Below are 123,684 nucleotides of genomic sequence, written 5' to 3' on the forward strand. Positions count from 1 at the left end.
GACAGAAAAAAATTTGAAGATAAATATTTTAAAAATCAATAGTTTCCTAAATACGAGAAATAATTAGAAATAAAACCAAAAAATTCTATTTACACCATCATTAGGAAAACAGAATGTTAGGAATAATCCTTACAAGACATTTGTGAAACCTCTACTTAAAAAAATACATACACTTTATAAATGCACAGCAATATGTAATGATTTTTAACCAATTTTTAAATCTATCTACTAGTTTACAGAAATATGGTTTTTTCAATTGAGTATAAGGGTTAAAAGTATCTAATTCCAATCCCAAAAGGATTTTCTTTGCAATTTGACAAAATAATTTCAAAGTTCATCTGGAGAAAGGAACAGTTGAGATTAGTGGGAAAAAAGGAAGCAGAGCTGTGGACACTCCCTGTGAAACGCTATGTACGAAACGAAGTGTTCATAGAAAGCTGCACAGACTCTACAATTCACAGATAAACCACTGAGCACAATGATCTTAAAACAGAAACATGAATTTAACATTTCATAGCGAAGCATCCTAAAGCCATGTAAGGGATAGGCTTTCTTACCAAAGAGTATGTGGAAAGTCATCTATTTCATTCAGGAAAGAAGTCTAATTGGAGACTTAACTCATACCACACACTGGAATAAGTTGTCATACATTAAACAGATAGATGTAAAAACAATATGAAACCACTCCAGAATTTTTTTAAGGCTGCTAAAATAAAAAGTAGGCAAACATAACCTAATCTTGGTTTGAAAAAATTTAAGAAAAAAGAAAGCATTGAATGAAACCACACAGGAAAAAAGAGAACTGACAATATAAACCTGTCTATATGTACATATACATATAAAAATAAAGGAGATTAAAAACAACTGGAGAAAAATCTTATAATGTATTTCCTACATAACATGACATTTTACTAAGCAATTGAAATATAGCTTATTAAAAAAATAGGTAAAAGATACAAGGAGACATCCATAAAAGAAGACAAAAAGCTAATAAATGGCCAGGTGCGGTGGCTCACACCTGTAATCCCAGCACTTTGGGAGGCCGAGGTGGGTGGATCACGACGTCAGGAGATTGAGACCATCCTGGCTAACACATTGAAACCCCATCTCTACTAAAAATACAAAAAATTATCCGAGTGTGGTGGCGGGAGCCTGTAGTCCCAGCTACTCGGGAGGCTGAGGCAGGAGAATGGCATGAACCTGGAAGGCGGAGCTTGCAGGGAGCTGGGATCATGCCACTGTACTCCAGCCTGGGCGACACAGTGAGACTCCGTCTCAAAAAAAAAAAAAAAAAAAGAATCTGATGGATGCTTTTAGATGAATCTGAATAAAGCACCTCGGTAAATGAGAGAGAAAGCAAGTAACTTTTTACAGGGTCATAATAGGATTTGAGTTGGGAAGGAGTTCGCTGGGCAGAGAACCAAGTTCATGATAATCTAGGAGGAAGAACCAGTGAGTAAATATTCAACCGTATGGAAAAGCTCTGCCCTGTTTGAAATGGCTAACATTTAAGTTCAAACACTGGCAGAGGCATAGGTTGAGGCTAAAATTTTGACTGCGACTGGTTTTTGAAGGGCAGTCCAGTTAATGCTGCTGAGTTTGGCCTTCCTCTTGTATGCAACAACAGGATAATAAAGATTTCTAGAGAGGAAATATTTTTTTGATTTTTTGGAAGGTAATTGTTGCAAGCAATGTACAGAAAAGACTGGAGGGTGGAGAGAACAGTTTCAGGGAGATCAGTTAAGAGGCGGTTGCACTTTTCCAGTAAGAAAAGTTGCAGCCTGAGGAAATAGACTCTGCTAAAAATACTGATACTAATAGAACAGCTGTGGCTCTTTCCACTGTCCTGGCTCAAAGTGAAGTTTTGAACTGTTTTGGTTTTTGTTTTTTGTTTTTCTGAAACCACCCAAGTTGAGCTGCTGGTTCTCTCTGCACTACCCAGTCCTGTCGGGCGTCCACGGTTCTACCCTTCCTTTTAGGGGCCTTAAAAAGTGCTGGGTTATTGAAAAATATTTACAGTAGAGTTGAGATGGGCTGACTGAAACATCAGGATGTATACGGGTCACATTTCTCCTGGGTGCTCATGGAGTGAGGTGCAAGCAGCGATCAGAGGAAGACCTTCACGGGGAGCAATGAAGGCAATGCTAGCAGTTCTCCTGGCGGGACGGGGAACAGCACTCCCCTGAACGGTGGTGGTCAGACTTCAGCGTGGCTTGGTTCCATCACCTGCCCGACTGCCCTTGGTTTGGCTGTATTGGTCTTCTTTAGGGCAGAAACTGAGTTCTTTCCAAGTATGATCTCTACTCTTCTCTGTGTGATCCCTCCAAGCCATGCAGGTCACCCTGACCTCGTTCTTGTCAGGTTCTCTATCATCCTATTGACTCCCTGGAAAACCACAACCTTAATTGTTTATTTGTAGGCTAATTTTATACCTTTATCTTTGAAATCTTTGCCTTTTGATTTTCAAAAATTGTTCTTTCAAAAATCTTGGTTCTTATAAACTAACAGCTTTCCAAACTATCATCTTTTATGTGGACTTCAAAAAATTCACTCTGTTTTTCTTTACTTTTTTTTTTGAGACGGAGTTTTGCACTCATTGCCCAGGCTGGAGTGCAATGGTACGATCTCTGCTCACTGCAACCTCTGCCTCCCAGGTTCAAGCGATTCTCCTGCCTCAGCCTCTCAAGTAGCTGGGATTATAGGCATGAGCCACCTTGCCGGCTAATTTTTGTATTTTTAGTAGAGACGGGGTTTCACTATGTTGGTCAGGCTGGTCTCGAACTTCTCACCTAGTGATCCACCCACCTCGCCTCCCAAAGTGCTGGGATTACAGGCGTGAGCCACTGCGCCCGGCCGACTCTCTTTTTCTTTGTGTTTGACTAAATAAGTTTTAAACCTCTGTTCTCACATTTCCCTTAAAAATCTCTCTTAACAGTTTGCATTCTCTTTGTGTTTGAGCTAAATAAATTTTAAACTTCTGTTCTCTCATTTCTCTTAAACTAAAGATATCACTAGCAGTTTGTATCCCTATATAGGGACATACATGATCAGACAGATACGGAAAAGAAAAGCATACTAAATTATTTTCTAAATATAATTTATTACAATAATTCTTTTAAAAGCTAACTAAAATTATGATATCCTAGGAGGATAAAAATTACTAAAATGGACTCAAGAAGAAACAGAAAAAAGAAAAGGCTAATTCGAATGATAGAAAAAAAGCTGAAAAGGATGTCAGAGTCCTCAACTATTTCATAATAGAGATGCCCAGTTTTGTGCATGTAACCTTTGAGGATTATATGTAATGCCTATGATTATTTTTTAAATTGCTCTGAAGCATTGGTTTTCAAAATATTGGCTGGGCATGGTGGCTCACTCCTGTAATCCCAGCATTTTGGGGGAGGCCAAGGTAGGCAGATTACTTGAGGTCAGGAGTTCGAGACCAACCTGGCCAACGTGGTGAAAACCCATCTCTACTAAAAATACAAAATTCAGCTGGGTGTGGTGGTGCACGTCTGTAGTCTCAGCTACTTGGGACGCTGAGGCACAAGAATTGCTTGAATCTGGAAAGTGGAGGTTGCAGTGAGCTGAGATTGTGCCACTGCACTCCAGCCTGGGCAACAGAGCAAGACTCTGTCTCAAATAAATAAATATATATCTGCACAATAATCACTTGGGGAGTTTATTAAACATATGAATTCCTTTCTCCTCTCTCCCCATCTTCTCTTTGGGACTTTGATATAGTAGTTATGGGATGGGATCTGGGAATTTGAATTTTAAACAAACAGATGCTTACAGAACCATACTGTCCTTAGAGAAACCTGTTCTAAAGCCATAGTCTTTTTAAATACGAAGTTTGCACAAACAATTCATTAGAATGGATTAAAGAAATAGAACTTTAGTTATTTTTCCTAATAAAATAATAATTTTCAGTTTCACTTTAATAGCATTTAACTGCTTGAGCTGGCCTCCTCTCTGAGTTCTTATGTCAAATGGCCAATTCACACGCATGGTCCAACAGATATTCTTTTTTTTTTTTATACTTTAAGTTTTAGGGTACATGTGCACAATGTGCAGGTTAGTTACATATGTATATATGTGCCATGCTGGTGTGCTGCACCCATTAACTCGTCATTTAACATTAGGTATATCTCCTAATGCTATCCCTCCCCCCACCCCCCACCCCACAACAGGCCCTAGTGTGTGATGTTCCCCTTCCTGTATCCATGGGTTCTTATTGTTCAATCCCCACCTATGAGTGAGAACATGTGGTATTTGTTTTTTTCTCCTTGCGATAGTTTGCTGAGAATGATGGTTTCCAGCTTCATCCATGTCCCTACAAAGGACACGAACTCATCATTTTTTATGGCTGCATAGTATTCCATGGTGTATATGTGCCATATTTTCTTAATCCAGTCTATCATTGTTGGACATTTGGCTTGGTTCCAAGTCTTTGCTATTGTGAATAGTGCCACAATAAACATACTTGTACATGTGTCTTTATAGCAGCATGATTTATAATCCTTTGGGTGTATACCCAGTAATGGGATGGCTGGGTCAAATGGTATTTCTAGTTCAAGATCCCTGAGGAATCACCACACTGACTTCCACAATGGTTGAACTAGTTTACAGTCCCACCAACAGTGTAAAAATGTTCCTATTTCTCCACATCCTCTCCAGCACCTGTTGTTTCCTGACTTTTTAATGATCACCATTCTAACTGGTGTGAGATGGTATCTCATTGTGGTTTTGATTTGCATTTCTCTGATGGCCAGTGATGGTGAGCATTTTTTCATGTGTTTTTTGCCTGCATAAATGTCTTCTTTTGAGAAGTGTCTGTTCATATCCTTCACCCACTTTTTGATGGGGCTGTTTTTTTCTTGTAAATTTGTTTGAGTTCATTGTAGATTCTGGATATTAGCCCTTTGTCAGATGAGTTGATTGCAAAAATTTTCTCCCATTCTGTAGGTTGCCTCCAACAGATATTCTTGAAAGAAAGCGTAGGTGCCACCTGGTCCCCTCACCAGTGTGTTTGCTCTTTAAACACTGCATGGCAATTTCTAATTATGTGGGTTATACCATACAGTTGTCACTAAAGGAATCCTCACAAAATGAACAAGTGGCATGATTATATTCCTGAAGAGAAGCCACAGATTGAAGACAGAGCACTACTGGATGATGCTTTTCCTATTTGTAGTTCAAGGAAAAGATTTCATCAATCACATTATGAGTCAAACACAAGGATGATCTAATCAGATATGAAAAGCATTGGCTCAGTAATTTTAAGTGATCAGAAATGTTACTGGAAAATAGAGATCCATACACAGTATCAGCAATAGCAAACCTTATCTTAATTGGATATTGTACCTGTGAATTAAGTAATAAAAGGATGAGGTCGGCCGGGCACGGTGGCTCAGGCCTGTAATCCCAGCACTTTGGTAGGCTGAAGCGGGCGGATCACGAGGTCAGGAGATCGAGACCATCCTGGCTAACACGGTGAAACCCCATCTCTACTGAAAATACAAAAAATTAGCCGGGCGTGGTGGCAGGCACCTGTAGTCCCAGCTACGCGGGAGGCTGAGGCAGGAGAATGGCGTGAACTCGGGAGGCGGAGCTTGCAGTGAGCGGAGATCAGGCCACTGCACTCCAGCCTGGGCGACAGAGCGAGACGCAAGACTCCGTCACAAAAAAAAAAAAAAAAAAAAAAAAGATGAGGTCTTTAATATGCTGAGTACTTAAAATCTAAGCATCCAGAATATTATTAAAATAAATTTAATTAGAGATATCATTTGTAAATAAATGAACATTCACATATTGTGGTAATATTTCAACAGCATTGTTTTTGCTGATAAATGTGCATCATTAAACATATTAAGCGTCTTCTTTCAAGCAGCACTATTCAAAGTGTGGTCCATGGGCTTCTGGTGGTCATGAACTGTTTGTTACAAGTTCATGATAAATATGGCAATGAGAGTCAGCATTTAGAGACTTTTACAACAATTTGGTAGAGTAATTTAGTGTCTATTGAATGTAATCATAAAGAAATTAAACTTTTATTTCGATTGTTTATGGCTTCTTATTTTACTTTTCTACTAATTTCTTTTTGTTTTGTTTTAACCAAAATAGCAGTACATGATGGATGGGAAACTGCAAAAAAGGATTTCACACAGATAATTTGAAAAACATTGTTTTAAAGCATAGAAAACAATCCTAATTTATGTATAACGTATAATATCCTAATTTATTTTATAAATTAGCTTAGTCCTGAAATAAAAACCTGACAAATATCCCACAATAAGAAACCTACAATTACATTATGAGTAAAATATTAGCAAATCCATCCAGTCTCAAATTAAAATACTAATATGCTATGACCAAATTGAATTTTGTTTTTTCTTCTTTAACTTTTAAACTGCAGTGATGGTTTAATTTTTAATAATGTGTTATTTATGTTATAGTATTGGCTTAAAAGAGACAACAATATAATTACACTGCTAAATATTCATGAAAAATTATTTCATCAACAAAACAGGATATTAAGCAGTAATGAGTACAACTTTTCATAATCATATATTTACTTAGTAGAAAAAAATCTGAAATATTATAAACTAAAACATTTACAGTGGCTGTTTTTGTTTTGATTTATATTTTCTTCTTTTGTTTATTGCTAAGTTGTTATGTTCTAAACTTTCAATAATACTTTTTTTTTTTTTTTTTGAGATGGAGTCTCACTCTGTCACCAGGCTGGAGTGCAACGGTGCGATCTCGGCTCACTGCAACCTCCACCTCCCAGGTTCAAGCGATTCTCCTGCCTCAGCCTCCCGAGTAGCTGGGACTACAGGCGTGTGTCACCACGCCCACCTAATTTTTGTATTTTTAGTAGAGATGGGGTTTCACCATGTTGAAGAGGTCAAGAGATCATGAGGTCTCCCAAAGTGCTGGGATTACAGGCTTGAGCCATTGCGCCCAACCAGTACTTTTTTTTTTTTTTTTAAGAGACAGGATCTTGCCCTGTCACCTAGGCTAGAGTACAATGGCATGATTATAGCTAACTGCAACCTTGATGTCCTGGGCTCAAGTGTTCCTCTTATCTCAGCCTCCCAAGTAGCTGGGACTACAGGTGTGTACCACCACTCCTGGCTAATTTATTTATTTATTTGTTGTAGAGATAGGGTCTTGCTATGTTGCCAAGGCTGATCTCAGACTCACAGCCTTAAGCGATCCTTCTGCCTTGACCTCCTAAAGTACTTGGACTAGAAGCGTGAGCCACTGTGCCTGGACTATAACATATATAATTTTATGTAGTAAGTTAAAAAATGTATAGTCATTATCGGTATAAAACATTGTATGTGCCTGGAGTCTAAATTCCTATAAAACATGTAAGGATTTAATATTACTCACTTACAGTTTTACACGTTTTCCACCAGCTTGTTTTGGAAGTAATTTACTCAATGGCTCATTTTCGTTTCATCTTCAGGAATGAGCAATTTGTAATTGACAAAGAAAAGCAATAAAAAAACCCATTAGCCTCTCTCAAACTACTGTGCATTACATGCATTTGCATTAACAAAGACAGATTTTTTGTACTCTGAAAAGTATCAAGTCTTTTTTTCTCCCCGTGCTGTGGCCTTACTTATTTCCTAGGTAACAGGGTCCAGTCTTCTTCCCTTGAAATTTCCCTCCCCTGATGGGTCTGCCTTCTAGATAGTTCCTTTCTTTGTTTATGTGATTACTCTGAACTTCCCACCCTTCTTTACTGCCTACCTGTCGAATGCTTTTTCTAATAGTTCTAGTCATCGATAATCATCCTTGGGTTTGACTCATAATGTGATTAATGAAATCTTTTTTTTGAACTACAAATGGGAAAATCATCATCTTTTTTCTTTGAACACTTAAATCACAATAGCATTATTTATTATAAAATCACTAATACTCTCTAAATGTCTTGCTGAAATAATTTAGTTCAGTAGTCCCTTTCCTTTCATGTGTATTTAGACTAGATTCCTTAAAGAAATCATAATTTCTTTTAGAAGAATACTTGTCACACACACCAAAAAACAACCCAAAGTGATTGTGTTGAGTGAAAAGAACAAGGTGAGAAATTGTGAATGTATTTAATAGTATTGCATCTTCATTCATTCTCTCAAAAGAATATTTGCTGAATATTTACTATGTGACAGTTACTGCCGTAGGAGCTGGTGATATGACAAGGAACATACAAGATGGGATCTTTGCCATCAAGTTGCACGCATGTATACGTACATGCATATGTGCATATGCATAGACATAGAGTAAAACATCAGTCTGCAACAAAACAGATTAAGAGGACAGAGAGTGTATACTGGTTATTCTTCATCATCTATCTAGATCTATTCTCTGCTCTTTGCTGCTTGGCTCTTTGTGGCTCCTGTTTTCTATTGCTCATGAAGAGCGAATGCCCTGTTCTTTAGGAAAACATTGTTGGGCTTTTAGACGGTGGGCCAGGAGGGCAGATCCCATTCTCTGTTATGGGACATTTCATCAGAAGTGAGTGGAGACTTGGAACTAATGGGATTTTTGCAGATTACTGACAGTTCTGGGGACTCAACAAAGATGGCAGTGGTGTGGCATGGTCCACGTTCAGGAGAGGGGTGCCACCTTTTAAACAAAGGAAACAGTCAAGGGAAGCTGAGATTTATGTTCAGTATAGAAGGCTTTCTGAGGAGGTGCCATGCAAATTTCTGATTGAATTGAGAAAGCGAGTCATTCAAATATCTGAGTGAAGTGTTCCAGACAGAGAAAACCACAGTGCAAAGGAAAGTGAGGAGCAGCAAGAAAGCCAATGTGGCTGATGAAGTGACTGAGGGGGTAGTGATAGGAGCTGAGGGTGGAGAGGTAGCCAGAAGCTGGCTACATAGAGTTTTTTAGGCCATATTTTGAAGACTTTAACAAAAAATTATGAGTGAGGTTGGAAGGCATTCAAAGGTTTCAACTTTGCGATTTGAAAGTGACAAACTATGACTTACATTTTAAAAAGATAACTGATGACTGTGTGGCAAATAGACTGTCAAGGGCAGAAGTGAAAGCCAAGAGGCCTATGACACTAGAAGACTAGGTGACTCAGGACAGAAACTTGTACCGGGGTTGCAAGTAGTGAAGGTCGTGACTGGTCGGATTTAGGAAATATTTTGAAGGTAGAGCTTGCAGGACTTGGTGGATTGAATGTAGAATGTGAGAGAAAAGTGCGAAGTTCAGGATGGCTATAATGATTTTGGCCTGAATAACTGGAAAAATGGAGTTGGTATTTATTGACATGGGGACAACTATGGGAAGAATTTGGGTGGGAAATGAAAGTCCCATTTTGGACATATTAAGTTTGAGTGCATTTCATATATTCAGTGCACATGGAGAATAGAGAGTTGAATATTTGAATCTGAAGTAAAATGGAGAGATTGGTGTTGAAGGTAAGATGTGAAGCTTGTTGCTGAATGTGGCATCTAAAGCCAATTGGGTTGGACGAGATCATTTATAGATGAGCACTGAGCAGGTGCTTTGCTGCATTCTGAGGATGGGAACAGGGCTTCATGGGCACAAGATCTTTGTAATCACGCAAGACCTCTTGCTCAGAAGGGCCCCATGCTTTGTTGAGTGCTCTGCTCTCACTATCTTGAAACTTTTAATAATTTTTGAATAAGAGCCCTGCATTTTCATTCTGCACTGCACCCTGCAAATTATGCAACGGGTTCTAGTTGGGAACATAAAGATCCAGCTAAAGAAAGAGCCAATGAAGTAGACCGAAAACCAAGCAAGTGTGAGGAGGTGTCATAAAAGCCAAGGGAGTAAATTGTGTGACATGGACAGCATGACCCACAGACTCAAAAAGATGCTGCAAGGTCAAATTACCTCAGGACTGAACATCAACCATTGGATTTAGCAACTTGGGTGTGCTTGTTGCCCATGTTGGAGTGGGTTGAAGAGAGAAGAAAAGAAAAAATGTTGAATGTGAACAACTTTTTTTTTTTTTTTTACAATGGCCCTGCCTCCCACAGCTTTCTTTCTTTCAGTTTTAGATGCAAAACAAAAAAATTTAAAGGAAAATGTGACTTCAAAGGAAAGGAACAAATTTCCAAAGACTTGGGGGAGGGAATGCAGAGCCTGGTGTGGATGGACAAGGTCTGCAGACGGAGGGCAGAGGTGGTGGAAGGGGCCAGGGACCTGCAGGCCTCCCCCTGGAACTGGGACTGGTCTCCGTCTGCTAACGTCAAGGTCAGCTCCCCCGTGGAGCTGACTTCAACAGCCATGCCAGCCCAGCCTAGCTCTCAGTAGGTTTGGCCGTTCATGCTGAAAAATAAATATTAAAGCCTGTCCCCTGTCTATTGCCTCCCCCAACTGCATAGACGCCAGCCTCTAGGCCTGAGAGGTGGAAACACTGGCCACCAGCCCGGCAGCCCCTACAGGCCCCCCAGATAGGCTGCCTCAGTCCTCCTCTGAGAGCTGTAGATCCTCCAGCTCATCCTCTGGCCCCTGGGCCAGCCGCTGCAGCTCCCCAGGGGCCAGCCCCGCCTCTGCGTCTGGGTCTCCATCCTCCGAGTTGCTGCTGTCCTCCTCGCCCTCCTCCTCGTCCTCTTTATCCTCTTCCACCCCACGCCGAGTGCTCAGGGGCCCCAGTATCCCTCTTTCCAAGAATCCCTCGGTGTCGTCCTCTTCACAGCTGTTCAGGTCAAAGAGGTCTTTAAATTGCTTCCTGTCCTCATCCTTCCTGTCAGCCACCTTCCTTCGTTTGATCTCAGGAAAGTTCAGGTCTTCCAGCCGCTCTTTGCCACTGATCTCCAGCTGGATCTCCCAGTCACGCAGCTTGCACCAGTGGCTGTAGTACAAGGTCAGGGGGGTCCCCTCTTCCAGGGTCAGCTTCTGCCAGGCTTCCACTGCCTGCTGGTCAGAGACGCCGAAGGAAACCCTCTGGCGGCGGCTGCAGATGTGTTCCGAGTTCTCCTGAACCTTCCCAAGCAGCTGCTGCACCTGCCGGCAGTAGTTGGCCACCTTGCACTCCCGGAGGAACGACTTCAGCCGCAGGACCACAGGCAGCGCCAGCTCCGGGAAGCCGATGCAGTGTGCCTGGCTGTGCAGGTACTCCAGGGTGAGGTCGTACAGCTGCTCCACCAGGCCGTCCTGGTACGCCTTCTCCTGCAGGTTGACACTGGACAGCTTCAGGATCACGGAGAAGTTGATGGGCTTGGAGCTCATGCGCCCCGGCTTCCTGCTGAAGTCGACCTGCTGGAACATCTCCAGGATGAAAGGCAGCACTGGGATGAAGGCCCCCGAGCTCCCCGAGAGCAGCGTCAGGGCACGGATGCAGTGCATTCGCAGTGGGTAGAAGCGGGCAGTGGGGATAAGCTTGATACAGCCAATGATGACATGGGCAAGGGAGTAGAACAAGGGTTGGAGGGCTTCGCTGGGGCCCACAGTGCTCAGGACCCGGCACCACAGGAAGAGGCAGTGCACGTACTGCCAGTTGTACACAGACGTTTCCTTCTTGCGGGTGGTCATGGCATTGTGCAGGTGTATGGCGAGCTGGCGGATGTAGAGGAAGGCGTGCTGGTAGGCCACACCCGGCTCCAAGGCCAGCAGCTCCCTCAGGGTCCGCTGCATGAAACTGATGAAGGGGAGGGCACCAGGCGAGGTGAACTTGCAGTTCCTCACATACATGATGTACATTTGCTTGAGGACGGGGCCAAGGAAAGTGTCCTTCTTGTGCCGGCAGACTCTGCTGAGGACCAGGAAAGCCAGCACCCGCAGGGACTCCTCCCCTGTGCTCCATACGACCACCATTCTCTTAAGCAGCATACGGCACTGCTTGGGGAAGGTCAGGAAGCAGGGCACTAGCACGCTGATGTGCCACAGCACGGCCGCCAACACCATCGTCTCTGCCACACAGGACACTAGCTGTATGACCGAGCCCAGGTACGCCTTGATGTCCACATGGAGCTTCCCCCAGAGCCGGCTGCTGGACGGCTGCAGCATCCTGCTGCTGTCCTTTGCCGCCTTTCCAAACAGCAGCTTCTGGAGACAGCCAATAAGGTCTCTGATGCAGAAGGTGACCAGAGCATTGAACACAGCACTGTCCCTGACCTGGAATTTGTTGGCCTCAGCACTTTCCTGGTCCCCTTGGGTGGTGGCCACAGCTGCTCCGAATGCCTGTACCACTTCATGGAACAGCTTTGGAGTGAGGTGTTGCTTTGCTGCCTGCTTCCATCTCTCAACCATGGCGAGGGTCACAGGAACACAATTCTTCCCCTTCAGCCCTCTGGGGACTCTGTCCCCATCTTCCCCCTCCTCCGCTCCATCCTCATCCTCACTGGCTTCCTCCAGCACATCTGGCAGGGAGTTGAACGGCTCCTCTTCCTCCTCAGAGCTGAGTCACTGAAGTTTAGCTGGCTCTGGTCATTCTCCTGCAGGAACTTGTAGAACTCGGGGTCTCTGTCCTTCAGCCGAGAGAGCTGATCTTTGTGCTCAGAGGCACAGCCTTTACGCCGGCTGGCCAAGGAGCTCCCGCCCGGCTCATCCGGACTCCGGGCAGCCTCGCGTGCCTCCCGCGTCTCCGCTTCTGGAGAGTATTCGGACTTAGAGTCAAAGCCCGAAGCTAGGAACTCGTCCACCGTCAGCTCCGCCAGGCGCCTCCTGCGGCGCCGCGCTCCTGCCATGATACCAGCCTGCAGCTTGCGGCCCACTTCCGGCCCCAGAATGCCGCGCGGCTGCACACTTCCGTCGCCCAGGCCCCGCCCCGTTCCCCGCCCCGCCGCGCCATGCCCAGCCGAGTAGCTTTACGGTTCTCCCACCGCAGCGCCCGTGGCCTCCGGGCGGGATGGCGCGTTCGCGTGCTCGGTGCGGGCAGCCCCGGTGGGGCCCAGATGCGCCTCCCGCTCGGCGCCTGGCTTCGTAGGACGCGGCGACGCCGGTGTCCGTCCTGGGGAAGAGAAACCAGGAGTCCCGCCGCGCCCGCAGCCCACCCGGCGTTCCGAGGGCAAGCGCCTGCGAGGATGCCAGGCTGCGATGGCGGGGCCCCTATGCAAAGAGCTCCCACAAATCAACAATAAAAAGCAGAGGGTCCAGTAGAAAGCGCGAATGGCGGTGGGAACCGCACTGATGTTGCCAGCTCGACAGAAGACGGGCGACCCGAGAGCCAGGCTGGCTTTGCCTCCGATCCGCAGAGACCAGGCCAGCGCCACGAACACCACGCAGGGCGCTCCCCGTCCATGGCCCTCTGGGTGCGGACGGCGGCTCTTCCGCGGCCCTTCCCGGGGACGCCGCATGGGGCGAATGCGGTGGGGAGGCCAGCGCCTTCCTTCCTGCTACCAGCCTGACACCCGGGCCCCCGGGCCTGGACAGCCAGACCCCGCGACAGGGTCGCCCCGGGGCGCAGGCGTGGATCCCCCAGACCTGGCGCTGAAGGGGCACGTGAGGCGGACGCAGGCAGAGTGGCCTCAGGGTCCCATTCGGCCTCTTGGTGCTGCGGTGCCCCGTGGCTCCCCAGAGGAGAGCAAGTTAGGGGGTCGGGGGAGCGGGGATGGCTTCCGGGGGAGGAGGAGGGCGAGGCCTAGGGGGCTTCTCGGAGGAGGAGGAGGGCGAGGCTTAGGGGGCTTCCCGGGGGAGGAGGAGGGCGAGGCCTGGGGGGCTTCTCGGAGGAGGAGGAGGGCGAGGCCTGGGGGGGCTTCCTGGAGGAGGAGGAAGGCGAGGCCTAGGTGGGGCTTCTCAGAGGAGAACGGCAAAGGCCTGGGGGGCTTCCCGGAGGAGAAGGCGAGGCCTAGGGGGGCTTCCCGGAGGAGGAGGAGGGCTAGGCCTGAGGGGGGAGCTTCCCGGAGGAGGAGGAGGGCTAGGCCTGGGGGCGGGGCTTCCCAGAGGAAGAGGATGGCGGGGCCAGGGGGGCTTCTCGGAGGAGGAGGCAGACCCGGGGCGCAGCGCTGGAAGGATCCGCGTCCAAGGTCTAGTCCCCGAAGCCTGTCGGGAGGCCGGGCGGGCGGTGCCGAGCCAATGTGAACAACTCTTGCAGTCACTTTTCTTGGAAATGGGAAGCTTAAAATTGGGTAGGAGCTGAGAAAGATACAGGTTCAAGAGAGGGCTTTTTTAAGATGGAGGTATGTGTTATAAATGAGGGATTAAGTACCCCTTGTGGAGTCCTTAAGGAACCTTCCAATAGGCTGTGGAGATGACACTGGGAAGGCATATGAATAAAGGATTTACTGTACTCACAGATTCCAAAGAGGGAGGCACGACATACCTTGTGGGGATCACCTGGGCAGAGCACCAACAAAGCGGGCTCAGCCAAGCAGGTGGGGAGCCAAGGGCAAACAGGTTCCTGTGGACAGTTGCCCTTATTGGGCATCAGGGTGGGGTTCACCAGCAAAGGCAGGAGGGGATATCATGGGTGTGCTTAAATGTCACTAGGCCATGGTCGGGAGAGTAAGAAGGGGGACTTGTGACAGGGACCAGCCTTGTCACATTGGTGTACCTGGTCATCTGGGAAAGGTGCCCACAGCTTGTTTGTGGAGATACTGAGGAATCAGGAAAATGGGAAGTTTTTAGAGGTTGCAATTCAAGATGTTATGGTACATCATTTTTCTTGGCAATGACTCATTAAAAAAGAAGAAAAAACTAATGAGGCAGGAATGGAAATAATTCCAGGAGCAAAGTCCTTTAGGAGGAGTGGGGAACAGGATCCAGTGCAAAGTGGGGGGTTGGCCCTAGGAGCCAGGGAAAGCCGAGTGCATGGAGACAGATGTCTGTGCCTGCTGCATTTTGTAGAATGATCCATTCTGATTTCTCCTGTATCAAAATTGAAGCCTTCAGCTGAGAGTGAGAAGCAGAGAGGAAATGTTGAGGTTTGAAGAAGAGAAGAATACGGAACGGTCATCTAGGAGGATGGGCAAGCAAGGAGACCAGAACTGGCAGGCAGCGCAAGGGCTGCTGAACAGCCCGAGCAGTGAAGTGGCTGAAATAGGAACATCAGGTGTCTCTGGTGATTATTTCTTTTTTGTAGTTTTCTGATTTTCCAGATGTTCCCTAATAGGCATATCTTACTTCCACAGTTATCCTTTTTTAGACTGTTACAGAGGGGTGAAAAATAGAACATATAATGTAGGAGAGAGGACTTAGGATTTGGGGAGGTGAGTGGGGAAACAGAAAGAGATAGAAGACCTCATTCTGTTTGCCTGTAAAAACAATGCCTGCAATAGATGAAAAGTCCAGTTTTCTGCAGACATGTACAAAATGTTTTTGACCTTTTATTCAGGCCAACAGATTTACTCCATTTCTAGGTCTGAGCCACCAATTGGGTTTCTTCGTTGAGTCTGAGTGTTTGATAGGCCAAGTGGTGGAAACTGTTCCCAAGTTCTGAAACTAGGGGAGCCTCCATTCTGGGCTCTGCAGTGGTGAGGTGCACTCTCATCCCTGCCACATTTTAGTGGGAAGCCTGGTGAGGCTCATTCAGGGACTATGAAAACATCTCTTACACCAGAACCTCACTAATCTTGTAAAGTTTGCTTATTTGTTAAAATGATTAAAAGTAAACATTAGAAGTTGAGGTCCTTGATATCTGTTTTCAGAGTGTCTTAGCCACTCTCTATTTGTCTTAATAGATTTGCCTGATTTTTTTTAAAATTTCAAATCAAGGTCACTGTTGTGAAAGGGAATTTCAGAGATAATACATTGTTATGAAGGGCCGGGTGTGGTGGCTTACACCTGCAATCCCAACACTTTGGGAGGCTGAGGTGGGTGGATCATGAGGTCAGGAGTTTGAGACCAGCCTGACCAACATAATGAAACCCCGTCTCTACTAAAAATACAAAATTTAGCTGGGTGTGGTTGTGCACACCTATAATCCCAGCTACTCGGGAGGCTGAGGCAGGAGAAGCGCTTGAACCCCAGAGGTGGAGGTTGCAGTGAGCCGGGATCATGCCACAGCACTTCAGCCTGGGCGACAAAGCCAGACTGTGTCTCAAAAATAAATAAATAAATAAATAAATAAATAAATAAATAAATAAGTTCCTCTGAGTTATTTACCATCTTTCTGTTGAAATCTTTACTGAAATTATAAATCTCAGCTTTCAGAAGAAGATGTGGTAATTAAATCGTATGACTGTTAAAACATACGGAGCTCAGCTGTGTGGACGCAGAGTAACTCTGCGTGGGGTGTGAGGTAGGGTGTGTGTTTAGAACTCTGCAAGTTGAAGATTTCAGAGACAAGGGCAGCTGCAGAAGTCCTGAGTTTTACACTAGGACAAAAGAGAATAGATTTTTCTCTTATGGTGGAAAGAACATTTAACCCCGCAATATGTATTTAGATGATGTCATACTTTCTTCTTGAAATATACAAACCCTTTGATGAATTTCTTTCATCTTTAAACTCTTTCATAATGAATCTCTTAAATAATAAATCTTTCTAATACATTTTTCAGTCTTTGTATTCATACACCAATGTAAATTCTTTTTTTTTTTTTTTTTTTTTTTGAGACAGAGTCTCGCCCTGTCACCCAGGCTGGAGTGCAGTGGCACGATCTTGGCTCACTGCAAGCTCCGCCTCCCCGGTTCAAGCGATTCTCCTGCCTCAGCTTCCTGAGTAGCTGGGACTACAGGTGCCCACCACCATACCTGGATAATTTTTAGTAGAGTCGGGATTTCACCATGTTGGCCAGGATCGTCTCCATCTTCTGACCTCGTGATCCACAGACCTTGGCCTCCCAAAGTGCTGGGATTATAGGCTTGAGCCACCACACCCGACCGTAAATTCTTAAAAAGACAGCATATTTATTAAGTTCATGTGTTATTGCTATTGGAAACAAAGACACAGTAGATAAGGAGTATTGCATGAGCACTGGATCTGAGTTGAAAACTATGGAAGACACTAACAGAACTATCTTCAAGTCCGTTAAAGGGAATTATTTGCAGCCAGGCATTTTTTTCCCTGAAGTAATATCTATGACTTCTTAGTAGATGTTCTGAAGTGGCAAGGTAGGAACTTCAGTTATTGTAGGTGAAAACCTCAAGCTATGGCTGGGCATGGTGGCACATGCCTGTAGCCTGTACTCAGGAGGCTGAGGCGGGAGGATCTCTTGAGTTGAGGAGTTTGACGCTATAGTGCACTATGATCACTCCTGTGAATGGCTGTGGCACTCCAGCCCGGGCAACATAGTGAGACCCCATCTCTAAAAAAAATTGAAAATTAAAAAAACTTTCAGATATGCTTAGAAGCAGATTTTTCAAATCCCATGGGGAAGGGCTTTAAGAAGAGTATGATCAGTAACCAGCGAAACAATGATTAAAGCATTGTCTTTAGAAGATGATGAACTAAAGGAATCTAAATCTTATTGCCTGAAACTCTTTGCAGTCAGGCAGCTTAATTGGGTGTCTTTGAGAAAATTATTGTCTCATTTATCATATTTGTGCAATGAAAATAATACCTACATTGTACGCTTGTGGAATTTAAATAACAAAATATTTTATGTATCTACATATCTCCTGGATATAGTACAAGTTTAAAACATTGTAGTTTATCATCAGTTTCCTGAGAGATGGCACCAATGGCAAAACGGTCACCAAAGCTATTCCTTTAGAATTAGAGGACAGTCCCCACTTCATGGACAACATGTGAGTCTAAGCACCCATAGCGTCCATCAGCCTGTCCTCTCTCCTTTTTTAAAGAGCAAAACAGGAATTCTGTTGTGATTGAAGGACTTTCTGTCTGTCCCTGGAATCCTAGATGCTTTGAGATAACTGCATAGAAGTTGCAGACTTTTTTCAAACACTGATGGAATGAAATACTGTCATTGCCTCTCTTTTTTCATAGCTAGCATAGAAGACTGATCTTTTTGGGGGGGATTGGGTGGGTGGCAACCTCATCCAAGGAGGGGCTACATAAGTCGTAGAAGACCTTGCCAATCCAGGTAGGTTGTAACTTTAGGCTCTGTATGGCTGGTCAGGGAGTCAGTCTCTGGCTTGACTCTGACCTTCCAGGAGCCTGGCAGTTGAAGAGGATCTCAGGGTGATCAGATAGAGAACTGCAGAAGGTGAGAGTCAAGTTAGCCTCTTCCAGACTTATTACAGTCCCCTAAAGCATTAATGACCTTTTTGCCTAAAGCCGATACATGGACATTTTTAGTTCATTGACCTTCAAATAATTGCAGCTGTTTGGAAAGCTATTGGTCATAGAAACTGGTAGTACTTCCAAACTTTTCAGTGATGTTTATCATTTTTTTTTTTTTGAGATGGGGTTTTGCTTTTGTTGCCCAGGCTGGAGTGCAATGGCGCGATCTTGGCTCACCACAACCTCTGCCTCCTGGGTTCAAGCAATTCTCCTGCCTCAGCCTCTGGAGTAGCTGGGATTACAGGCATGTGCCACCACGCCCGGCTAATATTGTATTTTTAGTAGAGACGGGGTTTCTCCATGTTGGTCAGATTGGTCTTGAACTCCCAACATCAGGTGATCCCTCCTGCCTTGGCCTCCCAAAGTGCTGGGATTACAGGCGTGAGCCACCGCACCTGGCTGATGTTTATCATCTTAATAGCATCTGTCCTTTAACCCTGCACACACACTCCAAAAAAGTTAACTAAAAGAGACAATGATTAATTTTATATTCTGATGTTTTCTTATGAACACATTTGTGGCCACTTTAGTGTCCAGCAAAGCATTTCTTTGGCGAGTGATTTAAGGAGGGGTGGAAAGTGGAATGGAAGAAGTCTCTGGAAAGTCTTTAACACTGAGACGTATTTTCTCCCTGTTTGACTCCAAGGAATTTCCACTCATGGAATCTGGCCTATTAGAAAGAACTTTTTCCTTTTGTACTTGATTCAACTTAATAAATTATGTTAACCAGCTATGGTGAATGATGAGCATTCCTCAAACCACAGAACAATAGGCTTCATCGTTGAAGCTCTAAAAGAGCAGGGATCTATCTGTTCCAATTCTCTTCTGCTGGGCACCATCTTCTAGCTCTGCTGCAGTCTCTCATTCATAATTCTTCCCCTAGACCAAGTTCTTCTTTTTTACTGACCTCTAGGACACCTGGCATGCATTCCTCTTCTGACTGCCTTTGTTGGCCTGAATGCTGAAATAACATCACTGAACTAACATCTCCTAAAGAAGACATTTGTCATCAGAGGCAAATCCTCAGTGAGGATTAACCTGTCTTTAAAAGATCATGAGTAACCGGCATATGAGATGGCATGAGACTAAGAAGTGTTCCTTTGAGGCAGACCCGCAATGGTCTGTGTGCTTGCCTCTCCGGTCATATCACCAATTATCAAATCTTGGTGCACCATCGCATCCCATTTGTCACACATCTGATTTTTCTTAAATAATTATACTGTTCCTTTGTGAGGATTAACCCGTCTTTAAAAGATCATGCGTAAATCAGCACAATCTGAAAGATTCAGAGCTTTTTTACCTTTCTCTCTGCTAGGCACAATGATTACCATCTCCAGCCTTATTCTTCACAGCCACTCAATCGTGGTCCTTGCAGTTTTGCTTCACTCCACATACACCATTTCATTTCCCTTCCCACAGTCACTTCCTAGAACAGATACAGAGGGAGGCCCTGCTTTGCATGCTAATGAGGGACCACAGAAATGACTGCAAACAGAAAATGGAACGCGATCTCGTGCATCAAAGGGGAATGTTCTGACTGTTCTGTGACTTTTAAAAATATGTTGTCAAAACATTAAAAACTATTGTAGGTTATAAATGCACAGGAACATTTTCAAAAATACTAAAACTAATATTTAGTATAGTGTAATTTAAAACATCAGAAACACGAATCAATATTTTATTTCTTTGTAAAAATCTTAATGGAGTATAGTTTGAATGAAGCTGGCCCTCCTCTTCTTGTAGTACTTACAGTGCAGAGTGAGCTATACCTTGACAAACTGTCATTCTCCTAAGTTTGAATCAGCTTCCAACTATTTATTGTTTGTGCTTTCAATGTCATGAAATACCTCTGATAATTCCTTTAATGTGAGTTTTGTTTGTTTTGTTTTGTTTTGTTTTGCCATGTCACTTTCTTGGGACATCTTTATCCTAAAATGAATGAACACATCTATTTTCATTTATGTTGTTAAGTCTGCCTTCCCTAAGTTCCTCTGGAATGCCTCAAACAGTGGCAAATTACCTCCAATAGCTATTTCTTCCATAACTCCATTTACACTCAATTTGAATTTCACTTTCAGAGTATATTAGTCAGCGTTCTCCAGAAAACAGTATATGCACACACAGAGGCATAAATATTTATTTCATCTTATATATATGAAGATTTTTAAGATATATAAAGATTTATATAGGTATACATGAAGATTTATTTTATTATGGAAATTGGCTTACACAATTAGAGAGGCTGAGAAGTTCCACCATCTGCATTCTGGAGAACCAAGAAAACCAGTGGAATAATTCAGTCCAAAGTCCAAGTCCAAGGCTGGAGAACCACAGTGCCAGTGTCCAAGTTCTGGAGAAGATGGATGTCCCAGCTCAAACAGGGGGAGTACATTTGCCCTTCCTCCACCTTCTTGTTCTATCAGATGATGCCCACATTGGTGAGGGTGATCTGATCTTTACTCAGTCTACTCATTTACATGGTAATGTCTTCTGCAAACACCCTCACAGACACACCAGAACTAATGTTTTACCAGCTGTCTGGACATCCCTTAGCTTAGCCAAGTTAATGCATAAAATTAACTAGCATTCAGAGTTCTCTATTTTTGTTTATTTGCTGTGCTTTTATCTTTCTGACACTTCACTGTTGGCCAGTTTTCTCTTTTGATTAGCCATTTTTGAAAATGTTATGCAGGCTTATCACTGGAAGAAAAGGAAAAAACACAGCTTCATGGTTTGCTGCCAGTGTGTGAATTGAATAAAAGATGTGGGGCCGGGCGCGGTGGCTCACACCTGTAATGCCAGCACTTTGGGAGGCTGATGTGGGTGGATCACGATGTCAAGAGATCAAGACCATCCTGGCCAACATGGTGAAACTCTGTCTCTACTAAAAATACAAAAATTAGCTGGGCATGGTGGCACCTGCCTGCGGTCCCAGCTACTTGGGAGGCTGAGGCAGGAGAATCACTTGAACCCAGGAGGCAGAGGTTGCAGTGAGCCGAGATTGTGCCACTGCACTCCAGCCTGGTGACAGAGCGAGACACAAGACTCCGTGTCAAAAAAAAAAAAAAAAAGATGTGTGGTGACCAATCACCAATAGATATTGAAAGAAGTGACATGATTGGTCACTGATCATAATGCGCCTCTGGTATACATGCAGCAATTTATGGGTTGAAGGTCTAGCAGTGAAGTTTCTCCTTTATGCAATTATTCACAGTTAATAGACCATAGCAACTGATACCAGAACTGTGTTGTTGGGGGACTGGTGTCATTGGACTAAACTGTGGTAACTGAAATCTGCGTAATATTGGAGCTGTGCTAAGCAAGGATGGACTGGTTATTACTAGGACAACTTTCTGGCTTCTCTTTTTATTTTTAGTGCATCTAATTCATCTGACATTTAATCGATCCAGATTTTCTTCCAGGATGACTAATACCTTAGTCATCTAACCACTCAAGGACCTCACAATATCTTACATGTAGTTTTCACCTAAACTAGGGTATAACAATTATAACCATCTTCCTGGTCATCCTCAGCATGTATACTGCAGTTATATCCTAAGATTTCATCTCTATTAAGCTCCAGGGAGTAATAGGTGTTCTTTAGCCCTCTGCAGGATTAGAGAATTGAGGCTGCTTTGTTACTGTTGTTGTTCACAATAAACTTCCATAGGAAGTGAGTTACAAGACTCTAGACCTTTGTTAATCCTGAACTTTCTGGGCATCTTGTCTGAGTGATATATCTTCAGTAAAGTGTATCCTAAGAGCTGTCCTTTCTGTTTCCTTGGCCTTCTTCACAAGCCTGCTCTCCAAATACCCCCACTCTGGGAGACTGACTAGCTCCCAAGTTGGAACACAGAGTTCTCAAGCTTGTTGCTTTGTAGGTGACACCAACAGAGGAACTTCTGCCTGATGTTCTATCTGCTAACTCCCAAATTAGAGTCTGGAAAGAGTAATCTTGCCTTGCTTATTTAGTCAAGGATACCTCTCTTCTTAGTACTGCTATAGAGGGATGTAAATGCCTCTTCTTCACAGTTGACTTCGGTAGCTGGGAAATACGACAATATCTCTAAATTTTTATTTGTATGTAACACAAAACTCCCGCAAAAGAATAAGAGATAAACAGGCAGAGGCTGTTCTGCCTTTTTATTCTGAGCCCCCAAAGAAAAACCTGTAGTGTCATGCTGGGCAGAATTTTGTAACTATTTTGACCAATAGAGTATAATGGAAGTAATGCCATGGTGCCCTCCAAGCTAGATGGTAAGAACACCTTGCACTTCTGCCTTGCCTACTTAGGACATTTGTTCTTAGAACCCATCTGCTGTACATGCTGTGAGGAGGACAGAATAACCCGTGTGCAGAGGCTGTGCAGAGGCACTTTGGCCAGTAGTCCATCTGAGGTCCCAGCCAATAATCAGCATCAACTACCAGGTATGTGAATGAAGATACACACAGGTGATTCCTGTTCCCAGCTGCTGTCACACCTAAACTTTGAGTCTTCCAAGCAAATGCCCCAGATGTGACATAGCAGACATATAAGCAGTCTGCCCTGTGTCCAGACTAAACTCCTGACCCATAAAATCTGGGAATACAAATGTTGTTATTTTAATACAATTGTATGGCACTGAGATTGGGGTGGTTTGTTATGCAGCAATTATAACTGGAACAAGAACACTTGACCCTGTAAGACACTTGAAATTATATGAGTTATGACATCAGTAAAGTATCTTTTCTTATCTACACTTTCTATCGTAACCACAATGCATATGGATAATTTGTGAAGTGAATAAGGACATGGTGAAGGACTGATTCCAAGTGGCTGGGAGAGGGAAGGGTGTGCTGCATGAATTTCATGTTCTTAGATACTAGTGAGAAGAGGCTGTAACACATTAATCACTCCCCTTCTCTCACTCATACAATGGTAGCACTAGTAGCACATTATCTTTTCTTGTGAAAGTGTTGCATTAAGAAATTTCTTTTGGAGTAGCCCCCAAACTGTAACAGAATGTGACGTGATAATTTCCCACCGTCTTCAAGTACTGCCAAGATGTAGAAGTCTCCTTATTCCTTGTAGACAAATGGTTGCTCCTTGGAGGGGCCTATTTGAATTTTTTTTGTTTTGTTGGTCTTTTTTTTTTTTTTTTTTGAGACAGGGTCTCACTCTGTTGCCCAGGCTGTAGTGCAGTGATGCAACCACAGCTCACTGATGCCTCGGCCTTCCAGGCTCAGATCCTCCCACCTCAGCCTCCTGGGTAGCTGGGAATACAGGCATGCACCACAAAGTCTGGCTAATTTTTTGTAGTTTTTCATAGAGATGAGGTTTCCCCATGTTGCCCAGGCTGGTCTCGAACTCCTGGGCTCAAGCTGTCCACCCACTTCAGCCTCCCAAAGTGAGCCACCTTTCATCTCCCCATCTCATCTTATGACTCTGTGCTTGAACTGGTGTATTTAAAGATTAAGGACCTTTCTGACCAATGTCAAATGAACCATCCAGATGGTTCTGGCTCTCAGAAAGATCAGAGGCAGTCTGAATAGCAAGTAAGGATCAAGTCAACCACCAGTTCACCAAACAAAGCCAAAACATTGGCATCAAGGAATAAGCCAATGGCTGACATAAGTACCTGCTGCCCCAGAAGTTACTTGTTTCAACTATTTGAGTTCAGCACATCATCGCAATTCTAAATACTTAAGTTATCTTCAGCAAGTGAATGCAACTTATAACTTATTCTTCCATCCTTGGGTAGGTGGGGGAACCATTTGCCATTTTCAGAGTAAATTCAACTGAGTTAGAAGGAAGCCCCTATAACATCAACAGAAAGCAAATTCTATAGTCAAGTCTCTCAACCATTAAATTTTAGGATTATATTCTGGTGGTACTTCTTAGAAAAAAGAAAGAAGTAAAGTTTCACCTATGAGATAAATTAGAGGACAAAGTGTTACTTCCTATCTTCTTGCAATCTTGGCCGGGCACCGTGGCTCACGCCTGTAATCCCAGCACTTTGGGAGGCCGAGGCGGGCGGATCACGAGGTCAGGTGATCGACACCATCCTGGCTAACACGGTGAAACCCCGTTTCTACTAAAAATACAAAAAAATTAGCCGGGCGTGGTGGCGGGCGCCTGTAGTCCCAGCTACTCCGGAGGTTGAGGCAGGAGAATGGCGTGAACTCAGGAGGCGGAGCTTGCAGTGAGCCGAGATTGCACCACTGCACTCCAGCCTGGGCGACAGCGAGACTCCGTCTCAAAAATAATAATAATAAAATATAAAAATAAAAAAGTTGTCTTGACCATCTTGGGGTGAAACAGCTGGAGATTAAAGGAAGAAATGGCTGCCGAGCACAGTGGCTCACGCCTGTAATCCCAGCACTTTGCGAGGCCGAGGCGACAGATCCCGAGGTCAGGAGATTGAGACCATCCTGGCCAACATGGTGAAACCCCGTCTCTACTAAAAATACAAAAATTAGCTGGGCATGGTGGCGTGTGCCTGTAATCCTAGCTACTCGGGAGGCTGAGGCAGGAGAATCGCTTGAACTAGGGAGTCAGAGGTTGCCCTGAGCCGAGATCGCACCACTGCACTCCAGCCTGGTGACAGAGCGACACTCCATCTTAAAAAAAAAAAAAAAAAGCGGGGGACGGGGGCGGAGGGGCGTGGGGAAGAAATGGCAAGGCTCTGGGAGGAATAAAAAGAAAAAAAAAAAAACAAAACAAAAGAAAGAAAATAACCAGAATTATATCTTTGTTAAACGAGGGGCCAAAACCAGAAAGCTTTGTACAAGGTTTTGTGTCTTGGCAGCAAGCATTGCCCTTACAACATAGAATGTCATTGCAATCATATGGTATCAGTAACCAATGAATTACGGCCAGAACACCTAGGACCTGTTCTTCTAGACTTTAGATGTGAGTTCTCCTTCTCACAAATCTCAAATGCATGTTCATTCTGAACACTGGCTGGTTTTTTGACCCTTTTTGCTGACCTGAAAGGGCTATGTAGGTAGAGTAAGACTGAAACTATTGCCTGGAACATCCCTCAGAGTGGCCAAAATATTACCTTTATGACCATAAAGCAATTCCAATTCACATTGCTTTCTGTAATAGAGCTTTCCTTTCCTTCCTTCCTTCCTTCCTTCCTTCCTTCCTTCCTTCCTTCCTTTCTTTCTTCCTTTCTTTCTTTGTTGACAGAGTCTCACTCTGTCGACTAGGCTTGAGTACAATGATGCTACCTCGGCTCACTGCAACCTCCGTCTCCCGGGTTCAAGTGATTCTCCTGCCTCAGCCTCCGGAGTAACTGGGATTACAGGTGCATGCTACCATGCCTGGCTTGATTTTGGGGTTTTTAGTAGAGACGGGGTTTCACCATGTTGGCAGGCTGGTCTCGAACTCCTGACCTCAGATGATCCACCTGCCTCAGCCACCCAAAGTTCTGGGATTACAGGCATGAGCCAGGCATAAGCCAGTGCCCAGCCTGTAATAGAGCTTTCTGGACTACTGAGTTCTACAGTATTTTCCTGTATGATTATTTTCAATTTCTGTCTCAAGACTTGAGTTAGGCTCTTTCAATAAGGCCCAAACACACTACCAATTAATAGCATTATGCTGCGCTTTTGATTTCAACTTTGGTCCCAGAACCCAGAAATGGGAGCCTGTGTCTATTATCTATCTCATTTTTAGTGGTCTTTGTGGTCTGCATGGTGAAGATGTAAAAGCTTTAACTAAGATGTAGGAATGGAGAAAAGAAAACCAGGAGAGGACTTGCTTACATTCTAAAAGTGGGTTGTAGGGGAAGAGGAAGCAAAGCTGAGACTTCTGAGTAACTGGACTTACGCTAAGATGCCTAACTGAGGTGGGGGATGATTTAGTTTTGGATGGTTACATGGTAAACTAAAGAAAAAAAGTATTGAAGTAAGACAAACATCTAAAAACTTTATAATATCTTAATTTGATTTTTTAAAAATTATACTTTAAGTTCTGGGATAAATGTGCAGAATGTGCAGGTCTGTTACATAGGTATACATGTGCCATGGTGGTTTGCTGCATCCATCAACCCATCATCTACATTAGGTATTTCTCCTAATGCTATCCCTCCCCTAGCCCCCCAACCCCTGACAGGCCCCAGTGTGTGATGTTCCCCTCCCTGTGTCCATGTGTTCTCATTGTTAACCTCCCAGTTATGAGTGAGAACATGCAGTATTTGGTTTTCTGTTCCTGTGTTAGTTTGCTGAGAATGATGGTTTCCAGCTTCATCCATGTCCCTGTAAAGGACATGAACTCATCCTTTTTAATGGCTGTGTAGTATTCCATGGTGTATATGTGCCACATTTTCTTTATCCAGTCTATCATTGATGAGCATTTGGGTTGGTTCCAAGTCTTTGCTACTGTGAATAGTGCTGCAATGAACAAACATGTGCATGTGTCTTTATAGTAAAATGATTTATAATCCTTTGGAAATGTAAATCCTTATAATCCCAGTAATGGGATTGCTGGGTCAAATGGTATTTCTTGATCTAGATCCTTGAGGAATCACCACACCGTGTTCTACAATGGCTGAACTAATTTACAGCCTCACCAACGGTGTAAAAGTGTTCCTATTTCTCTACATCCTCTCCAACATCTGTTGTTTTCTGACTCTTTAATGATCGCCATTCTAACTGACGTGACATGGTATCTCATTGTGGTTTTGATTTTTTAAAGAATTCTACATTAAACATCTTGATGAATTACTAAAGGAATTTCTGTTGGTAAGAGAAAAAGCATGACTACTTTCACTGAGAGTATTCAGTACTGTTCAGGTTTTATTCCCAGTGCAATATGACAGGAAAAATGAAATATACATATTAGAATGAAACATCAATTACACAGCCACTGATATAATTTTCAGAAAATGAAATTAAAAATTAATAAAAACAATGAGTTAAGAGGACAGATAAAAGATAAAATGAAACTCAAAAGAATTCTCATGAATCAAACTGAATCAAATTGAATTTGTACAAGCAAAAAGTTTCTATTCACATTGAAAACTCTAAAATATCTTGATATACACTTAGAAAAAGTGAGTATTCCCTATGCGGATAAATCTACAGAATGTTACTTGGACTACAAGAGTTAATTAATGGAGAGACATCATCTGACTAGATGAGAATATCCAGCATTATTTATATCTTGATTATCTCAGCCTCCTCCAAACTAAATATGTTTAATAAAATTTTAATCAAATTATTGTTTTTTTTTTTTGGAACGTCAGTGCTTCACTTCAGATTTCTTTTGAAAGAAAAATGTATATGAATACCTTATATTCGATAAGAATGTGAAAAGATTTGCTCTACTATGTATCAAAAAATGTAAAGCTAATCAAAACAAAATTAAGGGAAAAGCTATATTATAAATATTGATTAAAATCATTATAAAAACCTTCTGCAATGGAATAGTAGGCAAAGCATTTCAACAGACAAGTCACAAAAAAAGAGAGAAAAGTAGGCTCTTCAAATGAAAAGCTGCTCAACTTTCTTCCCACAACAAAGATGTGAAACAGATAATTAGGGTTTGATCATTGGTTCTTTTGTTTTGTTTTGTTGGTTTCTCTTTTACACATAAGAGGTTTAACAATTTGAACCCAGTGTCTTTAAGACAGAAATGTCACTTATGTCAGTGTTAATGTAATTTTGGAGGAACAAACATTGGGCTGTATCTATAAAGTGTTCTTAGTTTTTTTGTTTGTTTGAGATGGAGTTTCACTCTTGTTGTCCAGGCTGGAGTGCAATGGCACGATCTCGGCTCACTACAACCTCCGCCTCCCGGGTTCAAGCGATTCTCCTGCCTCAGCCTCCCCAGTAGCTGGGATTATAGGCGCACACCCTGACGCCTGGCTAATTTTTGTATTTTTAGTAGAGACGGTTTCACCATGTTGGCCAGGCTGGTCTCGAACTCCTGACCTCAAGGTGATCTGCCTGCCTCAGCCTCCCAGAGTGCTGGGATTACAGGCGTGAGCCACCGTGCCTGGCCAAAAGTGTTCTTAGTTTTTGACCTAGCAATTCCACCTGTAGAATTTTTTTTATATAAAATAGACATATAAAAAGATAAAAGATAGGCTGGGCACAGTGGCTTATGCCTGTAATCCCAGCAATTTGGGAGGCTGAGGTGGGCGGATCACCTGAGGTCAGGAGTTTGAGACCAGCCTGACCAACATGGAGAAACCCCATCTCTACTAAAAATACCAAATTAGCTGGACGTGGTGGCGCATGCCTGCAATCCCAGCTACTTGGGAGGCTGAGGCAGGAGAATCGCTTGAATCCAGGAGGCGGAGGTTGCGGTGAGCCGAGATTGTGCCATTGCACTCCAGCCTGGACAACAAGAGCGAAACTCCACAAAAAAAAAAAAAAAAAAAAAAAGATGCTTATGATCCGGCGGATCCTCCTGGGTTGGCCAGGCCGGGGAGAGGGCGCGGGCGCCGAGTGGCGGGGGCAGCGGGCGGGCGCGGCGACCGGGGCCGGGGCGGGGATCCTGGCGGCGACCGCGGAGGCGGCAGCGCCCCGGGCCCGCGGCCCCCTCCCCTCCGGCGAGGGGAGCCGCTGGATGGGGCCGGTCGGGGGGCGGCCCTGCGGCGCAGAGCGGCGGCGACGGCGGCGGACCCCCCAGGCGGGCCGGGGCTGAGCCCGGGGCCGGGGCGGGGGCTCCGGGGGGACCATGCCCGGAGGCCGGCGGGCAGCAGCATGGCTCACGGGCCTGGCGCGCTGATGCTCAAGTGCGTGGTGGTCGGCGACGGAGCGGTGGGCAAGACGTGCCCACTCATGAGCTATGCCAACGAAGCCTTCCCGGAGGAGTACCTGCCCACCGTCTTCGACCACTACGTAGTCAGCGTCACCGTGGGGGGCAAGCAGTACCTCCTAGGACTCTATGACACGGCCGGACAGGAAGACTATGACTGTCTGAGGCCTTTATCTTACCCAGTGACCGACGTCTTCCTTATATGCTTCTCGGTGGTAAATCCAGCCTCATTTCAAAATGTGAAAGAGGAGTGGGTACCGGAACTTAAGGAATACGCACCAAATGTACCCTTTTTATTAATAGGAACTCAGATTGATCTCCGAGATGACCCCAAAACTTTAGCAAGACTGAAGGATATGAAAGAAAAACCTATATGTGTGGAACAAGGACAGAAACTAGCAAAAGAGATAGGAGCATGCTGCTATGTGGAATGTTCAGCTTTAACCCAGAAGGGATTGAAGACTGTTTTTGATGAGGCTATCATAGCCATTTTAACTCCAAAGAAACACACTGTAAAAAAAAAGAATAGGATCAAGATGTATAAACTGTTGTTTAATTACGTGAGAAACATCTTCAGTGGCCAAGGAAACTGGCCATTTCTCTGAGAAAGCAAATGAAATGCTACAGCTATACCCAGACCTTTTATAGGTAATGAAGCAGTTCAAAACTTGAAAGAAAACAAAACCTGTCCTCAGAATTCTATAAAGTTTATTAAGAATGTTCCTTAAAGGTTTAAGAAGCAGTAAGCAGTATCTGAAGCCACAATCTATTATAAATACTTTATTTCAACTAGAAGGTACAATCTCTCAGAGGTTTCATAGTTTAAAAAGCTACAATCACATCATGTTGTAACTACATAAAAAACAGAGCTGTAAATGGAACTGCTTGGCTTTGACCATACACATTTCTGCACAGCCCTTACAGAATCTGCACAAAGAAATATCTCCCTTTGTTCCGGTTAATTGTTCTGGTATGTAAGTTGCTTTCTATTCCAGTATATCCAGAGTGGTGAAATAACAAGGCCAGCCACATAGCCAAAGGTCGCTCCAAGCGTACAGGAGATGGGCCATACCTGAGGAGAGAATGTATGAGATCAAAAAAGAACAAATGTTTTATTATTACTTGAGCACAAGTGTAACCTAAATATTTCTATATTAAAGCTTAATGTGCTTTCTTAAAGAATGCCTAAAGTGTAATAAGGTCATAACTGCATTTATCATGAACACTAAAAATGTACACATTTTAGTTAGTGTGTATTAAACTGTAACAAGGCTTCGGGCAATTGTAGATTTAGTTTGACGCTCCCCAAAGTGCATGAGACACATGCTAAAATTACAAATTAAAATTTTGGGTCAGACTTTGCCATAATGCTGGACTCAATTTAGCTCTCTGAACTAGATGGTAATTTTTTTTTAATTCCCACTTTGGCTGTGTACATCAAATGAAATGAGAAGTGTGTATGCTGACCAAACCACAAGAAACTTTCTTTAAGTTGTGTTAAAGAGGAAAGACCTAGAATCCAAGCATGTTACATGAAAATTGTAACAGAGCAGCTGCTTCCACCTTTCAGATATGGATGTTGGAACCACAGCAGAAGTTATAGAGCGACAACTTACATACACACCTAGAATGTAAGTTAAACAAAATACCGGCTTCGGGAGACCCATTTTCTCCAGCCATATTACATTAGGCTAGAAGTAATTAATGTTGATTTATTTCATCTACAAGCAGTTGGTCCCTAAGTGACAGGCTCCGCTTCAAAAAAAAAAGTTGGAGAAAAATTTTCATGTTCTTCTGTGAAGCTTATTTGGTACACTGGAGCCTTTTCTAATCTTTCTCTGGGGGGAACAGGCCGCAGAACTGTGTTAGAGGTGAACCATCTTAATTACTAGTTCTATTACCTAATTCAGCTTCCTTGTTTGGTCTGCTGTGGATCTGCCTTATTGCATATGCCATGCATCAGATAATGGTGTTAGACAAAGCTTCATTGTGAACAACCTAATGCATTTTAGAGAAACAATCTCATCTACACATTTTTTTTCTAGCCTTTCCTACATTTAAACTTGCTGTTGCCTAAATCATAATTTTTTAAATGTCTTTGGTGGGCTTCTGTTAATTCACATGACTTGAGTTTATAGCTGTGTCTACTGCACAGATTGGGTAATGGAACACTAAACTTTTATACTTGAAAATGACAGGCTTAAATGCTCATATCAGTCACAAATCCAGGATGTACTGTCTTGTTGTATGTGAGCTTTGTAGAGATTTTTAAAAATATAAGCATCACCTTCACATTGAAGAGTGGAGAGAGTCTACTGGATGACTGGCCAGGAACTTTCTCTCTGAATCGGACATTTGGATGTCTTCTTTCTTCCAAGAAATGGTGGTTCACATTAAAGTATCATGGCCTTATGTATGCTCAAATGGAATCTTATGTAACTTTCTTATTTAATTTTGGTCTGCTATTTTTAGATAAAATTGAAAGGAATTGTATAAATCAATTAACATATTAGCTAAGTTGTCCAACACATGTTATAAATGAATTACAACAGTAAACTATTATACATTTCCAAAAAATAAAGATATATTGCACAATGTTCACTGCTATATAGTGTACAATATCAAAAATTGGAAACTAACTTGTATGTTATAATTTATGTCAGTTATGAGTGGTAGAAAAACCATTGTAGCTCTTGTCAAAACCTGCATAGGCAGTCTAAGGTAAATATAACACTTGATTTTATCAGGGCCCAGGTTCCTTCTGTCTTGTGGCCACTGTATGAGCCGCAACCCCAAGGTGGAAGATGGCAGTATATGTTTATACACAGCAATGAGGAAGGGAGATAGGAAAGCAAAGTGTGTCCCTTTAGGAAAGATCTTGGAATCTGCCATGCCATATTTCTACTACATCCTGTTACTAAGAACTTAGGAACATGATTGCACCTTTATTGGTAGTCTTTATTCTGGGCAGCCATCTGCCTAGCTTAAAATGTGGAGGGTCCTTACCATAGAGGAAACAGAGAATGAATTTTAGCAAACAACTAGTGGTTTCTGCCACATGACTAAATGACCAACAGGGAAACATATTACAATACATCATACAATTAACCTCTATTCAGTTGTTACAGACTCAAGCAACTCTACATGAATTGGCATGTGAACTTCTTGCAAAACAGGGTGTTTATTATACAGTTTTTTAAAAGTGTGCGAAAAGCCTGCATATGTCCACCGAAAGACATGTAAAAATGCTTATTCCTTTATTATTTGTAATATCCCAAATTTTGAAATGCCACAAATATTCACCAGAAGTACAATGGATAAGTAAAGTGTAGCATATTTATCTAGTAAAATACCATAGGTTATGGGAATGAACAAAGTGTTGCCAGATACAATAATGTGGATGACTCCTAATGTTGCAGCAAAAGAAGACAGGCACAGAACATATAATTTACAACCCCACTTACATAAAGTTTAAAAACAAGTAAAATTAACCTACAGTGCTAGAAAGCAGAATAAAGTCAAGGAATGCTAGTGTCAGGAAAGGAGAAAGCAGCCTCCTGAGGGGCTTCTGAGGGGCTGCTAATGTTCTATTTCTAGAACTGGGTATTGGTTTTTGGGGCATATTCACTGTGTAAAAATTCAGCAAGTTACATGCTGTGATTTGTGCAATTTGTTGTATGGATATTACACTTCAGTATGATTGCAGAAGCCTAGATTATCTAACTGAGGTACTGACAGTAATTCTCAAAATGGAAGGTGGGCTCTCATGCCTGGACAGATGTCCTCACTGCAAGCTGGCATGCAGGGACCAGGTGAGTGGCTTCTGGTCACCAAGGGCAGCTGTGTCACCTGGACATGAGGGCAGACCCCAGGTGAGAGCATCAGTAGGACAACGCTGTCTTACTTCCTGCGGTTCTGTGCTGGCAGCCACAGAAATTGATGCAGACGCTTCCAGCTTCAGTGCTTGTGTTTCTTGCTCACTAGCTCAGCTGGTCTATAATAACAAAGAAATGAATAGTGGGGTGAAGACATATTCCATAGGATTCAGACTCTACTTACAAGTTCTTTATTTAAAAAGTGCACTCTGGGCCGGGCGCGGTGGCTCACGCCTGTAATCCCAGCACTTTCGGAGGCTGAGGCAGGAGGATCACGAGGTCAGGAGATCGAGACCATCCTGGCTAACACGGTGAAACCCCGTCTCTATTTAAAATACAAAAAATTAGCCGGGCATGGTGGCACGTGCCTGTGGTCCTAGCTACTCGGGAAGCTGAGGAAGGAAAATCACTTGAACCTGGGAGGTAGAGTGAGCCAAGACAGCGCCTCTGCACTCCAGCCTGGGCAACAGAGTGAGTCTCTGTCTCAAAAAAAAAGAAAAAGAAAAAAATGCACTCTGTCTGGTCCAGAGGTTCCCGTGGTTCTTACTCCTGGATCCCATCACCCCTCCTGTCTCTACACAGACCCCCACTCCACTCCCAGCTGGCCGCCTACCCAAGCACCACTGCCCTTGGCATCCTTGGCTAAAGTGGTGACTGCATGGGCAGGTGGAGTCTGACAAGTCACAGTGACCACCAGCAGTGGGAGGTCACTTGGCCTCACCTGTAATTCATAGCCCTGACCACACCCTCTGGCATGTGAGTTTATCCACAAGGAACAAAGCTGAGATGAGACAATTTCACTACATAACTTGCTCACGCGGCATCCCGTGGTATGCTAGCATTATTAACACTGGAAGTTCTTTTGAAGATTTTGAAAGTTTAATTGTCATGAGATTTTTCCAAACTAAGTTCATGATATGGATTTTTAAATTGTATCTAATTTAAGTGACATTTCAATTCAAATCTAAATCTAAAACTGATAGACCTAATGATTTCAGGTAATTAATTCTTTTTTGTTTTTGTTTTTGTTTTGTTTTGTTCAAGATGGACTCTTGCTCTGTCACCCAGGCTGGAGTACAGTGGCACAATCTTGGCTCACTGCAACCTCTGCCTCCCAGGTTCAAGTGATTCTCCTGCCTCAGCCTCCTAAGTAGCTGGGACTACAGACACCCACCACCAAGCCTGGCTAATTTTTGTATTTTTAGTAGAGACAAGGTTTCACCATGTTGGCCAGGCTGGTCTCAAACTCCTGACCTCAGGTGATCCACCTGCCTTGGCCTCCCAGAGTGCTGGGATTACAGGGGTGAGCCACCGGGCTGGCCTGATTAGCATCTTTTAACCGAATAAAAACATCCTATTTAAAAGACCAAATATATTACTTCATTTGAAAATTAAAATATAGGGTTGGGCATGGTGGCTCACGCCTGTAATCCCAGCACTATGGGAGGCCGAGCCAGGTGGATCACCCGAGGTCAGGAGTTCTCATGAGATCTGGTTGTTTAAAGGTGTGTAGCATCTCCCCGCTCTCTCTCTTCCTCCTGCTCTGGCCATGTAAGATGTGCCTGCTTCCCCTTCTGCTATGATTGTTAAGTTTCCTGAGGCCTCCCCAGAAACAGAAGCCGGTACAGCCTGCAGAACTGTGAGCCAATTAAACCTGTTGGTTTTTTTTTTTTTTTTTTTAAATAAATTACCCAGTCTCATGTAGTTCTTTTTTTTTTCTGTCACCCAGGCTGGAGTGCAGTAGCGCAATCTCGGCTCGCTGCAACCTCCATCTCCCAGGTTCAAGCAATTCTTCTGCTTCAGCCTCCCGAGTAGCTGGGATTACAGGCGCCCACCACCACGCCTGGTTAATTTTTGTATTTTTAATAGAGACGGGGTTTCACCATGTTGGCCAGGCTGGTGTCAAACTCCTGACCTCAGGTGCTCCACCCGCCTCGGTCTCCCAAACTGCTGAGATTACAGGCGTCGGCCACCGCGCCCGGCCTCAGGTAGTTGTTTATAGCAGTGCGAGAATGGACTAATACACTTGGCTATGAAAATGAAAACAATCACGAAGGCAGGGTCCCTCCCCACCTCTCCATATCCCTGTCTTGTCTGGAGCTGCTTTGGGTAACGCTCAGCCGGGACCAGCACATTACACAAGGCAATGTCCACGTGCCGGGATCAGCAAGGATGAGCTTTCTGTCTGGGGTAAGAGTAAAGACTCTAACCCAGCACCACCTCGAGGGCTTCAGGCTCACTTTCTGTTGCTTGAAGTCCGCGATGTGCTCAGGAAGTCTGCACTCCTTTGAGGCCTCAGCAACAGTGTCCTTGAGCTGAGCTTCCAGCTACGAAACGAAGACACACTTGTCATTAACACAAAGGAAGCACAGCCTTACCAGTTAGATCTTCCCCAAAGGACTTGTAAGAGAGCAAGACCTTAAAGGACCTTTGTATTTTTTCACCCTTTATCAAATCTTATCACAAATTAAAGTTTCAGAAATACACCGCAGGGCTCAGCTGAAGTGGTTGGTTAGTAATAAAACAAGTTTAAATTCGAATTTAAGTTGATATTTTGAGATGAGATTTCAAGAAAGGGTACTGATTTGTGAAAACAAGTACTTCTGATTTCTGTAAAACACTGATTCATTTTTTAAATGGACAATTTCAGACACACACACAGAAGAACAGGAGAGAGTAATGAATCTCCTGTGCCTGGCACCCAGCTTTGACAGTGAGGAGAGGACTTTTTTTTTTTTTTTTTTTTTTTTTTTTTTTAGATAAGAGTCTTACTCTGTCGCCCAGGCTGGAATGCAGTGGTGTGATCTTAGCTCACTGCAACATCCACCTCCTGGGTTCAAGCGATTCTTATGCCTCAGCCTCCAGTTTAGCTGGGATTACAGGCTCACACCACCTCGCCCGGCTAGTTTTTGTATTTTTTTTAGTAGAGATGGGGTTTCACCGTGTTGGCCAGGCTAATCTCAAACTCCACCTCAGGTGATCCGCCCACCTCAGCCTCACCAAGTTGCTGGGATTACAGGCAAGCCACCGTAGTCGGCTGACAGTGAGCAGCTTGAGCTGAGCTTGCTTCATCTCTGCCTACGCACAAACTGCTTGAGAACAAATCCCAGGCAACGTATCACTGCATCCGATGTGGAATGGTAATCCTTAGTTAGGGGTTTCATTAACTTGAGTTGTAACTGGCTGCAACTACAAATATATTTAGGTTGCAAAATAAACTAAGAAGAAAACAAACAGATATCCTGTGGCTAAACAGCAAAGAGCCCTGAACTTGAGCATGTACTTTCAGACCTTCTCATTTGTGGGATTCGTTAAGTAAATTTTAATAGAATTTTTTTGAGACAGATTCTCACTCTGTCGCCCAGGCTGGAGTACAGTGGCACAATCTCGGCTCACTGCAACCTCCACCTCCCAGGCTCAAGTGATCCTCCCACTAAGCCTCCTGAGTACTTCATGTTAGATGTGCATGCCACCACACCCAGCTAACTTTTTGTATTTTTGGTAGAGATGGGGTTTCACTATGTTGCCCAGACTGGTCTTGAACTCCTCAGCTCAATCGATCAGCCCACCTCAGCTTCCCAAAGAGCTAGGATTAGAGGTGTGAGCCACAGCCCCTGGCCTTTAATCGAATTTTAAAGTAAGCATTGCTTAAAACATGTCACTCATCAACAGCAGAACATTCAGAATACCTAGGGCAGCAGTTTTCAAATTGTGGGCTGAGAACCTTGGGATTCTGAGACTTTGTCAGAGAATAAATACCCTCTACTTACTGAAAAGGGAATTTTTAAAACCTAGCACCACAGGAATCTCTTTTAATAATTAATTAGCTATCTGTGGGAACCAGGAGTTCTTCATGTACTTCATCCAGAACAGTGTATCCAAACAGATTGAGTGCACAAACAGACATGAGAACCCGAGCACGTTCTATTAAGCCAGATATTAAAGAAACATTAAAAAATGTAAAAATGCGGCTGGGTGCGGTGGCTCACGCCTGTAATCCCAGGACTTTGGGAGGCTGAGGAGGGCAGATCACCTGAGGTTGGGAGTTCGAGACCAGCCTGGCCAACATGGTGAAACCCCATCTCTACTAAAAATACAAAAATTAGCCGAGAATGGTGGTGCATGTCTGTAATCCCAGCTACTCAAGAGGCTGAGGCACGAGAATCGCCTGAACCCGGGAGGTAGAGGCTGCAGTGAGCGGAGATTGTGCCACTGCACTCCAGCCTGGGTGACAGAGCAAGACTCCATCTTAAAATAAAATAAAAAAAAATGCAAAAATGCCATTCTTCTCACTAGATTTTTAAAGAAATAGTTACTTTTCATTACAAACTTTACGTTAACATGTAATGGGTTTTTGTTGTATTGAAAGAATTCTCAGTTTTAATTTCTGCCGTGGTGCATATTGAGAGCTGTAATCTACCTAAGTAGAAGCTCTTTGGGATCCCCAGTAATTTGCAAGAGTGTAAAGGAGTGCTTAGGCCAAGACGCTTCAGAAGCACTGGTCTAAAGCAAGTGGCTTGAAGCGTCCTAGACTACGATTTGTCTTTCTACTGCCATTGGCTCTTTATGGACTGCAGGTGCTCTTATTCAATTAAGCCGGGCCATATCACAGCTCAGCATAAATACCCTCTACTTACTTAAAAGGGAATTTTAAAAACTTAGGAATAGGAACCTCTTTTAATGATTTCACAAATAGATATTGAGGGATGAACACAAAATAAATGCTTGGCAGATCAACTTACTTGGGTTCACATAAAACTTAAGATGATTTTAAAGTAATTTACATAATGCAGCCCAAGTTTTCAAAGATGTTTTATTAAGGTCATACAAAAGTCCAGTCAATACCATCGCTGAAATATCTAAATAGCTTCCTCCCCCCCTTTTTTTTTTTTGAGACAGAGTTTTGCTCTTGTTGCCCAGGCTGGAGTGCAGTGGCATGATCTTGGCTCACTGCAACCTCCGCCTCCCAGGTTCAAGCAATTCTCCTGCTTCAGCCTCCCAAGTAGCTAGGATTACAGGCACCCAATACCATGCCTGGTTAATTTTTGCATTTTTAATAGAGACAGGGTTTCACCATGTTGGCCAGGCTGGTCTCAAACTCCTGACCTCAGGCCATCCACCCGCCTCGACCTCCCAAAGTGCTGGGATTACAGGCGTGAGCCACCGCATCTGGCTAAACAGCATCCTCTTTCTGAGCTTCTTGGATCTTCAGATCTCCTGCCACATCATGTCAGCTTTCTGCATGGCTACTTCCATCTCCTCCTCCTTGTCCCACACCTTCTGCTTCTGGGAGTAGAGCTCTGCCATGAGCTCATTGAGCTCCAAGAACTCCTGCAGGGCCAGCTTTTGCTGCTGATGGGCATCTTTCAGTTCTTTGGCTTGGGATTTCAATGTCTCTGAAGCTTCAACCAATTGCTGAAAAAAAAATTACAGATGTTTTATGTTTGCTTAACAAAGGTCTGGAAGGCTGGACATTTAGTTTACACTATATTAAAGAGTTACAAGTGACAGCCAATGCTGGTTACAGATTAAAGCCACAGATGGGAGAAATCCCCTGCTTGGAAAAAGCCCTGTGCTCACCTCACCCCAGCCAAACATTCAATGGGAAGACCACCTGGGCTCAGGTGCTGAGCAACAACCCCACACCAAGAAAGACCCTGCAACTGCATGGAGTAACTTACAGCAGGACAGCTGGCTCTGTAATGCCAACCTCTGCCCGAGGTCTTCTACACAATTGCAAAGGTGAATAAAGCATTTGGGCACTCAATATAGTTACTTAAACACAAGAAGAAGCAGAAGCAGAAAAAAATACATAGACAAAGTGCTGAAGATTTAAATCAGGCCAGGCACTCATGCCTGTCATCCCAGCACTTTGGGAGGCTGAGGTGGGAGGATCACTTGAGCCCAGGAGTTCAAGACCAGCGCCTGGGCAAAATAGTGAGACCTCATCTCTTAAAAAAACTAAAAAAGAAAGAAAAGAAAATTAAGAAGAAAGAGATTTAAATCAAAGACTCCCTGGGTGGAGGGCCACAAGTAGGACTTACCACAAGTTCAGCTGCACTGACAACCCAACCTTACCACTTGCTGCACTGATGACCCTGACCTCCCTGCAGCTGATCTGGCCAACAGTCTGGCTGTTTAGTCACTGTCACACTTGCTGGACTAAGACTGGAAGTGACGAGACCTGGAGCAAGCTGGCAGGGCGGCTCCCACATGGGGAGAAAAGGCCTCCCCAGGCCTCTCTGGGTCCAGCTCAGAGTCACTGTGACTGTGTCAAGCAATGAGACGCTGCCCAGCCCACACTGCACTCCCAGACAAGTCATGCAGGGGGATGATACTACAGATTATCTTAAGAAGCAATTTGGGCTTAAAATCTGCCCCATTTTAGAGGACAGATCACAAACTACAGGTCCAAGGACTTCAGTGTATAAATGAATGTATTTTAGAAAACAGAGCCTATGCAGTGAGCTGAGATCGCATGACTGCAGCCTGGTGACAGAGAGAGACTCTGTCTCAAAAAAAAAAAAAAGAAAAAAAGAAAAGAAAAAAGAACCTAATTGTGTTATTACTATACTTAATGGCATTTGAATATAAAGTTCACATATCTTACTAAAAACCAAATTTATAAAGGAGTTATGGGGGAATCAGCCACATTTTAACATATGTCCTCTTTTGCAGTTCCCTGTCCTTACTAAGATGCCCCTTCTAAGAGCAGGGGGCATGGTGTAGAGAGAAGGACGAGGTCACTGGTGTCAGGCGCAGCGTGTCACTGCAGATAACACAGTGCCCTCTGGACATCGTTCCTCATTCAGAATGGGCGGGGCTGGGGGAGTTGCTGCTTACTCCGCGGGGTTGAACTGGAGATGGCAGATGATGACTGTGAAGTGGGTGCCTGCTGCAGGCAGCATGCTGAAAGGCACCCATGGCAGGGAGCCAAGCCCAGCTAGCTGACATGGGCTGTGTAGCAACTGGGCACAGCAGGGGCCCTAGAACCAGGCTTGGCCCTGTTGTCCTGCGTGCAGCAGGGACAGTCCATGAGCAGGAGTCCCAAGGAGGTCTTTAAACATCTGTATGAACAGAATCTTACAAAACTCTGCAAAGCCTCTTAAGCCTTTCTCACCCAGAACCGAACTGCCTACCTTGTGCATGTCCTCCTTCTCCTGCCACACCATGCGGTGCTGCTTCTCTGGCCCCCGTAGCTGCTGTGTGAAATCTTGTTGAGGCGCCGCCTTGTCCTCAAGTTGTCACTCAAGCCTGTTTGAATATGAGCAAAAGAGGAAATAATTTGTGTTACTTTCTGTGTAGCAACTATATGTAAATGTTGTTAGCTGACTTATTGAAATGATTTAATAATTCACAGGACTCTTTTTATTGCTGTATACTAAATAAAATACACAAGGCAGCAATACTTAGGGGCCAGAAACACTGTTTACTACAAGTCAATTATGGAATCATAGCTTACAGTAAAAATGGGCATGTCCAAGGCTCAATTTTTCTTTTGTCATTTACAGTAGAATAAATAGTTTGTTGCTAATTTTCTACACTGTCTACTGGGAATATGTGTTACTTTTATAATCAGAAAAATAAATATTGCAGCCATGTAGCATATAATGATGTTTCGGTCAACAACAGACAGCATATATATAACAGTGGTCCCATAAAGTTATAATACCATATTTTTCCCGTAGCTTTTCTGTGTTTAGATACATAAATCCTTGCTGTACAGGTCTGTAGCCAAGGGGCAATATGCTATACCATGTGGTCTAGGTGTGCAGTAGGCTGCACCACCTTGGTTGGTCTAAGAACACTCTGTGATGTTCTCACATCAACGAAATTACCTGATGATGCATTGTCGAGAACGTATCCCAGCCGCTGAAGGACGCGTGGCTGGACTGAAGAGCACCGTGTGATGTGGGCTACAGCTGAGTTCTGTGCATGATGTGGTTGGAGCCTTGAGGAAGGGGGACTATGGACTGAATGGTGTCCCCCCCCACCAATATTAGACGCTGAAGCTCTAATCCCCAATGTGACTGTAGTTGGGGACAGGGCCTATAAGGAGATGATGAAGGTTAAGTGAGGTCATAAGGGTGGGCCCTGATCCAACAGGATTCGTGTCCTTATAAGAGACCAGAGAGCTTGGGTGCTACCTCCCCATGGGAGGACATGGTGAGAAGGTGGCTGTGTGCAAACCAGGAAGAGAGGCCTCTGGGGCTTTTAGCCTCCAGAACTGTGAGAAAATAAAACCCTGCTGTTTAAGCCACTCAGTCAGTGGTATTTTTTAGGGTGCCTGGGGCTAATACAGAAGGATTCACCCTCCTGGGGAGAAGGGGCCAGTGGCCTCCTCTGATTTTCCCGGCTGTCTGCAGAACTCCGTCCCTGCCCCTCCTCCTTTTGCCAAAGCATCTTGCTAAGGGAAGACCTGATTGCATTGTTCAGAGGTCCCCAAAGGCCACAGAAAAGTCTCAACTCCTGGACCTCATGAGTCCCATCCCACTGGGGGAGCTCCCTCTCTCTTCTCTGCTCTCCTCTCAGGAGGGAAAGTTAAGGGCCTGCTTGGCCACCCTCCAGGGAGATGCCATGGTGGGATGCTGCATCCTGGTGATGAGCTGGGGGTAAGCCAGCATGTCTCCTCCAGGGCTTTTCCCAGAACTGAATACACACTAAGATGATCTTTAGGGATGGAAGAATCAAACTGGGAAGAATCACACACCTGTAGTCCCACCCTACAAGGAAGGCTGAGGCTGGGGGATCACTTGAGCCCAGGAATTTGAGTCCAGCCTGGTCAACATAGTGAGAACCAGTGTCAAAAAATAAATAAATAAAAAGGAAGAATCAGGTGACTGTTCCAAACTCCTCCAAAATGGGTATTGGGTCCCGACTCTGCTCTTCCCGGGACAGGGGTGTGCCTTCCCCTTTCCTGTTGTCCATAAACCCACTCCCTCTCACTAAAGAAATAAGAAAAAGTGTTCACAGCACTTTGAGTTATGCGAGGTGTGCAGAATTTATCAGGCCCAGAGAGACAGGAATATGGACTTCAGTCACACGCCTTGTACTCATGCCCTGGGGTGACTGTTTAAAGGCATTTTGTTCCTGACTAGCTCAACCCATTATCTTCCTGTTCCTGGAATTTGTGATACCAAAGACAATGTAGACAATGTAGAGACAATAAATAGCTTTTTTTTTTTTTGAGACAGAGTCTCGCTGTGTTGCCCAGGCTGGAGTGCAGTGGTGCTATCTCGGCTCACTGCAAGCTCCACCTCCCGGGTTCATGCCATCCTCCTGCCTCGGCATCCAGAGTAGCTGGGACTGCAGGCACCCGCCGCCACGCCCGGCTAATTTTTTGTATTTTTAGTAGAGACGGGGTTTTACCGTGTTAGCCAGGATGGTCTCGATCTCCTGACCTCGTGATCCGCCTGCCTTGGCCTCCCTAAGTGCTGGGATTACAGGCATGAGCCACCGCGCCCAGTCTTCTTCTTCTTTTTTTTTTTTTTTTTTTTTTGAGATGGAGTTTCACTCTATTGCCCAGGCTGGAGTGCAATGGTGTGATCTTGACTCACTGCAAACTCCGCCTCCCGGGTTCAAGTGATTATCCTACCTCAGCCTCCCAAGTAGCTGGGACTATAGGTGCTCACCACCATGCCTGGCTAATTTTTGTATTTTTAGTAGAGGAAGGGTTTCATCATGTTGGCCAGACTGGTCTTGAACTCCTGACCTCAAGTGATCCTCCCACCTTGGCCTCCCAAAGTGCTGGGATTACAGGTGTGAGCCACCACGCCTGACCCAATAAATAGCTTACGTTATTTTCATATAAATTCCTCAGGCTAGGCCAGCCAAGGTGGGAGGATCCCTTCAGGTCAGGAGTTCAAGACTAGCCTGGACAACACAGCAAGACTTCTTCTCTAATTTCAAATTCTTGGTAAACAACTTAGGAACTGCCTCTTCTTTTCCTTTATAAAACCCACTTATAACTGCTGCCAATATATTAAGACAACTTGCATCTCCAGGGTTGCACTTCTCAAACTTGGCCCAAATAAACTCTATTTTTTTTTCAAGATGGAGTTTCGCTCTGTCGCCCAGGCTTGAGTGCAGTGGCGTGATCTCAGCTCACTGCAACCTCTGCCTCCCAGGTTCAAGGGATTCTCCTGCCTCAGCCTCCTGAGTAGCTGGGATTACAGGCATGCGCCACCGTGCCTTGCTAATTTTATTTTATTTTTTTGTATTTTTTGTAAAAACGGGCAAGGTGGGTCTCACCACGTTGCCCAGGCTGGTCTTGAACTCCTGACCTGAAGCAGTCCTCCTGCCATGGCCTCCCAAAGCATTGGAATTACAGGCATGAGCTGGTGTGCCTGACCCAACGTCTCCACTTACGTTAATTTTGCCTCCTTTCTTCCTTTTTTTTTTTTTTTTTTTTTTTTTTGAAACGGAGTATGGCTCTGTTGCCCAGGCTGGAGTGTGCAGTGGCCCAATCTCGGCTCACTGCAACAACTGCCTCCCAGTTTCAAGCGATTCTCCTACCTCAGCCTCCCGTGTAGCTGGGATTACAGGTGCCTACCACCAGCCAGGGTAATTTTTGTATTTTTAGTAGAGACGGGTTTTCACCATATTGGCCAGGCTGGTCTTGGGAACTCTTGACCTCAGGTGATCCACCCGCCTCGGCCTCCCAAAGTGCTGGGATTGCGGGCGTTAGCCATCGCGCCCGGCCCGTTTTCTCCTTTTGGGTCACAAAAGTGATTGAATCCTGCCACTTCCCAGGTGCTGGGTGGGAACAGGGAAGAGGGGGATAATTGCGGTGCTGCTGTGACTTGGGTAGATGGCGGCAAGGCCTCTCAGAGGTGGCCTTGTTTGCAAAGATCTGAATTAGGCAGGGAGAGGGGCAGGCCTGGGGCAATCAGGGAGGGGCAGTGGCACACTGGGAGCAAGGCAATGTTCCGCGACCCACAGAGGCAGCGCAGTAGCTGTTCCAACCCTGGTCAGAAGACACCCCGGAAATGCCTCAGCAACCGCGCAGCCTTTGATGACCCCCGCTGCCTTCCCGCCAATCCTACATCCAATCAGAGAGCGTCCCCAGTACACATGTTGAGCAATGGCCAATCAGAACTGGGATCCGGCCCTCAGCCCGCCTCCCAGGAACTCCGAGCCAATGGCGGCCTGGCACCGGCGGGCCAATCCCGTGCGGCGCGCACAGGCAGGAGGTTGCAGTTGGGCGCTCAGCAGCTGTGGCAGCCGGTTGAGGTCTGGCAGTAGCGTTGGGCTGAAGCAGCGGAGTTCGCCATGGTAAGGCCCGGGTCACTCCCGCCCCGCAGATGCCCAGGCAGACGAAGTTGGCCTCGGGTGGACAGAGGGACGTTGTTGCGGGCCTGGGCGCTGAGAGGAGGCCAGAGAAGGACGCAGGGTCTAGTGCGGGACAGGAGGACACGGGATCGTTTCCTGGATCTTTGGGTCCCAGGGCAGGGACGGCGGCTTTTGTTTTAGATGAAGCTGCCGGCCTTTAGTGAACGGGACCATTGACGGTGTCCCGTCCCCCAGAGAGCAAATAGTGGCGTCGCCTCCTGAAGACGGGAGGGCGCTGCTCCCGCTTCACACGTCTTTGTGCTACTCGAAACAACTGAGGAGCCCCAGGAGCCTTCGGTGACGGGGGTTGGGGCTGTGGACATTGATCAGATGAGGAATTAAGGCTCAGACGCTGCTGCAACATTGCCTTGTTCACCTAAAGGCAACCGTTAGGCCAGGCGCGGCGGCTCACGCCTGGAATCCCAGCCCTTGGGGAGGTGGAGGCGGGCGGATCACCTGATGTCTGGAGTTCAAGATCAGCCCGACCAACATGGCGAAACCCAGTCTCTACAAAAAAATACAAAAATTACCCGGGCATGGTGATGCGAGTCTGTGGTTCCAGCTACTCGGGAGGCTGAGGTGGGAGGATCAGCCGAGCCTGGAACTTTGAGGCTGCAGTGAGTCGTGATGGCGCCAGTGCACTCCAGCCTGGGCCACAGAGACCCTGCCTCAAAGACACAAACAAAAAAAGCAGCCCATTAACATAACAGATTCCCAAGTCCCAAGTCTGAATAGCTGTGGTTTGTCAGTTATCCTTTTTTTCCTTTCTTTTTCTTTCTTTTTTTTTTTTGAGACAGCACTCAACAAATGCTGTGTTGCCCAGGCTGGAGCACAGTTGCAGGATCACGGCTCCCTGCAGCCTTGAACCCCTGGCTTCCAGCAGCCCTCCCACCTCAGCCTTCCGAGTAGCTGGTACTACAGGTGTGTGCCACCACACCTGGCTAATTTGTAGATTTTTCATAGGGACAGGGACTCACTATGTTACCCAGGCTGGTCTCAAACTGGTCCCAAGTGATCCTCTCACCTCAGCCTTCTAAAGTGCTGGGATTATAGGAATGAGCCACCACACCCAGCTTGGCAGGGTTTAAAGAAACCACCAAAGGACAGTGCAGTGTCCCAGCACTAATGACGTCTGGGAGCCATTACAGGCTTCAAGGGGTAGAGAGAGGGAGTGGTTACAAGAAATTGGGAGGGTAGTTTTATGAAGAGGGCAGCCTGCCAAAAGTGTGGCCTTGAGAGGGATTCAGGTCACCCACAGCAGTTGAGCAGGAAGGGGCCAAGGAGGGAGTACCCTGGCACTGCTTTCTCCAGCCCCCCAGTATCCCACTGCTGCCTGCCATTGACCAAACCAGCAAGAAGCCAGAGGGCGAGGAAGGCCTCTGATGCTGTTCTCAAGGGTCAGCCTTCGAGAGCACAGAGCAGGTGGTGAATGATGGACGGGGTAGAACTGGGGGGTAGAGAGAGGACACACACTGAGCACCTGGGCTTGGACCATGGTGACCTGGGACCTACTCTGTATTTCCTTACCCAACCCGACTACCTTATCCTTTGATCAGGACATAATCAAAAACTGCTACATATTCTTCAGAGAATTACTGTGACGGGCTATAATGTGGGGTTGATTATTGACATTACATGGCTTCCAAGTTTTAAAATAACCTAAGTTTTGTGTAGTGGCAAACAGGTTCTAGGGCTACCTCTAGAACTTACTAGCTAGTATGGTTTACAGCAATTAGTTTTCACAGCGATAAAGGGATCAGTCACTAACCCTCCTAGGAAATATCGATTGTGAAAGCGCCAGATACTGAAGCAGTATATAAATATTAAATTAGAATATTTTGCATGCCATATAGTTTCAAGTTGCCTTGAAATGAATGGGTTCACTTTTATGTTCCTGTTCACAGCGCGAGTGTATCTCTATCCACGTGGGGCAGGCGGGTGTCCAGATCGGCAATGCCTGCTGGGAACTGTACTGCCTTGAACATGGAATTCAGCCCGATGGCCAAATGCCAAGTGATAAAACCATTGGTGGCGGGGACGACTCCTTCAACACGTTCTTCAGTGAGACTGGAGCTGGCAAGCACGTGCCCAGAGCAGTGTTTGTGGACCTGGAGCCCACTGTGGTCGGTAGGTGCCTGGGCACTGGATGGCAGCTTTCCTGAGAGGGTGGGAGAGCATTGGTAAAGCCCCGTGTGGGCTCCTTTGAATCCTCCTGCTGAAAGGATGGGATAGACAGGCATATGCCCATGGCATTGTTAGGAGAGAAACTGAAAGGTTCGTGATCAAAGTGTCTGTGAGACTCGGCTCCTAATTTAGGAAAACCTGACCTACAGGGAAAAGCTGCTTTGCCAGCAGTAAGATGGGCTGTGAAGAGATTCCCTCGTGCGTGCCTCAGCCCTGCTCAGGTGGCCCTGCCTGCAGGGTGCAGTGGCATTGGTTCCCTCCCGAATGCTGTGCATTCTCTTATGCTGGTGCACTAGAGTCTTGACCTGCATCTTAGGCATAGAAGGTAAGTACAGAACAGTCATTTGCTTCCTTCAGATTCGCAGCCTGATGTAGTTTCCAAGGAGAGCTACAAAGAGGCAGCACCTTTCAGTGGCCCCCCAGGAGATGACAGCATCACCTGAAAGCCTGTGGGACCCAGGTCATCCAGGGTGCCCTGATGGGACTGCCCTGCAGAAGTCACACTGACCTGGTGACTGCCCAGGTTGTAAGAGTTTCTAACTTACAGCCTTTGATGTAGCTACACGTAGGAAAGAATTATGTACCTGCGTAGGAGTGCCAGAGCTTATTTCCTTTCACTGGGAACTGGTTGTGCTGACATTTATACAACAAGCTGAGTTTAACTTTGTAGAGTCATAAATTGCATATGCAGTTTGGTTATCACACAGAGACATTTTCTACCAGACACTGCCACTGTTGACCTATGACATGTAGGTCATGTACTTTGAACAGCATGTGCTCTGTAGAAGTGAACACTCCTGGAATGTGTCCATCTTGGTGAGTACAGGCCTTAAAAATTCACAGCACACACTGTCTCTTTTGCAGATGAAGTGCGCACAGGGACCTACAGGCAGCTCTTCCACCCGGAGCAGCTGATCACCGGGAAGGAAGATGCAGCCAATAATTACGCCAGGGGCCATTACACCATCGGCAAGGAGATTGTTGACCTAGTCCTGGACCGGATCCGCAAACTGGTAAGAAGAGAAGGTTTCATGTGGCCATTTTCTTGCATGGGAGGGGTAGTTCTTGGAATGTGAAAGGGAAGTCATTTTATCAACACTTAGACCAGCATCTTGGCCGGGCGCGGTGGCTCACACATGTAATCCCAGCACTTTGGGAGGCTAAAGCGGGTGGATTACCTGAGGTCAGGAGTTTGAGACCAGCCTGGCCTACATGGTGAAACTCTATGTCTACTAAAAATACAAAAATTAGCTGGGTGTGGGGGCACACACCTGTACTCCCAGCTACTTGAGAGGCTGAGGCAGGAGAATTGCTTGAACCCGGAAGGCGGAGGTTGCAATGAGCTGAGATTGCACTACTGCACTCTAGCCTGGGAAACAGAGCAAGATTCCGTCTCAAACAAACAAGCAAAAACTTAGACCAGCATCTTGAGTCCTACTGAGTCTGCAGTGGTGATTTGTCCGTAGATCTTTGCTTTTCTTTGCTTCAAAGTGTACTGCATGTTTATTATGGATGATTTGAATCCATATCAACTCTTTAGAGGCAAAGAGAAGCGGCCCTGGCTTGTTGGAGGTTGGTGGTGTGGCTTCCATGGGCATTGGCTCACGTTGTGTGGTTTCTCTCAGGCGGATCTGTGCACAGGACTGCAGGGCTTCCTCATCTTCCACAGCTTTGGGGGCGGCACTGGCTCTGGGTTCGCATCTCTGCTCATGGAGCGGCTCTCAGTGGATTACGGCAAGAAGTCCAAGCTAGAGTTTGCCATTTACCCAGCCCCCCAGGTCTCCACAGCCGTGGTGGAGCCCTACAACTCCATCCTGACCACCCACACGACCCTGGAACATTCTGACTGTGCCTTCATGGTCGACAATGAAGCCATCTATGACATATGTCGGCGCAACCTGGACATTGAACGTCCCACGTACACCAACCTCAATCGCCTGATTGGGCAGATCGTGTCCTCCATCACAGCCTCCCTGCGATTTGATGGGGCCCTGAATGTGGACTTGACGGAATTCCAGACCAACCTAGTGCCGTACCCCCGCATCCACTTCCCCCTGGCCACCTATGCCCCAGTCATCTCAGCTGAGAAGGCCTACCACGAGCAGCTGTCTGTGGCCGAGATCACCAATGCCTGCTTCGAGCCAGCCAATCAAATGGTCAAGTGTGACCCTCGCCACGGCAAGTACATGGCCTGCTGCATGTTGTACAGGGGGGACGTGGTCCCCAAAGACGTCAACGCGGCCATCGCCACCATCAAGACCAAGCGCACCATCCAGTTTGTGGATTGGTGCCCGACTGGATTTAAGGTATGACTGGGTGATGTGGAGGCCTTTCAGCAAGCAGCAGATGCACAAAATAACACTGGCCCTGAAGGCCCACATCCTTTGGGGAGATTATCCCTGTTCCATGGGCTAGGCATGTGGGCATAAATTAGTGAACCAGAGTTGATAATTGATTCAGTGATTTCTTTTTTTTTTTTTGAGACAGTCTTGCTCTGTCAACCAGGCTGGAGTGCAGTGGTGCGATCTCAGCTAACTGCAACCTCTGCCTCCCGGGTTCAAACAATTCTCTGGCCTCACCCTCCCAAGTAGCTGGGATTACAGGTACCCGCTACCACGCCCGGCTAATTTTTGTATTTTTAGTAGAGATGGGGTTTCGCCATGTTGGCCAGGTTGGTCTTGAACTCCTGACCTCAGGTGATCTGCCTGCCTCAGCCTCCCAAAGTGCTGGGATTACAGTCGTGAGCCACTGCACCTAGCTCAGTGATGTCTTTTGAACTCTCTGTCTGAGTCATCACACTATATATCTGTGGTGAGCTTTATTTATTTATTTATTTATTTTTTGAGACAGGGTCTTGCTTTGTCCCCCAGGCTGTAGTATAGTAGTGTGATCTTGGCTCACTGCAACCTCTGCCTCCCAGGCTCCAGCGATTCTCTCACCTCAGCCTCCCAAGCAGCTGGGACCATAGACATGCAACACCATGCCCGGGTAATTTTTTTTTTTTTTTTTTGAGACAGAGTCTTGCTCTGTCGCCCGGGTTGGAATGCAGTGGCGTGATCTTGACTCACTGCAACCTCCACCTCCCGGGCTCAAGCAGTTCTCTGCCTCAGCCTCCCAAGTAGCTGGGATTACAGGCACCTGCCACCACGCCTGGCTAATTTTTGTATTTTTAGTAGAGATGGGATTTTGCCATGTTGGCCAGGCTGGTCTCGAACTCCTGGCCTCAGGTGATCCACCCGCCTTAGCCTCCCAAGTGCTGGATTACAGGCACGAGCCACTGCACCCAGCTAATATTTGTATTTTTAGTAGAGATGGGGTTTCGCCATGTTGGCCAGGCTGGTCTCAAACCCCTGGCCTCACGTGATCTGCCCACCTGTCTCCCAAAGTGCTGGGGTCACAGGCTTGAGCCACCACACCTGGCCTGATGTTGTCATTTATAGAACAAGTTTGCTGATCCCTGCTCTAGTTGACCCTGTGCACTGCGGCCAGGACCTCAGGTCATGTTATGCCCGAGTTCTGAAACTTGGAATGCTTCCCCTTTGGTTACCACCTTGGAATGTCACCCCCTACTTAGGCAGGCACATGGACCACTTCGACCACTTCCTGCTGCTGTGGTAGCAGCATTCATATGACCCTTGACCCATGATCTGCTACCTTTGCATATCCACAGTGGCTTGTTCTGTGGGTCAGAAGTGGGTATGATGTTCCTTGTGATAGCATGGGGAAGAGTTGTGTACTCTGAATCTATCTGGGTGGAAGAAGTTTAGCTACAGAATTTAATTGTAATCTACAAAGAAGACAAGCAGCATACATTTTCAGAGGGAAGACTGTCTTCACCTGGGCACCTATCACATGTCACAGGTACTAGGACACAGCCCTTTAGGTAGCTTGGGATCCCACCAGGGTGGCTACCTCCAAGGTTCCTTTCTCTATTCCTCATCTGGAACTATCACCCTGCCTGGTGCAGAGAAGGGCTTAGTGACGTTTGTGAGGTGAACTGAGCATTCTCCGTGTCACCTACAGGGTGTCTTCTGTTTGAGGAAAAGTAGCTACCATTTCTAGGTTTGATATAAGCTTCATGGACTGCTTTCTTTCCCTTCTCTGGCAGGTGGGCATTAACTACCAGCCCCCCACAGTGGTCCCCGGGGGAGACCTGGCCAAGGTGCAGCGGGCCGTGTGCATGCTGAGCAACACCACGGCCATTGCGGAGGCCTGGGCCCGCCTGGACCATAAGTTCGATCTCATGTATGCCAAGCGGGCCTTTGTGCACTGGTACGTGGGCGAAGGCATGGAAGAGGGAGAGTTCTCTGAGGCCCGCGAGGACCTGGCAGCTCTAGAGAAGGATTATGAAGAGGTGGGCGTGGATTCCGTGGAAGCTGAGGCTGAAGAAGGCGAAGAATACTGAGGGGAGGGTGTGGTGGGTTCTCCCCTGCCACCCCCGGGATGGCTGCTTCCAAGTTGTTTGCAATTAAAGGTTCTGTATAAAACCAAGCCCTCTGTGTGTCGTGCAGCTTAGCTCTGCCTACAGGAGCCGGTGGGACCCTAGAGCCTGCATGGACAGCGGTGGGGTGCCAGCCTGCCCTGCTGCTGGTGTGGGGTTGGGTGCAGCAGGACTGTACATAAGCAGCTGCCACAGAAGTAACCTGACCAGGGGAAAATAGTGTTTCTTCAAAGCCAGGTGTTCAATGTATAGATTTCCTAAATTCTAGGAAAGCAGAGTCAGGGTTTTCAACTGAATCTGTGATTTTTCGGGCTTCTTTATTGATGGGTCATGCTGGCTAAAAGGGAGACTAGAAGTGTTGGAGGTCTGTGGATGGGGCTTGTCCATGAAGTCTCTAAAGCTGTGGGTCAAATGTGTAAGGTCAGGACATTTTAGAGGGGGAAAGAGTATTAACCGAGTTCTGCACAGCATTCGTGACCCACAGAAGGTCACAACACACCCATGCTGACCCCAGTGCTCCACAGTAACCTGGAAGGCAGCGTTCGCCCTCTGTGCGTACACACAGCAACCCTGTCCCTCAGCACTGTCAACTGTCTTGGTAGAAAACCTCCCATGAGGTGGGAGATCGAGACCATCCTAGCTAACATGGTGAAACCCCGTCTCTACTAAAAATACAACAAAACTAGCCGGGTGTGGTGGTGGGCACTGTAGGCCCAGCTACTTGGGAGGCTGAGGCAGGAGAATGGCGCGAACCCAGGAGGCGGAGCTTGTAGTGAGCCAAGATCGCACTACTGCACTCCAGCTTGGGTAACAGAGCAAGACTCCGTTTCAGAAAACAAACAAACAAACAAACAAAAAACCTCCCACATTTCACTCCAAGTGAAGCTTGTTGATGTCTATTTATAAAAGACCTGGCAATCCAGACACCTTTCCTCAGAACCCAAATCAGGTTCAGGAAGTTGACCCATGGTGAAGGGACCTGGTTAGTTCACTGTGGCACAACCAGGACCGGCACAGAAACTTCATTCTAAGTGTGCCTTAATATAAAAAAAAAAAAAAAACAGTAGAGAGCATCTGACCTGGACCCTCTGCATCTCAGAAAGGTTTATTATCAACTGAAGGAGGTAACATGTAGCCTTTGCTGGGGACAAAGATGTGACAAGTCTCTGCCCCATCCTAGGTGCTGCCCTGCGTAGGGCTCTTCCCAGGCCCGCCCCCCTTGGGCAGCCTGGTAGCGCTGGGCTGGCGTGGCATCCTCTGGCTGGATCCCTCGTGGTTGCTGCGTTCCGCCAGGGCCAATACTCCCCCGAGGGCAGCGCTGCCTTTGTCTCTCCCTAAGGAGACACAAAGCACAATGATTAGGAATGGACGCGCCCCATAAATGCAGCACCTGCTGTACTCGTGCTCCTTGGGCAACATTTGTGTCTACACATTTCCATCAAAGTCGCTTCAGCTAGAGGCCCTGCATCAGCCCCAAGTCCTGAGACTCAGAACCACTAAAGACAGGTCACGCCCCAGAAGCCCTTGGCAGTGTGCAGGGGACCCTTTAGGATGTGTCCTAGGAGCGAAGCCACGCAAGGAGCACACTGCCAAGGGAACATTTTGAAAGGACACATGCCACGGGCCCATTTAGGGAAAGGTAGGTGTGGTGGTCCACACCTAGCCTGGTCAGCAAACCTAGTCTGCCCTGATCGTGCCATCAGCGGCAGCAGCAGCAGCAGGGACGCGCTGCCTCATCCTCAAGGTGTGTTCACGCTGGACTGCACATCTGAGCTGCCCCAGATGGTGACAGGCAGGAAGTACTGCAGTCACCAAGTCCTGGAATTGGGTTTCTGATTTTGATTTTGGAAGCTCTTTCATTGTTTCCTACCTACCCGAGTGTTCTGCAGTGGTCAAGCCTCTTGCTTTCGGGTTTAGCTGCCAGATTCCATGACAGGGTTCCTGCCACAGTCTGAACGCTTGAGACTTTCCTTCTGAACACCAGAGGCTCTCTCGGATGAAGACCACAGGTTCAGAGTTTCTTTGATTTGTAATTTGCTTACTTTACTCTTTAAGATAGCCAAGAAAAATCTGCAACCACACTCGGGCCAGAGCTTTATTTTAATGGGATGCATTTCCCTGGGCTCAGGGTGTTGACAGCATCGGCAAGACTGAGAGGACCCTCCAAGGTACAAACGTGCCCGGGTAGCAGGCTTGCCCGTGGGGTCACAGCCCCCCATGCGGAGTGCCTTGGCCAGGGCTCTCCCCTGCTCTGGCCTGGTGGGGTCTGACCCGTGGGCTCTAAACAGGGCGTGTGTCCCCTGCCTGACTCAGTGTTGGGTCCCCCATTTCATCCCCCCAGCATTTCCTTTGTCCTGACTGAGGGAGTGCCTTGACCACTCTGACCTAATCAGCTACATGTTCCCCCTGCAGGCTCAAACCCTGGCTGGGGCTTGCATGTTCCCAGACACTGATACACGTTTAGGTTGTTGCCTGGAACACTGAAAGATCTGACGTGTTGCTAAGCACGTGGAAACTGGTCCCACCCCAGCCAAATTCCTTGCACCCTCATAGAAACTCCACACCCCACCCCCTCAGTGCGGTGTGCCTAGGCACAACCTCTTTCCTGGCTGTCCCTCGTGAGGGCACGCTGCAGCCCCCTCTGTATATAAGCTCCCTAACAAATGCTTTGGACTGACCACCCTGGCATTAAGTGTTTCTTCCTTTGGAATCCCAACTGGCTCTCATCTTGGAAAGGTTTGGGGCAGTCCCGTGTGGGAACTCCCCTGCCATCACTTTTAGGGTGACTCCAGACAAGGGTTCAGCCAACAGAACACCCAGCCTCAATCCTGGTCCTTCCCTGGCCTCTTATCAAGTGTAGTCAAATACCCTGCAAAGGGAAACTGGATTCCTGGAGAAAAGATGCAACCGGGTGTCTAGGGACCCATTAGGTCATTTGTTTCACCATCTGTCACCCTGAACAAGCAGAGACTCCTGTGTCTGAGATGCCGTGGACCCCCGCTCTTCCAGAGGTACCTCCAGCTCCCTTTCTATGCTAATACCACAAAATTCTCCCCATACCCTGCAGGGATAGGACGGCCCTCCTTATGAGTTTCCGGGGAGTTCTTCCTCAGAGAATGAGATCTTTGCTCATTCTTGCCTGGTGGTGGTGAGGGTTACAGCGGTGTCATGCTGGGAACTCTGTCAGCTTGTCACACTTGGCTGAACAAAGATGGAGTCAGGGTTGCCCTGAGCCAAGGAGGAGCGCAGTCAGGAACACGTGGTGGGTGATGATTGGCCACCTCAGCCCAGCAGTGACTAGTGAAAAAGGCACAAAGCAGACAATAGCCACCACGCATCTCTTGTGGTACAAACTGCCATAATTCTAGTCCCCACTGACTGGTCAAGGGGCAAGGATTCTGTCTTCCATGAGCAGACGGGACCCACCACCCTGCAGCAGCTCCCACACTGGGCCAGCATCCTCCTCTGAGGCCACAGTCCCTCTGCAGGCCAGGCCAGACAGTCAGATCTTCTGTAGCCGCAGCCTAATCTGGGTGCTTAGGTGCCCATGCGCTCTCAGCTCCCCACAGCACGCAGCATGGCAGGCCGTGCACCTAGGCCTGACTCAGAGTCGGCTTCCCTTCAGTTTGCCGCCATCTGAGCTTCCTCTCCTCCCCTCAGTAGTGACCCAGTCCCTTCTGGAAACAAGGATGACAGCGAAGCAGAAAAGAGCAAATAATGCTTTTTTTTTTTTTAAGAGTGGTGGGGGAGGGGGGTTTAGAGACTGAGTCTTGCTCTGTCACCTGGTCTAGAGCACAGTGATGCAATCACAGTTCATTGCTGCCCGGAACCCATGGCCTCGAGGGATCTTCCTGCCTCAGCCTCGATGTAGCTGGGACTACAAGCATGGGGCCACACCTGGCTAATAATGCTTATCTTTAAATCTGACAGGGTTGACAAACCCTGGAAATGTGAAACCAACATAACCGTAAGCCATAACTGATATTAAGAAAATCCTGGAAATCTTCAGGAATTGCGTGCTCTCGGGGCTAGTGGGGAGCCCTGTTCAGGCCTCCTCACTTTATGAAGGATGAGAAGGCCCAGAATAGAATGGCCTGCAGTGCCTTGCAGTGGGGAAACCAGCTTTGCTTAGCCCTGCTCCCTCGGGAGGGGCTACTGAGTCAGACGGGCTAGACAGTGGGATTGAACCAAGTGTGGCTGCAGGTTGGGGTGTGAGGGCAGGGTGACTGATGCCCCTACACCTGGTCCCTGGAGGGCCCTCCTAAACGCCAAAAACAGTCAATGACCACTGAATGTTAAAAACAGCCTGGCTCAGCAGGGGTCAGTGGCTCGTGCCTGTAATTCCAGTGCTTTGGGAGGCCAAGGTGGGAGGATCCTTTGAGGCCAGGAGCTAGAGACCAGCTGGGACAACATAGTGAGACCTCCATCTCCACAAAAAATTTAAAAATTAGCCAGGTGTGGTAGTGTGCACCTGTAGTCCCAGCTACTCAAGAGGAGGTGGGAGGATTGCCTGAGCCCACGAGGTTGAGGCTGCAGTGAGCTATGAGTGTGCCACTGCACTCCAGCCTGGGTGACAGAGCAAGACTGTCTCAAAAATAAATAAATAAATAAAAAGTAAAAGAAAATGCACAATTAGCTCAAATACTTTAATTAATCTAAAATATCCAACGTATTATTTCAATATGTAGTCAGTACATAAATTATTCATAAGATGTTGCATTCACCTTTGTTCTTTTTCTTGTTTCTTTGTAGAAATGGGTGGGGTCTTGCTATGTTGCCCAGGCTGGTCTCAAACTCCGAGCTTCAAGTGATGCTCCTGCCTCAGCCTCCAAAAATGTTGGGATTACAGGTGTGAACCAATGCCCAGCCTCATTCACTTTGGGGTTTTTTGTTTATTTTTGAGACAGGGTCTCACTCTCTCACCCAGGCTGGAGTGCAGTGGTGCAGTCACAGCTCACTGCAACCTCAACCTCCCAGGCTCAAGCAATCCTCCAACCTCAGCCTCCCAAGTAGTTGGAACTACAGATGTGTGCCACCATGCCCTGCTAATTTTTGTATGTTTTGTAGAGATTGGGTCTCCCTGTGTTGCCCTGGCTAGTCCTGAACTGCTGAGCTCAAGAGATCCAGCAGCCTCGGCCTCCCAAGGTGTGGTGGGTTTTTTGCATTCCCTTTTGTACCGGTCCTTTGGCATCTGCTGCGCATACCACACGCAGTGCAATGACCACGCCAGCCATGTGTGGCTCGAAGTTCCTGTATCAGGCAGCACAGCTCAGGTGAGACTCACGGCTTCCACACTCCAAACGTCATCTTACACGCATGCTCTGGACAACTTTTAAAACGTATAGTTTCCCTAAACTTAAATATAACGCTTGACTGAATTTATTTTTCCCTCAATGACTCCAGACTCTCACCAAGACAAGCATCGACCCTCTGTGCTTCTGGGGTTTTCTATTTCCCCTTCCCTGTGGGTATGAGTGAATCTGGTGGTGGTTGTTCCCACAGGCCGTCTGCATGGCTGGGGGACAGGCATCCAGAGGACCCAGGGTGCCTGCTGCAGCTCACAGAGGCAAGCTCGAGAGGGCCTGGCCCATAGCCTGGAGAACTCAACACCCGAGTCCTGTGGGAAACCTATGGCCTCCATGCCCCTCCCCCCGGATTACTCCGACAACCCCCCTGCCATATGGGGTGACAGAATCCTCCACCCCAGATTCTGCCATTACCAGGGCAGCTGGAGCTCTGTGTGGTCAGAAGCTGTAATATGTGGGCCTCAGAGAGCTCTCAGCATTCCATCTGTGGCCTCTGCCTCTCACTCAGCAGCACACGTCTGCCCCATTCCCCTCCACCTCCTCCTCAGGTTCCACTCTATCCCCATGGGGCCTCGGTGCCCTCATGTCGTGGCTTTCTGCCACCCAGCCTACAGGACCTGGGCTATGCTTCCAGGACACAGCCCTCGAGAAACAAATGACCCTGAGGGGCCCAGCACTCCAGGCCACTCCTGTCCTCGGGTAAATTCTCTTGGAGCCCCCATTCGCTCACATGGCACCCCCTAATCCTCCTGGCCCCTCTATGCCTGCATTTCCAGTGCCACAACCCCCACATACATCTTGACTGTGCCCCCCCACCTGCCTCCTCCTGCCCTGGGCCTACCAGCACCTGGACAGCGCTCTGCCTCTCCCATGCCCTCCCACTGCCCCAGCTCACACGTGTGGGGCTCTGCTGACCCTTCCTGCTCCACCCTGTGTAACCCTTGCTGCTCTCTGGGCTCTGAAGCCTCCTCCCAACTCCATTGCTAGTGGTTTTTCTTTTCCTTTCTTTTCTTTTTTTTTTTTTGAGACAGGGTCTTGCTCTGTTGCCCAGGCTGGAGTCCAGTCACAAGCTCTTGGCTCACTGCAACATCCCCCTCAGGCTCAGGCAATCCTCCCACCTCAGCCTCCCAAGTAGCTGGGAATACAGATGGGCGCCACCACCACGCCCACCTGGCTAGTTTTTTTTTTTTTTGAGATGGAGTCTCGCTCTGTCACCCAGGCTGGAGTGCAGTGGCGCAATCTTGGCTCACTGTAAGCTCCACCTCCCAGGTTCACGCCATTCTCCTGCCTCAGCCTCCCAAGTAGCTGGGACTAAAGGCACCTGCCACCATGCCTGGCTAATTTTTTTTTTGTATTTTTAGTAGAGATGGGGTTTCACCGTGTTAGCCAGGATGGTCTCGATCTCCTGAGCTCGAGATCCGCCCGCCTCAGCCTCCCAAAGTGCTGGGATTACAGGCGTGAGCCACCGCGCCGGGCCCTGCCTGGCTAGTTTTTGTATTTTTTGTAGAGATGGGGTCTTGCTATGTTGCCCAGGCTGATCTTGAACTCCTGAGCTCAAGGAATCCACCTGCCTTGACTTCCCGAAGTGCTGGGATTACAGGTGTGAGCCAGCACACTGGTCTCACTGGTGGTTTTCCTCACTGCCTCTCACTGGACTGAGTGTGATCATCTCACTTCCCTGCCACGCCCTCTGCCCTGAGAGCTAGGCCTGGCACCCAGAGCCCTGAGTGAGTGCTAAGTGAGCAGCAACATCTCCTGGAGTGACAAGAACTCTGTTCCCAGTTTCTCCCTCCTGCTGGACACTTGCCCCTCAATTGCTCATCTCAGCCTGCAGTCCATACACCCCTACTCCAGGCCTGTCCTTCAGGCCCTCTCCACCCTCTCTTGGGCCTGAGCTCTGGGTGGCAGTGAGGTGGCCGCTGTCAGGAGGCTCATGCAGGAGGCGCGACCAAAGACCCCTGGGCTCTCACAGGCCCCTGATCACACCTGGTGACACCTGGAAAGTGTCCCAACTCAGGAGTGAGGCGGGCAAGGGGGCTGAGTGCTGGAGTGTGGCCATGGGACCAGCACATGGCATCTGTGTGGCACTGCCTGGCAGACTCTGGGAAGGTGGGAGTCTCTGTTTCAGCCTCCAGACTTCCTGTCCAGGTAGGGGACAACTTCTAAGAGGCCGAGGCGTTTGTCACGCCTGGGGCTGTGCTCTCCAGCAGAGCACACTGCACCCGGCTGGCTGTCTTCCCCTGGAGAGGGGCTCTTTACACTCACCACTAGTTCGCCTCTGGGGTGTGGGGATGTTGGTCCTGTCCCCGGATGCCAGCCCGACTGTGGGGTCTAGAGACTGCCACACCATGTCTCTAATAAACCGAGTCAGAAATAGTGCCCTGTGGCTAAGCGGCAGGGCAGCGGTGGCCTGCATGATCCTGCCCTTGCAGCTCAAAGCTGCTTGGGCCTCTTGGGGCCATGCAGTTTCCATGAAAACAAGGAAGAGCACCAACCCCCAGAGATAAGCCAATAAACGCAACCTGCAAAAGGAGAGAACAGGCAGCAAGAGAGGCGGAGGGAACCCGGGGGGCCTGGAGAGAGAGGTGAGTGTGTGGCAGCTGGGCTGTGGAGCATAACCAGAGAGGCCGCAGGCTGCGGGCTGGAGGAAAACGAGGGCCTTGCAGGGGGGCTACTGTTCCTGGCAGAGAGAAAGGAGGCCTCTGGAGGTCAGAGAGAGACACAAAGAGAGCAGACAGAGCGAGGGTCAGTGAAGAGGCCAGCACGCAGGTGCCCGGGCCCTCTTGGGTCAGCGGGCGTGGGTGCCCAGGCCCTGGCACTTCCCCCATGAAGGCAGCCTGCTTTCCACGCCTTCTCATGATGCCTGTGAGGGTCTCCTCCTGCTTCCAGGCAGGGAGCCAGCTCTGGGCCTCCTTCCATTGGCCTGGGAGGTTGTGCTGCATTTCAGAGAGAGCCATCGGGAGCAGAAGCAACATGCGGAGAGGATGAGCAGGGACGGAGGCTCCACCATGACACTCTCAGTCCCAGCATCTCCTCAGCCCAGTCACCACACTGGAGAGGGAGGAGGCCCTTCAGACCCCGCAGGCCTCTGCACCCTGGGAGTTCCGCGTCTAACTCTCTTCCTGCAATCATCAGAGGCAGGAACTGGGCCCAGGTGGGGTAAAGGCAGGAAGACGTCTGCCTGCCCTGCTCCCTGGGCACTTCCCTGGATGCTGTATACCACAGGACAGAGATCGAGACTGTCTTTTGAAAAACATTTAGAGACAGGATCTCACCCTGTCACCCAGACTGGTCTCAAACTCATGGCCTCAAAGGATCCTCCCGCCGTGGGGTCCCAAAGATTATAGGCGTGAGCCACGGCGCCCAGCCCCAAACCGTCTTGATTCCCGACTTTGTAGGATGAAGGCCTGAGTGAAGAGGTGGGGAGGAGCTAAGCGGAGGAGCCCTACCCAGCCTGGACCACCCTGGGGCACGCACTCTGCGTCCACCTGACCTGGACGTGCCTCCTAAGGCTGGCAGCGAAGCCCAGGAGCAGAGCCCACGGATGGGCCCTGCAGGTGCTGGGCCTAGACCGACCGACAGACAGGCCTGGCCACTCAGGGCCACGCCGCCGCTGTGCCGCGCCTGCCCCCTCCCCGCCCGCCACCCCCGCCACTGGGGCAGGGACAGCGGGCCCAGCTCTGACCTCGGGTCTCGGGCACGCTCGACGTGGGCAGAGACACGGCCGCAGGGTCCTGGGGCTCGCTCGCTAGCCTCTGCCCGGCACACATGGACTTGAGCATCTGGAAGACGGCGAGGGGGGCCACGTTCAGCTTCAGCAGGTCCACCAGGATCCTGGCGGGGACAGACGCGGGGCCGGTGAGCCCTCTCCGCCCGGCGCGGCCACCTCCCTGAAGACCGGACAAGGACGGGGGCGGGGGCAGCGGGGGCTCCTCCCGACCAGCGGGCCGGGCGTACCCGGAGAGCAGAGGTCGGGGGTGTCTGGCGAGCATGCGGCCCCCACCCGCCCCGCTCACTTGAACACGTCGGGGTCGATACCGCCGCCCGCCGCCTGAGCCAGCTCGTACAGCTCCATCTCCTCGGTGCTCAGCACCTTCTTGCGCCGCAGCGCCAGCTTCTGCCGGGCCGCCTCCAGCCCCGGGGGCGCCGCCGACCCCGGCCCAGGCCCTACGCCCTGCGCCGCCATCCGCGAGGCCCGCCGAAAGGTGCGCCCCGCCCCGCCGCGCCCCCTAGCGGATGCGCCCACCGCCCTCTCCCTGCAGCGCCAGCGTCTGGCCTCCCGGGCTGCCCTGGCGGGAGCGGCGGGAGCGCGGGGACGGGGCCGCCTCCTCGGCGTCATTGGAGCCCAACAGTTAGTGGGCGCTCACGGTGTGCTGAGCGGCGCGCTAGGCGTCGGGAGTGGCATGGCGGACTGCAGGGGCCAGCTGCTTGGCGGTCAGGGCGTCCCTGATAGACTTGCATTGGTCGTGCTCGCTTAGGTGGCAGCACCCAGCCCAGTGCCAGGCATACATTGGGCGCTCAGTCAATACCTGTTTCAAGAAAGCGTGCAATTTTCTGGTCCGCACCGGTGCACCACTAGGGGTCGCTCTTCGGGGGGGGTGGGGGGCACTAATCAACAACCCTGCTTACGCGCACGCGCATTCCTTGCTAGGGAGAAAGTGCGTGAGCCCTACCTTGGGGCGCCAGAGGCCGCCACAACGCAGGCGCATTCAGCTAAGGACCACTCCCTCCCCCCGCACTCCTGCCTCGCCATTTCCCCTCCCTGGCCGGCCGGCCGGCCTTCTTCGCTTTGCGCACGTACCTTTTGAGGTAACGGCCCAAAGAGGTAGAAGCGCTTTTCCCGCCCGGCCGCGGGGCGTGGCTCTGCGCGCAGCTTGATGACGACGTTTTGGCGCGGTGGCGGAATGGCGGCTTCCACCTCTGAAGCGGGCGACGCTATGGGTCCCACAGGTGAGTGGCGCGGGACGCGCGCGTGAGACGGTCCGACGCCCTGGGGGCTTCCGCGAGCCCCTGCGGAGGCCATCTCCGTTCCTCCGCGAGCCCCAGGACTCGGGCGGCCCGGCGGCTCTGCCCAGGCCGGGCAGGCTGGGGAGTGGAGGGCCCCGGCTGAGTCTTCCTGCCACTCCTCTGGGCCATGCCTTTGTGCCACCTTCCCGCGCCGCTCGTACACTCTGTTCTGGTCCGGTAGGTGTTCGTTGAAGGTTACCCGTCGTTGAAGGAATTGAGGGAAGGAGAGCTTTGTGTTGAAATTGAGCCTTGGGCTCAACAGGCGGTGTGGGAGGAAGAGCCGGGTGTGGGTCCCAGCTCGACCCTTCCCCTGTGCGCTCCACATCTCCGAGCCTTGGTTTCGGAGGCTCCCGAAGCCCAATTCGCAGGAGAGTTGGAAACAAGTGGGCGCGTGCTGTTAAGGGAGGTCTTGGCATGACAGAATTTGCTTGGAATGATTAGCGTTGCCCAAGGGCTGTCGCTGTCAGAAAAACAAAACAAAACGAAACAAAAAAAACAAACGGGTCCGAAGCAGCTCCTGGAGAAAATAGGTGTTGGAGAGTCGCGACGAAGTGGACTCTAGGTGCATGGCACGCAGAGACCTGTGACGGGGGAGGGTGGCCATGGCAGGGTCAGAGAACAGGGGTGTGGGAGACACCTCTTGGGAGTTCTCGGGTTTGAATTTCCTCTCTTGGAAAGTTCCTAGAAATTCCTCTGGGCCTCATTCTTTCAGTCGCTGCCCATGAAAGCTTTTACTGAGCAGAGATGCTCTCCCCTTCATCATCTCTAGAGCTCCGCACTTATCCAGCAGTCCACAGTTTAATGCTGCTTTGATCATTTTGCAGTAGTGCAGTGTTTTCTTGACCAAGTGCATTAGGACTGAGGCGTTTTTCTTTAACACTGCAATTGATAGCTAGGTTAAGAATTGAGGCCGGGCGCGGTGGCTCACGCCTGTAATCCCAGCACTTTGGGAGGCCCAGGCGGGTGGATCACGAGGTCACGAGTTCAAGACCAGCTTGGCCAAGATGGTGAAACCTCGTCTCTAGTAGAAAATACAAAAATTAGCCGGGCGTGGTAGCGGGCGCGTGTAATCCCAGCCACTTGGGAGGCTGAGGCAGAGAATTGCTTGCACCCGGGAGGCGGAGGTTGCAGTGAGCTGAGATGGCGCCACTGCACTCCAGCCTGTGCGACAGAGCGCAGAGCGAGACTCCGTCTCAAAAAAAAAAAAGGAAAAGAGAAAGCTGGCCGGGCGCGGTGGCTCACGCCTGTAATCCCAGCACTTTGGGAGGCTGAGGCGGGCTTATCACGAAGTCAGGATATCTAGACCATCCTGGCTAACATGTGAAACCCACTCTACTAAGTAAATACAAAAGACAATTAGCCGGGCGTGGTGGCCGGCGCCTGTAGTCCCAGCTACTCGGGAGGCTGAGGCAGGAGAATGGCGTGAACCCAAGCGGAGCTTGCAGTGAGCCAAGATAGCACCACTGGACTCCAGCCTGGGCGACAGAGTGAGACTCCGTCTCAAAAAAAAAAAAAAAAAAAATTGAAAAAACTTGGGAGATGTTCCTATTGCCAAGTGGCAGAGAGGCAGAGATTCCTGTCTCCTCTCACTCTACAACTGCCTACATGGCCTCTTTACACCCAGCCTCTCTTCCTCCACAGACTGCCAGGTGCCACCCCAGTGCCGTTACTTGTGCAGTGGGCAGAGCTGGGCCAGGAAAACTGTAACTAGGCCACCAGTGGGACTTGGCAGACTTCCTGTCTGTGAAGTCTAGGTCTGAGCATTTTTTATTTTTGACCTGGGTGAGCTGAGAGGTAGGAATCTGGAAAGCTGATCTTAGTTTTCTTTCCTTTTTTTCTTCCATTTTTTGAGACAGAGTTTCCCTCTGTCACCCCGGCTGGAGTGCAATGGTGTGATCTTTGCTCACTGCAACCTCCACCTCCTGGGCTCAAGCATTTCTCATGCCTCAGCCTCCCGAGTCGCTGGGACTACAGGTGCCCGCCACCACACCCAGCTAATTTTTGTATTTTTAGTAGAGATGGGGTTTTGCCTTGTTGGCTACACTGGTCTCGAACTCCTGGCCTCAAGTGATCTGCCCACCGTGGCCTCCCAAAGTGCTGGGATTACAGGTGTGAGCCATGGCGCCCGGCCTTTGATCCTAGTTTTCTGATGGCTTATTCAAAGGCTCCCTTGGCAGAGCTTGCTCTTCCCCTCCGTTCATTGCATAGTGCACGGGTAATATGGAGGGGATTTGCCCCTGTCTCAGTTTTGTGAGGCGGTCTTTGTATTGGAATCTTGGTTCTGCCACTTACTAGCTGGGTGGGGGTAAGTGAGTTATCCCATTTCTGCCTCTCCTTCATCATCTGTACTGACTTGCAGTCATAGTACATCTGTACCCATCGGGTTGTTGTGAGGTTGGTTTTTCTATTCTTGTATGACAAACTTAGCAGTTTAAACCAGCACCCATTTATTATCTCATAGTTATGTGTGCAGAAGTCCAGGCAAGCTCAGCTGTGCATTACAAGATTAAAACCAAGGTGTTGGCAGCTTTGCTCTTATCTGAAAACTCCAGGGAAGAAGCTGCTTCCAGGTTTATTTAGGTTGCTGGCAGAATCCAGTTCCTTGGAGTTGTAGAACTAAGGTCTTTGTTTCCTTGCTGGCTGTCAGCTGGGGACTACTCTGTAACTTAAGGTCCCCTAACTTAGGACTCTAATTGGATGTGCAAAATGCCATCACAGCAGTACCTAGATGAGTATTTGATTGAACAAACAGGGGTCGGGAATCTCGGGCTGCTATCTTTAGAATTCTGCCTACCACTGAGGATTAAATGAGGAGATATATAGAGAGCATTTAGAGTGAGTCCTGGTATATAACAAATGCTGTACAAGCATTACCAGGGATTCAGTACCACAAACTTGGCTCTGAAGCTGGCCACTATGGGCTGCAGGAGAACAGTGTTTCTTTTTTTTTTTTGAGACAGAGTCTTGCTCAGCCTTCTAGGCTGGAGTGTAGTGGCGTGATCTCAGCTCACTGCAACCACCTTCTCCTGGGTTCAAGTGATTCTCGGGTCTCAGCCTCCTGAGTAGCTGGGATTATAGGCACCCACCATCATGTCCGGCTAATTTTTGTATTTTGGTAGAGACGGGGTTTTACCATGTTGGCCAGGCTGGTCTTGAACTCCTGACCTCAGGTGATCCTCCTGCCTCAGCCTCCCAAACTACTGGGATTACAGGCGGAAGCCACCGTGCCCAGTTGAGAACAGCATTTGTATAAAAGATGGGAATTGCTGGCCGGGCGTGGTGGCTCACGCCTGTAATCCCACATTTTGGGAGGCTGAGGCGGATAGATCGCTTGAGTCTGGGAGTTCAAGAGCAGTCTGAGCAACATGATGAAACCCCCATCTTTACAAAAAGTACAAAAATTAGCTGGGCTTGTTGATGTTTGCCTGTAGTTCCCGCTAGTTGGGAGGCTGATGCAGGAGGATCACTTGAGCTCAGGAGTTTGAGGTTGCAATGAGCTATGATCGCACCACTGTACTGCAGCCTGAGTGAGCAAGCAAGAGCCTGTCTCTAATCAATAAGTAAGACATGAGAATTGGCAATATAATGTGTGTTGCAAATTGGTAATGTAATGTGTGATATTCTCCTGGGCATTGTGAAACTATGTAATATTTTGTTAGGGCCAGGTGCAGTGGCTCACACCTGTAACCCCAACACTTAGGAGGCCAAGGCAGGAAGATCAGTGGAGGCCAGGATCCTGGGCATCACAGCCTGACAAACTAGCCTGGGCAACATAGCAAGACCTTGTCTCTAAAAAAAAAGGAAAATTAGCCAGGCATAGTGGCATGTGCCTGTACTCAGGAGACTGAGGTGGGAGGATTGCTTGAACCCAGGAGTTTGAGGTTGCAGTGAGCTATGATCGTGCTGCCGCATGCCAGCCTGGGCAACAGAACGAGACCCTGTCTCTAAAGAAAAATATAAAAAGATTCTGCTGTGTTGCAGATGTTGAGATTTTGTCTTTGTTTTTCCACAGTGGTTTGCTAAGAAGGCCATTTTCAACTCTCCATTGGAGGCTGCTATGGCGTTCCCTCACCTGCAGCAGCCCAGCTTTCTACTGGTAAATATCAACTGCTTGCATGAGTGTCATTGTGGTCATAGTTCTGTAGCTGTGGGACTTGAGTGTTCTTCCCATTGACTTGAAGAACTCTGTAGTGGTTGTTTTTTAGGGGCATGTGATGGAAACAATGGCAGACTCCTTAACTTGACTGTGCCTCGTTATTACTACAGGACCTTGGGGTTACTCAACCTCTGGGCTCTGGGTTTTCTCATGCAAGACAAGTTCATTCAAATTCTATTTTCTCTACTTCCCAAGGGTATGAGGAGGAGGAGCAAGTGAGAAGGATGTATATCAGAATGTTCATAACTTGTAAATTCTTAAATAGATATGAAGCATTCTAATAATCAGTCATAACTGTCATCAGTGAAAAATGGAGACACTGTTGTGCGGGGGGCTGCTAGGTTGCACTTTAAGTATTAAACATGATGCTGAGAACTGGGTGCAGTGGCTCATGCCTGGAGTTCCAGCTACTGAGGAGACTGAGGCAGGAGGATTACTTGAGCCCAAGAGTTTGAGACCAGCCTGGGCAACATAGTAAAGACTCAAAAAGGAAAAAAAAATGATACTGAGAAGTGAGAAGTTAGATATGAGGCAAGTATTGGTGATGAAAGTTCCTAATTTTAGTTCTTAGGAGGTGTTTTTGTAAACATTTATGTGGAAGGACATTCTTCCTCAGTGCACCCCACTAGAGTCAACAGGTCTGGCCCATGGCCAGACAGCTCAGGTCTCCATCTCTGTCTCAATCACTGTGAAATCCACCCTCGTTTGGAGGTAGACAAGGCCTTAGATATCCTTTGGCAAAGCTCTCTAGGTTGAAATTCTAGCTGTTTCTCCTGATCTTAATCCATTCGCACAGACGCCCTTTTTCTCCTTGTAGTCAGGGTGCTTTCCTCACATCCTACGACTAGGTAGATTTCATTAGTCCTTGTCCTGAGTCTTTTCTGGCCTCTCCATTGCCTTCATGATTAGTGTCTACTTGGCTGAAGCGGTCTGTAATTTTTGTCTGCCCTGTGTTTTAAGATCATTGGTTTAGTAGGTTCAGTGTCTATTGAATAAAGGACAGCTCATTTAAGAGAGCTTCTGCCATAGCCGTGATGTTGTTGGGCGTTCTTACTGATGATCACAACGGTGTAATCACGGTGGTCCATCAGGCTGGAAATTTCCAGTTGATGCGTACAAACTCAGTGGTACTCTGTGGCTTGTGAGGGGTGCCCTTACACAATCAAGATCCTCTTCTGGCTCTGGGGCTGACTCTGGGATCAGCCCCTACTTATGGATTGGTAGAAGTCAATCCTGTTCTGATCATGTGCAGCACTCTGAGGGGGTACTGGGAAACAAGGCTGATAGTTCCTGGTCCAGAGAGCATAGAACTACGGCCTCTCCTAGTAGTACTCTTTGGGCCACTGACACACATGAGGGGCTGGGGAACCAGGCCAGTGGTTATGGGTCTGACTCATAACCTATTGCTTGGATTTCTGTTTGACTCAAGCCAGAGTTTGACTCAAGCCAGAGTATCACTAAAAGCTGCAGAGTGAATGTCCTCGTGACTTTTTCGCTTTGTTCTGTTTTCTAGGCCAGCCTGAAAGCTGACTCTATAAATAAGCCCTTTGCACAGCAGTGCCAAGACTTGATTAAAGTAATTGAGGATTTTCCAGCAAAGGTATAGCTCTGCTAATGTCTCTCTTTGGAGCATGTCTTATACATTCGTTGAAGAACTTTATTATAATTCCTAATTTCCCTCCCCGCCCCAACCCCGAGCACTGCCTGGCACAGAGGCCTGGCCATTATCATGACCATTATGTTTATGGACACATTTAAACATGTGAACTTGTAGATCAGGGGTTCTTAGCCACAGGTGCTCTGTCCCTCAAGGGACACTTGGCAATGTCAGAGACATTTTTGGTTGTCACATCTGGAGGTAGATGGGGAGTGTGTGCTACTGGCATCTAGGAAGTAGAGGCCAGGGTTGCTGGAAACATTCTGCAAAGCACAGGACAGCTCCCTGCAACAAAGAAGTATCTAGCCCAAAATGTCAATAGCACCAAGGTTCAGAAACCCTAACGTAAATACTAAAAATATGTATTTAAATCACACCTGGAATTGTCAAGCCCAGGAAGCTGGCCTAGACAAGGAGTTAATACCAAATGGCAATAGGTCAGTTAGGTTTCAGGGGCTTCACTCTGGAAAGGATGTTGCTTTCCTTTCTGATAGAGCATCCTTCAAGTCAGAAGTTTCCATCTCTTTTTAAAGAATCTTTTTTTGTGGTGGCTCATGCCTGTAATCTCAACACTTTGGGAGGCCGAGGTGGGAGGATCACTTAAGCCCAGGAGCTCAAAACCAGTCTAGGCAACATACTGAGAACTTATCTCTACAAGAAATTTAAAAATTAGCTGAGTGTAGTGGTGTGTGCCTATAGTCCCAGCTACTCAGGAAGCTGAGGTGGGAGGATTGCTCGAGCCCAGGAAGTCAAGGCTGCAGTGAGCCATAATTGCGCCACTGCACTCCAGCCAGGGCAACAGAGTGAGACCCTGTCTCAAAAAATATGTATTTTGTGTATTTTTTTATTTTATATATTTTAATTTTCTTCATTGTTTATGTTTGTTTATTTTTCTTAATTTAGTCTTCTATCACACACAAAAAATGTATTTTGATTGGAGGCTGACTTACTTAGCTGGCCCAAGCCTAAAGCAACACTGCTTGGTATGCCATGTACCCCATTGGAAGAACCCAAAGCTGCTCTTGTCGTTGGCACCATGGCACCAGGGTTCCTTTGGGTGCAGGGCTGATCTCGTAGGTCTCAGCCAGGGAGTGGCCTCCTCAGAAGGAGCTGGGCAGCAGGTGGTGCAGGACTAGAGCCGGGGCAGGAATGGGTGCTGGTCCTGCCCGCGGCCTCACCACACATTGTTTCAGGAGCTGCACACCATCTTCCCATGGCTGGTAGAGAGCATTTTCGGCAGCCTAGACGGTGTCCTCGTTGGCTGGAACCTCCGCTGCTTACAGGGGCGTGTGAATCCTGTGGAGTACAGCATCGTGATGGAATTTCTCGACACTGGGTAGGTAGGTTGGTCACCGGAGAGAGGCTGGGTGATTCCTCATGGTGATTCCACCTTTAAACCACTCTCTGAATTTCTTAAGATTAAGAAACAATCAAAGCAAGATAATTCACAGTTCATTTGCCCTGTTTTTGTTTGTTTGTTCAATTTCATGTTCAGTGGCCCAATGATGAAGTTGGTTTATAAGCTTCAAGCTGAAGACTATAAGTTCGACTTTCCTGTCTCCTACCTGCCTGTAAGTAAACCACAGTGGCGAGAGTGGTGCTCGGGGCAGTGGGCCTTGCACAGCCCTGTGGTGATGGGCAATCTCCTCCAGTCCTCTGAGGGCAAATTGAGGAGCGATTCGTTCCAGGGGTGTGAGAGGCAAAGGAAATGGGTATTGCATGACTGCTACCCTTGCTGTCTGCAGCTTTTTATGAGATGGTAGGAGAAGTTCTAAGCAAAGACTCTTGTTCAGGCACTGCTCAGAGGCAGGGCACTGTCCCCACAGGTGGGTTCTGTGTGTGGGTCTCTTCCCCAGCAGCCTTCCCAAAGTGCTGCTGTGCATGTGGGGTACTGCGTATCGGGCACTACGCACCAGCACCTGCCCGCAAGCCTCACTGCCTCTCTCTGCAGGGTCCTGTGAAGGCGTCCATCCAGGAGTGCATCCTCCCTGACAGTCCTCTGTACCACAACAAGGTCCAGTTCACCCCTACTGGGGGCCTTGGTCTGAACCTGGCCCTGAGTATCCTTTGGTGGCCCTGAGGTAGGGAGGCTGTGGGTGGCCCAGCACTTGACACTTGCGGGGGGTGTGGCTCATCAACCCTGCGTGTTTGCCCCTGACGCTGCTCTCAGATCCATTCGAGTATTACATATTCTTCTTTGCCTTGAGCCTCATCACTCAGAAGGTAAGGAAGGGATGCCTTTTGCTGGGAGAGGTGGGGCCACGGCCCAGGGCTTCCCTGCACTTGTTGGTGCTTGGTGGCCTGGCAGTGTCCAGAGCCCACGCTAACAACTAGCTTGGTTTTCCAGCCACTCCCTGTGTCCCTCCACGTCCGTACTTCAGACTGTGCCTATTTCATCCTGGTGGACAGGTACCTGTCATGGTTCCTGCCCACCGAAGGCAGTGTGCCCTGCCACTCTCCTCCAGCCCAGGGGGGACCAGCCCCTCACCGCCTCCCAGGTAAGGCTGCCCTTTGTTAAGACCTGGCCCTTCCATAAGGGAGTGGCCTGGTCACTTGCATCGCCCACGGGGACAATGTTGCCACCCTTTGTCCACGGTTCCCCAATTTTTCTTATGCCTCATTCCCCACCCCCAGCTGTCTTAGCACAGACTGGAGGGTGGGGTGTGGCGGGCAATCTGTCCTTAGTGTTCAGTGTCTTTGGCCATCACTGAAGCTATCAGGTCCCTGGAGGCCTCCACGGCCTGCATGGGAATGGGCTGTGTTGTGCATGGAGCAGCCCTCCCCACAGGCAGTGTCTGAGGCAGTGAGCAGGGTGGAAAGGTTGTCCTATGAGCAAAAAAAATGGAAATCTCTATGGGCCCCTGGAGCAGGTCTTGAAGGGGAGGCCCTGGGCCAAAGAGCCTGTTTTGCCAGTCCAAACAGGCTGAGCCTGATGCGTGCCTGCACAGGTCGGGAGTGTGAACCAGGGGCTCTCATGCCTGGCTGTCCTGGGTCCTCAGTGGGCACTAACGCAGGGCCTCTTGGCCGACTTCCCAGGAGACCCTCTTGCCCCAGCATCAGCTGCCTGTGCACCTCTGACCCTCCTTAATCTCACTGGCCTATTGCCTTCCCCAGGAAGCTGCATGCAGGCCCCTTCCTGCAAGTGCTGGCCCACCCCAGATCTGCTGTCATGTGTAAGGCAGGCCAGGCCTTTACGTACAATTCACGTGTGGACAGATTCCCCAGAGGGTGGAGGGGAGAAAGGGAGAGGCAGGGAGGAGATGCTGCCCAGGTGGCGGCAGTGATCAGTGACCCTGAAATGTTGCTGATCCTGTGGAGGACTTGGAGGTGAGGCAGATTCACACCCTCTTAGATGCAGAATTCAGCCGCCAAGCAGTTTTTGATGCCTGGTTTTTTTTGTTTGTTTTAACTTTTTGCGTTTTTTATTTTAATTTTTTCTTTTAGAAATCGTATATGTGGGCTGGGAGTGGTGGCTGACGCCTGTAATTCCAGCACTTTGGGAGGCCGAGGTGGAGGGATCGCCTGAGGTCAGGAATTCGAGACCAGCCTGGCCAACATGGTGAAACCTCATCTCTACTAAAAATACAAAAGTTAGCTGGGCATGGTGGTGCACACCTGTAATCCCAGCTACTCGGGAGGCTGAGGCGGGAGAATCGCTTGAACCCAGGAGGCAGAGGTCATGGTGAGCTGAGATCACACCATTGCACGCGCACGCGCACACACACACACACAACACACACGCACACAGAAGAGATCACATACGTATGGTTTGGGTTTATTTATTTATTTTATTTTATTTTATTTATTTATTTTTTGGAGATGGAGTCTCGCTCTTTCGCCCATGCTGGAGTGGTGCAGTGGCACGATCTTGGCTCACCACAACCTCCGCCTCCTGGGTTCAAGCGATTCTCCCACCTCAGCCTCGCAAGTAGCTGGGATTAGAGGCACAGGTCAGTGTGCCCGGCTAATTTTTGTATTTTTAGTAGAAACGGGGTTTCACCATGTTGGCCAGGCTGGCCTCAAACTCCTGACCTCAGGCAATCCATCCACCTCGGCCTCAGCGAAAGTGTTGGGATTACAGGTGTGAGCTACTGCGCCCAGCATTTTTTTTTTTTTTTTTTTTTTTTTTGAGACAGGGCCTGGCTGGGTTGCTCAGCCTGGAGTGCAGTGTTGTGATCACAACTCACAGCAACGTTAACCTCCTGAGCTCAAGTGATCCTCCCACTTCAACCTGCCAAGTAGCTAGTACTATAAGCATGCACCCCTACACCTAGCTTTTATTTTATTTTTTTGTAAGATGGGTCTTGCTGTGTTGCCCAGGCTGCTCTGGAACTCCTGGGCTCCAGCAATCCTCCTGCCTTAGCCTCCCAAAGTTCAGAGATTACAGGCATGAACCACCGTACTGGTCCATTGTGGGCTTTTGTTTTTTTTTTTGACAGGGTCTTACTCTGTTGCCCAGGCTGGAGTGCAGTGGCGCTGTCTCTGCTTCAAGTGATTCTCCTGGCTCAGCCTCCCAAGTAGCTGGGACTACAGGTGCCTGTCACCACACCCAGCTAATTTTTGTATCTTTAATAGAGACAGGGTTTCACCATGTTGGGCAGGCTGGTCTTGAACTCCTGACCACAAGTGATCTGCCCGCCTCGACCCCCTAAAGTGCTGGGATTACAGGTGTGAGCCACCGCTCCTGGCCTAGCCATTATGTATTTTTAAAGACAGTCTTACTCTGTCACACAGGCTGGAGTGCAGTGTCATAATCATCACTTGGTGGCACAATCATCACTCAAGCCAGCCTGTCACCTCAGTGCATCACCACAGCCAGCTAATTTAACTTTTTTTTTTTTTTTTTTTTTTGCAGAGATATGGGGATGCCTCGCTGTGTTGCCCAGGCTGGTCTTGAACTCCTGGCCTCAGCAATCTTCCTGCCTCAGCTTCCCAAGTAGCTGGAATTACAGGTGCAAGCCACCACACCTAACTTTTTATTTTGAAATAACTTCAGACTTACAGATAAGTTTCCACACATAATAAAAATAACTTGTAGGCCGAACACGGTGGCTCACGCCTGTAATCCCAGCACTTTGGGAGGCCAAGGCGGGAGGATTGCTTGGGGCCAGGAATTCGAGACCAGCGTGGGCAACGTTGGGAGACCTCATTTCTACAAAAAAAAAAAAAAAAAAAAAAAAAGCCAGGTGTGATGATGTGCAACTATGGTCCCAGCTACTCAGGAGACTGAGGTGGGAGGATCACTTGTGCCCAGGAGCAATGAGCTGTGAGCTGTGAGTGTGCCACTGCACTCTAGCCTGGGGTAACAGAACAAGATCCTGTCTCAGGGAAAAAAAAAAAAAAGAAACTTTCATAGACCCTTCACCCAGATTTCCAAATTGTTAACACTTTGCTGCATCTGTTGTTTTCCACCTCTATTGTATGTGTTTTTTTTCTCTAAGCCAATAGGAGTAAGCTACAGGATATGACACCCCTTGACCTCTTAATATTTCAGTGTATTTCCTAGAAGCGAATGCATTATCCTATATAGTCACAGTGCCTGTAACCACACCAGGAAGTTAGTATTGCCACCAGGCCTCACACTGTGTGCAGTGATGTTTCACAGGCTCACCCACTGTATATAGTGATATTTCTAGTCCCCTTCAGTCAGGAACGGTCCCTTGCCTTTCTGTCTTTCCTGACCTTGACCCCTCCAGAGCATGTGGCCGCCCCTTAGGCTGTCTGGTATTTGCTGGTGACTAGGCCCAGCATGGGCTTTGTTGGGAGGAGCACCGTAGTGGGACACCTGGTCCTTGCCAGGTGCCCTTTTATCACCGGGTTAAAAAGGTGCCGGTCAGGTTTTTCCATTGTAAAATAATTACTTTGTGCCCAGATTAAATAGTAATGAGGCTGGGCGTGGTGGTTCATGCCTGTAATCCCAGGACTTTGAGAGGCTGAGGTGGGCGGATCACTGGAGCTCAGGAGTGTGAGACCAGCTCAGGCAACATAGCAAAATCCCATCTCTACCAAAAATTTAAAAATAACCAGGTGTGGTGGTGTGTGCCTGTAATCCCAGCTACTTGAGAGGCTGAGGTGGGAGGATTGCTTGCACCCAGGAGGCGGAGGTGGCAGTGAGCCGAGATCATGCCCCTGTACTCCAGCCTAGGCTACAGAGAGAGACCGTATCTCAACCAAAAAAAAAAAAAAAAATTAATAGTGAGTGCCTGGGCAACATAGCATGACCTTGTTTCTACTAAAAAGAAAAACATCAGCCAGGCATGGTGGTGTTGGTCCCAGCTACTTGGGAGGCCTAAGTCTAGGAGGTTGAGGTTGCAGTGAGCTGTGATTGCATCATTGCACTCCAGCCTAGGCAACAGGATACGATCCTGTCTCAAAAAAAAAAAATTGATAATGAGAATTTACCAGGAAGATGTATGGAGACCATGTAATTATCAGTAGTATTAACATCCACTTTTGATTCTCCCCTTTATTCAAATTAATTTTATTTGCAGACAGGGTCTTGTTCTCTTACCCCAGACTGGAGTGCAGTGGTACGATCTCTGCTCACAGCAACCTCAACCTCCTGGGCCCAAGAGATCTTCCCGTCTCAACCCCCCAAGTATCTGGGACTACAGGCAGGCATCACCACACCTGGCTAATTTTTATATTTTTTTTTTGTGGAGACAGGGTTTTGCCCTATTGCCCAGGCTGGAAATTTCTTAATTATTTAGAAACAGGGTCTTGCTCTGTCACCCCAGGATGGAGTGAAGTTGGTACGATCATTTGTCACTATAGCCTCAACTCGTGGGCCCAGGCCATTCTCCCTCCTCAGCCTTCTAAGTAGCTAGTACTACAGGCACATGCCACCAGGCCCAGCTGTTTTATGTTTCAATGTTTTTGTGGAGATGGGTTCTCACTTTGTTGCCCAGGCTGATCTCAAATGCCTGGCCTCAAGTAATCCTCCTGCCTTGGTCTCCCAAGGTGCTGGGATTACAGGTGTGAGCCCCCATGCCCAACCTCACTATTGATTCTTGACCAAATCAGCTATTAATAGGGCGGTTACCAAGTGGTGGTTCTCTAACTTATCCCTCCTTCATTGATTAGTGGGTCAGTGGTCACTCTGCGGTAAGGAAGACTTCTCTCTTTGCTATTTATTTATTCAGGTATATCAGTGTGGATCAGGGGGCTGGGGGGGAGGTATGCATTGTGCTATTGAACAAGTTGTAATCTCTCCCTGCTCTCGTTGATTTTGATATCCAGATTGCCCCTGGCTAGGCCAGCGGGAGCCTGTAAACTCGGGCCTGTTTCTGTGTCTCCCTCAGGACACCAACCATGCCCTTTGCTTCCTATGGCCTCCACCACACTAGCCTCCTGAAGCGACACATCTCTCATCAGACGTCTGTGAATGCAGACCCCGCCTCCCACGAGATCTGGAGGTCAGACACTGCTCCAGGTGAGAGTTGAGCTGGTCAAAAGAAACTGTTCAGCCAGCTGGGCATGGTGGCTCATGCCTATAATCCCCAGCACTTTGTGAGGCCGAGGTGGGCAGATCATCTGAGGTCAGGAGTTTGGGACCAACCTGGCCAACATGGTGAAACCATGTGTCTACTAAAAATACAAAAATGAGCCGGGCACGGTGGCAGGCGCCTGTAATTTCAGCTACTCAGGAGGCTGAGGCAGGAGAATCACTTGAACACAGGAGGTGGAGACAGCAGTAAGCTGAGATAGTGCCATTGCACTCCAGCGTGGGTGACAGAACTGGACTCCATCTCAAAAAAGAAAAGAAAAGAAAAAAGAAACTGTTTAGCCACCTTCCACTATGTGGGGCAGAGTCCCAGAGGCGGCCCCTCAGCCCGGGGCTGATTCTAAATTGTTGGTATTTTCCTGCTGTGACATTTAGAAAACATGAAAGTAAATCTGCCCACCCTTCTAACTTGTATGTCATTGATGGCGTTTTTCATCCCAGGATCCCCTGTCCATGGAAGTTGTTTCGTTTTGCCTGTGGTGAGGCAAAATTGTTGCAGAGGCTTTTGGTTTCCATGACACTGAATGGTGAGGGGTCTGTGCAGCCTCCACAGGCCTTCCATTGATTCAGGGGATCCAAGTAGTAGGTGACAGATTTCCTTGTCTGCCCAGAGGGGCTCCAGCCTGTCAGGATGGTATGGGCTGGCTCACTTCCTGAGTGCTGGTCAGCTCCCAGGTCCTGGCTGTGTCTTCTAGGCACACATCAGAGAGATTCAGCAGGTGCCGCTTCTGACGCTGGATCCTGGGGCTGACTTGGTAGCCACAGCCTTGCTTTTGACAGCCTGACATGTAGATAAGATAGGATTCTATCTCCCATCTTGTATATAACTCCTAGTATTTGGGGTGCTACACTTTTTGAAGCCTCCATACCGTTTCACAGCATCCTCGCAGGGTGGAATGGTAAGAACCGTTGCCCCTGTTCACAGAGGGGACCATGATGCCCAGATGGCTCTTGGCTGTGTAGACCGTGGGCTGTGCTGGCCATGAAGAGGGCAGAAGATCGTGACACAGGGCTTATAGGGCAGAACTGGAAGGTTCTGCTGTTCCCTGGACCAAAGCATTTTTTTTTTTTTTTGAGATGGAGTCTCCCTCTGTTGTCCAGGCTGGAGTGCAGTGGCTTAATCTTGGCTCCGTGCAACCTTCACCTCTCAGGTTCAAGTGATTCTCCCGCCTCAGCCTCCCAAGTAGCTAGGATTACAGGTGCCCACTGCCATGCTCAGCTAATTTTTGCATTTTTAGTAGAGATGGGGTTTCACCATGTCTCCAACTCCTGACCTCAGGTGATCCACCTGCCTTGGCCTCCCAAAGTGTTGGGATTACAGGCGTGAGCCACTGTGCCCAGCCCTTTTTTTTTTTTTTTTTTTAAATCAGAGTCTAACTTTGTTGCCAGGCTAGAGTGCAGTGGTACAGTCTTGGCTCACTGCAGCCTCAAACTCCTGGGCACAAGCAATCCTTCCACCTCAGACTCCCAAGTAGCTGGGATTATAGGTGTGATGCCTCACCACACCCAGCTAATTTTTGTATTTTTTGTAGAGACAGATTTTCACTATGTTGGCCAGGCTGGTCTTGAACTCCCAGCCTCAGGTAATCCACCCACCTTGGCCTCCCAAAGTGCTGGGATGACAGGGTTGAGCCACCATGCCTGTTGGTTGCCTTTTTACTCTATCAATAGTATTTTTTCATGCTCAAGAGTGTTGATTTTAATGAAGTCTAGTTGTCTATTTTTTTTCCTTTTTGTTGCCTGTGCTTTGGGCGTCATATCTAATTAATCATTGTCAAATCTAGTGTTATGAAGTTTTCTCCCATGTTTTCTTCTGAGAGTGTATGGTTTTAGTGCTTATCCTCAGGTTGCTTACCCATTTTGAGTTATTTTTTGGCGATGGTGTGAAGGAAGGGCCCAGCTTCGCTGTTCTGCACATGGAATGAGTTCCCAGCTCTGCTTGTTGGAGACACTGTCCTTTCCCCACTGGATGGTCTGGCACCATTGTCAAGAATGGTTTGACTAGCTAATGCTTTTTTGCAGGTTTTTGTTGAAATGTGGCTTCATCACTATTCGTTGGAGATGTATCAAAAAATGCAGTCCCCTCATGCCAAGGTATGTTTCCACAGTTTTTCTTCCCACCTCCTGCTTCTGACCCTGCTCAGCCTGCTGCTTCTTATCCTGCCTCGGAGTGAGTTTTCACAGGCTGGATGGTGGGAAGCAGAAACCCACCACCCACCTGTCACTCAGAAGCCGAGTAAGAAGTGGGCATCATTCTCTAGTTTCCGGTGGCGGGCAGGGGGCATTGCACACTGACGTGTAGACACTTGAGGCCTGGAAGTCTGGCCTTTCCGGGGCCCTCCCTGTGCAGCTTCCTGAGCCCCCTCCCTGGCAGCGGGAACAGATGAGGTTGTGGTGCTCTTGCTCTGGGGGTGGGGGGAGCTGCAATGCCTCTGGGAGCCACTTTCTCGTCTGTCTCCTTGACCATCAGCAGTCTTTGTGCTTTCCCACGAAGGGGTGGCCTGGAGCCTTCTTTGCCTGCTCCCCCTACTCCCCCACCTCCTCCAGAGCATGAGCAAGCAGCCCTTCTCGTGGCGAGTGGCACCTGGTGCCCCCCTGCATGCAGCCTGGCTTGCCTCCTCTCCCTCCGCCTCGCCTCTCCCCACTCTCTCTCTGGGCAGCCTGCTGCCTTCAGATGCATGGAGGTGGCGGAGGCCCTGGGTTGTTACTGCTGTTGCCGTTCCTGGAGCTAGCACCACCCCTGGACCGGTCAGAGTGAGAAAGCAGCTAGGTGAACCTTAGATCTCCAGTCAGTCATCTCCATGGAGCAGCTTGACTCATGCCCATCCATGCCCTTGCCTGAAGTGGCATCAGCCACGTAGTCTGGTGCCCATGGCGTCTGTGCATCAGTATGCTTGGGAAACTTTGGCTTTGTCACTGACAGAATTATTGAGGGCTTCCTCCAGAATGTGGGTGATGGAGTTAAACTTCAGAAGAGCATCCTGTCACTTTTCCTCTGGTTCTGGCAAAGAGCTGTGGGTCTGCTTCTGCCACAGTCTGCAGCCAGTTCCATGGCCCCATGCTTTGCCATGTGGAGGCTCTCTCAGAGCATAGGGTCCCCCAAATCCTCACCCTCAGAATCACATGGGTGGAGAGTGGGGAAAAGCTGAGGACCCCATCTTGGGCCTCTTGAGTCACGAAGAGCCTGCAGTGCCCTTCCTGCTTCCAGAGCAGACTTGCTGCATGTCCCTGGCTGGTGCCTGGGGGCCTGGTTATTCCCCGGGCCCGCTCCTCCCGCAGGGCTCTGGGACACTCACTCAGCACTCGTGCATGTGGCGTGGCGTGGCCTGGCAGGGGCAGGGGCCACTGCACCGCATTGTGTTCCTGTTGCTCCTTCTGCCTTCTGAGGGAGTGTAGTAAGCACACCTACTTTCAAGAGTCAGCCAGAAAGGCTCTTTTGGGCTGTCACCTGTGAGGATTCTGTGTCCTCACGGGCCAGAGGAAGGGCAGGGGGCTGTCCCTGTGGAGGGCAGGAGGTGCAGTTCCCTTCTTCCCCACATTTGCTTCCTCTTGGCCAGACGTTGGGGTAGGTGGGCCCTGCCCAGAATACCTTGCAGTAGCCGGACCAAGTACCCAGAGACGCTCCACTCTTCGCCTCTTCCAGTTCAGGCAAAACACAAAACGCAAGAAAACTTGGTGGGTGGGAGTCAGAGAAAGGCAGCTGTGGAAGTCTGTGTCTCCCAAGGCTTCTTGTCGCTTGCCCAGGCCTGTGCTACACGTACTGCCATACAGAAATCCCTGCCCGTCCCCACTAGACCTTATTTTCAGATGCAGGAAGTGAGGCTCCTGGGGTCATCCTCCTCACCCTGCTTGAGTCCAGGATGCGTGCTTGCTCCCCAGTGGCCCTGTGGGCAGTAAGGATGGCCATGGCGCTGTAGGCCACTGTGTTCCTGCAAGCAAGGGCAGAGCCACACTGGGGAACTATGTGTCTGATTCCTCCCTGAGCCCCAGGTCTGGCACAGAGGAAGGCTGTGGAGGGCAACACCTTCCTGCCCTGCTCCTTCCCTCCCTGCTCTGCGTGTCATGGCGACTGGCGTGTGTTCTGATTTCTCCTGTGTGGAGCCCAGTGGGTGTGCTGCTTGGGCAGGAGGCATGCTGCTGGCGGGGCAGGATGTGCACCAGGCCGGCTGTGGCTGCACTGGGCTGAAGGGGTGCTTCGGCAGGCCGTGGTGCTGCAGGGCAGCAGCTCGGAGGGTCCTGGCTAGGAGCCAGCTCAGCCTCAGGTTCCTGCTGCCTCTGGGTGTGTGTGGCTGTGGCCAGATCCTCAGGGGCTCCCGCCCTTGGGAACCCACTGTATGTGGAGGGTGGGAGTTTCTGGTGCGGTAGGAGAGGCTGCCTCCAGCAGTCAGAGCTGATGTGCACACCACCTTAGCTGACGTCCAGACTATGAGGGTGGAGGGCAGGGCCTGGTGGCCTGAGCCTGTGCTCCTCGTCTCTGTGCTACCCTTGGGGACCTGTCCTCGCCCTCAGTTCTCAGAGAGCCAGTCATGGAGGGGACATTGATTTGAGTTTTAGACACATAGGAATCAATCATGTCTTATACCAATTTGGTAAATTTCTTAAGACAACCCAGGGAAATCCAGTCAATTCCACATGTGTCTTTTCTGGGCAGAGTCTTCCTCCTGGAACATGCTCCGCTGGTTTCTTTTCTGAGCCTCAGGATCTTGAGGTCTTGGTGGCTGGCAGCGTGTCCCAGTGAGGGCCCTGGGCTCTTGGAGGGCTCTGGGTTGCATGTGCCACACATAGTGTGACTTCAGAGTCACTGGGGAGAGTGGGTCCCATCTTGAAGGGCAGTGAGTTGGGCCCTTCCAAGGAGCTAGAGAGGCCTTTAGGCCCCAGCAATACTGAGGGGCCACCCAGGTGACCTGGAGGCCCCTCTGCCCGGGCCTCCAAAGCGAGGACAGTATGGCCACAGCCCTGGCCTGGCTGCGGAGGCGGGTGCTGCGCTGGCCCGCGGCTGCTGGGACTGCAATTGTTTGGATTTTCACTGACCGTGCTTTGTTTTTGTTTTTTTCTCCTCACTCCTGGGCTCGTTCTCATTGCTTTCTTTCTCTCTCCGCTTCCCCCTCCCGTGTCTGGTCCTATCTCTCCCCTTCCCCACCCGGCCCTCTTGTCCTCTGCTCTTCTGTCTCTTCTGACATCTCTCTGTTCCTTTTCTCAGCTGGAGGTTCTGCACTACCGACTCAGTGTCTCCAGCGCCCTCTACAGCCCCGCCCAACCCAGCCTCCAGGCCCTCCACGCCTACCAAGTACTGGCTCATTCGTTCCCTTCCCCCTGCCCAGAGTGCATGTCCATGCCTGGCAAAGCAAGGGGCCGCCGGGGCCGGCTGCTGGTGACTCAGAGGCTAGTTCCAAGCAGAGCGTAGCCCCTGTGTCGGGGGGAGGCAGGGGTCAGCCTCCAGCCTGGCTTGGCCCCTGGCTTTGTAGACTAGTTTGGTTGGGGGTGGGGGTGGTGGCTTTGTGGCAGAACGAGGCATGTGGGCATGTGGCCCTGGCTGTCCAGGTTCCCGGCCAGTGGAGGTGTCACAAGCTCTCCAGTGTTGGAGGCCCCGTGCTTGGCCCTGGTTTGAAGAGCTGGAGTCCTCAGGCCTCAGCAGTGGCTGGGTTCACTGCACTCTGCAGGGTCTGGCGCTTAGGAAGGAGCTGAAGACGCAGAGGCCTGGGACTTACGGGTGGTGTGGGTTCTGCCTTGTTCAGAACTGTCACCCAGCCTGGAGGTGCTGTGACCCAGAGCCTGCGTGTGAGGCAGGGGGGTGGGAAGGACCTGGGGCTTGACCCTATAGCCCACAGAAGCTGTCAGTCCTTGACAGCCCAGCCAGCACCCGGCCTTCATCCGGGGAGCCCTGGCCACTCATATACACCTCCAGAGGCAGATTAGAGTGGGTGGTGACCTCATAGAGGTTGCAGCTGCCTAGGCAGAAATGACAAGTGTGTGGATGGATTTGAGGTCAGTGAAGCAGAGTTCAGACCTGTAGGGAACTTCAGGGATGACAGAGGAATCTGTGAGAGCCGGGGGAGACGGGCTGTGCTCACAGCCAGTGATCTGTCCCGTTCACCTGGGAAGGAGCACACATGATTGAACAGGAATTTGAGCACAAGATGAGAAAATGTGTTGGCCCCTTAGCGCTGGTGGGCTGGATGGCGGCCACAGCACACGGGGGCACCTCATTCCGCAGGAGCCACTGCAGAGGAGAGGAGGAACCTGAGGGCTTGTGCCAGGGAGGGAGGACAGTGTCCAGAAAGCATCTGGCAAACCCCATGGTGGGAAGGTGACCAGCGAGACCCAGGTGGGGTGAGCTGAGGTGCTGTGAGTCTCAGCCCAGTGGGAAATGTGCGGCTTTGGGGACACATCCTTAAGAAGCAAGCAGGTGACTGTGACCAGGGACTCCATGTGGGAACATGGCCCAGGAGGGGTGCAGAGCTGAGGGAGAAGTTTGGCTCAGCAAACCTATGGGAAAATAGCCTGAGAGGGTTCCATGTGACTGCCGGGGGCAGGGGTGGACAGTGGGCCCTCCAGACCCTTCAGAAGGACCAGGTGGTGTGGGGCAAGTGCACCAGCAGGGAAAGGCAGTTTTCCAGTTCCCATGTGGAGGTCTTCCCCTCCCCTGAGCTGCAGGGAGGATGTTACGGCTCAGAATCCCAGGCCAGGATTGGAGGGAGGGCCTGGGCTGAGACTGGAAGAGGAGAAAGATCCTGGTCTAACTTCCCACCCCACTGGTGCCCTTCTAGTTAGGCAATATAGATACAGGTATTATGTCTCATACTTTTCTCCTTCCGTCTTTTTTTTTTTTTTTTTTGAGACAGAGTCTCACTCCGTTGCCTAGGCTGGAATGCATTGACATGGTCTCCGCTCACTGCAATCTCCACCTCCCAGATTGAAGTGATTCTCCTGCCTCAGCCCCTTGAGTAGCTGGGATTACAGGCATGTGCCACCCACCCGGCTAATTTTTGTATTTTTAGTAGAGACGTAGTTTCACCATGTTGGCCAGGCTGGTCTCAAACTCCTGACCTCAAGTGATCCGCCTGCCTTGGCCTCCCAAAGTGTTGGGATTACAGGTGTGAGCCACTGCACCTGGCCTTTTCTTCCAAAACAATGCAAATTCATTGCCCAAAGACTTAACGATACAGAGAGAAAAATAGCCAGCCACGATGGCTCATGCTTGTAATCCCAGCACTTTGGGAGGTTGAGGCAGGCGGACTGCTTGAGCTCAGGAGTTTGAGACCAGCCTGGGCAACATGGCGAGACCCCTGTCTCTACAAAGAAATACAAAAATTAGCCTGGTGTGGTGGTGTGTGTGCCTGTTTTCCCAGCTACCCAGGAGGCTGAGGTGGGAGGATCCCTTAAGCCCTGGAGGCAGAGGCTGCAGTGAGCCCAGACCACGACACTACACTCCAGCGTGGGTGACAGAGTGAGACCCTGTCTCAAAAAAAAGAATGCCTTCCACCCCATAGCTCCATCTTCAGACTCAGCCACTGATCTCTGGGGTGTGTCACTTGGACCTGTGGGGACAGTTTCCTGACGGGGAGACTTGAGTGGGTAGCAATATGGGCAGTGGCCCGTGTGGGGTCTACAGCATCCCAGGATATACCCAGAGGCTGGGCCCTGCACCAGCCTCAGCAGCACAGATGTGTTAAGGCCCAAAGGGCTAGGGGACAAGTGTGGAGAGGCGAGCGTGTCCACTCAAGACTCAGGGTCCTGCCCTCAGCACCCCCACTTCCCTGCCCTCGTCTACTCTCGATGCTCCCACTTGCCCTCCCAGTGCTAAGCAACCAGAGGAAGCCCATGGCCACCAAAAAGGCTTTCCTCTCCGGCTAGATCTCCAGGATCCTGCTTGTATGTTACAAATCAAAAAGTTTGGCCTAGGCTGGACACAGTGGCTCACACCTGTATTCCCAGCACTTTGGGAGACCTGAGGTCAGGCCCACGTGGTCAAACCCCATCTCTATGAAAAATAAAAATTAGCTGGGCGTGGTGGCACACACTTGTCGTCCCAGCTACTCAGGAGGCTGAGTCAGGAGAATTGCTTGAACCTGGATGCGGAGGTTGCAGTGAGCTGAGATCGCGCCACTGTGCTCCAGCCTGGGCGACAGAAGAAGACCTTGTCTCAAGAAAAAAAAAAAGTTTGGCCTAATATGCCTGACTGTGCTTTTGTCTTGGGGTTTTCCTGACCACAGGTCCCTGGGCAACAGAGGAAGTGACACCCGGGGCTTCTACTGGGCCGAGTTCTCATCTGGCTGTGTCCAGGATGAGGAGCAGGTGGAAGGAATTGGGGAGGAAAGTGAAGCCGTGGGGTTCTTATTTTTGAACCAGGTCTTAACTCTCACCAAGGCTGGAGTGCAGTGGCACGATCCTAGCTCACTGCAGCCTCAAACTCCTGGGCTGAAGAGATCCTCCCACCCTAGCCTCCTGAGTCATTAGGACTATAGGTGTGCACCACGACACCCAGCTAACTTTTAAAAATTTTTTGTAGAGACAGGGTGTCCCTATGTTGTCTAGGCTAATCTCGAACTTCTTAGTGATCTTTCCGCCTTGGCCTCCCAAAGTGCTGGAATTACAGGTCCGAGGCACCACACCTGGGTTCCATGTGCTTTCTGCACACACTTGGGAGGCAGGTGGGAGACCCTGGATCCAGAGCTTGTGGGTGATGCTGGCTTTCTCCTGCCCTGGGGATCAAGACAGGCACCAGTGCCCAAGGGCACAGCCTGTGCCACCCGCTGCGGATTTGCAGCAGTGCAGAAGCAGGCCTGGGAGGCCCTCTGCAGATGTGTCTGTCTTAGTGAGGCCTCCCCCGGGGTGGGCTGTGTGGGCGCTGGGCCAAGCACTTCCATACCACAAGCTGGTCACAGTTCAGACCAAGCAGTGCAAGGCACGTCTGCTGGGTGCCAGGCACAGTGGTGCCCCATGGGGTGGCCCCACTCCCGGCCTGGCTCGTGCCTCCTGTGGGGAAGCAGAGCAACTGGCTCGGTGCGGGATGTGGTCAGACCTGGAGGCCGAGTGCTATGGGTGCCGCGCTCCTTCCCAGGCCCTCACCCCTCCTTCTCCACCCAGGAGTCGTTCACGCCTACTGAGGAGCATGTGTTGGTGGTGCGCCTGCTGCTGAAGCACCTGCACGCCTTTGCCAACAGCCTGAAGCCAGAGCAGGCCTCACCCTCCGCCCACTCCCACGCCACCAGCCCCCTGGAGGAGTTCAAACGGTGGGTGGCCCTTGCGGCTTCCCACCACTGCCGTCTCCCCCACTTTCCCCTCCTAAGGTGTCACCCACAGCGACCTCTCCCCAGGGCATGGAGGGCAGGGTGAGGGGAGTCCCTTTCTGTTCACAGAGCACGTGAGGCCTCTCCAGGCCTAGGCAGGTGTCCTCTCACCCCGCCCAGTTGGCTCCCAGAGCCTCTCTCTCCAGACTGGCCAGAGAGGCCCCATTGTGCTGCCATCTCTTGCATCTCATATTCTTCAACCCTGTCAGAAGAGCTGGGGTGGCCCTGACTGCCAGGGCCAGCGGAGTGGGCTGTTTGTATGGGACTGAGGGTGAGGTGTGTGCAGGAGCTGCACTGACTCGGCCGCCTGCGTGCTGTGTGTCCTTGGGATGTTCCCTAGCCTCTCTGAACCTTGGTTTCTTCCTCTGAAGAATGGGGCTGAACCTCCCGGAGGTGCCCAGTGCTCTCCCACGGTGGAGCCAACCCTCACTAATGGGAGCCCTGGGATCATCTGTGAGCAGGGCCTCCTTACTGGGCAAGCAGCAGGTGACCCTCCCCATCCCCTGCAGGGCCGCTGTCCCGAGGTTCATCCAGCAGAAACTCTACCTCTTCTTGGAGCATTGCTTTGGCCACTGGCCCCTGGACGCATCGTTCAGAGCTGTGAGTGTTGGCCCCGTCACACGTGTGCCTGTGTCCTCTGTGTGCCTTGAGGTGGGAGGTCCTTTGGGGCAGATAAAGGAGGAGAGCAAGTGTTATCACAGAGGCCTTGGCAAGGAGGGGGTCTTGGAGGGCCACATTGTTCTTTCTGTTTGAGTTTCCAAAGCCAACCCTCAGGAAAGCCTTGCCCTGTCCCACCTGTCTGGTGCAGGGCAGGTTCCTACCCTTACCTGACTAGGGAGTACTCTGACCCCTGGGCTGGGAAAAGCCCACCCTGGCTTCTGGAGGGCCAGCAAGAGAGCCAAACCTCACAGGGCTGTGCATGTCTCTCCTGCGCCCTCTGGGGGAAGTGGGAAGAGTCAGTCCCACCCAGCTGCCGCCTGGTATCTGGGCTCCAGGCCACCGGAGGATTTGGCCCCCAGCCACTGAGCCCTCAGCACATACCTCCCCCACAGGTCCTGGAGATGTGGCTGAGCTACCTGCAGCCGTGGCGGTACGCGCCTGACAAGCAGGCTTCAGGCAGCGACTCCCAGCCCCGGTGTGTGTCGGAGAAATGGTGAGCCGCAGCCCCTCTCACAGACATGCCACTGGCTCCCCCAGGTGGATATTGTTCCAGTGGGTGGAGGCCAAGCCAGCGGCCTGTGCTGGGGTCAGCCTGGCCCTGGCCCCCGTGGCCTCCTGAAGTCCTCTCCCAGCCCCTGCCGAGCGGAACACAGACCAGCCTTTCCTAGGCTCAACTTTGCCAGGCCCTAGAATTGGTTTCTCATGGAAGCCGTGGGTGACCCATCCTGCCCTGTCCCCTCTCCCTTCTGTCCCAGACGAGTGTTCAGCCACCCCGAAACTATCCCTTGATCTTCATCAGCACAGAGCAGAGCAGCAGTGATCAAGCAGGGGATGAGGGAAGCCGTCTTCCCCCATCCCCTGCTTGATCCTCACAGCAGACCCCAGGCTTCCGTGGCACCTGGCATGGCCACTGACCCCTCCCCTCCTTGCCCAAGGCATTCCCCTTTGGACCCTCTGGGGGATCCTCCCTCAGCCCCCTCAGGCTCTGGGCTGGCCTCTGCCATGGTGGCTTCCATCCACTTGGAAAGGGGCCTCAGCCTTGCTAAGGATGTGGCGTCCTCAGAGGGCCTGGGTCTTACCTGCCTCTGTCCTGCCCTCCCTGCCTGCCCGTGGCCCCCTGAGCTGTCATCTGTGACAGCTTGTCACCTTGGCTAGGGAGAGTCTGAAAGCCCAAGGGTGAGCAAGGGCATTAGGGGCATGGACCGGCGCAGACCCCGCCTCCAGTTGGAAGGCTGGCGCCAACCTGCCACCTTGGTCCCCAGGGCGCCCTTTGTCCAGGAGAACCTGCTGATGTACACCAAGTTGGTTGTGGGCTTCCTGAACCGCGCACTCCGCACAGACCTGGTTAGCCCCAAGCATGCGCTCCTGGTGTTCTGAGTGGCCAAAGTCTTTGCCCAGCCCAACCTGGCTGAGATGATTCAGAAAGGTAAGTCCTCAGCCTGGGCCAGCCGGGTAGACGTCAACCCAGCCAGACCAGGGCCAGGCCCTTAGCTGGGGGTGGCTGGTCTTTAAGAGGGACCCACACGTCCAGAGTGGGCCCCGGCAAAGGGTGCTGTGGAGACTCCTGGGACACATCTGTGCGGTGAAGTCTGAAACTGGCTGGATCCTGCCTGCCCTGCAGCCACCAGGCACTGGGTGGGGGATCGCAGGTGTGCTCACAGAGCGGGCCGGCACGGTCCAAGCTGCGGCCCCGTGACCCCGCCGTTTAACCCTGGCAACTCGTGGTGGCCGCTTCAGGAGGTGAGCCTGGTCTCTGCCTTGCATTCATCCTGGCTGGGTTGGGCGTTGGTTTCTGTCGATCCTCCTGTTGTTTACCTCCTGCAGACACTGCTAGGGGCTCTGTGAGCCAGCAGCTCCCCCATCCGCCCTCCCCATGTCAGCCACCTACTGTGTGGGAGATGTTGCCAGGCAGGGCCTCAGGAGGACACCCCTGGGTCAGGGCTCCCCAGACACCTCAGAGACACCCCAGAATCCTAAGGGCAGCAGTCGGGTACTCTGCCCCGGGGAAGTGGGTGCCAGTTCGTCTCCTGCCTTCTAGGTGAGCAGCTATTCCTGGAGCCAGAGCTGGTCATCCCCCACCGCCAGCACCGACTCTTCACGGCCCCCACATTCACTGGGAGCTTCCTGTCACCCTGGCCACCAGCGGTCACTGATGCCTCCTTCAAGGTGAAGAGCCACGTCTACAGCCTGGAGGGCCAGGACTGCAAGTACACCCCAATGTTTGGGCCCGAGGCCCGCACCCTGGTGAGTGGATTGGCGGTGCCTGTCCTCAGGGCCCCTGGAGCCATGGGGCTGAGCAGAACCCGGGAAGTGCTGTGATCTGGCAGGAAGGAGGGAGGCTGGGTGTAGATTTGACGCCATATCTCCTTCCCCCATTTTAGTAAAGTCTAATTTTTTCCTGATAACGAAGGCAGTGTTTGTTGGGAAATTTCAAATGTAGAAGATCATCCTTTAGTCTTTAAAAGTCCTCTGGCAGAAGCCACTCCTCCTGACGCTCAGCAGTCTGGCTGTGCATTGCTCTTGGGGCTGCCTGGGTGGCAGCACAGGCCTATCCTGCTGGTGACCTGCCCACGCCTCCCTTGCAGGTCCTGCGCCTCGCTCAGCTCATCACAGAGGCCAAACACACAGCCAAGTCCATCTCCGACCAGTGTGCGGAGAGCCCGGCTGGCCACTCCTTCCTCTCATGGCTGGGCTTTAGCTCCATGGACACCAGTGGCTCCTACACAGCCAACGACCTGGACGAGATGGGGCAAGACAGTGTCCGGAAGACAGATGAATACCTGGAGAAGGCCCTGGAGTACCTGCGCCAGATATTCCGGGTACGAGCTATGGGGCCTGCCCCACCGCCATCAGGGTCCCCTTCCCTGAAGGATCCACTCCACCCAGCCTGTGGTCAGCCACCTACCAGTCCCAGGCCCCACACATATGGACCCAGTGTTGTGGGAGGCAGGCCCACACCCCAAGCGTCATATCTGGGTCCCCTTGTTGCCACTGTTGTAGGCTGGTGGGGTGAAGACTGGTCCCCTCTCTTCATCTTGATGCTGAGGGCAGTGGCATTTCTCTCTGGCAGCTCAGCGAAGCGCAGCTTAGGCAGTTCACACTCGCCTTGGGCATCACCCAGGATGAGAATGGAAAACAGCAGCTCCCCGACTGCGTCGTGGGTGAGAACGGACTCATCCTTACGCCCCTGGGGCGGTACCAGGTGAGAGACCTGTGTCTCAGAGGCACATGGGCTGGGCCCTGACCCGTCCCCAGCTCCCTCCTGCCTCGTGAGCAGAGGCCATCAGGCTTCTCTGAGTTGTGTGCGGGGCTGTGTTTTCTGACCCGACCCCATGGCCTGGCTTTCTAGATCATCAGTGGGCTGCGAAGGTTTGAAATTGAGTACCAGGGGGACCCGGAGCTGCAGCCCATCTGGAGCTATGAGATCGCCAGCTTGGTCCACACGCTCTTCAGGCTGTCGTCTGCCATCAACCACAGAGTGGGCAGGAGGGCAGGCCTGGCCTCTTCAGAGAGGGTTCTAGATGCTCCTGCTTGGGGTGCAGTCCTGGGGTGGCCTGTGAGGGCGGGGTACTGCTGTCCTGAGGCCTGTGGTGCCACCACCCCACACCCTCATGCCTCTGTCTGTGCTTCAGTTCGCAGGACAGATGGCGGCTCTGTGTTCCCGGGATGACTTCCTCGGCAGCTTCTGTCGCTACCACCTCACAGAACCTGGGCTGGCCAGCAGGCACCTGCTGAGTCCTGTGGGGCGGAGGCAGGTGGCCGGCCACACCCGCGGCCCCAGGCTCAGCCTGCGCTTCCTGGGCAGTTACCGGACGCTGGTCTCGCTGCTGCTGGCCTTCTTCGTGGCCTCTCTGTTCTGCGTCGGGCCCCTCCCATGCATGCTGCTGCTCACCCTGGGCTACGTCCTCTACGCCTCTGCCATGATACTGCTGACCGAGCGGGGGAAGCTGCACCAGCCCTGAAGGTGGCAGCTGCCTTCAGAGCAGGCTGGAGGGATTTGCCACACAGCCCCACCCTTGGGCTGAGAGGACCTGGGAAGCCCCTCCAGGAGGGAACACGGTCATCCTCAGGCTTCTGGAGCGGGGTTCCTGCAGCCGCAGAGGCATCTGGAGGAAACACAACCAAGAAAGGAAGGCAGTTGGGCCCCAGCAAAGGAGTGGCTACCAGGGCTCAACAGCCACGCTCTGTGACAGCGCAGAGCTCAGCGCCGGCCTTTCCCTCCCTCTGCCAAGGACTCATGGCCAAGCCAGCTCTCGGGGCCTTTTTTCCAGTGCCCATTTGGCTACTCTGCTGCACCAAGCTTGGGAGCCAGCCTGCCAAGAGCCGCCTGGGCCTGGCCTCCCCACTGGCTGGCCTTGAGGTAGGCAGAGTGGGTTGTGGCGCCTCCTCTCTCTGTGTGGGACCAGGACGGTGGCTTAAGTCTCCACTCCAGGAAAGAATCAAAGTTTCTAGAGTTGTGAGAAAACCAGAGAGTGGCTCTCCTGATTCTTCACTCTGGGGTGCGTTCTTCATGTTCTCCCAGCTGTTCCAAGACTGGGCCGTAGAATTCCATGTTTCAGGAGCCTAAGACCCTCCCAGAGCCCAGGTGCTTCACCGCAGACCGCAAGCCATTGAGCACATCACCCAAAGCAGTGGCCAACATCGCGGACCCCTGTGCCTTGTCACAGATGGGTGCTGGTCCTCAGGCGTTGGGGACACTGCTGGGTCGATGGGGTCGGATTCTGCCAGTTTCTGCTCTGCAGCCAAAGATGGTCAGAAGCATTGTCACTTCAGTAACATCAAGTGCTCAAAGACATGGCAACCGTTCAGTGGTACTTAAGTATTCAAAATATACAACTACAGATTCTCTGACAGAAACCAGCACGGGGTCTTCACCTTCATTCACCCCACAGGCGACATGCGAGGGAGAACAGCATCTCAGTGGTGATTTCCAAACCAAGCCTTTGTTTTCGGTGTGGGGTTTTGGGGGTTTGCTTTAATGTTTTTGAAATTGTAAATGTTGGGCTTTGTATTTTGATGTAAACTGAGAATAATGGCATTTTAGGGCCTGTGACCAAAAATGAAGCTTGTAACGACCATGGATCTGAATAAACATGTCCTTGCTTCTGAGTCTTCTGGCACCTGGGCTCAGTCTCTAGGAGGTTCACCTATACAGAGTCCCTGAGCACACGGGGGCTGCAGAAACAACTGTTGGGCACCCTGTCGGCCCCTCCCCCCAGTGTCCACAGGCCTGGGCCTCTGGCTTCCTATGCTTTCCTCTCTCAGAGGCACAGTAGACTTTGCCCTGTCTTTACAAAAGATTCAAAAAGTTAGGCATGGTGGTTCACATGTGTGGTCCCAGCTACTTGGGACGCTGAGTTTGGAGGATCGTCAGGGTCCAGGAGATCAAGGCTGTAGTGAGCCTTCATCACGCCACTATACTCCAGCCTGGGTGACAGAGTGAGACCCTGTTCTCAAAGAAAAGCTGACCACCGGGAACATGTGCCGCCAAGTCTATGGCTTCCAGAAGCTCCAAGGATTGCGGGAGTTGCTGGGGGCTGAACTGTCTGGCCAGGAGTGGGGGGCAGGCAAAAACGCACTGAGAACCAAGAACAGCAAAGCTGAGTGAGGGGTCAGGGTCCTGGGGGCTGGGACCTGGACAGCGATGGCCACAAGGCCAGCTGGTGCTCAGTGGCTTCTGCCTGGGGAGCAAGGGCAGCAGCGGGCAGCTAGGTTCCAGCCACTTCCAGGTAGCAGGGTAGGGACCTCGCCAATAAAACGGGATTTAAATTTTGCCAAGAACTTTCACTGTAGAGAAAATGGGACTGCTGGGATGAGAGCAAAATGCAGTTGGTGGGGCCCGGCCAGGAGGCACTTGTGAGGGACTTCTGGGGAAAGACTGGAGTTGGAGCAACTCAGGGGAAGCAGTTCTGTCTGGGGCACAAGGAGGAGGGAGGCCAGGCTGGAGGCAGGAGCTCCTGCACATTCTCGTCTCCACCCCTGGATGCTTCCAGAGTGGTTTGGCCTAACTGCCACTGCCCCCGCCTCCTCAGCTCCTAGGATGCCCTTGACTTTTTGCCATTGGGCCACACTCCCCTGCTGACAGGCCAACTCCAGATGCTTTTCTGACCACGTGGCCCAGAGCCTCTGGCAGCGCAGCTTCAGGCTGTCCTGACACCACCCCTGCCCCTTGCACCTCCGCATCGTCCTCCTTGCCCCGAGGCAATCCCATTCCCTGGATCCCATTCGTGGCCCACTCCCACGATCTACCGCTAGGATATACCAGCGCCCCCGTGATCCGAGGTAAGTCAGATTCTGATCATCTTGTGCAAGCAACTCACAAGCAGAGGCCCTGTGCAGTCAGGAGAAATCTATACCTTTCCCCTTGGACATCCAAGAGCAAGTTAGATCCCCTAAAGGCCAGCTCTCACCAATAACCCTGACATTTCCAATATAAATGAGAGAGAACTCTCTGTTTTGAGACAAGGTCTTGCTATATTGCCCAGGCTGGAGTGCACTGCACCATGACAGCTCACTGCAGCCTCTTAACTCCTGGGCTTAAGCAATCCTTCCGCCTCAGCATCCCAAGTAGCCAGGACTACAGGCATGCGCCACCGCACCCTGCTAATTTTTAAATTTTTTTGTAGAGACGGGGTCTCACTGTGTTACCAGGCTGATCTTGAACTCCTGGGCTTAAGTGATGGGACCGCCTCCGCATCCTGAAGTGCTAGGGTTACAGGTGTGAGCCACCACGCTGGAGAGAGGCCTCTTATGTAGCCTTCACTGTAAAAATTAAGCTAGCTTCCCTTGACTCCCGAAGCCAGAATTCCTAGCATAATTTTCTCAAGTCACAAGGTGCCGAAATATATCTAATTATTTCCCAGTCAAGAATTCCTACTTTTGGCCAGGCGCAGTGGCTCACGCCTGTAATCCCAGCACTTTAGGAGGCTGAGGCAGGAAGATCACCTGACGTCAGGAGTTTGAGACCAGCCTGGCCAACATGGTGAAATCCCATCTCTACTAAAAATACAAAAATTAGCTAGTGTGGTGGCGCATGCCTCTAATCTCAGCTACTTGGGAGGCTGAGGCAGGAAAATCGCTTGAACCTGGGATGTAGAGGTTGCAGTAAGCCGAGATCGCACCACTGTACTCCAGCCTGGGTGACAGAGACTCCCTCTCAAAAAATAAATAAAAAATAAAAGTGATAAATTGGCAGCTGGCGCCAGGGACAGGCCATTTCTTGATGGGCCACACCTATTTCACTAAAGTGTTAATTGAATGCAGATTCCAGGGAGAATCAACTTCCCAGGCATGTGCATTAAGAGACAAAGTAGTGGAGTATGACCTTCCAGGGGCACCCCACCCGAAAACCTCAGATGGGCATGCATACAGTTTCCTAAACACACTGCATGTGTTTAGGAACTCCCAAGGGTAAGGAGGGTACTGTACATGTGGGCAGCCCACCCTATGGGAAGGATCATGGGAAAGGGGCTAGTCTAGAAAGTCCTAGGATCAAGGTTAAACACCACACTTGACTTTCATGTGCCCACTTAGGTCTCTTCCAAGCATACTTTCCTTTCTTTCCTGTTCTAAAGCCTTTTAAAATACACTTCCACTCCTGCTCTGAAACTTGCTTTGGTCTCTTTTTCTGCCTTATGCTCCTCAGTCGAATTCCTTCTTCTGAGGAACCAAGAATTGTGGTTGCTGAAGACCCATCCGGATTCACTGCCAGTGACTTGGACACCTTCCACTGCTAACACTATTAACTCGGACACCTTCCACTGCTAACACAATAACACTGGGTTATTGTGTTTATTTGGAGAGTAAGTATGGTTTAAGGAGATGTGTATGGGTGCCAGGTTGACAAGGGGTGGACTTTTGATGGTTAATTCTATATGTCAACTTGTCTGGGCCACTGGATGCACTCATATCTGGTTACACATTATTTCCTGGCAGGTCTGTAAGGGTGTTTTCAGAAGAAAGTGGCATTTAAATTGGTGGTGCAAGCAGCCATGCATACATTTCTGCAGTAGCTTCCCTATAGCTTGCAGGAACCAGAGCGGGCAATAAGAGCCCCATCCTCCAAATACTGGGGATCTGTGCTCTGATTGATGATGGCTGCTGTTGATTGTGAAAATGCAGACAAAGAGGCAGGCAGCCACTGCTGCAATCTCCACTGCTATGTTTGCAACGTCCCTCCTCAACCCTCACTGCCTCCCTGGGTACACACCTTCCAGGAGGTTTTTATGGATCAGCACCTCCTCCTGCCTTCATTTTTCTTTTCTCCTTCTTGGGAACCAGATGTTTAGGACTAGGACATTCAAAAGCAACCACATACCAGGCACAGTGGCTCATACCTGTAATTTCAACACTTCTGGAGGCTGAGGGAGGAAGAGAGCCTCAGTCCAGGAGTTTGAGACCAGTCTGGGCAACATAGTAAGACAAAAAAAAAAAAAAAAAAAAAAAAATTAGCCAGGCATGGTGGTGTGTGCCTGTAATCCCAGTTACTAGGGAAGCTGAGGCAGGAGGATGACTTGAGCCCAGGAGTTCCAGGCTGCAAGTGAGCTATAATCGCACCACTGCACTCCTGCCTGGATGAATTTCTCTCCACTCAGGATATCCTCCCTCCCAGCAGTAATATTGCTACCATTCATTCCAGCTGTCCATAAACCATAATTACTGAATACATGTTGCCATAATTTTTTTGAGCAAACTGTCATCTGTTAAAAAAAAATAAAGATTATATTTTATCTTAATTTATTCCTTCTCTAATGCACTTCCCTTTTTTTAGATCCAAATTTCCTATATCATTTTCCTTCTTTTTTTGAAACAAGGTCTCTCTGTGTTGTCCAAGCTGGAGTGCAGTGGTGCAATCATGGCTCGCTGCATCTCAGCCTTCTCAGTAGCTGGGACTGCAGGTGTGCACCACCATGCAGGCAAATTTTTTAGTTCTTTGTGGAGACAGGGTCTGGCTATATTGCCCAGGCTGGTCTCCAACTCTTGGGCTCAAGAGATGCTCCTGCTTTGGCCTCTCAAAGTGCTGGGATTACAGGCATCAGCCATGCACCTGACTTTTCATTTCTGTTGTGTTTTTGACTTCTTACATTTTCTTTTAGTTTTTTGAGACAGAATCTCACTCTGTTGCTCGGGATGGAGTGCAGTGGCAGGATCCCAGCTTGCTGGAAACTCCACCTCCTGAGTTCAAGCAATTCTTCGGCCTCGGCCTCCTGAGTAGTTGGGATTACAGATATAAACCACTATGCCTGCCTTTTTTTTTTTTTTTTTTTTTTTTTGAGATGGAGTCTTGTTCTGTCGCCCAGGCTGGAGTGCAGTGGTACCATCTTGGCTCACTGCAAGCTCCGCCTCCCGGGTTCACGCCATTCTCCTACCTCAGCTTCCCGAGTAGCTGGGACCACAGGCGCCCACCACCATGCCCGGCTAATTTTTTGTATTTTTAGTAGAGATGGGGTTTCACCGTGTTAGCCAGGATGGTCTCGATCTCCTGACCTCGTGATCCGCCCGCCTCGGCCTCCAAATAATTTTTGTATTTTTAGTAGAGATGGGTTTTCACCATGTTGCCCAGGCTGGTCTTGAACTCCTGACCTCAAGTGATTCACCCACCTCAGCCTCCCAAAATGTTGGGATTAGAGGTGTGAGCCACTGTGCTTGGCCAACTTCTCGCATTTTCTTTTCTTTTTTTTCCTTTTTTTTTTTTTTTTCTGAGATGGAGTCTTACTCTGTTGCCCAGGCTTGAAGGCAGTGGCATGATCTCAGCTCACTGCAACCTCCACCTCCTGGATTCAAGCAATCCTCCCACCTTAGCCTCCCAAGTAGCTGGAATTACAGGTGCATGCCACCACGCTAGCTAATTTTTGTATTTTTTAGTAGAGATGGGATATCACCATGTTGGCCAGGCTGGTCTTGAACTCCTGACCTCAAATGATCTGCCCAACTTGGCCTCCCAAAGTGCTGGGATTACAGACATGAGCCACCCTGCCTGGCCTTCACATTTTCTTTAGATTATTTCTTAGAATGTCTACTTCTCTGTTCCCATTATCAGTCTGTAATCTCATGTTGTCCACTTTTTCCATTAGAGCCCTTAGCATATTAATCATAGTTGTATTCCATTTCTTGGTCTGATAATTCCAACATCTCTGCCATATTTAAGTCTGGCTCTGATGTTTGCTGTGTCTTCAAACTGTGTTGTTTTTTATTATGCCTTGCAAGTTTTTGTTGAGGGCTGGTCGTGCTCAACCAGTAAATGGACTTTCTGTGTGAAGTTTTATGTTGGTCTGGTTAGGGGTTGCGCCATGTGTTCTGTTTGTTAACTGGAGGTGTCAGAGGCTTAAACCTCCTCTAGTGTCTTAGTTTTTGTCTCCCTGTTGCCTTTACGGTTTCCTAGAGATTTCTTGAATAAGCTCTGAGATGAGCAGTTCTTTCACTTGTATCCCCTGTTATTATACAGGAGCCCCGCTGATGTGGCAGTAAGATGTGGGGAAAGGAGAGCCAGAGCAGGCTGGGGTTAGCTATGTTCCCTTCCTCCAGGTTTGCTGGTATCTGGCAAAATTATGATTGGCCTGGCTGTGATTTTTTTTTTTTTTTTGAGGGCAGGCCTTGTAAAAAAAATAAGACTTCTTTTTATTTTTATTATTTTTAAATTTATTTATTTATTTATTTATTTTTTGAGACACAGTCTCACCCTGTCACCCAGGCTGGAGTGCAATGGCGCGATCTTGGCTCACTGCAACCTCCACCTCCTGGGTTCAAGTGATTCTCCTGCCTCAGCCTCCGGAGTAGCTGGGATTACAGGTGTGAGCCACCGCGCCCAGCCTCTTATTTTTAGGCAGCATCTCACTCTGTCACTTAGGCTGGAGTTCAGTGGTGCCATCATAGCTCACTGCAGCCTCGACCTCTGGGGTTCCAGCAATCCTCCCGCCTTAGCCTCCCGAGCAGTTGGGACTACAGGCGCAAGACACCATGCCCGGGTTTTTTTTCTTTTAATTTTTTAGAGACGGGGTCTCACTTTCCATTCAGGCTGGAAAGGATGCCTGGATGCCTTTTATTATTATTTTTTTAGACAGAGTCTCTGTCGTCCAGATTGGAGTGCAGCGGTGCGATCTCGACTCACTGCAACCTCTGCCTCCCGGTTCAAGCTATTCTCCTGCCTCAGCCTCCAGAGTAGCTGGGATTACTGGCTCCCGCCACTACACCCGGCTACATTTTGTATTTTTAGTAGAGTTGGGGTTTCGCCATGTTGGTCAGGCTGGTCACGAACTCCTGACCTCAAATGATCCGTCCGCCTCGGCCTCCCAAACTTCGGGGATTACAGGCGTGAGCCCCGGCGCCCAGCCCTGGATGCCTTGTAAATCACTACTCACCCAGGAAGAGCCAGCGACAGGCCCCGCCCCCGCCAACCGCCTCGCGCCTTCCGTCGCCCGGTTTCCATGGTGACGGGGCGCCAGGCTAGGGCGGCCTGGCCACTGAGCCGGGGTGCAGTGGCAGCGGGAGAGTACCTGGCGATGGCGATATGAGCGGTGCGGGGGTGGCGGCTGGGACGCGGCCCCCCAGCTCGCCGACCCCGGGCTCTCGGCGCCGGCGCCAGCGCCCCTCTGTGGGCGTCCAGTCCTTGAGGCCGCAGAGCCCGCAGCTCAGGCAGAGCGACCCGCAGAAACGGAACCTGGACCTGGAGAAAAGCCTGCAGTTCCTGCAGCAGCAGCACTCGGAGATGCTGGCCAAGCTCCATGAGGAGATCGAGCATCTGAAGCGGGAAAACAAGGGTGAGCCGGCGCGGGGCCCTAGGCCGGCCCTGCCTCCCCAGGCACACTCAACACTGCCGCTCCCGCAGCACAGAAACACAGCCATCAACTCCAGCACACGCCTGGGCTCAGGGGGAACACAGGACGGTAAGCCCGCCCTGCCACGCTGAGCTGTCCCCTCCTCCCAGAGGGAGACCCGCGTGGCCCCCGGGCAGTGCCGACCCTGTCTGCCTGTCTCGTAGGGCAGCAGCATTTCAGATGCTGACTCCGCCAATCCTCTCCTCTCCAAGCAGGGTCAGACACACCTCTGTTAAAAACTTTATAGAGGGGCCCGGGCGCGGCGGCTCACGCCTGTAATTCCAGCACTTTGGGAGGCCGAGACGGGCGGATCACGAGGTCAGGAGATCGAGACCATCCTGGCTAACACGGTGAAATCTCGTCTCTACTAAAAATACAAAACAATTAGCTAGGCGTGGTGGTGGGCGTCTGTAGTCCCAGCTACTCGGGAGGCTGAAGCAGGAGAATGGCGTGAACCCGGGAGGCGGAGCTTGCAGTGAGCCGAGATCTTGCGACTGCACTCCAGCCTCGGTGACAGAGCGAGACTCCGTCTCAAAAAAACAAAAACAAAAACTTTATACAGGGAAACGTGCCCAAGTGCGAGTGCGCAGCTCAATGAATTTCTTCCAGCTAAACACATCGGATCAGGAGCAGGCATTCCCCCGCCCCCCACCCCGTCCCCGCTTCGCCTGTGCCCATGCTGTCCTCCGGCGGGGCCTTCCCAACTGCACCCTTAGCTGCTCCTCACCCCCACGCCCCCCTTTCTCCCTCCCTCCTCCCCCACCCCTCCTGCCCCGAGCAGAAGGAGGGCCCGCCAGGATGTGGGATGTGGCTCCGCTCCTCGATCTTGCTTCAGGAGGGCTCCAGCAAGGGCACCAGTGCCCGCGGCCTCCTCTCCCGCCCCGTTCCCTGGTGCTGCCTTACCTGAGTGCCGAGTATCCCATCACCAGGCGTCTGTTTTGTCAGGACCCCGCTTCCCCATGTCTTCTTGAGCCTCAGGACGCCCAGTTCCTAATGTCTTCTTGAGCCTCCCCCGCAGTCCCTGATCCCCACGGGATCATGACACTGCCATAGCCAGGGGTTCCGGAGTTCACCTCTGTACCCCTAAAGCCCAGGCCCTGCCTGGGCAGTGTGGATGCCCTCCAGTCATCTCAGATGGATGAGGCCGATATGCCCGGTGGGCTCTGCCTAGGGAACAGGCAGGGCCATTCCTGGCCTGACACCCACGACGAAGGCGTGGTGGAGAGCGGGATCCATGGGGCAGGGCCCAATCAGCCAGTGGGGGGGCAGGACTTTTGGGCTCAGCAGCCAGGAGAGGACAGGCCAGGCTTCTTCTCTCAGAATAGCTGTGGTTTCACAAGTGCTGAGGAGAGCGTGTGCTTGCTTTCAGATCTCCATTACAAGCTCATAATGAATCAGACATCACAGAAGAAAGGTGAGAACTGGGCCCTTCAGTGACTGATGGGATGCTCTTGCCACCCAGGGGAGCCCCTCCAGACTGTCCTTGCCCACCTGGCTGCACTGGCCCCTGTATGCCAACCCAGTGGGTACAGGTTCTGGGGGACCTGGACAGATGCCGCTACCTCTAGCCGTGGCTGGACGATGTTATGCAGCCAAGCACAGCACGTGCTGCTCTCGGGAAGCCCAGGGCCTGAGGTCATTGCAGTGGGGAGGTGGGCACAGGGTGCTCCCCAGACCTCCCTCCTCCAAGTAGAGCTGAAATGGGAAGGAACCCCTGGGACAGCCCCTGCCCTGCTAGATCTTTGCCTCAGATTGCTGCTGTGGCCAGGCCCAGGATTTCCAGCCCTATGGCTCTGAGTCCTCACATGCTGGGGGCCCAGGGGCTCTGGACACACTCCATCCAGGGATCCCTTCCTGCCATCTGGGCAGCAACCATGGGGACAAAGGGAGGAAGCAGAGTCCTGTTTCCTTGCCACTTGTCCAAGGCACTTCCCCATCCTGACAGCGGCCCCCACCCAGCCCAGGATCCTGGGCTGTGGTCTCAAGCTCACTTCCCATTATCTTTGGGGCTGGGGCTGACATCAGGAGGACATCTGACTGGTGGATGGAGCCAGCCTGGGAACATCGCAGCTGGGGCAGTGCCTAGGGCTCTCCCTTCCCAGGGAGACATGGAGAAGGGGGTTGAGGGAGGGCCCTTCCCTAGCCGCTGTGGCAACTCCAGTGAGCTGTTCTGGGCAAAGTGTGGCCCAAGTCGGCAGCCCCAGCCCTGCAGTGCTGGGGACGCTGACAGGACACGGGAAGAGGCCATGCTTTCCCTCGGGACCTGCTGTTCCATGTGTCCCAAGCCCTCCTGCTTTCCAGATGGCCCCTCAGGAAACCACCTTTCCAGGGCCTCTGCTCCCTTGGGCGCTCGCTGGGTCTGCATCAACGGAGTGTGGGTAGAGCCGGGAGGACCCAGCCCTGCCAGGCTGAAGGAGGGCTCCTCACGGACACACAGGCCAGGAGGCAAGCGTGGGCGTCTTGCGGGCGGTAGCGCCGACACTGTGCGCTCTCCTGCAGACAGCCTCTCCATGTCAAGCTTCCAGTCTGTCAAGTCCATCTCTAATTCAGGTGAGCAGGCTGGCGTCCATGTGCTCACAGGGGTGAGTGCCCCACGGGGACCCCAGCCTGGGTGGCCTCTAGGGGTGCTGACCAGGCGCCCTCTGCTGGGCCAAGCTCCAGGATTTGGGGATGAAGGTGCAGCTGAAAAGAGCCCTGCAAGCTGAAGCCACCGGGAGGGGATTAAGGGGGGGTGGGCAGGACCAGGGACCAGTCACAGGGCAGTAAGGCCTCACAGCAGGCACCCCAGGGCGGGGCAGCAAGCAGGCAGGAGGGGCCTCCCCGGGTGGCCTTCTAGGGAGGATGTACCCTGGCTGCCCAGCAGCAGCCCTGCTTGGCCGTGTCCCTGCCACAAGCAGGCAGGACACAGGAGGGATGGCACTGCCCACGGAGCCCTGGGCTCATGGCACCTTCTGCAGAGTGAGCCGGGAGCAGAGAGCCTCTTTTCCCCACTCTGTGAGGCCGGGCATTTTCCTCAGCCCTGCCCTAACCCCCACCATTCCTGTGATGGGCCCAGGTGCTAGACGGGCCTTGTCCTTGCCGAGGAAACCCATGCAGGCTGGGTCCCAAGCCTCTCATGCAGTTTCATTTTACCCAAGATGGGGCCAGCTTCCACTATGTTGATTGTTCTAGAGTGTTCACAGGCACCACCCATGGGCTTCACCCTCAGAACCACATTGATTCCCCCCAGAACCCTCCAAGGCAGGCTTCCCTTTACAGAGGAGGAAACTGAGGCAGGGACAGGGGCTTCTTGGGTACACACAGCTGTTCCTGGAAAACTTGGGCGGTGACTGTTGGTGCCTGCAGTGACCGGCCTTGTAGGGTCTGACTTGCAGCCAACTCTCAAGGCAAGGCCAGGCCCCAGCCCGGCTCCTTCAACAAGCAAGATTCAAAAGCTGACGTCTCCCAGAAGGCGGACCTGGAAGAGGAGCCCCTACTTCACAACAGCAAGCTGGACAAAGTTCCTGGGGTACAAGGGCAGGCCAGGTAAGGCTTGGGTGTTCCTGGGGTGCAAGGGCAGGCCAGGTAAGTCTTGCCTGCACCCTAAGGGCCCCATGACTACATTTACTAGGCTCACGCCCTGCAGTCAGCCAACTGCTCTGCCCCTAGCTCCAGGGGCCTGTCTCCTGGGCTCATGATAGCAGATGACGGCCACGCTCTACCCATCGGTGGGCGCTGTCTTCCTCCCTTCCCCTGGGGGTCCTGCAGAGTACCTGTGCTGACCTGAGCCCACGAGGGGGGCCAGTAGCAGCCCCTAAACCACTTCCTCAGAGAAAAGTAAAGTAATATTCTTACCAAGAGAAGGCTTGCTGCCCCTGGCCACAGCCTGCCTTTGGAGGGCACTAGGCCAGCAGGTCAGAGTAGGAACAGGTTCTGGTGATCCCTGAGTTTGCGGGACTGCCCTGAGATGCTACAGAGTGCACACTTTCAGCAGCGCAACCAGCAGGACAGGCTCCTGCATCTGCACATCCCAAGACCAGGCCTGGAGCAAGATGCCCCACTGGGTGTGGGGTCACGATCAAGAGCAGCCTGGCAGCTAGCTGGTCACCCACTGAAGCCCATCTGACCCTTAGGGCACCTTCAGAGGGGAGAAAGGGACAGGCCCCAGTCCCAGAGACCCCCACCTGGTGCCCAGAGCACCCTGCTCAGTGGGAGAGGGGAACCAGGCCCTCTTCCCCACATTGGCCTGGGCGCTGCCTGGGGAGGTATGCTGGGTGGGTGGTTAGACGCACCTGGGCAGGTCACCTCTGGCTGCTGCAATGACTGTTTCAGAAAGGAGAAAGCAGAGGCCTCTAATGCAGGAGCTGCCTGTATGGGGAACAGCCAGCACCAGGGCAGGCAGATGGGGGCGGGGGCACACCCCCCAATGATCCTGCCCCTTCCCCTGCGAAAGCCCACCACACTTAGGCAGTGCGAAGTGCTCATCCGCGAGCTGTGGAATACCAACCTCCTGCAGACCCAAGAGGTGAGGCCCTGGGTGGTGGGGGTGGCCCTGGGCAGTCTGGCACCGCCACAGGCCCCACCATGCCCCTGCCCCTGCCTTTCAGCTGCGGCACCTCAAGTCCCTCCTGGAAGGGAGCCAGAGGCCCCAGGCAGCCCCGGAGGAAGCTAGCTTTCCCAGGTGAGTGCCTGGTGCACCCCTGCCCCATCCCTGGGGTCCTATCCACAGCTCACTGCTGACTCTTCCTTCACCCAGGGACCAAGAAGCCACGCATTTCCCCAAGGTCTCCACCAAGAGCCTCTCCAAGAAATGGTAAGTCCCACAGGCATGGGGACAGTGGGGCAGCCCTGCAGCCTGGGCCCCAGGGAGGGAGTGGGGAAGGGAGGGTGGCAGCGCAGAAGCAGAGCTCGCTGAGGCCTCTCTGTGCCCCCGTGAGGGCCATGCAGGCCGCACTCCCCACACACTCCACTCCCGGGGATGCTCACGGTGACAGTCCCTCTACCCGCCCCAGCCTGAGCCCACCTGTGGCGGAGCGTGCCATCCTGCCCGCACTGAAGCAGACCCCGAAGAACAACTTTGCCGAGAGGCAGAAGAGGCTGCAGGCAATGCAGAAACGGCGCCTGCATCGCTCAGTGCTTTGAGCCACCCCAATCTGGTCAGTGCCAGGCCCACCAACCTGCAGCTGGAGACTGGCTCTCTATAGCATTTCCTGATACTTCCGCTACTTTTAGGCCTGGCTAAATTCCAAGACAGATAACACTCAAGATAGATAAAGTACTTGATCTCCAAACTGACAAACTGTTTATTTTCTAGCTGTTATTTTGCTATTTGGCATTTACATAAAAGCACACGATGAAGCAGGTATCGCCTTACCTGTTGAAACTGAAAATAAAGCTTGTTTATTTCCAAGTTGTGTGCCTGGCTCCTCACTGGCTATCAGGCGTCGCGTCCCTTCCCAGTCCCAGCCCTTGGCCTCTAGCCCAGGCCCTGCTGTCTGCAGGGACCTGCCTGGGCAGCCCAGTCTTGCGCATCCTGGGACCTGCCAGCGGCCCTGGGAGATAGGCATTGGCAGAGCCATGCACATCCTCCCTGGAAGCGGGAGGGCTTTTCTGGTCCCCTGGCTGGGCTGGAGCTGCGTTCCAAACACATGATCACTCTGTCTCTTGCCCACACTGCACACTCCTGGGGGCAAGAGGCTGTCCTCTCCTGCCCTGACACAGCACCGCAGACAGGGGGTCCAGCCAGGCTCGCCCTCCTCCTCGGAGGGCTGTCTCGAGTGCTGTGGCCATGCCCACACCACCCCTTCCGCCATAGCACAGCCATGTCCATGTCGGGGGTGGGGTGGCCAGCTTACTGCCCACCCTCAGCCAGCCACACAGTCTTCCCAGGCCCACGGCCCCACTTCGTTGGCATTAATCTCAGCCTCTTCCTGCTTCAGGGAGCAGAACTTTGCCAGGAAGCTGGGGATGAACCAGGCCAAGGAATGGGACAGTGTGTCAGAAAGGACAGCCCAGGCCCGGGGGCTTACAGCATCCTAACAGGACAGCAGGCCCAGTTTCATGGAGTGGGGGACACAGTGACGAGTCCTGAAAAACACAGGAATAACAAGATTATAACAATCACAGATGATGGGGTGGTACGCATTAAAAGGGGCGACTCTTGTCACCAAAGGGCTGCTGGCCAGTGCCCAGGGCAGTGGGCAACATAGGGAGGCACTCACTGCATGGCCCCACCCACCGCCAGGCCCGCACTCTCTGGGTGGCAGCGCGTAGTGTTCTGAGGACGCGGGTCCAGAGGGCCTGGCTCTTCATCCTTCACAATGGGGACACGGCCCTCACACGAGTGACACAGGGGTGCCGGCAGCAGGATCCCCCGTGCCCCTGCTCCCTGGGGGCCCCACAGTGCTCAGCAGGAATGCCGTGAGGGCTGAGGCCCAGCTGGTGGTGGGGAGCTGGCAGCAGCCATGGGCCAGCCCTCCCTCCGATAGGCAGCCTGTGCCCTGGACTTAGGGGCTTCTCTGGGGGGTGCCCCACCTGCCCAAAGCAGCACAGCCTGAACCCAAAACTGTGAGCAGAGAATCCGACGTGTGTTTGAAGGGTTTCCTATGTCCTCTGTGTTCTCCTATAGAAAGGAGCAGGGGTGTGTTGAGCACACACAAGAAGCTCTAACAACACCCTGAGCGCACCCTCATGCCGCTGAGATGGACCTGGACCCTGGACAGGCCACGGCGAGCAGCCCGCTCCACCACGCCCATCTCAGTCTGTACAAGTGTGGGATTTCATTTGGCAGATCCCCAAGGCAGGAAAGAAAAGGAGGAAAGCTAACCTAACTCCAGGCTCTCCATGGATGCCAACACCTAGAAGTGTCTGACAGGAGGCATGCGTCCTTGGCCCCGATGAGGCTGCGGGCCATCCCTGCAGTCCTGGCTAAGCAGCCGAGAGGCAGGCCTTGTGGATGCTCTGGGCACAGGTGTTGAGCAAGGTGGTAACCGAGTGCTTTTCCAGGCTGTGGCTGCCTGGAGGTCACGCAGTGGTGCACCGACCTGAGGAAGGGGTTGGTGCCTGCAACAGAACAGTGGGCATGAGCCTGAGGCAGCTGGTGCTGCACCCACGGCCTGCACACCCGGCAGTGCTCTGGGAAGTGGCAGCCCCAGGACTGGCTGAAGCACCAGGAGGAGCCCTGCACGCTGCCTGCCTGGCCATCGGGCTCTCCTCCCAGAGCCTCATTGTCAGTGAAGAACTGAATCTGAATGGGATTTGGAGCCCAGGGCTCTGCCTCTGACAACCTTGGGGACCCAGCCCTGGCTCTGCTGTGTGCCAGCTCTGGGCTCAGGGATACTGACCCCTGTCAACATGACTCTCTCTGGAGCCACATCACCCAGATGGGGCCTTGTGTGCCCAAGCTACTGGTAGGACCTGTCAGCCCCGCTGAGCTCCCTGGTGGCCTCTGGGAAAATCAAGGTCTGTCCTTGAGCCATAGGCTTTCTCACCCTTCAGCCACTGAACACAGCCACCCTGGACAACTGACCTGATACAAGATGAAGGGGCAAAGGGACACAGAAGAAGAGCAGAGACCCCTCTCTCTCATGTGACCACTGGAAAACCCGTGCCTGCCCGTGCAGGGGGAGTCAGAAGACGGGAGGGAGGGGCCTGAGCTGGGAGGGGCTGGAGTGCACAGAGGCTGTCCCTGCAGCACTGGAAGCCTGGTGTTCCAGAATGACCCCTGCCTGCCCTGGGCCCCCAGACAGCTCCCTCTGGGTCTGCCCACTGTATAGCCACTGCCGGTCCATCCACAGTGGACTCTGGGTAGGGTAGTGGGTGGGCACATGGTGGCACACTTGGGAGGTTCTTGTCGTTTGCAACACACAAGGCTGTACCTGTGACCCAGACAAGCCCTGGCCTGCCCTGCCTCACAGCCCTGCTCCCGAACAGGACTCTTCACATCCCGGGAGGTTCTGGTGAGGCTTGCGGCAAAGCCTGGATGTCTCTCTCACTCTCGGATTTCCAAACCTGAAGCCAGAGTGACCTGCATCGATGGGTGCCCAGAGGTCCTGCCTGCCACCTCCCTAGGGCCCCAGGCAAGCAGAGCCGCATCTGTGTTGGGGAGGTGAGGGTGCGTGGGCTCCAGGGGTGGGGGCAGAGGCAATGGCCAGTCTGTCCTGGGCCCAGTGTATGTGAAGACAGAGCAGACAGCCTGCCGGCACGTGAACACAGGATGGGGTCTGGGCACTGTGCCCTGTGGCTTGGACAGCAGAGACCTGGGGCTGCGGTCGGGGGTTGCTTTCCTGCACCAGCCTGGCCCTCCTGGACACTCGCCCAGCTTGCAGATCAGGCGGACGGTGCCATTGTTGCTGCAGTGAGAAGGGTCCAGGTTTATCATGCACTTGGGCTCCAGCCTGGCCACCAGGCCCTGGAGCACGCTGGAGATGCTCTGCTGCTCATCGTCCTCAAGCCTGTGCTTCCGGGTGCATACCACTGGGGCCTTGGGGAGGCACCATGGTGACCACACTGGGCACACATGGCCCAGGGCCAGGCAGCCACCCTCCGCGAAGCCCAGCCCAGCTGGATGTACGTGATAGGTGGGCTGTGGATGGCAATCAGGGTTGGCATGAATATGCAGTACAGGGAATGGTTGAAGAGGGTGAGCGGATGTTGGCCAGGATGGCATCCAGGAGCAGCTGGCATAGGTACTGCTGTTGGGTCGGTGGCACCGGGGGCAGTGGGGGAGTGGGCTGGAGCAGGATGGGCACGGTCAGCAGCATGGAACCCGAGGGTTCCCCATGTAGGGGGCTTTCCCACCGCACGCCCGTCCTCACAGCCAGATTCCCGAGGCCTCTCTCTCAGCCTCCACCCTTGTGCAGACAATGTCGGCCGATCCTGGGTATAATCCCCACCCCCACAGCCTTGTCCTCCCCAGAGTCCCTGCCCCCTCTGGGCCGGGTGGCAGAGGCACCGATGGGGGCCGCAAACAGAGAGTGACTTCTCCCACGTTCCCACCCAGCACAGCAAACCTGGCCTGGAAGAGGCGTGGTGGGCAGGGTCTCAGGTCAGGCCCAGCCCCTACCCAGCCACCCTAACCTTGAAGGCCCCTCCCAGCAGTGGTCCCAGGAGCTCTTGGGGGAGCCCCAATTCTCCCAGGGATGCCCAGGATCCCACTCACCACTGCCATGTCAGTCCATTTTTTTTTTTTTTTGAGATGGAGTCTCACTCTGTCGCCCAGGCTGGAGTGCAGTGGTGCCATCTGGGCTCACTGCAAGCTCCACCTCCCAGGTTCACACCATTCTCCTACCTCAGCCTCTCGAGTAGCTGGGACTACAGGCGCCCGCCACCATGCCTGGCTAATTTTTTTTTTGTATTTTTAGTAGAGACGAGGTTTCACCATGTTAGCCAGGATGGTCTCGATCTCCTGACCTCGTGATCTGCCCGCCTTGGCCTCCCATAGTGCTAGGATTACAGGCATGAGCCACCGCACCCGGCCAATATTTTTAAATAAAAAATTACAAAGCTGTTTTTCTTAAAATGTTACAGTAAAATGTTATCTGTGTGTAAAATGTATCTATTTTATGTGTACCTGTGTGTGTATGTGTGTGTGTGTGTGAGAGAGAGAATTCTGAATTAGAAAGCATATGTACCAAAACATTAGGAGTAGTTATGTTAGAGTAATGAGATCATGAATGATTTTCACTTTCTTCTTTATACCTTATCAATCATCATCTCAAAATTTACAATCAGAATTCATTATAAGCTATTGTTTGTTTATTTATTTATTTATATTCGCAGTGGCACGATCTCAACTCACTGTAACCTCAGCCTCCCAGGGTCAAGCAATCCTCCCACCTGAGCCTCTGGAGTAGCTGGGAAAAATCAAAGTTAAGTATTCTTCAGTTTAAAATAACTTGTTATAATTATGTTGTTTAGCCTCATGGTAACCAGAAAACAAAAATCAATAATAGATACCCTAAAAATGAAAAGCAAGCAATTAAAACACACTATCAGAAAAAATTACCTCACTACAAATAAAGACAGGAAGGATGGGAAGGAGGAAAGAAAAGAAAGAAAGAGAGAGATCAGAGAGAAGAGAAAGAGGAAGGAAGGGAGAAAGAACAAAAGAAAAAAGAGAGAATAGCAAAACAACCAGAAAACAAGTAAAAAATGGCAGTAGTATGTTTTTAACCATTAATAATAACCTTGAATATAAATGAATTAAATTCTCCAATTAAGACAGAATGGCTGAGTGGATTAAAAGACAAGACCCAACTATATACTGCCTACAAGAAACTCAGTTCACCTATAAACATACATAAACTGAAAGTGAAGACATGATAAACGATATCCCATACCAGTGGAAACAAAAAAAGCAGGAGTAGCTCTACTTAGATTATATAGACTTTCAGTCAAAAAAAGAAAAATATGAAGATAATTATATAATGAGAAAAAGTAAACAGCAGCATAACAATTATAAGTGCATATGCAACCAGCACTCAAGCAACTAAATACAGTAGCAAATATTAACAGACCTTAAAGGATAGACTGCAATACAGTAACAGAATGCCTCAATGCTCCGCTATAATCAACACCCCACTGTCTTCAACGGACAGATCATCCAGACAACAAAACATCATCAGTTAAACTGTACTCTATACCGAATAGACCTAACATTTGCACAGCTTTCCACTCCGCAACTGCACAATGCACATTCCACTGAATAGCATGAGGATTATTCTCCACAACAGACTATGTGTTAGGCCAAAAAACAAGTCACAACACATTTTTAAAAACTGAAATCATGGCCGGGCGCGGTGGCTCATGCCTGTAATCCCAGGACTTTGGGAGGCCGAAGGGGGCGGATCACATCCTGGCTAACACAGTGAAAACCCGTCTCTACTAAAAATACAAAAATTAGCTGGGCGTGGCGGCGTGCACCTGTAGTCCTAGCTGCTGGGGAGGCTGAGGCGGTAGAATGCCGTGAACCCAGGAGGTGGAGCTTGCAGTGAGCCAAGATCGTGCCACTGCATTCCAGCCTAGGTGACAGAGCGAGACTCCGTCTCAAAAACAAAACAAAACAAAACAAAACCTGAAATCATATCAAGTATCTTTTCTGACCACAGTGGAATAGTACTAGAAATCAATAACAGGAGGAAAAACTGTACAAATACATGGAAATTAAAATACATGCTCATGAACAATAAATAAATAAATGAAAAAAATAAAAAGAAAATTAAAAATTTATTGAAAAAAGAATAGAAACACAACATAACAAATCCTGTGGGATGCAGCAAAAGCAGTTGTAAGAGGAAAAAGGCATAGGTATAAATGCCTACATCAGAGAAGTAGAAAGATCTCAAATAGCTAACCTGACAGTATACCTGAAGTAATGAGAAAAACGAGAAAAATAAAATGCTAAAATTAGTACAAAAAATATCATAAAGATTAGAGAAGAAATTTTAAAAATAGAAACAAAAAATACAAAAAGTCAATGGAACAAAGAGCTGGATTTTTTAGAAAAAAATCAAAACTGACAAGCTTTAACTAGACTAAGGAAAAGAAAAAGAAAACAAAATCATAGATGAAAAACGAGACATTACAATTGATAACAGAAATATGAAGGATTATACGAGATTACTAAAAACACCTATATAAAAACAAGTTGGAAAATCTAGGAGAAGTGATAAATTTCTGGACACATAACAAATTCCCAAGATAGAATGATAAACAAAAAACCGGAACAGATCAATAATGAGTAATGTAATCAAAGCAGTAATAAAGTCTTCTGTCAAACAAAAACACAAGAATCACGGTTTTACTGCTGAATTCTACCAAACGTTTTTAAAAGCGCTAATACCAATTTTACTCAAAATATTCCCCAAAAAATGAAGACAAAGTAAGTCTTCGAAACTTGTTCTATGAGGAGAGCATGACCCTGGTACAAAAACCAGACCAGGAAACAACACAAAAAGAAAACCACAGGCATTTTAAATATCCCTGATGAACACAGATGCAAAAAAATCCTCAGCAAAATACTTGAAAATTGCACTTGACAACACAATAAAAAGATGATCTGCCATGATCAAGTGGGATTCATCCCAGGAATATGAGGATGATTCAATAAAACACAAATAAATAAATGTGCGACATCACATTCAGCGAATCAAGAACAAAAACCATATAATCATTTCAGTAGATGCTGAAAAAATAAAAAAACATTCCTTCATGACAAAAACTGAACAACATGAGTACAGAAGGAACATATCTCAGTGCAATAAAGGCCATATATGACAAACCCACAGCTAACATCATAATCAATGGGGAAAGGTTAAAACTCTTCCTCTAAGGCCTGGAACGAGTGTGGCTACTTTTACACCACTTTTATTCATCATAGTACTGGAAGTCCTAGGTAGCGCAATTAGACAAGAGAATGCAATAAAAGGCATCCAAATTGGAAAAAAGAAAGTCAAGCTCTCTCTGTTTGCAGGTGACATGATCATATATATATATACACATAGAGAAACAGAGAACCCTAAAGATTCCACAAAATCACCTACTAGAAATAATTTAGTCAAGTTGCAAGATACAATATCAACATATAAAAATGAGTAGCACACTCATGCACCAATAATGAAATACCTAAGAAATGAAGACAGCTATTTCATTACCAAAATAATTATATCTAGGGATAAACTTAACCAAAAAGACAAAAGATCCCACAATGAAAACTATAAAACACAGATGAAAGCTATTAAAGCAGACACAAGTAAATGGAAAGATATCCCATGTCCATGCACTAGAAGAATATTGTTAAAATATCTATATCACCCAATGTGATCTAGAGTCAATGCAATCCATGTTAAATTACAAAAGACATTCTTCATAGAAATAGAAAAAAATATCCTAAAATTCACATGGAAAAGCAAAATATCTCAGATAGACAAAAGAATCTGGAATAAAAAGAAAAGCTGGAGGCATCACACCTGACTTCAAAACATACTACAAATCTGTAGTAAGCATGGTAATACCAAAACAGCATAATACTATCAAAAAAAGGGGCGGGGGAGAAACAGAGAAACGAAGGAATGACAGACATAGACAAGTGAAACAGAATAGAGAAATCAGAAATAAATTCACGCATTTATGGTGTACTCATTTTTAACAAAGGCACCAAGAACACACATTCGGGAAGGAAGGACAATCTCTTCAATAAACTGCTAGGATAACTCAACACCCACATGTACAGGAATACATCTAGGCCGTTATCTTACCATATACAAAAATCTACTCAAAATAAAGATTTAAATGTAGGACCTGAAACTATAAAACTACTAGAGAAGAAAACATAGGATAAATCCTTCATGAAACTGGTTAGGACAAGGAATTTTCAAATAGACATCAAAAGCACAAGCAACAAAAGCAAAGATGTAATTACATTAAACTTGTCAAAAGCACAATCAACAAAAGCAAAGATGTAATTACATAAAACTTAAAAACTTCTGCAAAGCACAGGAAGAAATCAGTAGAACGAAGAAACAACCCAGAGAATAGAAGAAAGTATTTGCAAACTATCCATCAGCCAAGGGGTTAATACACAAAATATATAAATAACTACTCAAAAGCAAAAATACAAATAATCTGATTTAAAAAAATCTACCCCAAATCTTTGTCTCCCACCATTATTTTCCCACCTTCTTTTCCCGACCGCCTTTGGCCTCCTCCCCCTCGCCACCCGTTTTCTTCCTCCATCTACCCCAAAACTTTTTCCCCACCATCATTTTGCAAAGCCTTCTCTGCTCTCTCACTCACCACCCTTTTCCCCATCCATTTACCCAAACACTTTCCCCACTGGTTTTTCCCACCGTCTTTTCCCCTTCTCCCTGGCCACGTTCTTTTTCCCCATCCCACTCTCATCACCCTCTTTTGCTCCTTCATCTAAGCAACAACGTTTTCTCCCGTCTTTTCCCAAAGCCTTCTCCTCACTCCTGCCGCTCAACACTGTCTTTTCGCCCTTCATCTACCCAAAAACTGTTTTCCTCATCGTCTTTTCCCCCCGTTCCTCCTTGCCACTTCTCCATCTACCCGAAAACATTTCCCCATAGTCTTTTCGCAAAGCCTTCTCCCCACTCCTGCTCACCTCCCTCTTTTCTCTCTCCATCTATCCCCCAGAATATTCCCCACCGTCTTTTCAGTCTTCCCCCCTTCCCATTCATCCTCTTCTTTGCCCTATCCTGCTTGCCACTCTCTTTTTTACCTTCCATCTACCCCAAACTACTTTCCCATTTTTTCCCAACTCTCTTTCCCTGCTCCCTCTCATCACCCTCTTTCCTCCTCCTCGTTACCCTCTTTCCCCCCTCCATCTACCCAAACACTTTTTACCCACTGTCTTTTTTTTCTCCACCGTCTTTCTTTCCTGCCCACTATCTTTTTGCAAAACCTTGTCTTTCTCCCGCTGGCTACCCTTTTCCCTTCCCCCACCTGTTACCCTCTTTTCCCCCTCTATCTTCCCAAAACCTTTTCTCCCCACTGTCTTTTCACAAAACCTTCTCTCCCTACTGCTCAACGCTGTTTCTCCCCCCGACCATCCTCTCTTTCCTCCTCCCCTTGACACCCTCTTTTCCTCCTCCATCTACCCATAAACTTTTTACCCACCATCTTTCTGCAACACCTTCCCTCCTTCGCGCTCCCCACCCTGTTTTTCCCCCACCATCTACCCAAAAACTTTTTTTCCCACCATCTTTTCCCCACCGTCTTTTTGCAACGCGTTCTCCTGCTCGCTAACTTCTTTTCCCTTTGGGACTAACCACCCTCTTTACCCCCTCCATCTATCCCAAAACTATTTTCCTCTTCTTACCGCTCCCGCCGCACTGCCATCTCGGTCGCGGTCACCACCAGTTGCAGCGAGGCGAACCACAGTGGAGCGGCTCCAGCCTCCAATTACCCATTCCCGGTCCTCTAAGCCGGTCACTGAGCAGCTCCATAAGAAAGTACGGGAACCTGGAAGGGCCTGCCTTCCCTTCGGGAGCATTCATATACTGAGGTTATATATATATATGAGGGTTCCTGGACTGCATGTTCTGATTGGATGAGAAAAACCCTCCAGGGTTACTCTGATTGGACTTTATTATCATGTTCTGATTGGATGAGAGCAAGTCTTGAGACAACCAATCACAGCATGAAAATAAAGTCCAATCAGAGTAGGCCTAGAGGTTTTTTCTCTCATCCAATCAGAACATGTAGTCCAGGAACTGCATGTGCGCGACCTCAGTACGTAAAGCATGCTGAGGCGGTGTCAGGTCATTTTAGGCTCTTCAGTTTCGCGTTTGGTATCCGGCATGGCTGCCACCTGTTTCTGGCTGGAGCCTCGGACACTGGCTCACTGCAGTTGGTGGTGTCGACAGAGCGGTAGGAGGGCGGCGGGCAGCAGGAGCTTCTCCTGCTGGGCAGGAAGACGAGTAGAAGGGAGCGGCACCGAGGCATGCTGGAGGCTGGAGCCTGAGCCACCCCGGCTCGCCTCGCTGCGGTTGGTGGTGACCTCGGACACTGCAGCTCGGCCAGAGTGGTAGAAATGTCCTGGTGTAGGTGAGTCAGCTGGGGATGCACTGCCCGCATGTGGGGGCAGGGGTTGGGTGTCCTATTGGGGCTCACTCCCCGAGGCTGCACTGCCTGTGTCAGGGGGCTGGTTGGGGGCACTCTCCGAGGTTGCATTGCTGGCGGTGGGGGTGCGGTGTTGGCTGGCTATCTGGGGCTACACTGCCCACGGTGGCGGGGGTGGTGGGCGGGGGAGGCAGGTTGTGTGCACTAACGTGTACTGCTGGTGGCGGGGGATGGGTTAGGGGCGCTATTTTCTGCTGCACTGCCCAGGGCAAGGAGTGGGTTGGGTGGTTATTCGGAGCTACGATGCTGGTAGTGGGGGGTGGTTTAGGAGTGTTGTCAGGTGTTGCACTGCCCTTGCTCAGGGTGCACTATCAGGAGCTCCCCTACCCGTGGCGGGGTGGGGGCGGCGATTTTGGGGCACTGTCTTGTGCAGCAACACCTGTGGCTGGGTCAGGTTGTGGGCACTATCGGGTGCTACACTGCCTGTGGAGGGGGTGGTTGGGGGGGTATTGGGGTTACACTGCCTGCAGCTGGCACAGGGTGTGTTGGGTGTGCTGTCCGAGGGCTACACTGCCGGCGGCAGGGGTCAGGTTAGGGTTGCTATGGGGGCTATACTGCCAGTGGTGTTGGTCGGCTGCAGAGGTGGTGGGGACAGCAACAGCCATGGTCTCCTTGCTCCTTCGGGTGACTCTTCTCCTTTCCGTACTCCAGACTCTAGAGGGTGATCTCTTCCTGCTCGTGCAATCTTGAGCATGGCAGGACCCCCACACCCACTGCGGTTCTCCGGCCTGCACCTCCCGCCCACACCCCATGCTCTGTGTTGGGGAGACCACCTGGGACTACCGGGTGGGGATTAGTGGGCATCGCGGGGGACTGTGGGAACAGGGCACTGTGGGTGGAGGTGTCAGGAACGGGAACCAGCAGTTGAGTGGGGAGGGCTGGCTGGGTCTGAGTTTCTCCTACTCCTGCTCCCCAAGGAGTGCAGCCCTGGTGGGCCCAGCAATTTCTGGCCAGTTGCACCTGGATGGGGGTGGTTTCAGCATAGGCACTCACACCCGCCCCAGTTCCTGGCCACCTTTTGCCAGAAAGAGAGGCTGGACTTCGGTGGGTGGGTGTGAGTGCCTTAGCTGAAGCTGGTCCCTGCCACCCAGTGGCCAGCATGACAAGGTGAGGCTCTAACGTTACCACTCCCTGCATCCCATTCTAGGCTTTTCTGGCTTTGCCCGTCTAGCTGCTCCAAGCCAGGCTGGAGGAGGAGGAGAAGGAATCACCTGTGGTACGCTGGAGCCTGCATGTGGCGTGACTCTGCAGCTCGCCTCATGTGATTGGTGGCAGCCACAGAGACTGCAGCTCGACAGGAGTGGTAGGAGGGTGCCTGCGGGGGCAAGGTGGTAGGAACCTTGTAGGGTGGGCTGCTGCATTGACGGCGACAGCAATTGTATTGGCATTGGTGCTAGTGGTGGTAGTGGCAGCAAGTCTGGGGGCCGGGAAGGGGGAGTAGGAGCGCTGCAGGGCCCAGCCCAACCTGGGGTGGGGAGGAACCTGCGGGTGCTGTACCATGGGCCTCGGTGGCAGTGGTGGAGGTGCACTTAGGGAAAGGGGTCCTCCCCCTTCTTTTGCAGTCTCTGGAGAGTGCCCTCCTTCTGAGCTAGGCGTGAGGGGCAGCATTGTCTCATTCTTAACAAAGTTTAGGGGGTCACAGTGTGTGTGTGTGTGTGTGTGTGTGTGTGTGTGTTTTCCTTTTCTTTTGAGACAGAGTCTTGCTCTTTTGCCCAGGCTGGAGTGCAGTGGCGCGATCTTGGCTCACTGCAAGCTCCGCTTCCTGGGTTCATGCCATCCTCCTGCCTCAGCCTCCCTAGTAGCTGGGACTACAGGTGCCTGCCACCATGCCCAGCTAATTTTATTTTTGTATTTTTAGTAGAGACGGGGTTTCACAGTGTTAGCCAGGATAGTCTAGATCTCCTGACCTCATGATCCACCCACCTTGGCCTCCCAAAGTGCTAGGATTACAGGCGTGAGCCACTGCACCCGGCCATTTTTTCCTTCTTTTTTGTTGTGATAGTCTTGGACTTTTTCAAATTTCGTGAATTGGGGAGGGGATAAAAGGTGTCATTATAGGCCTTCTAATTCCTGCACCTGTTCTTTTTGCTTTTCCTAGTTTGTATATTCTTCTCATCTTCTTGTTCCTCTTCATTTTCTTTTGCTGCTGCTTCTATTTCATGTTTCTATTCTTGTTTCTCCTCCTCTTTTTGTTTTCTTTATGCCAAGCAATGGCCTTAACAAACAACAAGCCAAAATTGTCATTGTGTTGTATTTTTAAAATAACTGGTCCCTTACTGTGTTTTAGGGATGAGAAAAAAAATCAGTTGTATAATTAGTTACTTGAATAGCTATGCTTTCATGATCTTGTTAACCCGCTTATGCTTAGCGTTCCAATAATGTTCCATTATTGGAACACTAAGCATGAGGGAGTTACTTACATCCTACTGCTCAAGGTCATTGACAAGGTCTGATTATTCACTCAGGCAAAAATTCAAAAAATTACAGCCTCTGGCATAAATGGGGTAATGCATTGTAAGTAGTTATTCAGAGAATCAAAAAATGAAGCATCACATAAAATATTGGTAGCAAACAGCCATTTCATCTCTCTCACATATTTGGAGCTATGCAAGAGTCACGGGGTAAGTTCTAATTTATGAGATTATTAAGTGAACTGTATTGCCTTCATTTTCTCTGCCACCATTTCCTTTGTTTTCTTTCTTTTTTTTTTTTTTTTGAGATGGAGTTTTGCTCTTGTTGCCCAGGCTGGAGTGCAATGGGGCGATCTCGGCTCACTGCAATCTCCGCCTCCCGGGTTCAAGCAAGTCTCCTGCATCAGCCTCCCCAGTAACTGGGATTGTAGGCATGCACCACCATGCCCAGCTAACTTTGTGTTTTTAGTAGAGATGGGGTTTCTCTGTGTTGGTCAGGCTGGTCTTGAACTCCCGACCTCAAGTGATCCACCTGCCTCAGCTTCCCAAGTGCTGGGATTGGACGTGTGAGCCACCACACCTGGCTCTCTGCCACCACTTTCAAGAGTATTGTCATCTGCCTGAGCAAACCTGGTTCATCACCACCTCTTTGCAAGAGAAAAAGAAGTGGGGAGAATCCTGTGTAATTTTTTTCTTTCTTTTTTTTTTTGAGATGAAGTCTCATTCTTTTCCCCCAGGCTGGAGTACGATGGCTCGATCTTGGCTCACTGCAACCCCCGCCTCCTGGGTGAAAGCAGTTCTTCTGCCTTGGCCCCCTGAGTAGCTGGGATTATAGGTGCCTGCCACCACACCCGGCTAATTTTTGTATTTTTAGTAGAGATGGGGTTTCACCATGTTGGCCAGGCTGGTCTAGAACACCTGACCTCAGGTGATCCACCCACCGTGGCCTCCCAAAGTGCTGGGATTAGAGGCATGAGCCACTGCGCCCGGCCATGTATGTTTTAAGGCAAAGATTCACAACCAAAAAACAAGGCTTTATTAACTTCTGTATCTAGGAACTTGCAGTGTTGAGCCCTCTTTTATTCCTAGTATTACTACTTTCGGTGTGAACTTTTTATCTTTATTTTACTGATTCCTCTAGAAGTTTATGCATTTTCTTGACTGCTTTAAAGACAATCTATATTGTCTCATTTTTCAAGCCCATAGAAATGTGTAAGGCCTATAATTTGGACACTTGTTATTTTTAAGGTTATGAGCATGTAGTATACTGTTGATACATGGAAGAATATGTATAAATACCACTAGATAGCTTATATTGAAGAGATAATATCTAAATTTTTGTCCAGAGTTGATTGGGTGCAGTTTCTTAGCTGTGTTTCTTAATACATTGTGTCCATGTTTTAAAGCATATAGAAATTTGAATACTGTTTAACCTCATATAGTCCTTGTTTATAGGTTTAATATTTCTAAAGACTAAAGACATAACAGCTCCCTTTAACATACAGTAATACTAACAAAATTTGAGATATACAGGGTTAGAATCCAACAAATTCAAAGGAAAATTGTTAAATTATATAGCTGTAGAGCAGGAATGAAACCCAGGTTCTAAGTTCCAAGGGGGCCATGAGCTACCATACAGGTGCATCAGTGACTGGGCATAGAGTTGGCGAAATTATGTAAAAGAGTGAGCTGTGGATCCTAATTATGTGAACATGAATTTTTGAACTGCATGGTGCCTCAGTTTATCCATCATTGCAGTGGGGACAGTAGTAAGTTTTTTTCTGCTCAGTTGTCTGAATTATTACCCCGGTCTGTCTTGTTGCCACTCTTGATGCCCACATGAGAGGATCTAAGGTAATTTCTGACACCTGGGACTCCTTAAGGAAAAACAAGATTCCACAAACCCCGTTTTAGGAGAAACCTCTGTTTTTGCCATGGAACCCCAATAACTTTAAGCAGACAGGTCTCTCTCAAAAATCTAAGGCTCTCTTCTGTTTTGCCTTGCATTGTCTGACCTTTTTGGTTTGGGTGGGCATCAGAAATTAGTAGGGGAGAGAGATCTAAAGAAAATTGTGGATATGAAGATGTATTTATTGTAAGAAATGTTATGAAGGAAAGAAATGTTATATGAGAGAGGATCTTATATGGCAAATGGTTGTCCTAAAGTAGAATGACTAATTACGAAAGAGGGAAATACAGGACAGGTCAGATAAATTTAATCATGTTGTAGATGGTCTGTGGAAGTTGTGTTATGGTTCATAAAATGGGAAAGAAAATCTTAACAACTGCTAGATCTTTTCTTGTCTAGAAGTGTTGTGCATGTGATGTATATATAATGGCTTGGCTTAAAAGAAAATGAAAGCTCTTAAATATTTTGTCAGAAAAATAGAAGCTGTAATGCCTTTTATTTCATGTGACTTCAGTGATCTTTGGGAAATAAAGACAGTGTTAAATCAGTTAAAATCAGTGGTAAAATAAAAATATCTTCAAAATTTATCCATTTGGTCTAATTGAAGTCAGAGGTTAAGTTTTAGAAGCGCTTTAATGTCATAAATTGATTCTTTGACTTTGGAAAATAGTTTCATTTACCTGGTTTGGAGCCGTTAGATTTCTAGATAAGGTCTCCGGACAGGTGGAGTTAGCCATGTCTCCTAGCTATGCTGGAAAGAGTCAGATTTTATCTGCAGTTCTGTCTTGTATCCTAGACTCTGCGCCTGGTATGCAATTAAAACTTACGCTGCTGCTAATCTCTGGGTTCCATTTAAAATCCTTCCATCACATGAATACTATCCCCTGTACTAAATTTTTCCACAATTAAATACTTAGAATCATTTTTGCTGACTTGACCCAACCATTAGTGATATATTTTAAAAACGCTTATAATGTGTCACAATATATTTAGCAAATGTAGGGAATGACATTTTTACTTTTGTCAGCATTTACATAGCATTTATGTAGCAATGCTATCTCAAGTATTTTTAGTCATTTAAATGTTAGATAATAGATATGCTTTTGATTCCTTTGTTTCTATGTAAATATAATTATGAGATATTTAGTAAATAGTATCAATTACATGTTTCACTTATAGAATATACTAATAAAGTTAGGATTATTTTTATATGCTACATCATATTTACTTGTTGGCTTTACAATAAGTTAGAAATAATATTCTGGATTAACTGTGTGACTCATGAGAGGGAGTTTGTGCAAGTATAGTCTTTCCAAATTTTTACTAGATTTTTCAAGACTTAACGCTAGAACTGTGAGAACAAGGTAATAAATAAGCATATCTGTTAATATCACCTTTGGTCAACTCTTGGCTAGACCCAATGATAATGTAGGAATTAACATAACTTTTCCTACTAAAGGTGTTGGATTTGTTCTGAGAGACCACAAAGTCATTGACAAAGTTTAAAAATCATTAGATTAAAAACTTATAGTGCGTTTGAAATTGTTTTGTAGAAAAATATCCTGGTTTACATTGATAGGTTTTTTTTTTTATAAGAACTAGATCAAGAGAAAGGGAGAGTAGTGATAAATGTCCATGTTTTCAAGTTGAAAAGTAACAGTGTATTACAACAGATGGATTTGATGTCAAATTACAAATGCTGAGAACATTATATGTAATTGACTTGCCAGAGTAATTATACAAGGCAAAGAAAGGAAAGGCATCTAAATAGGAAAGGAAGGGGTGAGATTGTCTGTGTTTTAGACTCCACAAAAAACCCCTTATAGCTGATAAACGCTATATTCAATAAAGTTGAAAGTTACAAAATTAACATACAAATAGTATTCTGGTTTCTATACACCAATGACAAACTATTATCTGAAAAATAAGATAATTCCATTTATAGTAGCAACAAAACAAATATATAAATAAAAGAGCAAAGAGTAATTTTAATGAAGGATGTGAACGATTTGTATACTGAAAATTATAGCACATTGATGAAAGAAATTGAAAGTGACAAATAGAAAAACATCCTATATTTATCAATTGAAAAAATTAATATTGTTAAAATTTCAATGCTATTCAAAGCATTCTACAGATTAAATGCAACCACTATCAAATTCCAATGTCATTCTTCACAGAAATGAAAAATTAGTCCTAAAATCTGAATGGAACCACAAAAGACGCTGAAAAACCAAAGCAATCTTTAGCAAAAAGAACAAACCTGGAGGCATCAGACTACCTAATATTTGACAAAGCAAACAAAAGAAAATGGGAAAGGACACCCTATTCAAATATGGTGCTGGCATAATTGGCAAGCCACATGCAGAAAAATGAAACCATTCTTCAAAAGGTTAAATACGGAATTACCACATGACTCAGTAAATTCAGTACTATGTATACACTAAAAATAAATTAAAACAAATGCCTCACACATACAAGTATTTATAGCAACAAAAAGTAGGAAATAACAGAAATGTCCATGAATTTTGGAGTGGATTAATAAAATGTGGTCTGTCCATAAAATAAAATATTATTTGGCAATGAAAAAGAAAAACATATTAATACATGCTCCAAAATGGATGAACATTGGAAACATGATAAATGAAAGTAGTGAGTCACACGTAACTATATTATTATGATTCCACTTACGTGAAATGTCCAGAATAGGCAAATCCTTCCAGAATAGGCAAATTCTTAGGAAGTAGATGGATGATTGCCTAGGGCTGGGAGGGGTTTAAAGGAAGAATGGGGAAAATGGGAAAAGATTGCTAGTGGGTGCAAGGTTTCTTTTAAGGAGCGTGAAAATGTTCTAAAATTACATTGTGGTGATTGTTTACCCAGTTAATACAGTTAAAAAAAAGTGAATTTTATACTTTAAATGGGTGAGTTAAATAATATATAAATTATATCTCAGTGAACCTGTGAAAAAAGTTAAAAAATATGTGGTATGCATAAACAAAAAGTTCTTCATTTTATTTCCATAGGGTTTTGGGGAAAAGGTGGTGTTTGATTATATGAGTAAGTTCTTTAGAGGTGATTCCTGAGATTTTGGTGCACCCAACACCTGTGCAGTATACACTGTATACAGTTTGTAGCCTTATATTCCTTACCCCCTCCCACCCTTTCTCCCAAGTCCCCAAAGTTCTAGTATTCTAATGCCTTTGCATCCTTATAGCTTAGCACCCTCTTCTAGCGAGAGCATACGGTTTGCTTTTCCATTCTTACGTTACTTCACTTAGAATAATAGTCTCTGATCCCATCCAGGTTGCTGTGAATGCCATTATTTTTTTCCTTTTTATGACTAAATAGTATTCCATAAGATATATGTATGTATGTATGTATACGTTTATATATATATATCACAATTTCTTAATCTACTCATTGATGGGCATTTGGGCTGGCTACATACTTTTGCTATTGTGAATTGTGCTGTTTTACACTTGTGTGTGCAAGCATCTTTTTTATATAATGACTTCTTTTCCCCTCTGGGTAGATACCCAGTAGTGGAATTGCTGGATTAAATGGTAGTTCTACTTTTAGTTCTTTAAGAACTATATTTACCATAGTGGTTGTACTAGTTTACATTACCACTAGCAGTATAAAAGTGTTCCCTTTTCACCAAATGCCCACCAATATTTTTTATTTTTTGATGTTTTGATTATGGCCGTTCTTGTAGGAGTAAGGTGGCATGGCATTGGGTGTTTTTTTTTGAGATGGTGTCTGCTCTGTTGCCAGGCTGGAGTGCAGTGGTGCAACCTGGGTTTACTACAGCTTCCACCTCCCGGGTTCAAGTGATTCTCCTGCCTCAGCCTCCCGAGTAGCTGGGACTACAGGTGCCTGCCACCACGCCTGGCTAATTTTTGTATGGTTTTCACCATGTTGGCCAGGGTGGTCTTGATCTCTTGACCTTGTGATCCACCCACCTCAGTCTTCCAAAGTGTTGGATTTCAGGCGTGAGCCACCACTCCCGGCCTGACATTGTGGTTTTGATTTGCATTTCCCTGATCATTAGTGATGATGAGCATTTTTTCATACTTGTTGGCCATTTTTTATATCTCCTTTTGAGAATTGTCTATTCAAGTATTTAGCCCATTATTTGAAGGGATTGGTTTTTTTTCCTGCTAATTTGAGTACCTTGTAGATTCTGGATATTAGTCCTTTGTCAGATGTATAGATTGTGAAGATTTTTCTCCCTTTCTGTGGGTTGTCTGTTTACTCTGCTAATTGTTTCTTTTGCTGTGCAGAAACTTTTTGGCTTAATTAAGTCTCACCTGTTTATCTTCATTTTGTTGTCACACTTGCTTTTGGGTTCTTGGTCATGAAGTCTCTGCCTAAGCCAATGTGTAGAAGGGGTTTTCCAATGTTACCTTGTAGAATTTTTATGGTTTCAGGTCTCAGATTTAAGTTGACTTTTGTATAAGGTAAGAGATGGGGATCCAGTTTCATTTCTTGGGATGTAGCTTGCGAATTATCCAAGCACCATATGTTGAGTAGGGTGTCCTTTCCCCACTTTATATTGTTGTTTGCTTTGTCAAAGACCAGTTGGCTGTAAGTATTTGGGTTTGTTTCTGGGTTCTCTATTCTATTCCATTGGTCTATGTGCTTATTTTTATACCAGTATTATGCTGTTTTGCTGACTATGGCCTTGTAGTATAGATTGAAGTCAGGTAATGTAATGCCTCCAGATTTGTTCTTTCTGCTTAGTCTTGCTTTGGCTATGTGGGCTCTGTTTTGATTCCATATGAATTTTAGAATTATCAGGAGTCGGCGCCGTGGCAGCTTTGGGATAACTTGAGGGCGCATCCTGGGGAAGAAACACCTCCTGTCCGTGGTGCTGACTGCGGAGGACAGCGCTTCGGCGTGGCTTCTCCGTGGCCCAGCTTCTTTGGTGCATTTTTCTTTCATGGTGAGTACAGAAGCTTTCGTTTTCTGGAATGTTCTGTGTATTTCTGCTAGATTCTCACTCCTTTTTCTTTTCTCTCTTGATATCTTACCATTAACTTTACAGTAATACTCATTCCCTGAGGGCTTTTGAGGTTGGAATGTGTAGGAGGCTTTAGGGCTGTTTCTGAGGGAGACTCCCCATGTAGGTGGAGAGAGAGGAAAGCTCTGGCAGTGGGAGGAAGGGGAAGCCCGGCCCAGGTGGGGTGTAGGGGCCAGGCCCCAGTTTGGCTGCCTTGCTTTCAAGCCTCAGGTGGAAGGAAAGGATCCAACTTAGCCTCCAGGGTTTGCTAATTTTGGAGATACGGTCTCGTCCTGTTTTTGGAGATACGGTCTCACCCTGTTGCCCAGGCTGGCGTGCAGTGGTGGATCTCAGTTCACTGCAACCTCCATTTGTGGGCTCAAGGGATTCTCCAGCCTTAACCTTTCCAGTATCTGGGCCTATGCCCCACGCCCAGCTATTTTTTTTTTTTTGTATTTTTGGTAGCCACGGGGTTTTGCCATGTTGCCTAGGCTTGTCTCAAACTTCTGAGCTCAAAGCAATCCTCCCGCGTCAACTTACCAAAGTGCTGGGATTACAGGCGTGAACTACTGCACCTGGTCTGCTGAATTTTTAAATCCGTGTCCCTGACGTCGGGACACAGGGGTCACATTTCTCCACTCCCTGCAGTGCCTGCCTAACTCTGTCCCTCTAGTCATGGCCACCTGACCGGGGGAAGGGACCTTGCGTGTGGTTTACTGTCCTCTTGGCAGAAATGTCTATTCAGGGTCCCTGCTCAGTTTTGGGTGGATCATTGTTTTTTTTGTTGCTACTTAGTACTGTTAATGTGTTGTGTATTTTCCATAACAACTCCTTAGCCAATAGGTGATTCCTCAAAATGTTCTTCCAGCCTTTCTTTTTGGGTTGTTTCCTTTTCCTTGCAAAAACTTTTCACTTTGATGTAGCCATGCATGTTTTTTTATGGCCAGGCATGATGGCTCATGCCTGTAATCCAAGCACTTTGCAAGGCCGAGGTGGGCAGATCACTTGAGCCAAAGAATTTGAGACCAGCCTAGGCAACATGGCATAACTTCATCTCTACAAAAAATACAAAAAAATTAGCCAGGCATGGTGGTGTGTGCCTGTAGTTCTTCCAGCTATTCAGGAGGCAGAGGTGGGAGGATCACTTGTGCTGGAGAGGTCAAGGCTGCAGTCAGCCATGATCATGCCACTGCACTGCAGCCTGAGTGACAGAGTCCCTATAGTTATCACTTCTATGATTCCCTCAAATTTTCTAACAATTTTTTTGAGACAGAGTCTCATTCTCTTACCCAGGCTGGAGCACAGCGGCATATCAGGGATTGTGAGTCCTCCAACTTAGTTTCTTTTTCTCAGGATTCCTTAGACATTCAGGGCCATTTGTGGTTCCATGTGATCATCAGCATTGTGTATTCACATTTCTTAAATTTCTGTGCATAATAAAGTATATAATTAGAGAGTATGCTGGGACTGTTGTTCCTCTGGGACATTTTGATTCATGTATATTTTTAATAATGATCAGATCAGGGTACGTGGCATATCTGTTCTCTCATACAGGTATTCTTCTTTTGTGAGAACATTGGAATTGCTCCCTTCTAGCTTTTTTGAAAAATATAGTATTTTTTTAACCAGAATCACCGAGCTGTGGTATAGAACACAAGAATGTATTTGTCTTAACTAACTGCAACTTTGTTTCCATAACCAATCCTCCCATTCCCTCCTTCCCCCTCCTCAGAAAACCGCTACTGTGCCTTCTACTTATCGAAGGCAAAGTTTTCTGGATTCCACATAAGTGAGATGAATCTGCTTGTTTTTCTATGCCTGGCTTATTTTATTTAACATATTTTCCAGGTTCATCCATATGGCTCCAAATGAAAATTACGTTAGTTTGTTATGGTTGAAGAGTATTGCGTTGTGCAGATAAATACTGCAGTTTCCTCATCCCTTCATCTGTGGATGAACAGGTAGGTTGATTCCATATCTTCTATATTGTGAATACTGTCATGAAACATGGGAAGGCAGGTCACTCCTTAAGGTACTGGTTTCCTTTGCTTTAAATGCATACGCAGTGTGAGGAACATCCCAACTTTTTCACAGTATATTCACTAATTCACATTGGCATCAACAGCATATAAGAGTTTCCCTTTCTGTAAATCTACATTGGCTGCTACTTTCCAAAAATGTTGTTGCTGTTTTTGGTAATATTCATTCTCAGTGGAGTTTGATGGTATCTGATGTTGGAGTGTGATTCTGACTCACATGTTTGGAGTATTTAGTGATGTGGAGAAACTTTTTTTTTCACCTGTGAATCAGTCTCATGGCCTTTGCAGAAGTGGTTGTGCAGGTCCTTTGCATATTTTTAGCTTGTGTATTTTTTTTTAAATCTTTTCTCCACTTAGTAGCTTTAGTGCTTGAATATGTTAGACAGCAACCCCTTCCAAAATTGCAATTTTCCACAGTTTTAACCCAATCATCCTTTCCGCCAAGGTAAGATGCTTTCTCTTTGGGTTCATTGTTTTCTCCCCAATGCAGAAGCTCTGAAGTGTTGGTCTCACAGGTGTATATTTGCTTTTGTCAGCAGGGATTTCTGTGTCCAATCAGAGAGGGGAAAAAAGAGATCACAAAGTCATTGTATTGTGTATAGGTATT

General features: G+C 49.1%; 3 protein-coding genes, 1 non-coding gene and 4 pseudogenes across 37 annotated transcripts, besides 13 other annotated features; 4 read left to right on the forward strand and 4 right to left on the reverse strand.

Moving 5' to 3' along the window:
* Window positions 1–9,975: 9,975 nt before the first annotated feature.
* NOC2LP2 (NOC2 like nucleolar associated transcriptional repressor pseudogene 2) lies at window positions 9,976–12,709 on the reverse strand (annotated as a pseudogene). The gene has a single exon (NR_002826.2). The product of NR_002826.2 is annotated as an NOC2 like nucleolar associated transcriptional repressor pseudogene 2 (transcript).
* On the forward strand, window positions 28,497–31,441 carry RHOQP2 (ras homolog family member Q pseudogene 2; annotated as a pseudogene).
* MZT2A (mitotic spindle organizing protein 2A) lies at window positions 37,543–61,569 on the reverse strand. 5 transcript variants are annotated; one of them, XM_005263742.4, is made up of 4 exons: window positions 60,022–60,212; window positions 59,691–59,839; window positions 39,883–39,997; window positions 37,543–38,158 (listed from the first exon to the last, which is right to left on the reverse strand). In XM_005263742.4, the coding sequence occupies exons 1-4, from the start codon at window positions 60,189–60,191 to the stop codon at window positions 38,131–38,133; spliced, it is 462 nt and encodes a 153-aa protein (XP_005263799.2). In that variant the 5' UTR covers window positions 60,192–60,212; the 3' UTR covers window positions 37,543–38,130. The 5 variants fall into 5 exon arrangements, with proteins under 5 accessions (XP_005263799.2, XP_047301524.1, XP_047301526.1 ...); XM_047445570.1 differs by lacking the exons at window positions 37,543–38,158; window positions 39,883–39,997 and adding exons at window positions 51,775–52,033; window positions 58,528–58,707; XM_047445568.1 differs by lacking the exons at window positions 59,691–59,839; window positions 60,022–60,212 and adding an exon at window positions 60,807–61,569.
* Window positions 43,934–50,749, forward strand: TUBA3D (tubulin alpha 3d). The gene is made up of 5 exons (NM_080386.4): window positions 43,934–44,017; window positions 45,979–46,201; window positions 47,123–47,271; window positions 47,884–48,564; window positions 50,367–50,749. Exons 1-5 carry the CDS (start codon window positions 44,015–44,017, stop codon window positions 50,661–50,663), a joined length of 1,353 nt encoding a protein of 450 aa, NP_525125.2. The 5' UTR covers window positions 43,934–44,014; the 3' UTR covers window positions 50,664–50,749.
* On the reverse strand, window positions 58,975–59,051 carry MIR4784 (microRNA 4784). Its single transcript, NR_039945.1, has one exon. It is a non-coding gene; the product is annotated as a microRNA 4784 (primary transcript).
* Window positions 59,543–60,336: an enhancer, noted in NCBI's record as "H3K27ac hESC enhancer chr2:132249301-132250094 (GRCh37/hg19 assembly coordinates)". NCBI's record gives its function as "activates a minimal SCP1, AML or CMV promoter by ChIP-STARR-seq in naive H9 embryonic stem cells {active_cell/tissue: H9 hESC(naive)}" and the evidence as "EXISTENCE:reporter gene assay evidence [ECO:0000049][PMID:30033119]".
* Window positions 59,543–61,152: a biological region, named in NCBI's record as "hESC enhancers GRCh37_chr2:132249301-132250094 and GRCh37_chr2:132250095-132250888".
* Window positions 59,933–60,442: a silencer, noted in NCBI's record as "silent region_11965". NCBI's record gives its function as "represses an Ori minimal core promoter by ATAC-STARR-seq in GM12878 lymphoblastoid cells {active_cell/tissue: GM12878}" and the evidence as "EXISTENCE:reporter gene assay evidence [ECO:0000049][PMID:35858748]".
* Window positions 60,337–61,130: an enhancer, noted in NCBI's record as "NANOG-H3K27ac-H3K4me1 hESC enhancer chr2:132250095-132250888 (GRCh37/hg19 assembly coordinates)". NCBI's record gives its function as "activates a minimal SCP1, AML or CMV promoter by ChIP-STARR-seq in naive H9 embryonic stem cells {active_cell/tissue: H9 hESC(naive)}" and the evidence as "EXISTENCE:reporter gene assay evidence [ECO:0000049][PMID:30033119]".
* Window positions 60,628–89,391, forward strand: SMPD4BP (sphingomyelin phosphodiesterase 4B, pseudogene; annotated as a pseudogene). Its single transcript, NR_026922.1, has 18 exons — window positions 60,628–60,955; window positions 65,025–65,108; window positions 66,682–66,768; window positions 68,019–68,161; window positions 68,321–68,396; window positions 68,777–68,885; window positions 68,996–69,048; window positions 69,173–69,323; window positions 74,127–74,257; window positions 76,352–76,423; window positions 83,417–83,562; window positions 84,129–84,219; window positions 84,672–84,772; window positions 85,542–85,705; window positions 86,318–86,523; window positions 86,865–87,098; window positions 87,350–87,481; window positions 87,912–89,391. The product of NR_026922.1 is annotated as a sphingomyelin phosphodiesterase 4B, pseudogene (transcript).
* Window positions 60,963–61,152: a silencer, noted in NCBI's record as "silent region_11966". NCBI's record gives its function as "represses an Ori minimal core promoter by ATAC-STARR-seq in GM12878 lymphoblastoid cells {active_cell/tissue: GM12878}" and the evidence as "EXISTENCE:reporter gene assay evidence [ECO:0000049][PMID:35858748]".
* Window positions 89,399–90,123: an enhancer, noted in NCBI's record as "H3K4me1 hESC enhancer chr2:132279157-132279881 (GRCh37/hg19 assembly coordinates)". NCBI's record gives its function as "activates a minimal SCP1, AML or CMV promoter by ChIP-STARR-seq in naive H9 embryonic stem cells {active_cell/tissue: H9 hESC(naive)}" and the evidence as "EXISTENCE:reporter gene assay evidence [ECO:0000049][PMID:30033119]".
* Window positions 90,407–101,481, forward strand: CCDC74A (coiled-coil domain containing 74A). Of its 28 annotated transcripts, none has more exons than XM_017005241.2 (9): window positions 90,407–90,561; window positions 91,925–92,081; window positions 97,462–97,506; window positions 98,394–98,642; window positions 99,467–99,617; window positions 100,404–100,596; window positions 100,679–100,752; window positions 100,828–100,884; window positions 101,084–101,481. In XM_017005241.2, the coding sequence occupies exons 3-9, from the start codon at window positions 97,482–97,484 to the stop codon at window positions 101,211–101,213; spliced, it is 879 nt and encodes a 292-aa protein (XP_016860730.1). In that variant the 5' UTR covers window positions 90,407–90,561; window positions 91,925–92,081; window positions 97,462–97,481; the 3' UTR covers window positions 101,214–101,481. The 28 variants fall into 28 exon arrangements, 27 of the variants coding, with proteins under 27 accessions (XP_016860730.1, XP_016860733.1, XP_016860723.1 ...); XM_017005244.2 differs by having other exon boundaries at window positions 98,592–98,642; XM_017005234.3 differs by lacking the exons at window positions 90,407–90,561; window positions 91,925–92,081 and adding an exon at window positions 95,703–96,161.
* Window positions 95,562–95,641: a silencer, noted in NCBI's record as "silent region_11967". NCBI's record gives its function as "represses an Ori minimal core promoter by ATAC-STARR-seq in GM12878 lymphoblastoid cells {active_cell/tissue: GM12878}" and the evidence as "EXISTENCE:reporter gene assay evidence [ECO:0000049][PMID:35858748]".
* Window positions 95,712–95,791: a silencer, noted in NCBI's record as "silent region_11968". NCBI's record gives its function as "represses an Ori minimal core promoter by ATAC-STARR-seq in GM12878 lymphoblastoid cells {active_cell/tissue: GM12878}" and the evidence as "EXISTENCE:reporter gene assay evidence [ECO:0000049][PMID:35858748]".
* Window positions 95,842–95,891: an enhancer, noted in NCBI's record as "active region_16534". NCBI's record gives its function as "activates an Ori minimal core promoter by ATAC-STARR-seq in GM12878 lymphoblastoid cells {active_cell/tissue: GM12878}" and the evidence as "EXISTENCE:reporter gene assay evidence [ECO:0000049][PMID:35858748]".
* Window positions 97,171–97,220: an enhancer, noted in NCBI's record as "active region_16535". NCBI's record gives its function as "activates an Ori minimal core promoter by ATAC-STARR-seq in GM12878 lymphoblastoid cells {active_cell/tissue: GM12878}" and the evidence as "EXISTENCE:reporter gene assay evidence [ECO:0000049][PMID:35858748]".
* On the reverse strand, window positions 102,165–104,804 carry MED15P4 (mediator complex subunit 15 pseudogene 4; annotated as a pseudogene).
* Window positions 103,512–104,068: an enhancer, noted in NCBI's record as "H3K4me1 hESC enhancer chr2:132293270-132293826 (GRCh37/hg19 assembly coordinates)". NCBI's record gives its function as "activates a minimal SCP1, AML or CMV promoter by ChIP-STARR-seq in naive H9 embryonic stem cells {active_cell/tissue: H9 hESC(naive)}" and the evidence as "EXISTENCE:reporter gene assay evidence [ECO:0000049][PMID:30033119]".
* Window positions 111,017–111,518: an enhancer, noted in NCBI's record as "H3K4me1 hESC enhancer chr2:132300775-132301276 (GRCh37/hg19 assembly coordinates)". NCBI's record gives its function as "activates a minimal SCP1, AML or CMV promoter by ChIP-STARR-seq in primed H9 embryonic stem cells {active_cell/tissue: H9 hESC(primed)}" and the evidence as "EXISTENCE:reporter gene assay evidence [ECO:0000049][PMID:30033119]".
* Window positions 111,519–112,018: an enhancer, noted in NCBI's record as "H3K4me1 hESC enhancer chr2:132301277-132301776 (GRCh37/hg19 assembly coordinates)". NCBI's record gives its function as "activates a minimal SCP1, AML or CMV promoter by ChIP-STARR-seq in primed H9 embryonic stem cells {active_cell/tissue: H9 hESC(primed)}" and the evidence as "EXISTENCE:reporter gene assay evidence [ECO:0000049][PMID:30033119]".

Source organism: Homo sapiens, chromosome 2 (genome assembly GCF_000001405.40).
Source record: "Homo sapiens chromosome 2, GRCh38.p14 Primary Assembly".
In the NCBI taxonomy this organism is placed as follows: domain Eukaryota; kingdom Metazoa; phylum Chordata; class Mammalia; order Primates; family Hominidae; genus Homo; species Homo sapiens.

What these genes read in the sequence shown, in the direction of transcription:
- TUBA3D (NM_080386.4), top strand. An exon ending in CCTGGAGCCCACTGTGGTCG is followed by an intron (nt 46,202 to 47,122) that starts GTAGGTGCCTGG and finishes TCTCTTTTGCAG; the next exon opens with ATGAAGTGCGCACAGGGACC. An exon ending in TGGACCGGATCCGCAAACTG is followed by an intron (nt 47,272 to 47,883) that starts GTAAGAAGAGAA and finishes GGTTTCTCTCAG; the next exon opens with GCGGATCTGTGCACAGGACT.
- MZT2A (XM_047445568.1), bottom strand. Translation starts at nt 61,428, where the DNA reads ATGCCAAGACCTCCCTTAACAGCACGCGCCCACTTGTTTCCAACTCTC. An exon ending in TTGGGCCGTTACCTCAAAAG is followed by an intron (nt 39,998 to 60,806) that starts GTACGTGCGCAA and finishes ATATTCAAACAG; the next exon opens with GCTTGAGTGACAACTTGAGG. An exon ending in AGAAGGAGGACATGCACAAG is followed by an intron (nt 38,159 to 39,882) that starts GTAGGCAGTTCG and finishes TTTTTTTTTCAG; the next exon opens with CAATTGGTTGAAGCTTCAGA.
- CCDC74A (XM_005263836.5), top strand. Translation starts at nt 97,793, where the DNA reads ATGGGAAGGAACCCCTGGGACAGCCCCTGCCCTGCTAGATCTTTGCCT. An exon ending in GAGGAAGCTAGCTTTCCCAG is followed by an intron (nt 100,753 to 100,827) that starts GTGAGTGCCTGG and finishes TCCTTCACCCAG; the next exon opens with GGACCAAGAAGCCACGCATT. An exon ending in AAGAGCCTCTCCAAGAAATG is followed by an intron (nt 100,885 to 101,083) that starts GTAAGTCCCACA and finishes TACCCGCCCCAG; the next exon opens with CCTGAGCCCACCTGTGGCGG.